The 116,776-nt window shown below is 37.9% G+C and overlaps 1 protein-coding gene, 1 long non-coding RNA gene and 1 other non-coding gene across 5 annotated transcripts; 2 read left to right on the top strand and 1 right to left on the bottom strand.

The window, feature by feature from the left end:
• Nucleotides 1-2,534: 2,534 nt before the first annotated feature.
• LOC118971513 (U4 spliceosomal RNA) lies at nucleotides 2,535-2,675 on the top strand. Its single transcript, XR_012124804.1, has one exon. It is a non-coding gene; the product is annotated as a U4 spliceosomal RNA (small nuclear RNA).
• A 16,202-nt stretch (nucleotides 2,676-18,877) lies between these two features.
• TTK (TTK protein kinase) lies at nucleotides 18,878-87,324 on the bottom strand. 3 transcript variants are annotated; one of them, XM_073219365.1, is made up of 22 exons: nucleotides 87,202-87,324; nucleotides 85,864-86,004; nucleotides 82,238-82,460; nucleotides 81,878-81,984; nucleotides 78,817-78,960; nucleotides 78,226-78,340; nucleotides 77,999-78,071; nucleotides 77,807-77,901; nucleotides 76,672-76,762; nucleotides 75,503-75,623; nucleotides 60,390-60,538; nucleotides 40,242-40,375; nucleotides 38,518-38,644; nucleotides 35,789-35,881; nucleotides 26,657-26,814; nucleotides 26,376-26,527; nucleotides 25,272-25,396; nucleotides 23,899-23,979; nucleotides 21,518-21,694; nucleotides 21,058-21,142; nucleotides 20,635-20,732; nucleotides 18,878-19,174 (listed from the first exon to the last, which is right to left on the bottom strand). In XM_073219365.1, exons 2-22 carry the CDS (start codon nucleotides 86,000-86,002, stop codon nucleotides 19,091-19,093), a joined length of 2,571 nt encoding a protein of 856 aa, XP_073075466.1. In that variant the 5' UTR covers nucleotides 86,003-86,004; nucleotides 87,202-87,324; the 3' UTR covers nucleotides 18,878-19,090. The 3 variants fall into 3 exon arrangements, with proteins under 3 accessions (XP_073075466.1, XP_017505143.2, XP_073075465.1); XM_017649654.2 differs by having other exon boundaries at nucleotides 40,242-40,378; XM_073219364.1 differs by lacking the exon at nucleotides 87,202-87,324 and adding an exon at nucleotides 86,643-87,022 and having other exon boundaries at nucleotides 40,242-40,378.
• A 35-nt stretch (nucleotides 87,325-87,359) lies between these two features.
• LOC140845354 (uncharacterized) lies at nucleotides 87,360-89,597 on the top strand. Its single transcript, XR_012124145.1, has 2 exons — nucleotides 87,360-87,501; nucleotides 87,742-89,597. It is a non-coding gene; the product is annotated as an uncharacterized lncRNA (long non-coding RNA).
• Nucleotides 89,598-116,776: the final 27,179 nt, after the last annotated feature.

A 116,776-nucleotide genomic window follows, 5' to 3' on the forward strand; every position in this document is an offset into this window, starting at 1 on the left:
TACCAGCAGGATGGCGGGAGAGAGTAGGATAGCTTTGGACATGATGTTAACAGAAAAAGCAGGAGTCTCTTATGTTGGGAGGAAAATGTACTTTTTATTCCAAATAATACTGCCCCTGATGGTGTTATTAGTAAAGCTCTACAGGGACTCACCACTTTAGCTAATGAATTCGCTGAACTCTGGCATCAGTGATCCTTTTATGGACTGTTTAGAAGGATGGTTTGGAAATTGGAAAGGTGTGGTTGCCTCTGTTTTAAATCTCTTGTTACAGCCGCAGGAATTTTAACCACTGTTTGGATGCTTTATCATCCCTCGTGTGAGAGGCCTGACTCAGAGGCTTATAAAGGCAACCATAAACAAATACCTGTGGCTTACACCCAAAACAATCTTATGTTATTGGAAGATAATTAGACTACGAAGGAGAGAGCAAAAACATGTTAGAAAAGTTTGAAAAAAAATGGGCGTAAATTGAGGTTAATTATTGGGAATAAAATTCTTAAATAAAAAGAGGGGGAACTGTTAGAAATGGTATAAAACTAAATGAGATTTATTTCCAGAGGAAATAATGTTTAAACAAAAGGTTATTAACAAGAAGCCTACATGTCAGAACATGTATCAGGCAGTTTCTCCGGCTGGGAGGAGGAGGGAGATTAAGAAAGTGAGGGCTGTGCATCTCTTTGGAAAGAAAAATGCAGAAAAAGTTTTAAACCAGCCAATGAAATTAAGAAAAACGTTTAAAAAAAGCCTAATATAGATGTAAGTTGCTTAGGCAACATCCGGGAAAGAATATGAACCCTGTGGTACTCAGCCGGGCAGGAACCGGGCGGTGGGGGCGGGGGACTCGCATGCCAAGGAAATATATATAAACTGCTTGTAGTGGCCACGCTGAGTGTGCCGCTCCCCAGACCCGCGACCTGGCAAGGCCGTCCTGAAAGCCCTGCTCCGCGGTTCGCTGGATTAAGTTTCGACCAGTGAGCGCGTTTCCCAGAGGCTGATCCGATGTTTGTCTGCCCATCCCCCACCTCGCCTGCACCAGGCTGTGTATCTTGGACTGTTATCGCTTCTCACTTTATTTTCTCCCTCTCTCTTTTGGAAAGACAACACTTCTACCCACAGTTTCCAATCTATTGCAAAAGGGCTAAACATTCCTGACTGTTTCAGCTGTCACCAGAAACTCCAGTCTACTCATGATAATGGTATGACCTGTAACCAGTTTCTTTTACGATCTGTTCCCCTACATCCAGGAGACACAGAAGTAGACTAACTGCTTATTACAAGGCTTTTAGACAAGACCCCTTTAGGAGGGAACGGCAGTTCACCGAATGTCATCCCAAGTCCTCTGATCCCTGGTTTGGAAGGGTCATGTGCACTCCATCTAGTTTTTGTTTTTTCTGCAGTGGATGCATTTCCTTCGACACATGAATGTTTAGAAAGCTGGTGAGATGGAGGTCAGTGCTTATTGGGACATTTAACTGTCCCTGTCAGCATCTATGACAATCTCCATAGCTGCCTTAAGTGGGAATTTCCAGGTGTACATGGCTTGCCTCCATAGGAAGAACCTTCCTCTCCTGTTAAAGTGCTAATAAACACATTTCTAGAAATTGCTAACATTATGAAAGCCAGCCAATTCCACAGCCAGATCAGTAGCAGCGCAACAATGATCATTTGACTCATAATCCTTGACTGCCTACCTGCTGAACAAAGAGGTGTGTGTGCAACAACTAATACCACCTGTGCACATGAGTGATTGCCCTAGGGAGGTAGAAGATGAATTATACAAGATCAGGTAAAAGCCCTTTACAACAAATCTTACCCAGTGATCCCTGGGATTTGACCTACTTAGCTAGTGACCTTCAGGTTTGGGCTCCTGGCTTACAATCATCATACAAACTGGATTTGTCCTATTACCTCTGTTTCTGCTTTGCATAGTTATTTTTAAGTCTTGTACCTACTGCCGTCAGGCCTTTGTAGAAATGACATACCCCATAGGGTGATGCTAGTTCAGCACTTCAAGATGATCTCCTCTATTTTATGACCTTGATAGGTAGCCTGAAGATAAGTAATGCCATTGAGTTCTCCTTCCTAGCCTTCCTGTACTCAAATGCGGTCTTAAATGGCTTCCCAGTGCTAATCACTTTCCCTCCGATGTGGGACTTGACACGCAGGGAGGGTCTTTCCTGACACCTAGGGACAAAACAACTACATACAGAAAACACGACTTGATCAGTGATGGTTTTGGCGAAAGATCTCGATCACAAGGGGGAACTGCGAAACACTGCAGTCTTTCCCATCTGGTACTTATTCCCCACCCCGGCTTCAGTCTCTGCTGTGGCTCTACTGGCTTTTTCAGGATAGGCACTGTCTTAATTATTTTTGTATCCCTAGCAGTTATCCCACTCCTGGATTTGATAAAAGCTTGCATAACGGAGGAATTCCTGAATGCATAATATTATCAATAAAAAAAAAGTTTTTAGCTCTAGATTTTCTATGAATGGTTCAAATTTATTTCAGATTATGAGAGTGAAACTTCAAAGTCCTTTGTGCAGCAGAAGTATCATGGCCAATGAGGTTTATCTGAGGCTTGATTATTGCTAATTGAAAACAAAGTCCAGCCTAAGTTCAATTTGGAAACTTAGAAGCTGAACACAGAAGCCATATTTTATAATACATATGTACATATATGTATACATATGTATACACATATAAACATATTTCATGGAATATATTTTTAATTTTCTAAAAAATGATATAAGCGTTAGCACAGTAAAGATGTTGACATTCACATCTTTTTGCCAGAGAAAAAGGCAAGGACCAACTGTGATTGGGGCCCAAGGAGTAGCGATCAGGCCAAAGGAGAGGGCACATGAGCAAGGCGTGGCTGTCATCTGGCAGAACGTCCTGTCAGCCTCTGCATGTGGCCAGTCGTTGGCCGTCATCTCGGCCAGCTGCACCTGTGACCTGGACTGAACGGACTGCTCCTGTGTGCCCAGCGCTGTGTGCCAGGCCCCAGGAAGGCCTGGATGGCAACGAGAGAGGTCTTGACTTAAGGAGTTCACAATCTAGCAGGAGAGGCAAATAAATAAGCCACTAATTGTTATGATTGTATAATATTATATAATTAGTCTATACTTGATACCATGCAATCAAATTACATATTTTATGATATTATAATATGAAACAGAGAAGGAGCCTCTGCTTGAGTTGTGGGGCTACCGAGGAACACAAATCAAGGCACGTTTTTCAAGGGAGGTGACATAACCCAGACCTCCAGGGAGACACAGTGAAGGGGGACCCTCGGAGGATCCAGTGAGGCCGCACAAAGAAGGCAGTGAGCAAAGTGAGGTGCCACATGGGAACTGGGGGGCAATGAAGGAAATGAAGTGGGATAAGTAGGATGAGGACAGATGATTGATCCAGTGTGTGGGTCAACCTGAATAATGAATAAGCCGCAAACCCAGCACCCTGAGCTGATGCTCAGAAACAAGACCACTCCAGAGTGACTCACTTCATTGTATGGCTCTGTCCACGAAGCAAAAGGAAATACTTAGCTGGGGTCAGTTTGTTTTTTCAGTTTCAAAATCTAGAATCATGCTTTTTATTCAATGTTATAGGTATTGTCCTTTTATTGACCATAGTTTTCAGAATGCTCATCAACTTGTATATAATCCAAACATAGGATTTTCTAAATGTAGCCAGCCAGCCTCCTTAGAGCTAGCTATTTGATCTTTCCAGGAAAATATGCTTTATTTTAGTGCTGTGTGGTTAACCAGCTATTTACATGTATGCATTTATTTATACTCCTACCTCTTTTACAAATGATTTAATGTAGTCAATAAAATGAAGTAAATGTAAGATAAAAGTAGGAGTGAAGAAATATAAACAGGAAAAAATAGGGACAAAATGTCAAGATCAAGGAGAAGAAATCACAAATATGCAGATAAGAGCAGATATAATTCTCCCAGAAGTTTCAAATCTGGCTCTAAGCTTCCTAGAAATCAAGGCAGAAAGGAGTATGGCCCCATCAGCCACACACCCTCACAGGAGGAAGAAGCACACCAGTTTCTTTGGAGACACAGCTTCCAGTCCAGCCCCTCTATTAATTTGTGTGACCTTGGGAGAGTAACTGAGCAGCTCCATTGTGTTTCAGAGTACAGAGCTGTGAAATGTATATCATCTTACTTATCTTCCTCTAGGAGAATCATATGGAATTGTAAACAGAGGAGCTTTGAATAATATAAAATGTTATACAAATTTACAGTGTCATTATTTATAACAGAATGCTAAAAAACTGCCCTCGAAGCATTTACCCACCTACAGTGATGTGCACCGCATGGATCTCAGCAGCTGTCCCTGCGCGCGTGATGATCATGTCCACATTCACCGTCAGTTCACCAAATAAATCAAACGTCAGCATCCCAAAGCGCTGCCGTGTGTCTGCCTTTATACAGAGCAATTCCTGGGACACATCAAGACTGCCTTTTTATGGAAAGAGCATCTGATTCATACGAGCCCAATCAAAAATATCTCTCAACTCTCCCACTATAGATAATCCCCTCTTTTGCTATTTAATTATATTTATTTGGAACCTCAAGTGCAGAGTTAATTTATACTCATAACATTATTTTCCCATATAGTACATTACCATCACTAATACATGCAAATATCTTCTCTTGATTTTTATAGCAATTTATTTCTTTTCTCCCTTTCTCCACTACCAATGCCTTTCCATCAAATGAGTCCATTTTAATATTTGACATATATCATTTAATTTATATATTTCCTTAGAAAGTATGTACCTTCCAGTGTGCCTTAATTAACTTGGATGCTATTGTGCTCTAGAATTCATTGTTTCTTATTTCTTAGCACTGTCTTTGATCTCTATGCATGGTGGCCCACAGACATCTAGTCAATGCTGGTGGCATTCCCCATATGTATTCTGTTTCCCCTGTGACAGACACTCAGATTGCTCTAATTGCTTGCCCATAAATGTGTCATAAATGAGAAATTCTCATTGTAATTACGTAGTTGAAGATCTTTACTACCTAAGAAAGGAAGAAAGAAAAAAGTGAAATAAATAAAAGAATTTAATGATTGAGTTTAAAATGAAAAAATTACATTTTGAAGAAGTTAGATAATAGAAGAATCATCAGTAAAGATGTTGGTCTGTTGGAGGAGGTGATTGAGAGAAGGAGACCCCCAGTTAGCTGCCCTGAGAACTGGTCCTAGGCAATCAGGGGCTCCCCGCCCCCTGCCCTGTGCCCTGTGCTGGAATGTCCCCTCCCACAGCCATTCCTCACACCGTGGAGCTGTTGTCAAGGACACAGCCTTGAGAGAGCAATGTGCTGCTGACACCATATGGATGGTTGGTATGAATGACTGAACCCAGTAAAGGTCTCTGTATAAACTTTCACGATGCTGGCTCATGGGTGAGGAAATCTACTCACCTGGCAGCCACCGGACAAGCCTTCCAAGTTCCCTTGGTGATTAAACCTGCCACCTACCAATCTGAAGTGGTCTGCCTCTTCCTTCAGCCTCTCTTTGCCCTGTGTGTGTGTGGTGGAGGGGGGCTCTTTTGTCAACTAACAGAGTATGGAGAATTAAGACAAGAAAGAATATGGGGAAAACTGGTTAAATTATATGAATACTCATTGCCTTTCTCATATTCCTGGGCTATGTGTGGTTGGAAGTAAGGAAGATGAAAACTGGCAAGATCAGTGGTAGACTTCCAGAACTGATTTCTCAAATTAAGTATAAATACAATCTCATTTCATCTTGTACTTAGCTCATCACATCATCATTTATCAGGACTCCCTCGTGAAGCAGCTATAGCTATTCCCTTTCCCTTGCAAGCAGGTGCATCAACTGCCAAGACTCCTCTGCACGTGCTCTGGAGACCCAAGACCCACTTGGGTTTTCCTTCCCTTTCCCACTCTAGCAACAACTGGCTTTGGGACACAATGTTTGTGTCATGGCTTCCGAATTTGGAAACATATTCAGGATCCTCACCTAGGGACACCTGCTGTGCTAAATATATGGGCAAATTAATACAACCAAAAGCTAAATTTTTTTGGTATCATTAATATATAAATATATGAGCAGCATTATGAGTACTAGACTCCCCCATTCATCAAGTCCCCACACCATACCCCATTACAGTCATTGTTCATCAGCGTAATAAGATGCTAGAGTCACTACTTGTCGTCTCTGTGTTATACTGCCTTCCCCGTGCCCCCTCCAACATTATGTGTGCTAATTGTAATGCCTCCTTTTTTCCCCTTATCCCTGCGTTCCCACCCATCCTCCCCAGTCCCTTTCCCTTTGATAACTCTTAGTCCATTCTTGGGGTCTGTGAGCCAAAAGCTAATTATTGTGTCTTCTATAAATCCTCCTAAACTTGGATTGCAAAAAAAGACTGAGTGTTCTTACGAGCAAATTGCAATAGTGTAAGTTTCAGCAGGTCAAGAGTCCTGCGGATGCTGATATTTACCTAAAGTTAACTTACTGGTGACCAGTGTGTTCTGCATTCTTGTTTTCCTTGTTTCTACTCTTCCTCTCCTATTTATTGTGGTTTTACAAATACCATGGGAAAAAATGTGATTTAGAAAGCAACGTCATTTATAGATGAAGAAAAAAGATTAATCAAATTGCTGAAGTTATAACATCTAGCCTAGTTTGTTAAAATTAGAGAGAGGTGATCCCATCTCCCTTACTCTTTCCTTTGGTTAATAGTTCAGTCCTGATATTCACGTTGTGTGTGTCTCTTGGATAGGATGATGTGATTTTTTGAAGATAACTCTGGCAGTTGCCCTCTTACCCAATTTCATTTGAACTGGTCTTCAAAGTATTTCACATTAACATCTCTCTTTTTGCCACTTGATCCAAAACTCAATGCAAGCAGAAAAGACAAAGTGGGGAAATAGATGTACCTGACTTATCACGTACATCTGGGACCACGTGTTCTGGGACAAGAAGCTCATTTGTGTACATTCAGATGCACAAGGGCAGTAAGAGTTTATGTGGGTCTTGGAACGTTTCTGGACCCGTTTCCTCATTTGTACAATGAAAATACTAGTGAGATGATACCTAAATACTTCTGGTTCTCCTCCTCTTCCCCTGCCCACTGCTGACTGTCTTCTTTGCATGAGTTTTCTTCTGCAGCAATCAAAATTAAACTAAGGAAAATTTGTGTGTATAGATACACATAAATAGCTCTTATATATGATGTCACTGAAGGTCCACTATGTCCTGGGCATTTTACATTCATTGCTCCATTTAATCCTCAAAATAACGTTGCAAGGTATTTATAACCGTACTTCACATAAGAGAAAACAGAAATTTAGAGAGGTTAGCAAGTTGCATCTGAATCTATAGTAAGTGATGGAGCTTCGAGTTGTTTGTTAGCCCCCAAATCTACACTCTATATTAAAACATACTGCCAATCATGCAAAAGAGTATAAACCAAAGTGTAGACTGTGGAGGCCAAAATGGTTCTCTTTCCATCCTAAGTACCACTGATAATACACTAAAGTATTTGTGTTTCCCAGGTGATGTCCTAGAAAGTGGAATACCAGAAAGTTATCACAGAGTCTTGCATTTACAGGAAATTGGAAAGATAGAGAAAGAGATGCCAAACTGAGCAGATACAGGAGGTCAGAGGAGAGGGTTATTTTTCTGGGCTGGGACTTTCTGGGGAGGCTTCACAGAGGTAGTAGAACTTACAGTACTGAGGCCTAGAGAAATGTCTTTGTGTAAGCCAAACAAGGTTTTATATATTATTTAAGAAGGTTCCAACTACATATAATAGACAACAAACAACTCAAATGGCTCAAATATTAAGGAAATTAATTTTCTAATATAACAAGAATTCCCAAGGTAAGGCAGCTTCAGCATTAACCTCATGTTCTAGAACATCACCCAGGACACATGTTTTTTACAACCTTTGATCTGGTCTCCTATTCCCAGTTTTCCCTCAGGGTTGTAGGGAAGCTACTGCAGTTCATGGTAAATGCAGACATAATCACATCCAGTATAGGTATTGCTTCTTCCCATGAATTTATTTTTAAGGACAAGGATGTATTTCCTAGAGTTCCCCAGCAAACTTCCCTTCATGTTTCATTTGCCAGAATTAAGACAAATGCCCGAGCCTAAATCAGTCACTGGCAGAATGATGAGACCACCAAGTTGGCGTAGGCTGACTGGGATTCGCTTTTAGCGCTGGGCACAGGGCCGCCCTTCTCTGAGTCCCTTGGAGGAGGGGTGGGCACCCCTGTAGAATCAGAGCTCCCCAGGCAGGCAGAAGCTGGGGACGCCTGTCAGCAGGTGCTTAGTGCGGCCACGGTACACAAAAGACAGGGAGGGGGCAGTGCTCTGGACAGTTGACTGTAGCAAGGGCTTCACGGAATGTACTAATGGGGACAGGATTGGGTGAGTAGGTAAATAGATCAGAAGGAGAATTTTCAGGGCTACTTGTTGAAAATACAGAAAGAAAGGAATGGATAAAATAACTTATCTTGGGACAAACAGAAAGATACTATATTACTTCCTTCACATTTCAGGGATAAAAGGGCTAATTTCAAGGGCTTTCAGCATCGTTTCTGTTTGTCTAGATCATTAACTCATTTTTTCATATCCCCTAAATTTTTTTTTTCCATTTTCAAAATTGCTTTAAATATCTAATGCATTGCCAGCAGTCTTCTTATTCCTTTTTGACCATTTCTCTCATGTGTAATTGGGTATTTTCTGAGTATCAGCAAAGGGCTCCTCCAACCTTAAGAGGCAAAAATGTGGGACGAAAGTACAGATGGGGAGGCACCAGCTACCAGGCGCAGGCTCTGACACGGAAACCGGCAGGAGGGAGAGCCTCCCAAGCTCAGCCTTTAGGTAGAGATCTCTCCAAAATCAGAAAGATTTCAAGGCCAGTAAGTATAGGAAGAAATATATTGATGGCAGCTACTGTCTATCACATATGCTGTGCCCAGCACTGTACTAAGCACTTATCATGTATTGACTCATCCATTCCCCTCAGTGACTCCATGAGTTAGGTACAGGATATTCATCTGTAAAATGGGAGTAATAATGAGGCATTATTGGAAATAACATTTCCAAGATCACACAACCAGCAGGAGGCAGGTCCAAGATTCATACTCAGGTAAGAGGCTCAGACACCGCTCTTCTTCTATTGCTGCCTTTCTGAGAAGGTACAGATTGGACTAAATCTTGTTGCAAATCAATAATAAAATTGACTCTTATTTATTGAGCACTTACTAAATGTTCGGCATTGTACTAAGCACTTTCAAGCATCATTACACTTGTTCTTCAGAGCAATCATGAAAGGTGTCGTTATTCCCATTTTGTAGGAAGACTAAGCTTTGGGGAGATTAAACAATTGTGAGCAAAATCATACAATGTATGACAGAGCCAGGATGCAAATTCAGATCTGAGCATCTCCAAAGCCAATGCCCTTAATTATGCAAACAATGGAAATGGATGAACTTTCAGATAAGGATCTGAATTATAATTCAAAACCTAGAACAGACAGGCATTGAAGGCCAAGTGTATGCCAGGTACATGACAGCTGCTTTAACATCATTATTTCAGTTCATCTCAGTTATTACATTTTGAGGGGGATTAAGTCTCATTTCTGAAAATTTGGGATCAAGTTAGGCATTAATTATTCTTGTCTAGATAAACTAGATTCATAAGATAGAGATTCTTAAAAATTAATACAATTATTTTTTTTAAGTTGCAGTGATTAAAAAAAAAAAAGAGGCCTAGGATGGTTGAGTCAGAAGACCTGGATACTAGTTTCTGTTCCGAAAATAACTATGCATGGTTGTGCAAGTTGTTAACTTTTCTGGACTGGTTTTTTGATCTGCAAAGTGACACAGGTTGGCCTGAAAGACATCATTCCAAAAAACGAGATTGCTTCCTGCGATGCGTGACTCAGGGAGGAAGCAGCTCTCTGGCTCCCGGCGCCTCATGAACGTCAAGATCACTGAGCTCACAAAGTGAGACATCATGATAAAAGGGACTTTCCTTTTATCATCATCTTCCTTGATTTGTAGTCATATGCCCCACATTACTGCCTGGGTTCCTACTCTCCGACTGGCAGCAGAGTGGCATGCCCCTCCCAAGAGAAGCAGGGTGCCATTTACATCACACTGTCCGCCTGCACTGTTTTCCTGTCCCTTCCCCCACCTCCGGTCCCATTGCTGGTACCTCCTGGTACCTGACCCCATTTGCCTTTCATGATTGTTCCTCCCCAACCCCCTTTACGGACCCAGGCATTCAGCAAGTGCTTATCAAGTGCTCATGAGGGGCATCTAACAAAGGTTTTTTTCCTTCATGTTTAATAAAACAGTCACCTTTAAAAATATGTTTGAGCACTTACTGTTTACAGCAGTGTTTCCCAAACACGCTTGATGATGGGAAATACTTGGGTACTTATTAAAATTATGGATCCTTGGGACCCTGAGAATCCAATTCAGAGGGTCTATGGTGGGGCTTTGAGAATCCTTGCTTCTCACAAGTTTACCAGGTGTTTTTATTATCAGGCCAGTTTGGAAAGACTGTTGTAAACTGTAAGTAAAGAATCAGCCATTGTGAGTATGATGCTAAGATGTTTAATATTTGAAACCTTAACCTTATAGGCTAGTTACTTAGGGAAACTAGATCCATATACATAAAAGGATGGCTGTCTATACACGGCAGGATAAATAAGTGCTAAATGAGTGTATTAGGCCATAAAAATGCGTAAGACCGAATAAATTCTGAGGGGAAAGCTCTGGGCTGGGCTCAGAAAACCTGCATTGTGCTGCTACAGACACAAAAGGAAATGAGTAAGTCCAGAGAGAACGGGAAGGGCAGAAATGTCAGCGAACAGGGAGTCCAACTGGAACAAAGAAAATGCTGAAGAATAGGATTTGACAAATTCAAGCTTAATCCTGAAGGGAATAAGCCATTCAAGAGGTCTGAGCTGAAGAGGCAATTGATGAGCAATGTTTCTGGCGTGACCCGTTCTGACAGTCAGCAGCAGCTGAGGCTCTCACCTGGAGGGCTGGTTAAACTGCAGATCATCAGGCCCCACCCGTTTCTGATTTAGGAGGTCCAGGATGAAGTCTGAGCAGTTACATTCCTGACAAGTCCCCAAATGATACTGATGTGGTTGTAGTTCGAAGCACACTTTGGGAACCTCTGCTGTGCGTGACAGACTGGAGAACACGAGGAATGAGCGCCAGAACTAGGAGGTAGTTTTAAGAATGCACATGAAAGAATATGAAGGAATCATGAGAGAAATTGGTAAGTGGTTGGAATAGGACTGGAAAAGGAGGAAAAAGGGGAGACAAAATTATTCAGAGTTCAAATCTGTGGGCTGAAATGGCAAGAAAAGGATGGAGATGTTTCATGTAGAGCCACCTTGATCGCAGGAAGAAGACGGAAAACTCCGTCTTTGTCATGAGTTGCTGGAGTTAGACCCTCATCTTGTTCCACATCGCCCCGTCAGATAAAACGAAGCAGTAAAGACCAGCTGGGGAGGCCAAAACAAACACACAGATTTGCAGGAGTGCGAAGAAAGTGCTGCAGAGCCCCCACTGGGTATGTCGGTTCACCAGAGACAGGTGTCTTCCAAGCCGACCTGACTCAGTTAGCAAAGCCCTTCCCGGGCAGAGTCCTGTAGCAGCATTGTTTCAAACCAGTCATTCATGCAGACACACACCCAAACCAGAAATGCTTGCTTAGGACCAGAACCACAGCTGTTGTCACTGACAATCCACACCCACCTGGGGGCTGTGAACCTTGAGTCACAAGGCTACCAGCTTCCAAGCTTGTGGGACGGGCAGCATCCTCAGCAGCTCTCGACCTTGGGCCTTCGCAGCCCTCTGGAGAACGTGGGCCAGCCTGAGTGTGGAGCGGATGGGCAGTCAGCCTAGGGTGAGGGGAATGTCTGATTGTGACAGTCACTGAGGGGTCCCCACCAAAGAGGAGAAAGCAACCCCCCAGAGCACAACAGTGTGAAAAGAGGACAGCATCTGGGCAAGCCACCTTCACCTCCCCATGCTGTGGGCCCATAGAGGCACTCCTGCTCGCCACTGGTGTCTTGTCAACACTTCCATGCAATTGCTCTGCTATGGTGTCAGCAGGAACTAAACAGTCAATGCCAGGCTGGGGTACAGCCCCCTCCCTTCCAACAATTATTTCCCTTCATATCATGGGAAGAGGAGAAATACAGAAATAAGCACTTGTAGGACTTTGGTTTACTTCATTTATTTAAAGATAAGAATACTTCACATAGGACCATGTAACATGAAATGCCTCTGTGGAAAGGCAAATCCCTAATTCTGTAGGTAACCCTTCCTGTCAGTCAAGGGCATGTCTGGAAAAATAGACTGCCTCTGTGAATATCCTTCATTCCTAAAATCCCAGTGTTGCAAACTAGGCCACTTAGAATGGGTGGCAGCCATAAAGGACACCTCATTTTGTCCAGCACTCTGGGGATTTTATCAGTTTGCTAGGCTAAACACAATTTGCTAATATAGCTAAACACTGTTTCTCAATAAGAAATACTTCATAATTCTTTCTTTTCAGGAAGAAAAACTATTGATTTTTCTTACTTATTAAGTGTCATCTAAGGACCAGACATGGCATTAGGCCTGGGAATAGAAAAGTGAACGAGTAAAAAGCTCTGTATTCTGGGAACTGGCATTACAATCATAGATGAACAGTAAAAAACTAAACCAATTAAAAGAGAGTATTAGAAGAATAAATACTATAAAAAGTAATAAAGTAAGGAAATGGATTATGGAATACAGGGAGAAGGGGGGACAGTGATTTTTAAATACGCTATTTAGGAAACCATATGTCTACTGGGGAAAAAACCTTCTATATAGTGGAGAGCAGCCAGCCCACGGGCCATAGGCAGGACTGCGCCTGGCAGACTCAGGATGCAGCAGGAGAGACTGCCCTTCACGGACTGCGGTGTTTACTCTGAATCAGATGGGGTTCAGCTGGAGGGTCCTGAGCAGAGGAGCAGAGTGCTCAGCTCATGTTGGGACAAATTGCTTTGGATGTTCTGTAAAAAGCAGAGTACAGTGACCAAGTGCAGGAGAAGAACAGTTAGCAAGTTCCTGCAGTGCCCAGGCAGCGCAGGCAGCGAGGACTGCTCAGATTCACGTGTATCGCGGAGGCAGAGCCAACGGGACTTTCTGGTTAGATAGCCTTAGTTACTTCCCTAAAATATAATTAAATCTACTTACAAAGGCATTGGGTTGGCCACCACACATCAATGATGGCTTAGCAGTAAAACCAAATCTCAATTTCTAAATTTAATATAAAATTGCTGATAATTTTTAAAATATCTGATGATATTGTGATCTTTATTTGCGGTTTATTAGTTATGTTTTCTCCAGGGTAGAGAGAGCTAGTCCACCACTGCTCCATGACTAATTATCATTTTCTTCACCTGCATATGCTTCAAAAAAAAAAAGTAATATCCTTAAACTAAGTGGAGACTCTGCAACAGAGCTGGAGCCGGCTCCTCTGCTCCACCTGACCGAACGCCGACTGTGTTCTTGCCTCCCTTCACCCTGCAGTGGTAAGAATGTAAACAAGCATCCACAGTCACCTCTTCCTTACCTGTGCTACAGGGACCTTTCTCATCTTATTCTCTCAAATGTGCTAATTTAATATATTGATAATATAACATAGCATGTAAATTTTTTTTTTTTTTTGAGAGCGCATCTCTCATATTTATTGATCAAATGGTTGTTAACAACAATAAAATTCTGTATAGGGGAGTCAATGCTCAATGCACAATCATTAATCCACCCCAAGCCTAATTCTCGTCAGTCTCCAATCTTCTGAAGCATAACGAACACGTTCTTACATGGTGAACAGTACAAGGGCAGTCATCACAGAAACTTTCGGTTTTGATCATGCATTATGAACTATAAACAATCAGGTCAAATATGAATATTTGATTTTTATACTTGAGTTATATGTGGATCCCACATTTCTCCCTTTATTATTATTATTATTTTTAATAAAATGCTGAGGTGGTAGGTAGATGCAAGATAAAGGTAGGAAACATAGGTTAGTGTTCTAAGAGAGCAAATGTAGATGATCAGTTGTGTGCCTGTAGACTATGTGTTAATCCAAGCTAGACAAGGGCAACAAAACATCCACGGATGCAGATTTCTCTCAAAACAGGGGGAGTGAGGTTCTAAGCCTCACCTCTGTTGATCCCCAATTTCTTACCTGATGGCCCCCCTGCAACTGTGCCTGTCTTAGGTTGTTCCTCCCTTGAGGAATCTTACCCATCTCTGGCTAACCAGTCATCTTCCGGGGCCATACAGGGAGATGTAAAGTTGGTAAGTGAGAGAGAAGCCATATTGTTTGAAAAGGTTAGCTTTTTACTTCTTTGCAGATTTACATAGCATGCAAATTTTAATTCCATATATAAATATATATGACTCCATAAACTTAACACAATAAATGTTATTTATTACATTAATTATTCAGCAACTAATTAATGTGATTACTAGTGCATTTCCCTCTTCAACATAACATTCTCTCTGGAGGCAGAGGTGGAGAAGTAGAGCAGAGAGGAAAAGGGGAGAAGGGCAGTGGGAGAGGCACAGAGAGCATCCCGCAGTTGTGACTATTTTGGGAAAGTATTATCAAATAAAAACCCTCAGAAAAGGCATGGCAAGAAAAAATAGAATACTTTTATTCTGTCACTATATACCTAGTATTCCTAGGAGGCTCTGAACTACAGGGAGGGAACCCTGATTGAATCAAAGTAAAAAAAGAGTATTGCTGTATCTTCCTATAAATTTTAATTAGTTGTTCATCATATATTTTTAGTTCTTCTCTTTCTAGGCACATGGTTATTACATTAAACCAGGTAACTTCTTTAGTTATTAAATTGTGAAAAGTAAGAGGTGTCACTTTCAAGTGGTAATTTTGAGAGACATCATGTAATTTTACCACTTTCTCTTTCTGCCTGCCCTGCAGCCAGATGGGGGTGACAGACAGCCGGGGCCCAAGAGTGAGGGCAACCCAGGGTGGTCCTCCTCCCTCCCCTATGGACATTAGTAAGAAAGAGAATGTTATTGCTTAAAGCTATTAGTATCTTTTAGGGTTGCTTGTTACTGTGGCAAAACCTAACCAACCTTGACTGATACTGGTTTAAGTTAATAACAAACACTGGTGTCTTCTGGGTTTTCGAACAATTGGAATCAAGCAAATGGGGGTTCATAAAAAAAAACCCCCGACAAATTCACAGGACGGTAAGTGTACAGAAAAGAGTTAACAAGCCTGAGACTGTTATCCTTGAAAAGGCCTGCTTGCAAGGTTGGCCCTTAGTTGGAGCCTAGGAACTTAGATTTTAGGAAGGTTCCCGCAATTGCCTAAATAATGAGTGGCTCCCTGTACTTAAATGGTGAGGTGCAATGTGGTTTATGCTAAACACCTGCTTTCTTCCTGGGGCCTATAATTTTGGTGTGTGTTAGGCAAAAGGTGAATACATGCCCAGCCCTCAGTAAAAACCCAGGGTGCCAAGTCTCTAATGAACTTCTGTGGTAGATAACATTTCATGAGTACTGTCACAGCTTAGCATGCTAAGTGCATCCCGAGTGAGCCACTGGGAGAGGACCTTTGGGAGTGTGTACTTATTTCCTGCAGACTCTGCTCCAGACACCTCTTCCCTTTGTGATACTGCTTTACGATGAATCCCTTTATGATTTCATTATAATAAATCATAGCAATGAGTTTTTGATTACCTGCTGAAGTCTGAGTTCTCCTAGCAAATCATCAAATTTGCGATGGTCTTGGACCCTCCAAGAAACCATGAGCAGAATTAGCAGAGAGAAAAAAAAATTCAACTAAAAATAATCGCAGTACAGAATATAAAATTGCACTGTGTAAAATGACTGAAAAAATTAATGACAGAGTCATACATTTGAGGAAGACGAAACCATCAGGGAAAAACAGATATGAGGAGATAACGTCCGAGAATTTTTTAGAATCAAGAAGATATGTGACTTCATAGACTTGGAAAGCATAACACATGCCAAACAGGACTAAAGACAAAACAATCAACAACTAGCCATATTTTAATGGAACATAAAAATATCTTGAAAGAAGCCAGAAGAAAAAGGCAGATCACCTATCTAGATGCAAAAGTCCTCAATATAATAGCAGCAAATCAAAGATAACAATGTATAAAAAAGAATTATAAACCACAACCAACTGGGATTTATACCAAGTGTGCAAGGATTGATTAATGTAATCAATCATAGCAAGCTAAATATGAAAAATCACATGATCATCATTAATAGATGCAGAATAGCATTTGACAAAATCCAACACCCATTCATGATAAAAGCTCTCAGTAAACTAGGAATAGAGGAGAACTATCTCAATTTGATAAAGAATATTTTTAAAAAAACACTTAAAAATGTAGCTAACATGAGAAACCTAAAGCTTTGCCACTAAGATAAGACACAAGGCAAGGAAATCCCCTCAACACTTCTTTTCAACATCATATTGCAACTGCTAGCTAATGCAAAAAGACAAGAAGAATAAAAGATAAACAGATTGGGGAGGAAGAAATAAAACCATCTTGTTTAAAGATGGCCCAGTCGTCTACGTAGAAAATCCGAAACAATCAACAATGATAAAAACCCCTGAAACTAATAAGCTATTATATAAAAGTTGCAGGATACAAAATTAGCACACAAAAGTCAATCATCTTCCTATATACCAGCAATGAAAAAGTGGAATTTGAAATAAAAAATGCAACATCATTTCCATTACCCTAAAAAATGAAAACTTGGGTTTAAATTTAACAATATATGTATAAGGTCTTTATGCGGAAAACTACAAAACTTTAATGAATGAAATCAAGGAAGAACTAAATAAATGGATAAATATTCCATGTTCATGGATAGGAAAACTCAACATTGTCAAGATCTTCTGAACTTTATCTAAAGATTCAATGCCAAATCCCAGCAAATTTTCAAATGGATATAAGAAATGGATTCTAAAGTTTATATTTAAAGGCAAAAAACCCAGAATAGCCAACACAATACTCAAGGAGAACAGAGTTGGAGGACTGACATTCCTGGACTTTAAGACTTAATATAAAGCGACAGTATAATCAAGACAGTGGTATTGGTGAAGAAATAGACAAATACACCAATGGAACAGAACAGAGCGCCCAGAAACAGACCTCAATCTCTCTCTCTCTCTCCCCCCACTCTCTCTCTCTCTCTCTCTCTCTCTCTCTATATATATATATATATATATATACATATGACTGACTAATCTTTACTAAAGGACCAAAGGCAACACAATGGAGCAGAGACAGACTTTTCAATAAATGGCCAAATGGTGCTAGAATAACTGGACATCCACATGCAAAACAATGAAATTAGACACAGACTTAGCATTCTTTGCAAAAATTAATTCAAAATGATCACATTTTACATGTAAACTGCAAAAATGTAAGACTCCCAAGAAGATAACATAGGAGAAAACTTAGATGACCTTGGGTGTGGTGATGCCTTTACAGATTTAACAAGGGCACAATTTATGAAGGAAATAATTTATAAGCAAAACTACATTAAGATTAAAAAATTCTGCTCTGTCAAAGACGATGTCAGGAAAATGAGAAGATAAGCCACAGATGACTGGGAGAAAGTATTTGAAAAAAGACACATCTGATAAATGAACTGCTATCTAAAATATACAAAGTAAAACCTAAAATTTAACCTTAAGAAAACAACCCAATTTAAAAATGAGCCAAAGACCTTAACAGACCTCTCAAACCAAAGAAGATTATCAGACAGCAAGTAAACATATGAAAAGATGTTCCACATATGGCCACATAAATGCAAATTAAAAGAACAATGAGATACAAGTACATACCTACTAGAATGGCCAAAATCTCGAACACTGACACCACCAAATACTGGCACTTTGGAAGACAAGTTGGTAGTTTCTTCCAAAACTACAAAGACTTTTCCTATATAGTCCATCAACCATGCTCTTTAGTATTTACCCAAAGGAGCTAAAAACTTATGCCACATAAAAACCTGCACACAGATACTTATAGCAATTTTACTCATAAACAAAATTTAGAAGCAATCAAGATGACCTTCAGTAGATGAATGGATAAACTGTGGCACATCCACACAGTGGGGTATTAAAAGGCACTAAAAAGAAATAAGCCATCAAGCTATGCTTATATCTAAGTGAAAGAAGCCAGTCTAAGAAAGCTACATACTGTATAATTCCAACTATATGGCATTCTGGAAAAAGAAAAGTTATGGAGACAGTAAAAAAAATCAGTGGTAGCCAGGGGTTGGGGGTTAGGAGAGGGATGAATAGGTGGAGTACAAAAAATTTATAGGACTGAAAGTATTTTCTATGATAGTATAGTGATGGATATGCATCATTATATATTTGCCCGAACCCACAGAATGTACACCACCAAGAGTGAACTATAATATATACTATGGAGTGATTATTAAAAGAATTAAAAGAACCAAGTGCAGCCTTAAAACTCTGGACTCTATCAGTGCCCAAAAAGCAAGGAGTTAACCAATTATAGAATTCAAACTCTTTGGAATTTTTTTTCTTGGAAGTTCATTTACTAAGGTCTACTCTCATGTTTTTCCTTAGCTCAATTTCTATTATGAATTTTGTTGCCACACCAATACATTTGCTTGAAGAAAATAATTTTACAGCTTTGACATTTTTAGTGTCATTTTATGCTGCAAAGCTTTATTTACATAGTTCTTCAGAATATATTTTAGTTGTCTACCCACTATACCAAGTGTGAAATGATATTAGACTATATTTACAGGAAAGCATAAAAGAGACAAAACAATCTACAATTTAATATATACAGTGGCTGTTAGTGGTCATTACTTTTACAGTATTTTTTTTAGGACAACCCACTGAATTTTTCTGCCAATATTTCAGAATGTAGCTGTCTTCAAGAGTAGATTTCCACAGACAGTCAAGAGTATAACAGTCCAATATATTTTACAGGTGATATTTGACAGTTTGTGTGAGTAGCTGCAAATCACTTTTTTGTCCATTTTTTTTCAACTGTCTTGGATGATGAAGGACCATGACTTTCACCACTACTATACTGCTCATATAAAGTCTGAAATTAAAAACACATATTTGTTTTGAAACTTTTAAAATTGAATGTATTATCAGTTTAATAAAGATAACTCTGTATATTCTATTATGTGATAAATTTCTCTCATTCTTATAATTAGGAAATTATTTCATAAATTATTGGAGATAATTAAGAATTTTAAACACCTAGCTTGGTTTAAGAATCTATCATGAGCTGAAGCTCAATCTTTCTGTAAAAGAAATGTCACATAGCCATTAAAAATCACATATATGTATCCTCAAGGCCTTTTTAATCTCCCTTACTTTTTCTTAAGCCAGTCTTAGATAAATTCCTATAATATAAAATACACTAATTAGGAAATCTATTTTCAGATGATATTTAAACTAACAAACAGAAGACACTAAAAATATCATACAAGTTGTTATATAAAAATAATTAGCTATATTAAAATCTATATATTTAAGAAAGGATTTAAGGCTAAGTCAACATCTAATTTATGAAGATGATAGACATCTTTGCCACCAGGGAACACAGAGCCTTAGTGATAAAGGTAACTAACTAATCAACCTCAATTTTATTTTATATAAAGTTTTAAAAAATACACCAGTAGAAATTTAAAACATGGTGACATGAAATAGAAAACAAAATTACAAAACAAATTTTGTCCAGTTTTAATTCCTAAAGCCATTGATTTAGCCATTAGCACTTGAGAAAATTTAAGAAAAATTTACCTGATATTATCATGAAGGCAAATATAATAGCTTAATGTATAGTAAATTCCTCCAGAAATATGCCCAATTCTTGGCATCTTAAATTGGATTTACCTCTACCAGAAAGCTAAGAGTGTTTTTAATTTAAGCTCCCATAATTTTATAATGTTATAAGTGAAATATATAATTAGAACCTGCTTGGTAACTAAACCAGTTAGTCAATAAGCATACATAGGGTTCTAGAAATGACTAGGTGTTTGGTGACAGTGAAATTCAAAAATTATGGTATAGATATAAATCGACAGTGGGAGGCTGAAATACTTGAGACATTTGTTTTGAGAAATGTATTGACTGCTATATACAGCTTCACAGAAGTCATTACATGTAACAAATACTGTGATTTCTCTATGATGGTTTAAGAAAAGAAGCAAGTTGGCTAGAAGAAATGAATTTAACTGCTGTATTAAGAATGGTGTTGATTTAAAAGACAAATTCTTTATTAAAATTATTCCAGTTGAGACCTGACAGCAATCTTTTGAATGTACCTTACATGACAATCCACTTGGAATTGTGCTGTTCGTACAATTAAGAATGTGACTCAAATACACCTTTATTTGTCAAAAAGCACATGGTAAGTATTTAAATGGAGAAATATACTTCATAGTTGATTTTATGATTAGAAGAACTTCTCTTTGGATTACCCATTTAAGTGTCTAACTCACTAAACTATACAAAAGAGTAACAATGTAGACAGAGAATAAATAGACTTACTTTAGCAGCTTTCAAAATGGAGTTAGGAGAATTCAGACCAACAAGTTGGCCCAGAACATATTTCATTTCTTCAGTAGTTCCCTTAGCGATCTGGTTACCTGTAAAAAAAAATCAGTAAACAAATTGGTACCAGTAAGAAAAACACAAGTTCATATACAAGTACACATTCTGTTTAACAGCACAATAAATGGTCTTGTTATTTATCTCTAGTCATAACTTCTTATTGAAGGTAAATAAAAATGGAAGCTAGCAAGAAAAGGGTGATTTCATTTATTTTAGTATTTAGCATAAAAGGAGCTTCCTTAAGAAGGAAGCAGGCTAGAAAAGAGTAGGAAATTCAGATTCTGGTGGTGTTTTTTTTTTCATAGCTAAAAAACTGTTTATATTAATAATCTGGTAACAAACTGATTTTTTACAAAGTACCTGGATGAGTTTGAATTTGGACATATGGATGCGCCAGAAGCTCAGGAATAGATATCCTCTGTTTTGGGTCCCTTATTAAACAACACTATAAAAATAAAGATTAACTTTTTAAAAAAACAAGTGTTTTTTTTTTAAGCAAATGTTCTTACATAATATTGATACAAAATATTTTTCGAGATTTTATCACATTACAGAAGTTGCTTTCTAGATAGCCTACTCAGAAATGACAAGATTATTTCAAAAGTTATTTTCACAAAATCCTCAAGTAATCGTAAATTTTAAAGCACTTTCAAAATGAACTCAACATGCTTTAAAAAGCTAATTCAGTCAGCAATTCCTTTCACTGTATCAGTTATATCTAAGCCAGTTACATAATCCAATCATTTCAGCAATTTCTTTTAAGCAAATAATTAAAAATATGAAATACTGTTCCTCTATATCCTTATACTGTTAATGTTACCTTTAACACATCTTGAAGATCTTTTTCTGGAATATCAGGAAATTCAATTTCATGATTAGGATCAATTATGGCATGTAATTTAGAAATCTGATTAATTATATGCTGAAATGGTGTTTTCCCATAAGTCATATAATACAAAATACATCCCAAGGACCAAACATCACTTTTGGGGCTTATCTAAGTGAAAAAACATAATAATGATGATGATAAGTTGTTATTTTAATAAAAAATTAAATGTTAGAATATTACATATATATATCTATATAATGCCCTAATAATTAAAATAACTAAAACTCAATGAACATTCAAGTACTAGATTGTTTACATGACAAAACATCTTTTTCTAGTTCTTATTACATTTAGTTATTTTACCAAGAGATGAGTTTCACTTTAAACTTCTCAATTCATAATTAAAATATTTCAACTGAAACAAAAGTACACTGTCAGCTTGTGAAAATACAAAATCTAAAAAAAATTAACTGCAATTTTAAATTTGTCTTCCCAAAAAGTATGATTATGTTTTTATGCAAATTTCATAATATATAAGCATATATAGATTTTTAAAAGTTGTATAGATTTAAATGTATAGCTTTTTAATAGGCTGAGCTATCCTAAACCCAAGGACACAAACTATAGAGCCAGGATTGGTGGGGCTGGAATCCTGGCCTTAACATTAGCTGGTAATTCTGTGCATCTCCATCTCCTCACCTCTAAAATAGAAATAATAAAAGTACGTTGTCATGGGCATTAAATGATAAAACCATAAGATATGGATAAGCATAGACAATAGTTTCTGATTATAGTAATACTCAGTAAATATTATTTATTATTAAATGTTCCTTGTATTAAATAATTTCATTAGAAATAATGCAATATTATAACATAATTATCCTTTTGACTTTGAATAGAACATGAGTAAGAGCTTTAAACATAGCAGTGGGCATAATAAATAAGAATAGCTAAAATCCTCTTTGGAAAGATACTCAAAAATACATGAAAACAAAATGGAACTTCATGCTCACCACAAAGGATTAATCTAAATCAAATGATACAGAAAGGTAGAAGGCAAAAAGAACTGGACAAATACAACCAAAAGCAAAAAAAAAAGAAAGGCAGAAGACAGAAATGTTAATATTAGTTAGAAAAAGAGAACATGGCAAAATGCTTATAACAGAAGAGAGAAAGCCACTTTATAATGATAAAAGGTCCAATCAACCAGGAAGAGATGATAGTTATGAACTTTGTTGTGGAAACATTTAATGTAACTATGTTAAGGCAAATTCTATTGAATTATTTTGGTCAGGGAAGCGGGTGGAAAGATGTTAATATGTCTTTTACAGAATGACATATAAAATAGATGCCATTATCCGAACACAACGAAAATTGAAAATTGATAAAAAGTCAACCTCTTTTTGCTCTACTTTAAAATTTAGATTGTTTTGATATAATCTAATGAAGAAAAAAAAGACCACATATAACTATTAGAAGAAAAGGAGAAGCTAAACAGATATAAAAAGAGTTTTTATGAGACTATTTGGCATAATTTTAGGCGAGTTATTTGAAAAGATATTTAGAAGCCACAGTTTTCTACATAAGAAAACATAATTTAGTAAATAAAAGCACACTTATCAAGCATTTGTTTCGGGCTGGACAACATACTATTTCATATTCCTTCTCAGGTAATGTTTAATTACTTTTAAAATAGGTACTGTGTGTAAGCCTAATTTATTGAAGACAGTTGTTAATGAAGAGGCAGAGATCTATAAACCTGAATGTAGGTCTCTAGACAAGAAAGTGTGCTTGCTCATTTGGTTATACAGCTACAGAGAAAGAAAGATTCGCTTGGGATTATGGTAGGAACACTGTCCAACAAGGGGAACCAATGAGGCTGACATAAAGCTTGCTAAGATGGGGAAATAAGCTAAGTGGGAAATTAGCCAGTGGCAGACTGGGAAAAAACATATACTGGAGTTGCACTTGGAAATGTAGAATTCACAAATGAATAAATGGTAAGAAATAAAATGAACAATCAGGAAATAAAAAAGATTTCAAAGTTTACTAATTCAATGCTATTTAAGGTGTCTAAATCAGAGCTAATTTAGTCTTAATTTTTTTCTTTAAATTAAAACTCAAAAAATATCCTAAGTGCATTGCTTGTAGGTACCACTATGAGACATCACCATATTAAAAGATCAATGTCCAGTCAATTAAAAAGGGTGAAATTGAATCCCATGACAATCTGCTTAACAAGGCAAGGGCTCTGTAACAGCCTAAAAAGTTTTAGGATTAAAAAAAATAACTTTCAGTTATCTGTTAAGTTCATTCAGAAAATAGCCCATTCCTTAGCCAGGTAAGTGGGATATAAATAACCTTTTTAGTACCTTTGACTTGGACTTCCCATTTTCTCTTGAGGGAGTCATATCTTTGATTGCTTCTGGTGGCATATAATTAACTGTACCAACCTATTTGCCAAAACACAGAAAACACAAATCAATGAAAATAGTTTATTCTGCTTTAGATTTCTCAAAATATGAATGCCGGATTCTTGGAAACTTGAATAATTATAGATTTCAGTAATAAAGTCTTTGAAAATTTCAAATAACTAACACCAATATTAAGATTTTCTTCACCACTCCAGAGAAATAAATTGGGCTCATAGTCAGAAAACTGATCCCTTTCAGAATGTTGAGGTTTTTCAGTGATTCTGATGGGTTACTACAAGACTGTCCAGGCTACCATCACTTTCATGGCCATAAACTTAGAAGTAACTGATCAATCACTCATTTCTGTGATTCTGCCAGAATAAAACCAAAATACCTTTTTAAAATAAATCAACCAAACAAAAACCTAGCTTTGTCAACAAGTACTCCTTAGGCCTATGTCTAAACTAAGATGGGTGAGTACCTAAACCATGCAAATTTCCACAGTAGCATTAATGCCAACCTTACAATGAATTCACTTTATTCTAAAACAAACAGTTCTGCTTTCAAACATGGAATATCTGTATTTTAGGGCCTTGCCATAAAAGGTATCTTCAAGTTGTTGTACAACTAAATGTTCAGCCTTATTTTTAATAAAGAGAGAAGAGATTGCCAAACAGAATTGTGTGAAGGGCATGTATTCCTCCTAAAAAGAGTCTAGTTTCAGTCCTAAGATGGGGCAGATCTACATCAGAAATCTCTATATATTAAACACATTATCTTGGCTCCAGCAAGATTGTATTAAATTGTTTTTTGGTGGTAACTCCTAAGTTTTTATGGGGACAATTTACTAAGTTTGCTATTGCACACCCTATTATAAAATGCAGTTAAGTCAATGTTTATTATGATGTTTCCAATATAAGGCCCACCTAAGAATTTTAATCCAAATTTAAGTGATAAGAAAGGCATTATGTAACAGAATTCCACCTTTGGCTGGTATCAGAAAACTCTCTCTGAGACAAAGTTCAGGTGAATTTTAGATAGTGACCCAGATGATTCTAAGGCATGCATTACTGCTTCTCTGTCTCAGCTACAGGAAAATCATTCAAAATTGCTGCATCTATTTGAAACCTGATCTTGACTTTCTATACTAAATTGTATTAGACATGGCTTTGATTTATTTTACTGTTATAGTATCTATTCTTATAAAAAGACTTCAAAGCCTTTAAAGAATGAGGTATGTAAAAACAAAATCTCCATTAGCAAAATAATACTTAACTGGTGAAAAGGAATTGAACTGTACTGTATGATATCAAATACCCATTCATTCTTACCTGAGAGTCTTTAACAATACTTGTTGTATCTGGCTGCATTTGGTTTGCAATCCCAAAATCAATTAGCTTTAGCATTCCATCAACTATCAGAAAGTTAGCAGGTTTCAGATCACTGTGAACGATGCCTTCAAAATAAAAGTCCATTTTAGACAATGTAAAACATTCTAAGAAAAAAAAAATCTCACTATCTACTGGTCAAGTTGATTTATTTGGTCAATCAAATTAAGTATTCATTTAAAAAATATATTCTACACACATTATCACCTGTTGTGTGCCATGTACTAGCCAAAGTTTGTTGCTTGTATGGAATCATGTAATCCTCATACCAATGCTGAAGCAAGTACTATTATTATCCCCATTTTTAAAATGAGGAAACTAAGGTAGAGTTTAACTAATATGTTCAAGGTCACCCAGAAGTGACAGTGCCATGAACTGAGCATAGGCAGTCCAGCTGCAGAGTTTATGCTCTTAACCACTGTGATTCTCTGCCCGCTCGAGAGCAGGACCAAAGGTTCCTGATGCTTCCATCCCTACAGCCTTACAGTCCTCATCTTGATCACAGGTGTATTATCATTTAACTTACAGGCAGGGAGATATGAGGAGACAAATCACAATGATCTAGGTTAACAATTATTTAAAAAAATAAAGAAAAGACAGAGAAGGCTTGAAAAGAACCAAGTCCAAGCAAAGTGGAAAACTAACCCTGCAGGTAGGCTAAAGTTAAAAAACAAAACCAACTCCCATACAAGGCACACAATACAAAAGGACTAGAAGGATGAGAGAAATCATCACAGATTTTTAGGATGCTTGAATTCCAAGTCTCAGACCTGCTATAAGTATTTAGAGACCCACGATTATGGACTATGTTAATACCAATAGATACATTTCATATTATGAATGCACTGTGGAGATGGGGACTTGAATTCATGATCTATATCCTTTGGTTAAAGAAATGATTTTGTCCCTTCATCTTTAAATAAACTTCCAAATAATTTAATTTATCTAGTCTAAAGATGGCAATACTTTAAAAGTATAGGTGTATATTTTTAAGAGAACACTATTAACAGATATTTTAACTTTATATGTAACACGATTTTAAAATACCATGTTGATGAATTGTGTGAACAGCCTCCAACATATTTTTCCAGTAACTCTTGCGTTCCCATGGATTGATGGATTTTTTCTTTTTAAGCCAACTATTAAGATCAATATTTCCACACTCCATTACCATGTACATGTACTGGTCTGTGATTTCACTGACATGATAAACAAATAAAAATAACAAAACAAAAAATGGTTAGGGTATACTATTAAGATTTATTAAGTATGTATCTGAAGAACTATAGCCAAAAAACATTTCTTTCTAAATTAAAACAAATTCTTACTAATCATAAAGTCGGATGATTTTATCACTGTGTTGTTGTAGTTTATTCAAATAAGCAATTTCATTCCGGTAACTATCAACTGTCTGGTTATCTGCTTCTTCTAAGTTTACAAACTTTATTGCATATATCTGTTTCTTTTCATTCAGCACCTGAAATACCTAAACAGTAGAACAAAGGAAAAATTTTAGAATGAACTGGTTATATACTATCACAATTGTTCTAAATTTAATAGAATATGAATAATTAAAAGTGTCTGGGTTTACAGTGAGTTTAGAAGGAAATAAAACATGTTAGGAGAATAGTCCATTCTCAACTACCTATTGCAATGGGCATTTAATAACTCAAAGGCATAAACCTAAAAGTTTCTGTATCAACATATAAGAAAGGTAATTTAAATTTCATATACATTCATAAAACTCTGTTGGATGCCATAGCCAGGGAAATAACCTAAAGAAAAATACATTAAAAAATGTGGAGGGTGACTAAGGGCTGTAATAAATGTCAATTCATTTCACAGATGGTATTTTTCATTGTACCTGGAATTGACAATTTCATTCATGTGGTAAAGAATATTCAAAGAGACATACTAATTGTAGGCTACCAGTATAGTCAGTTGTGAAAAATATATTAGGTTTCATTTTCTAAGTTAAGCTGACAGGAAAAAGATGTTCCTGTAAGCATGTTGTCATGATCTCTGAGGTGCAGGTCAAAGAGCTCTGGATGGAGTGATACTCAACTTCCGTGCAATATTGATAGGGCAAATAAAACAGTTTAAAAAGTAGAAAATACTTCTAATGTATCTAACTTTTAGCAAACATGCAACAGGAATGGGGTTTCTAAAAAGGCAAGGATTCAAATACAAAATGCCAGTGTATGCAAGAAAACGTATGTTAATTTATACCTTTTGACGCATTCAAGTAAAACACTTTAAGCCAGTTGAATTTGACAGCTCAGAAGATACTTGGAAGGAATAAGAAAAGCGCCAAAGTGTGTATGAAGTTCATGCACTGCAGCTGCAGGACTAAGGACACCCTATCAGGCTATCAGTACAGCTCAGCCAATTCAAAATATTTAAATACAAAACAAACTACTACTGGTTTTACTTGCACACGTAGCAAAAGGGGGAAAGAAGCAGGCATAAAACAGTGATAGGGAAAGAGACAGGAGATAAGGAAAGAGATCAAAGGAATTTTTAAATGGCATAAATTCATTTTATATAAAGTAAACAGTCTTACAAATGTCAGAGAATTGAGAATTTCTACTACTGTTTTAATGTAATTAAAATATTATTAGTACCTATCACAGAGGGTTGCAAGAATGACTGAGATGATGTGCTTGGAGTGTAGCAAATGTTAGCTAACATCATTAAAGACAATTAGGACAGATTAAAGTGGACATTTTAAAACATATTAAAGTTGTAGACATATCAGGAAAAAGATTTGCTGGATATTAAAACTACATAAGATCTCAAATATTTGAGCAAATGAAAACTTTTAAATCAACTTTTTGCATGTATGTACTTTTACTAATACTGTTCATGTTTGGGCAAACTTACAGTAACAGATGAGCTGCTAGACTGAAGAGCCCATATTTCAGTTTCACAGAGATACTATCAGAGTTATAATTTTTCAGTTTCATGGAAAGTTAATGAAAGAAATAGAAAGGCCAGTATTCTGACCATCCCTATTAACCCCATGACCTTTCTAACAGTTCTTAATACAGTATGTTGGTCACTGTCTAAACTTGAGAATTGACAGAGTATAAACAATTAGTTTCATAAAGTTTGTTACCTCTTTTCCCTGAGGCATATTGATTTTATGCACTCCATCACAATAAATTAAACAATAATTAGATCTAATTAAGAAAGTATGGAAGTTACCCTTGAATCTTTGGTAACCACGAATCTAAAGCCTGCAATGGCAATAAGTACATACCTATCGATGATCATCCTAAATGTAAATGGTCTGAAGGCACCAATCAAAAGACACAGAGTTACAGAATGGATAAAAAACAAGACCCATCTACATGCTGCCTGCAAGAAATTCACTTAAAACCCAAAGACATACACAGACTAAAATTGAAAGGATGGAAAAAAATATTTCATACAACTAATACAGAGAAAAAAGCAGGAGTTGTAGTACTTGAATCAGACAGAAGAGACTTCAAAACAAAGAAAGTCACAACAGACAAAGAAGGACATTACATAATGATAAAGGGGTCAGTCCAACAAGAGGATATAACCATTATAAATATCTATGCAGAATTAAAGGGGGAAGTAGATTGCAATGCATTCACTCTAGGAGACTTCAACATATCACTCACTCCAAAGGACAGATCAACCAGACAGAAAATAAGTAAGGACACAGAGGCATTGAACAACACATTACAACAGATGGACCTAACGGACATTTACAGAACTCTCCACCCAAAAGCAGCAGATACACATTCTTCTCAAGTGCACATGGAACATTTTAAAAAATAGATCATATACTAGGCCACAGAAAGAGCCTCAGTAATTTCAAAAAGATTGAAATTGTACCAACCAGCTTTTCAGACACAAAGGTATGAAACTAGAAATAAATTATGCAAAGAAAACAAAAATGCCCACAAGCACATGGAGTCTTAACAACATCCTCTTAAATAATCAATGGATCAACGACCAAATAAAAACAGAGATCAAGCAATATATGGAGACAAATGAAAAGAATAACTCAACACTGCAAAATCTGTGGGATGCAGTGAAGGCTGTGCTAACAGGGAAGTATATTGCAATACAGGCTTACCTCAGGAAAGAAGAACAATCCCATATGAAGAGTCTAAACTCACAATTAATGAAACTATAAAAAGAAGAACAAATGAGGCCCAAAGACAATAGAAGGAGGGACATAATAAAGATCAGAGCAGATATAAATAAAATTGAGAGGAATAAAACACCAAAAAGAATCAATGAAACCAGGAGCTGGTTCTTCAAGAAAATAAACAAAATAGATAAACACCTGGCTAGATGTATGAATAAAAAAGAGAGTCTACATACATAAACATAATCAGAAGTGAAAAAGGAAAAATCACTACAGACACCACGAAAATACAAAGAATTATTAGAGAATACTGTGAAAATTTATATGCTAACAAATTGGATAACCTAGAAGAAAAGGACAATTTTCTAGAAAAATACAACCTTTCAAGGCTGAAGAAACAGAAAATCTGAAGAGACCAATTATCAGCAACAAAATTGAATCAGTAATCAAAAAGCTTCCCAAGAACAAAACCCCTGGATTACATGGCTTCACTGCTAAATTTTTATTTTTTATTTTGAGAGGGCATCTCTCATATTTATTGATCAAATGGTTGTTAACAACAATAAAATTCTGTATAGGGGAGTCAATGCTCAATGCATAATCATTAATCCACCCCAAGCCTAATTCTCGTCAGTCTCCAATCTTCTGAAGCATAATGAACAAGTTCTTACATGGTGAACAAATTCTTACATAGTGAATAAGTTCTTACATGGTGTGCAAGGGCAGTCATCACAGAAACTTTCGGTTTTGATCACGCATTATGAACTATAAACAATCAGGTCAAATATGAATATTTGTTCGATTTTTATACTTGATTTATATGTGGATCCCACATTTCTCCCTTTATTATTATTATTATTTTTATTTTTAATAAAATACTGAAGTGGTAGGTAGATGCAAGATAAAGGTAGAAAACATAGTTTAGTGTTGTAAGAGAGCAAATGTAGATGATCAGGTGTGTGCCTGTAGACTATGTGTTAATCCAAGCTAGACAAGGGCATTAAAACATCCACAGATGCAGAAGATATCTCTCAAAACAGGGGGGGTGAGGTTCTAAGCCTCACCTCTGTTGATCCCCAATTTCTCACCTTATGGCCCCCCTGCGACTGTGCCTGTCTTAGGTTGTTCCTCCCTTGAGGAATCTTACCCGTCTCTGGCTAACCAGTCATCTACCGGGGCCATACAGGGAGATGTAAAGTTGGTAAGTGAGAGAGAAGCCATATTGTTTGAAAAAGTTAGCTTTTTCCTTCTTTGCAGATTTATGCCCTGTGGCTTCTATGCACAGCATTTGTCTTGAGGTATCTTTACCACTTGGAGGAATTATGATACTCGGTAAATTCAATATGAGCCATGAATTCTATTTAAGGGTTGTAATTAGAAAGGAAGAAGAAAAGCTATAGAGGTAGCAGACGGAAGAAAACATGGGAGGATTGATTATTTCTTTGACATATCTTCTTGTAGAGTAACTTAAGCATGTACAGGTTTTAAACTACTAATTAAATTGCGCACACACATTAACATAATAGGAATACAGTTACATAACCAAAGCAGATCTATAATTACCAGCCATCTCCAGTGAAGCCAAGAAAACCAGTTAGGCACCCTAGGCATTTGTGAAAATTTGTCTATGATATGATGGATATTGTCCAACTGTACTTGAACAGTCTGAGAGAAATCAGACAAATTAAAACAACCCATTCCTGGGAACTGTTCACATCCCATATGTTCTTTTAACAGTAGATAGTCTGTAGTTGTAAGATTTTGGAGCACTACAACTTGCACTTCTCCTAATTCTTGGTTGAGTTCCAACAGTTCACTGCTGAATTTTATCAAAAAATTTAGAGAAGACCTAATACCCATCCTCATTAAAGTATTAAAAAAAGTAGAAGAGGAGGGAATACTTCCAAACTTATTCTATGAGGGCAGCATCACTCTAATACCAAAACCAGGAAAAGACACCACACACACAAAAAATTACTGACCAATATCCCTGATGAACATAGATGCAAAAATACTCAACAAATATTAGCAAACCAAATTCAAAAATACATCAAAAAGATCATCCATCATGATTAAGTAGTATTTATTCCAGGAATGCAAGGATGATACAATATTCGAAATCCATCAACAAAAAGTAGGACAAAAACCACATGATCTTCTCCAGAGATGCTGAAAAAGCATTTGACATAATTCAACACCCATTCACGATAAAAACTCTCAACAAAATGGGTATAGAGGGCAAGTACCTCAACATAATAAAGGCCATATATGACAAACCCACAGCCAACATCATACTTACCAGTGAAAAGCTGAAAGCTTTTCTTGTAAGATTGGGAACAAGACAAGGATGCCCACTCTCCCCACTTTTATTCAACATAGTACTGGAGGTCCTAGCCACAGCAATCAGACAAAACAAATAAAAGGCATCCAAACTGGCAAGGAAGAAGTTAAACTGTCACTGTTTGCAGATGAGATGATATTGTACATAAAAAAACTCTAAAGAAACCATCCCCGAACTACTAGAACTAATATAACTGAATTTGGCAAGCTGCAGGATACAAAATTAATACACAGAAATCTATTGCATTCCTATACACTTATGATGAACTAGCAGAAAGAGAAACCAGAAAAACAATTCCATTCACAATTACATCAAAAAGAAGAAAATATCTAGGAGTAAACCTAATCAAGGAGGTGAAAGACGTAAACCCTGAGAACTACAAGACACTCATGAGAGAAATTAAAGAAAATACCAATAAATAGAAATAACAGCCTGTGCTCATGGATAGGAAGAATTAGTATTGTCAAAATGGTCATCCTGCCTAAGGAAATCTACAGATTCAATGCATCCCTATCAAAATACCAACAGCATTTTTCAACAAACTAGAACAAATAGTTCTAAAATTCCTATGGAACCACGAAAGACCCCAAATAGCCAAAGCAATCCTGAGAAGAAAGAATAAAGCTGGGGGGATTACACTCCCTGACTTCAAGCTCTACTACAAAGCCACAGTAACCAAGACAATTTGGTACTGGCACAAGAAAAGACACATACACCAATGGAACAGACTAGAGAGCCCAGATATAAGCCCAAGCATATATGGCCAATTAATATATGATAAAGGAGCCATGGACATACAGTGGGGAAATGACAGCCTCTTCAACAGCTGGTGTTGGCAAAACTGGACAACTACATGCAAGAGAATGAAACTGGCTTACTGTCTAACTCCATTCACAAAGTCAAAATATTTCGAAGACCTGAATGAAAGTCATGAAACCATAAAACTCTTAGAAGTAAACAGGCAAAAATCTCTGAATATAAACATGAGCAACTTTTTCCTGAACATATCTCCTTGGGCAAGGGAAACAAAAGCAAAAAATGAACAAATGGGACTACATCAAACTAAAAGTCTTCTCTACAGCAAAGGACACCATCAGTAGAACAAAAGGGCATCCTACAGCATGGGAGAATACATTCGTAAATGACATATCCGACATGGGGTTAACATCCAAAATATTTAAAGAACTCACATGTTCTCAACACCCAAAAAGCAAATAACCTGATTGAAAAATGGGCAGAGGATCTGAACAGACACTTCTCCAAAGAAGAAATTCAGATGGCCAACAGGCACATGAAAAGATGCTCTACATCACTAATCATCAGGGTAATGCAAATTAAAACCACAATGAGATATCACCTCAGTCAGTTAGGATGGCCAACATCCAAAAGACTAGGAACAACAAATGCTGGCTAGGATGTGGAGAAAGGGGAACCCTCCTACACTGGTGGTGGGAATGTAAGCTAGTTCAATCATTATGGAAAGCAATAGGGAGGTTTCTCAAAAAACTAAAAATAGAAATACCATTTGACCCAGGAATTCCACTCCTAGAAATTTTCCCAAAGAAAACAAGATCCCTGATTCAAAAAGACATATGCACCCCTATGTTTACTGCAGCACTATTTACAATAGCCAAGACATGGAAGCAACCTAAGTGTCCATCAATAGATGAATGGATAAAGAAGATGTGGTACATATACACAATGGAATATTAGTCAGCCATAAGAAGAAAACAAACCCTACCATTTGCAACAACATGGATAGAGCCAGAGGGTATTATGCTCAGTGAAATAACCCAGGCGGAGAAAGACAAGTATCAAATGATTTCACTCATCTGTGCAGTATAAGAACAAAGCAAAAACTGAAGGAACAAAACAGCAGCAGAATCACAGAACCCAAGAATGGACTAATAGTTACCAAGGGGAAACAGACTGGGGAGGGTGGGTCGGAAAGGAGGGATAACAGGATTAAGGGGTATTATGATTAGCACACATAATATGGGGTGGGGCATGGGGAAGGAACTATAGCACAGAGAGGACAAGTAGTGACTCTATAGCATCTTACTATGCTTATGGACAGTGACTGTAATGGGGTATGCTTTGGGGACTTTATAATAGGGAGAATGTAGTAACCACAATGTTGCTCATGTGAAACCTGAGCCTAAGATTGTATATTAATGATACCTTAATGAAAAAAAACAAAAGAAGAGGTGGTACATATACACGATGGAATACTATTCAGACACAAGAAGAAACCAAATCCTACCATTTGCAACAACACAGATGGGGCTGGAGGGTATTATGCTTAGTGTAATAAGCCAGGCAGAGAAAGACAAGTACCAAATGATTTCACTCATTTGTGGAGTGTAACAGCAAAGTAAAACTGAAGGAGCAAAACAGCAGCAGAATCACAGACTCCAAGAAGGGTCTAGAGGTCACTAAAACAGAAGGGTGGGGGAGGAGGGGGGAGGAGGGAGAGAGAAGGGGTTTAAGGGTCATTATGATCAGCACACATAATGTAGAGGGAGCATGGGGAAGGCAGCATAGTAGAAAGACAAGTAGTGACTCTGTAGCATCCTACTACACTGATGGACAGTGACTGCAATGGGGTATGTGTGGAGGGGACTTGATAATATGGGGGACTGTAGTAACTACAATATTGCTCATGTGAAACCTTCATAAGATTGTACATCAATGATACTGAAAGAAACCATGGGCCTGTCATCGCTTTATTACTTGACCCTTTACTTAAGTAAACTTTTATCTTCATTATCTTCCGTGGAAAAATATTTAGAACACTTTTAAGATTATTCTACATCCTTTGAAAACATCTAAGTAAATAAATATCTTACCTTGACACTTTAAAAAAATAGCTAAATAACCTGTGAGTAATAAATATTAACCAAGGAATTTTTATTAAAGTAACTAAATCAGCTAATTCTAATATATTGATAAAAATCAACTGCATTGTCCCTTTATTCCCATGTCTGAAATTTGAGGAAAGGGAAGTAACAAAGGAAATGTATACAGAAAAGATACTATTATTATTGAACAATTGCTATACATGGTAATGTATATAACTTATTTGTAATAAGTTAACAAGATAGTACTAAGCAAGTCTAGTTATTGTAGCTGGTTTAGAAAAATATAGTAAAATTTAAAATGAACTTAGTAGACTTTGTTTCATATATCATCCATAACAACTTGTAATAACAAAACAGCTGAGGAGGAACAGTTTATACATTCAACAAATACTTCAGTCTCTGTTGTGTTTTAGGCACTATTCTAGATAATGGGGCAAATGTCCCTGTCCTGATGGAACTCACATTCAAGTGCCAGAGGACTCAGACAACAAACCAATCAAATAAACTACAGAGCACCGAGGTGTTGAGCTGTAGAGTGAAATACATACAGCAGGAGAGGGCAGCTGGAAGAGAGCCAACGAGAGGCACTGAATGGTAAGCTTAGGTAACTCCTAAGGCACCTTCTCTTCAGAGAATCAGAACCATATCAATTTAGAACTCAGATAAATTTAGGAAATGATTTAGTCCAATTCCAGAAATTCATTTTGTTACTAAACTCTAACTATGAAATGAAAAACTCAAAACAAAACAAAATCCATTAGTCCAAAACCTTGCTCAATTAGTCTAGGCATATTAGTCATTTACACCATGGTCTAACTTGTAGAAAGATTCTTCTGTGATAACACATAGCTGTCATTTCCCATTCCCAAGTCAATGTTAATGCTATTTAGAGACGAAATTTGAAAACAAAGTATACTGGATGGAAGAGGAGGGGATTATAATTAAGACAAAGGTCTAAAGAGATGTCATCTGTGGGAGAGAGGGATTGGAGCAGTGGATGAGAAGGATTTTTTGGGTCAAGGGCAACACAGGTCCCTAGAAGTCACACACACACAAAAAAAGACCCAAAAGGTAAAAAGACAGACAAGAAAGTACAAAATATTTTTGTTTCTTAAATATTTAAGATACTTACCTTACTTGAACCGCCGCTTCCTATCTGCTTCAATATGGAATAAATTCTCCCTTTAACTGAAATGCATTCATTTGTTGATGAGGATGCTGAAATCTAAGTAGTTAAAATATATAGATTCAAAGGTTCAAAGAATATGCCTGAGAAACTAGCTTATATTTAGTTCAGTGAAATGCTTCTAATTTTAAAATTATCTTAAATCTTAAGTAATTAAGTATTGGTCACAATATTCCAAAGAGAGAATTTACATACTTCATTCAAAGAAAGAAACTTAATAAATTAATACACAGACAAACTTCCAAGGTCTCCCCCTCCAACTTGGCTTTAGTTAACCTAAATACATAGTCAAAGATTTAAGAAGGAAAGAACCACTTAATGCCCAACATGTAAATTTATATACTATCATTTTTCACCTATTCTCTTCTTCTTATGAAAACCTTCTTACATACATACATACACATATAAACATACAATTATATCTATATATTTTCTTCTCATTTAGCATCATCACATTATAAAGGAAGCAGTATGCTAAGGTGGGAAGCGCTCCAGTTAATTAGACAAATGCAGATTTCAGCAGGGCCCCCTTTTTGCTGGGTGATCTCCAACAACTTACTTAATTTAAACTTCGTACCTTCCTCAGCAAACTTCCAACTGAAGTACTATATACAACATGCCCCTTCTCCCTTCCCCTATGCTAGAACACTCTATGGACCTATGCTTTGAACAGACAGAGTACAGTGAAAGGAATTATTCTGAACTGACAAGGAAGCTGGAGCCACGAAGAACACCGGATTAGTTAACTAACTTTAACTAACTAAATTGAAACAGTGTCTGAATTAATTTCATTTTAACCAAGTCTTGCTTTATATCCCAAGTGGTGGATGCTCCCACGCAATCTCCTTTCTACTATGGAAATATAGTTATATGTATATAATAGTATAGTCTTTTGGCAGCTTTTTGTTCCATTAATTTTGAAGTATTTATTAACCTGTAAGGCGGAAAACACTGTTGAGTCATGACATGTTTTCTGTGAGAAAGTATTAGGCTTTGAAATATGTGCCTCTTATTTTTCATTAAGTCATAATTGCATCAAGGCCCTTCACTACCTGCTACCTGCCTCTTCCTTTTGGAGCTTCCTCTCATACTCGCACTGAAAATTTCTAAGAGGGAAAAAAAGCAGTTAAATGTCATTTCCTCCTAACTGCTGACAGTTTTTAGAATAAAGTAATTCTGAACTTATTTCTAATTCAATAACAATGTGAAGTTCAGTTTCCTACACAGGACATTCCACATACCCCTTAGTCCAATCTCCACACTGCAGCCAAAGTAACTTGTTCAAAATGCAAATAAGGTCATTTTACTTCTGGCCCCAACCTATTCCACAGCTTCCTTTCCCTCTTGGGGTGAAACTCAAAGGGCCCAGCAGTACTCTAAGGATCACCCAGGACCCTGCCTGAGCTCCAGCTACACTGTGGCCTGTTCGAGCAGGTCCTAGCCCCTCATTTGGTCATGTCTGACTTGACTTTTAGATTTTAACTGGAACAGGGTCTGACATAAGAAATAGCTTAATAAATTTGTTTTGAATTGTGTATGGGCAAACCTGCTCATCTTTCTCCTGGTTTTAATTTATAATACTGTTTCAACCCTCAAAACACCATTACTACAGAAACATAATATATTCTATGGTCAGTTAATTTTTTGTTCCATTATTTTTTTAAATTATAGTAAAACAGACATAACATTAAATTTACCATTTTAGCCATTTTTAAAATAATTACAACTCAGTGGCATTAAGTACATTTATACTGCTGTACAATCATTATTACCATCATCCATCTCCAGAAATTTTCATCATCTCTTATTGAAACTCTATATCCATTAAAGAAACTCCCTATTCTTTCCTTCTTCTAGCCCCTGGTGATGACTGTTCTACTTTCTGTCAGATGATTTTATTTTTTGTTTTGTATAATTAATAACATGGTTTATTTGTGTTTTTTTGTTGTTCTATTTACTAAGTTTTGTTTTACTTCCCAAGCTGTTTTGTAAGTTACATATATATTAACTAAATTAATCTTCACGATCATCCTACGGGATGATCTTTATTATCCTTATTTTATAGATGACGAAATGGGCACAGAGAATTTAAGTAATTTGCAGAAGGTAAGTAGTAAGGACAAGATTCATGGCTAGGCAGTCTCCCTTCAAAACCCATACTTTCTACCAGTGTTAAGCTGCCTCTCAGATAGTTATTAAAAACTGATTTTTGTACTGATGTCAGGAGAGTGTATAATTTTTCTCCAAATGGCAATGTAATCACCTCATCAGCAAAAAATGTTCTCTTATTTAACAATACCTATTTTAAAATATATTCTAGTAGCATCTCATATTGTTATTCTGATATTCTTGAAACTTTACTTATATATTAATCAGCCAACAATTGGCTTAAATAGATAAATGGAATAAAAACCTAGATTACCAGAGAAATTTTGTCTAGCTATTAAACTGGATTCACTGACCTAGTTAATGGAAAAAACTTCATTAGCTTCTTGAATAACTAACCTCTTAAAAGTCACAAGGCACCCTTATGAGGATATTAGAAAAGAGCTTTGCCTAATGGGACCAAGAATGGACAAGTCCTTAAAACCTTTCCTAACAACTAGATGCTGTAAAAATAAAGCCCTTGAAATTGACACCTGAACAGATACCATTATAAACAAAGCTTATCAAACCTGTAAATTGTGTAGTGGAGTAGGAGGTATTTGCTGCTGTTGAGGTTGGAAATATGCAAGCCGGCCATAAGGTGTTGACAACTGACAAGCAGGCGGAAAGTCATTCTTTACAACTGGAGTTCTAAAACTAAAAAGATATTTTTTAAATTTAAGACACTAAAAATCTTAAAAACAAGATTCTGACTCAGTTTTTCTGTGATTTTAAAAGGTAGGTATAAACTTAAAAGTGTTACAATCAACAGAATCCAAGTCAGTTCTCATAACAGAGCTGAATTATTTATTCTAGCTACACCACCACCAGAAATTTCATTTTGCAGTAATTCTTTGTGAAGTAATTTTTGGTCCCTAGACAAGAAATCCTTGTTAGTAAATAAGATAGTGTTTAAAATATGGAATTGGGATTATTTTATCAGAATTTAGCTAAGGCAAAGATCAGCCCTATGGTTAATCACAGAATTTATGAGTGCTTTTTAACAATGATGTTCTATAAGAGCCTGCTAACAATATCTGAAAGCCAATTACATGAAGAGTTTGGCTTTTTTTTTAAGGTATCATTGTATACACTCTTACGAAAGTTTCACATGAAAAACATTGTGGTTACTACATTCACCCATATTATCAAGTACCCCCCATGCCCCACTACAGTCACTTGTCCATCAGTGTAGTAAGATGCCACACTACTTGTCTTCTCTGTGCTACACTGTCTTCCCCGTGACCCCCGACATCATGTGTACTAATCATAATACCCCTCAATCCCCTTCTCCCTCCCTCCCTACTTTCTCCCACCCCTCCCCTTTGATAACCACTAGTTCCTTCCGGGAGTCTGTGAGTCTGCTGCTGTTTTAATCCTTCGGTTTTGCTTCGCATTTGTGCTTTGCTGTCTCACTATTGTATCCTCAACACCTAGTAGAGAACTTGGCACAAAGAGTTCCACAAATATGTTGACAAAAAATAACTAATCACTAATCTAGTTAGCAATCATTCTTTAAAATATTTTCTAGTAAAATGAATATACAGTAAAATTGTATTAAGTAGGTAAGAGACTAGGGTATAAAACCTCAAAGTCCAATTCTCATTAAGACTTAAATTATCACAGACTTAAATTATCCTCTAACACATTAAAAATAGACAAAATATAGTCATTACTGGGATGACATGATATGACACATTCCTTTACTTCCTTTCTTTGAAGTGTCATTAATTTGTTTTTGCAATATCCCTGTGTTTCCTTTTAATCAGCAGTGGCCATGCAATTCCTTCATCCATTCCTTATTCCCGTCCACTCAAGTCTTATACCTTTGAACACTCCTAGAATTATGTGATCCATACAACCAATCTCTTTCAGAAAAGATCACATACCAATTAACATCTCCATTGCTATAAAATGTATCCACCCTTTACCCACTCTAAGAATGCTAACCTTTAAAGTATCTCCCTCAATTACAGAGAGGCATCCATGAGGCAATGCATGACACTCAAGAAGCTTCACACACAGTATTTATAGGCTGTAGGCACAGATCACAGTAGGACAGAGACTTTCACAACAATCCCTAAAATTTTCTTCTAGCCACCTTCTCGTCCTCTTTTTACAGATGATAAAACTGATGCTAGGAAAAACAGTATGATTTTGCAAAGTCTTGAGAGATTCAACTCCAGCTCTGTTTGGCACTAAAACCAACATGTTAATGTCTACTGTATCACACTAAAAAACCAAACGCAGTTACCAGCTCATGTAATCATCCAAGGTACTGCTGCCGGGTGTCTTACAAATAGATTTGGGGTCAATCCATTTAGGTGTCGATATTGGTGGTGACTGCTTTGAAACTGAAAGGGCAGGTTGCTCAAAAGTGGTTTCTTTCTGCTAAACCAATATAAAAAAAAATCACAATTTAGATTTCCTAAATTATTTACCTGTTCAATAGTTTTACAAACATTATAACTTCAAAAAGAAAATATGAAATATAAATGCATGCTAAAATAGGTAGATAAGTGCATTCCAAATTTTTAGTAACTTTTTTGTAGAACTCTTACTCTCAATTCTGAAGCCTATTTATTATATTCTGCTCAAAGGGATTACAAGGAAAGGCATAGAGTATTATTTAACAAATCAAGGTCTGATATCCTCTCCCATCAGGGCTATTGTAACAAGTATTGAACTTTTATCATCTAAATAAGTACTCTGTGCTTCTGAAAATTAGTCTTCCTTCACCCAATAAAACCACATTCTCCACTTATGTTTCAGGAAATACTAATCATTTAGCAAATTTGAAAGTGCAAATAACTTAGTGTTCTTCACCCTCTTAAGAGACATGGAGTCTGTAGAATTTATCTCATACAAATCCCAAAGCAGTAACCAGTGAAAATTCTCTACAGCAAGAATCAGCAAATTACAAGCCTGAAGGCTGAATCTGGCCTGCTGCCTGTTTTTGTAAACAAGTTTTATTGGAACACAGCTATGCTCATTTGTTTACATATTGTCTGTGGCTGCTTTCATGCTTTAATGGCAGAGTTAGGCAGCTGCAACAGTGACCACCTGGCTTATAATGCTTACTAACCATTTACAGAAAAGTATGTCAACCGCTGTTCTACTACATTTCAATCAAATAGAGAACCACATTTCCCTTGAATTCTATTAGTAACTGAGCACTCACTAATGTCTTAGGAGGTTCACTTCAATTTGCAGACAGCTTTATTCACAGATATTTATACTAAAATAGTTTCTCTATTATAATTTCAGCCCACTGGTCCACATTATGCTGTCAAAACCCACAATGGATAAATCTAACTACTTTCTATGTTTTAGTGCTTTTTCTGGATAAATTTTCCATTTCATTTAAGATTTCCTCATATATACATACATATATATATACACACACATACACACACACACATTGGAATGGGAGACTAAGGTGAAATTAAGGAAATGATCCTAAGGAAGGAAGAAGTCACGAATTTAAGATTATCAAAGTCAATAAAAAACTATGATTATAGAAGTCAATAAAAAATAATGACCACTGCTGGGCTGAGGTAGACAGAAGTGATCCAGAGCCTAACATCTTCAAGGAATAATGGGAGTCACTAAGATACTGAGATGAAAACAGTAAGGAACAGGATGGTACATCCAGAAGTCAGACTCTCAAAAGGGCAGAAATGGTCAAGAAGCAGCAACACTGAGTATGTAGCCATAGAGTGAATGAGAGGTGGTGGGAAGGTTGCTGAAGTGGCAGTGACCTCAGGATATTGTCCAGTTCCTTTACCATATTTTCCTAAGAATATTATTCAGTGGTTTTTAATATATTCACAACAGTCCACAATCATTACCACTATTTAACTACAAAACATTTTCATCATCCTAACAAAAACCTCCATATCCTCAGCAGTCACTCCCCGCCCCTTCCAGTAACTAGCAACCACTGAGCTACTGTTTCTATGGACTTGCCTATTCTGGACATTGTTTATTACTGGGAGCACACAGTATACAGCCATTCGTGTTGGGTTATTTCCACTTTTTGACAATTATGAACAATGTTTGTGTGAACATTCATGGACAAGCTTTTGTGTGGATGTGTATTTTCAATTTTCTTGAGCACATACCTAGGAGTGGAGCTCTTTACTGCTCATATGGAGCTCTATGTTTAACCTGAGGAATTGCCATCCCATTTTCCAAATGACAGCATCATTTAACATTCTCACCAGCAATGTATGAGGGTTCCAATTTATCCACATCCTCACCATTAGTTATTATTGCCTCCTTTTAATTATGGCCACCTAACTGGGTGTGAAGTGTTTACTGTGGCTTTGGTTTGCATTTCCCTAATGACAAACAAATGATTTTGAGTCCATCCTATTGGTTTACAAGTTTCAAAAACAAAAAAAGAAGAGATGTTGTTTAATACGATTCATGTTTCAACTTGTCAGAATTCTCATCTAAGCGTCTGAGAGTTAAAACTATTTCCACAGTCACACCAACACATTATTTGCTTTTTTCACTTTCACTCTTTCATGAGTATATGTTGGAGTTTTCTAAAGCTATAAAATATGATAGTGAAATAGACTGAATGCAAAAGCAGATATAAGAAATCCAGTCTTTTGTTAAATCAACCATTAAAGAAATTGCAAAAATTACAAAATGCCCCTCTTTTCACTGTATTTTATTTTGAAAAATACTTATTTTTCAGGGGGCTATACAACTCAGTATAATAAAGGCCATATATGTCCAGCCCACAGCTAACATCATATTCAGTGAAAATATGAAATATTTTCCTCTAAGATACAAAGTAAGAAAGGATGCCCCCGTCCTAGCCAGAACAATTGGGCAAGAAAAAGAAATGAATGGACTTATACCCTGAAAACTATAAGACACTCTTAAGAGAAATTAAAGAGGATACTAATAAATGGAAATTCATCCCATGATCTTGGGTAGGAAGAATTAATATTGTTAAAATGGCCATCCTGTCTAAAGCAATCTACAGATTCAATGCAATCCCTATCAAAATAGCAATGTATTCTTCAACAAACTGGAACAAATAGTTCAAAAATTCATATGGAACCACAAAAGACCCCAAATAGCCAAAGCAATCCTGAGAAGGAAGAATAAAGCAGGGGGAATCTCACTTCCCAACTTCAAGCTCTACTACAAAGCCACAGTATTCAAGACAATTTGGTACTGGCACAAGAACAGACCCATAGACCAGTGGAACAGAACAGAGAGTCCAAATATTAACCCAAACATATATGGTTAATTAATATACAATAAAGGAGCCATGGACATACAATGGGGAGATGACAGCCTCTTCAGCAGCTGGTGTTGGCAAAAGCGGACTGCTACACGTAAGAGAATGAAACTGGATCACTGTCTAACCCCATACACAAAAGTAACTTTGAAATGGATCAAAGACCTGAATGTAAGTCATGAAACCATAAAACTCTTAGAAGAAAATATAGGCAAAACTCTCTTGAATATAAACATGAGCAACTTCTTCATGAACATATCTCCCTGAGCAAGGGAAACAAAAGCAAAAATGAACAAGTGGGACTATATCAAACTAAAAACTTCTGCACAGCAAAGGACACTATCAGCAGAACAAAAAGGCATCCTACAGTATGGGAGAATATATTCATAAATGACAGATCCAATTAGGGGTTGACATCCAAAATATACAAAGAGCTCACACACCTCAACAAACAAAAAGGAAATAATCCAATTAAAAAATGAGCAGAGGATCTGAACAGACACTTCTCCAAAGAAGAAATTCAGATAGCAACAGGCACATGAACAGATGCCCCACATCGTTAATCATCAGAGAAATGCAAATTAAAACCACAACGAGATATCACCTCATACCAGTTAGGACTGCCAACATCCAAAAGACTAGGAACAACAAATGCTGGCTAGGATGTGGGGAAAGGGGAACCCTCCTACACTGCAGGTGGGAATGTAAATTAGTTCAACCATTGTGGAAAGCAGTATGGAGGTTCCTCAAAAAACTCAAAATAGAAATACCATTTGACCGAGGAATTCTGCTCCTAAGAATTTACCCTAAGAATACAGCAGCCCAGTTTGAAAGAGACATATGCACCCCTATGTTTATCGCAGCACTATTCACAATAGCCAAGCTAAGTGTACATCAGTAGATGAATGGATAAAGAATATATGGTACATATGCACAACTGAATATTATCCAGCCATAAGAAGAAAACAAATCCTACCATTTGCAACAACATGGATGGAGCTAGAGGGTATTATGCTCAGTGAAATAAGCCAGGCGGAGAAAGACAAGTATCAAATGATTTCACGAATATGTGGAGTATAAGAACAAAGAGAAAACTGAAGGAACAAAACAGCAGCACACTCACAGAACCCAAGAATGGCCTAACAGTTACCAAAGGGAAAGGGACTGGTGAGGATGGGTGGGAAAGGCGGGATAAGGGGGAAAAAGAGGCATTATGATTAGCACACATAATGTGGGGTGGGGGTGGCACGGGGAAGGCAGTATAGCAGAGAAGACAAATAGTGATTCTACAGCATCTTACTATGCTGATGGACAGTGACTGTAATGGGGTATGTAGTGGGGACTTGGTGAAGGGGGGAATATAGTAACCACAATGTTGTTCATGTAAGTGCATATTAATGATACCAAAAAACATTTTTTAAAAATAAATAAATAAATAAGAAAAAGAAATGAATGGCATTCAAATTGGAAAGGAAAAAGTAAAACTGTCACTATTTGCAGATGGCATCGTTTACATATATCAAACCCTGAAGATCCCACCAACTCTGTAAAATAGTTGGCAAAGCAGGAGGCCTGGTGGAAACCTCCTCCCCCACACAGCAAGGAAGCAAGGAGAGCAAATACAACTCACCCTGAAAATGACCTGAAGCCTGTAGAGCAGACCACCTCCACCTTGTGAGGAAGAGAGGCCCACACAGAGAAGGGTAATGTGGCAGAGCCGTGATCAATAGGGACTCCAGCCCTTACCCCATCCCAGCCCACAGGTGGGAAGAAGACTAACTGAGCGGGAAAGGAACAGGTGCGCCAGAACTCTGCAAACCTGGCCCTGGAGATCTGCTCTGGGAACACGAGTCCGCACTGCACTGGGTGTCTGGTAATTAGTGGGGCACCATTAACCACCAGAGAGTTGGAAAACTCTGGTAGGTTGAGACTCCAGTCACTTGTGGAGGACAGGCATGATCTATCAGTCCCCTGAGACCCAAAACAGAGATAGTCATATGAAGGATTTGCCAGCAGTGGGTGGAGTGCCAGAGGGGCGAGGGTTGGATGGAGCTCTCTCTGCAGGAGAAACAGCAGGTAGATGACACTTCCCCAGTCCTCCCTTAGCCAAAAAGATCAGGCAACTGCAGAAGCCCCAAATACTCCATTCCCCCTGCTACAGGTTCAGCCCTGAGGCACTTCCCTGCATACCTACCTGCTCACCCTTTTGGTTCCAAAGTGACAGACTTTGCAGCCTGGCAGACAGAGGGAGACTGCTGCCTGGCAGGCAACAGGAGGCTTTCCTAGCTCTCTTGACCCTATCTCAGCCCAACTAGGGAAATGCCTGCAGAAGCCAGCTCCCAAACACTCCTTCCAACTCACAGGGGCCTGGTGTGCTCATCTATGTCCCACAGATAGCTTGCCCATGAGCCCCATGACTCACAACACAAAGCCACGGGCCTGCCCCAGAGCCATGAAACCTCCCCACCCACCGCACTGGCCCAGTAACATATCCACCACTGCAAGGAAGAAAGAGGGTGGGCCTGCCTACAGTGATCCCAGAAGCACTGCTGCTCTGCTCAAAAAGGACACTGCAATATTACAATGTTCACAGAGGGCTGCCTGAGACAAACTGCTGCCACTGTGGATGGAGATAGACCACTGCCAGCAGACAGACAGAAAGGAGACCCCACCCAGAGCCCACCCACAGCAACCGTGGCTCCACCAAAAAGGAGAAGCAGGCACTGGAGAGGAAAGTCTTGAGCTTCTGGGCACCACAGGACACCTTCTCATAAAGCCATTATTCTCTAGACCAGGAGGCATACCAGATCCATCCAAGAGAAAGGGAGAAACACAGAAACCCTTAACAATGAGGAGGCAGAGGAATATGCTTCAAGCAGAATGATAGGATAAGACACCACAAAGAGGGCTGAATGAAATGGAGATCACTAGTCTTCTTGATACAGATTTCAAAGTAGCAAACATCAATGTGCTCACTGATCTGCAGAAAAGTACTGAAGATCTCAGGGAGGACTTTAACAAAGCAATACAGGAGTTGAAAAAGAGCCACTCAGAGCTGAAAAATATAGTACCCAAATGAAATACACAATGGAAGGAATGGAAGATTGTTATAGAGCAGATAATCAATGAGATGGAAAATAGAGAACAGTAAAACAATGAAGCTAAGGAGCAGAGAGAAAAAAGATCTGTAGAAACAAAAAGAGAAGAGAGCTGAGTGACAACTCCAAACAAAACAAAATTTGCATATAGGGATACCTGGAGGAGAAGAGAGAGACAAAGGAGCAGAAAGTCCCTTTGGAGAAATAATTGTTGAAAATTTCCCCAATCTGGGGAAGGAAACAGACACTGAGGTCCTAGAGGTGCAGAGAGCCCAAGGAAGACAACAAGAGACATATGATCAAAATGACAGATTAAGGATAAGGGGAGGGTGTTGAAAGCAGCCAGAGAGAGAAAAGATCACTTGGAGGGGAAGCCCCATCAGCTGTCAGCAGACATCTCAGCAGAAACATTACAGGCCAGAAGGAGTGGCATGAAATATTTAATGTATTGAAACAGAAGGAACATTAACTTAGAATCTACTACCCAGCAAAATTATCACTCAGATTTGAAGGAGAGAGCTAACATTTACCAGATTAAAAAAAGGCTGAAGGAATCCAGCACCACTGAACTACCTTAAAAAATACATTAAAAGGACTTCTGTAGATGGAACTATTCTTAAGCTTAAATAGTTTTCCACAGTGAAAATAAACTCACAGTAAGTGTAGTACACCAATTACTTACCAAGTGAGTATGAAACTAAAACAAAACACAACAAAAGTAGTAAAACCAACTACACACAAAATAAATCAAGAAATACACAGAAATACAGATTATGACATCTAATACATAAAGTATGGAGGAAGAAGAAGAATAAAAAGAAGTACTTTTAGGCTGTGTTAGAATAGAGTGACCATCAACTTAATACAGACCGTTATATAGTTTGGAAGCTATCCATGGGCCTCTGGCAACCATGAGCCTAAAGTCCACGACAGACACACAGAAGATGTGAAAAGAGAAATCCAATCACAACACTAAAGAAAACCATCAAATAGCAAGAGTAGAGTATAAGAGAGAGAAAAAGGATCAGAGAGGAACTACAAAAACCAGAAAGCAATTAATTAAATGTCAATAAGTAAATAAACACCTATCATTAACTACCTTAAGTGTAAATGGACTGAATGTACCAATTAAAAGACAGATGGATAAAGAAACAAGACCCATGTATATGCTGCCTACAACAGACTTACTTCAATCCCAAAGACATACAAAGACTGAAACTGAAGGGATGGAAAAAGATATTGCATGAAAGTAATAGGGGCAAAAAAGCACAAGTATAAGTATTTAAATCAGGCAAAATATACATCAAAACAAAGAAAGTAACAGGAGACAAAGAAGGAAATTCCAAAATGATAAAGGGATCAGTCCAACAGGAGGATATAACCATTAAAAGTATCTGTGCACCCAACTTAGGAGCACAAAACTATGTTAATCAAATACTAACAGAATTAAAGGGGGAAATAGACTGGAACTCATTCTTTTTAGGAGACTTAACACACCACTCAAATCAAGACAGGTCAACTACACAGAAAATAAGTAAGGACACAGAGACTAAACAACACATTAGATCAGATGAACTTTACAGGTATCCACAGGCATTCCACCTGAAAGCAGCAGGATACACACTTTACTCAAGTGCACATGGAATGTCCTCCAGAGTATATCACATACAAGGCCACAAAAAGAACATCAATAAATTAAAAAACATTGACATTGTATCATTTAACTGCTCAGAACACAATGGTATAAAACTAGAAATAACATGAAGAAAACAAAAAAATCCCACAAACACATGGAGGCTAAACAACATGCTTCTCAATAATCAATGGATCAATGAACAAATCAAAACAGAAAAACAGAAATCAAGCAACATAGGAAGACATATGAAAACAAAAAAAAACAACAGTCCAAAATTTGTGGGATGCCACAAAAGTGTTTCTATTACGGAAGTCCATAGCAAAACAGGCGTACCTCAAGATACAAGAACAATCCCAAATAAACAGTCTAAATTCACAATTAAAGAAACTGAAAAAAAAAAGAACAAAGGAAACCAAAAGTTAGTAGAAGAGGGGACATAATAAAGATGAGAGCAGAGATAAATACAATAGAGAAAAATATAACGATAAAAAAAGTCAATGAAACCAAGAGCTGATTCTTTGAGAAAATAAACAAAATAGACAAAACTCCTAGCCACACTGAAGGAAAAAAAGAGAGGATACATAAATAAACAAAATAGGAATAGTCACAATGGAAATCATGAAACACAGAATTACTAGAGAATTCTATGAAAAATTGTATGCCAAAAAATAAGACAACCTAGAAGAAATGGACAAATTCCTAGAAAAACACAACCTTCCAAGACTGACCCAAGAAGAAACAAAATCTAAACACACCAATTGCCACGAATGAAAATGAACTGGTAATCAAAATACTCCCAACAAACAAAAGTCTGAGACCACATGACTTCACAGCTGAATTTTACTGAACATTTAAAGAAACACTAATACCCATCCTTCTTAAAGTATTCCAAAAAGTAGAAGAGGAGGGAATACTTCCAAAGTCATTCCTTGAGGCCAGGATCACTCTAATACCAAAATCAGACACTGCAGTAAAAAAAATTTTAGACCAATATCATTGATGAACACAGATGCAAAAATCCTCACAAATATCAACAAGCCAAATTTAAAAAAAACACATAAAAAGATCATCCATCATAACCAAGTGGGATTTATTCAGAGATGCAAGGATGATACAATATTTGGAACTCAATCAATGTCATGCACCATATTAAAAAGGATAAAAACCGCATGATCATCTCCATAGATGCTGAAAAAGCACTCAACAAAATTCAACATCCATTCATGATAAAAATTCTCAACAAAATAGGTATAGAGGGCAAGTACCTCTACATAATTAAGGCCATATATGACAAACCCACAGCCAACATACTTAACAGCAAGAAGCTGAAAGCTTTTCCTCTAAGATCGGGAACGAGACAAGGATGCCCACGCTCCCCATTTTTATTCAACATAGTACTGCAGGTCCTAGCCACGGCAATCAGACAAAGGAAATAAAAGGCATCCACATTGGTAAGGAAGAAGTTAAAGTGTCATTGTTTTCAGATGACATATACAGAAAACCCTCAAGATTCCACCAAAAAACTTAGAATAATTGGGTTCAGCAAAGTTGCAGGATACACAATTAATATGCAGAAATCTGTTGCATTACTATAAATTAACAATGAACAACCAGAAAAAGAAATCAAGAAAACAACTGCATTTACAATTGCATCACAAAGAATAAAATAGCTAGGAATTAATCTAACCAAAGAGGTGATAAACCTGTACTCTGTAAACTGTGAGACACTTGTGAGAGAAATTTTAAAGAAGACACCAATAAATGGAAATCTATCCTGCACTCATGGATAAAAATTAATACAGTCAAAATGGCCATCCACCCAAAACAATTAACAGTTTCAATGAAATACCCATTAAAAATACCATAGGCAATACCAAAACCAGGCAAAGACACCACCAAAAAAGAAAATTACAGACCAATATCACTGATGAACATAGATGCAAAAATACTCAATAAAATATTAGCAAAACAAATTCAAAAATACATCAAGAGGATCATACACCATGTTCAAGTGGGATTCATCTCAGGGATGCAAGGATGGTACAACATTTGAAAATCCATCAACATCATCCACCACATAAATAAAAATAAAGATAAAAACCACATGATCATCTCCATAGATGCTGAAAAAGATTCGACAAAATTCAACATCCATTCATGATAAAAACTCTCAACAAAATGGGAATAGAGGGCAAGTACTTCAACATAATAAAGGCCATATATGACAAATCCACAGCCAACATCATACTGAACAGCAAGAAGCTGAAAGCTTTTCCTCTGAGATTGGGAAAAAGACAGGGATGTCCACTCTCCCCACTGTTATTTAACATAGTACTGGAGGTCCTAGCCACGGCAATTAGACAAAATAAAGAAACACTGTCACTATTTGCAGATGACATGATATTGTACATAGAAAACCCTAAAGACTCCACTCCAAAACTACTGGAACTAATATCGGAATTTAGCAAAGTTGCAGAATATAAAATTAATACACAGAAATCTGTTACAATGAACTAGCAGAAAGAGAAATCAGGAAAACAATTCCATTCACAACTGCATCAAAAAGAATAAAATACCTAGGAATAAACCTAATCAAGGAAGTTAAAGACCAATACCCTGAAAACTACAAGACACTCTTAAGAGAAATTAAAGAGGACACTAACAAATGGAAACTCATCCCATGCTCTTGGCTAGGAAGAATTAATATCGTCAAAATGGCCATCCTGCCCAAAGTAATCTACAGATTCAATGCAATCCCTATAAAAATACCAACAGCATTCTTCAATGAACTGGAACAAATAGTTCAAAAATTCATATGGAACCACAAAAGACCCCAAATAGCCAAAGCAATCCTGAGAAAGAAGAATGTAGTGGGGGAGGATCTCACCTCCCAACTTCAAGCTCTACTACAAAGCCACAGTAATTAAGACAATTTGGTACTGGCAGAAGAACAGAGCTATAGACCAGTGGAACAGAATAGAGAGTCCAGACATAAACCCATGTATATATGGTCAATTGTCAATTATTATATGACTACAAATATACAATGGGGAAAAAACAGTCTCTTCAATAACTGGTGTTGGGAAAAGTAGACAAATACAGGGAAGCACATGACCCCGGATTGCTGTCTAACTCCACACACAAAAGTAAACTCCAAATGGATCAAAGACCTGAATGTAAGTCATGAAACCATTAAACTCTTAGAAGAAAACATAGGTGAAAATCTCTTGAACATAAGCATGACCAATTTTTTCCTGGACACATCTTCTCGGGCAAGGGAAACAAAATCAAATGAGTAAGTGGCATTACATCAAACTAAAAAGCTTCTGTACAGTAAAGGACACCATCAGCAGAACAAAAAGCCTACAGCACGGGAGAATATATCTGTAAACAATTCATCCAAAAAGAGGCTAACATCCAAAATATATAAAGAACTCATATTTCTTAACACCAAAAAAACAACCTGATTTAAAAAATGGGCAGAGGACCTGAACAGACACTTCTCCAAGGAAGAAATTCAGGTGGCCAACAGACATATGTAAAGATGCTCCACATTGCTAATCATCAGGGAAATGCAAATCATAATTAAAATGAGGTATCACCTCACACCAGTTTGGATGGCCACTATCCAAAGGAAAAAAAATAAATAACAAAATAAATTAAAATAATAATTAGAAAAGACTACCAAAATAACTGTTGGAATTGCTAAGCCAGTTTCAGTAAGGTGGTAGGATACAAAATCAATGTCCAAAAATCTGTTCTCTTTATACAACAATGAACTTTCAGAAAGATAAATCAACAATCTTATTTACAAATACATCAGAAAGAACAGAACACCTAAGAATAAATTTAGCCAAGGAAGGGAGAGACCTGTACACTGAAAACTGTAAGACACTGATGAAAGAAACTGAAGAAGACACAAATAAATGGAAAGATGTTCCATGCTCATAGACTGGAAGAATTGTATTGTTAAAATGTCCATACTACCCATAGCAATCTACAGATTCAATGCAATCTGTTAAAATTCCAATAGCATTTTTCACAGAAATAGAATAATCCTAAAAATTGTATGGAACCACAAAAGACACTGAATAGTCAAAGCAATCATGAAAAGGAGAACAAAGCAGGAGGCATCAAGCTCCCTGATTTCAAACCATATTACAAAGTTATAGTAATCAAAACAATACGGTATTGGCATAATAACAGACACATAACACAGATCAATGGAACTGAATAGAAAGCCCAGAAATAAACCCATGCATATGTGTCAATTAATTTATGACAAAGGAGGCAAGAATACACAATGGAGAAAAGATAATGAATGTTTCCTTAATAAATGGTGCTGGGAAAACTGGACAGCTACATACAAAAGAATGAAACTGGATCACTGTCTTATACCATTGTGGGTAAAATTGCAATATTTCCAGAATCTCTCGCCTGGCTTTAGTGCATGCATGTCAATAGGTGTTTCAAAGGGGTGGAGAGAAGTATTCCATCTCCATATCATATCAATAGGTAATTACAAGGGCATGTGAGCTCGTATCTGGACCAGAGAGGTTAGGTGGGGCCCTTCTTCTACAGCTGGGTCACAAGACACACTGGTGAGCAGAAGTGGATGAGTTCTTGTTAGAAATAATTGGGTTTCTGCCACTTTATCCCTCTGACTGGTTTTGATTTCAAAGGTATTTTTCCCTGGGATTTCACCCCCTGGAGTTACATCTGGCTCTAGTCGGCAGGACCTCTGTACATGTTATCTGTCTACATGGGTATGACTCTTGGGCAGGCGACCCCTAGAGATGGTGGGGAGATGCCCAGAACCCCCCTGTGGATGGAGGCCCCAGTGGCTGCAGTGGTAGAGGGACAGCTTCACCCAGGAGCCCCTATCTGTGGGGCTTCCAATTGAGGAGCCCCTAGTGGGGAATTGGTCTAGCGTAAAGCACCACCTAGAGGGATGGGGCCTTCCCCAGAACTGGGGAAGGGTGAAGACACCAAAAGCTGTGGAATTAGCCCTCCATAAGATAGAAGACTGCTTAGAGGTCCTGAGTGGCCATGTAGCAGCCAGGATGGTGGGATATCTTTTTCTCAAGATAGTGGGAAGGGTTATTGAGAAGAGAGAGAATTTGGAAGGAGAGAGACACACTTTGGCATCTCTTGGAGGAGCTGAACAATGACCTATAGGATGCCCTTAAGAAACAGAGACAGTAATTGAGAAGATGGGCAGCAGAGATGACAGAGGACACGTCAGGAGAGGATGAGGGGGAGGGACTGAGGGCTCATCTGTTGTGGAGGCCACCACCCAAGGCACAAGTCTCTAATGTATTAAAGGCCTACCTGATTGTAACTAAGAAAATAAAAATGCAGCAACTGTGGGCTCCTCAGTGGGAGGAGATGCCCCCTGCACACACTGTGGAGCACTCCATGCTCCGTCCCTATACCCAGGACAAGCTTGATGGACATGAGCATTTGGTTTCGGCAGAAGCCAACAGAACCTCTGCATATGTGGCTTTTGCCTCTCTGGGAAATGGGGGTGGAAAACATTGTTATGTCAGGTTCTGAAATGAGTAGAATGGCTTCCTGATGACTCACCCTTCTCTCCAGCAGCAGTTGCAAAGTGCCCACCAGGCCTTAGGGAAGCAGGTGCTCCTGGATTGCCTGAAGGCAGCCATTAGTGCAGTTTGGCCTAATCAGGGTGATTTACTATACTTACCCACTAGCTGGGAAATGTATGCAGAGCTCCAGCAGGTGTTAGGGGAGCTGAGCATGAAAATTATCACCTATAATATGGACCCCTAGGGCCCAATGAGGAGTTGTTCACTGTAGGAATGAGAAACCTGGTGCTGTATAGAGTTCCCACATCTCTCTTTGGGTCCCCAGTGACTATTCTTGCCCCCCACATAGGGCAACCCATAAGTGAGGCTACTCGTATGTTAGCAGACCTGGGGGAAGTTGAACAGTGAGCATGAAAGGAAGTACGGCACGACTGAAAGGAGAGATGCAAAGGGCCCTGTTAAGGTCTGGAGGAACCCAATGTGGGTTGATTTGATAAAGGCCAAGGTAGTGAAAGAAAAACTTGATGGGCAGACCAGTAAGATCTTGAGAGAACTGTGGCACCAATTAAAGCCAGAGCAGCAGTTCCAGCCACTGAGGTCCAGGACATGGAAGCCAGAGGCAAAGCCCTGTGTCCGGCCTGTATCCCTGTAAGACTTCCGGGGACAAAGTACTTGGGTTTCACCTGGGCCTTCACCCCCACCTTGGGGGAAATGGTGGGGACTGGAGGCCACATGCAGAATTAGCAATTCATTGGTTCCCTGTGAATGTACAACTTCTGGCACTGGTAGACTGAAGGGCTTGAGTGTTCTCTGATTTATGGCAATCCTGAGCATTTACCTGGGATCCGTGCTTTGATAGATGGCTATGGGGGTAAGACAATTAGAGGGAAGAAAGCCCAAATCCCATTGGGGAAAGTGTTTACCCCCAAAGGAGTATACTGTGTACATTTCTTCCATGCTTGAATATATTTTGGGGGTAGATATCTTGCAGGGCCTGTGGTTACAGACCACTGCAGCTGAGTTCGGACTGAGGGTACATGTGGTAAAGGCAGTTCTGAGGGGACATGCTAAGCACCCACCTGTAGCTCTTCCTGTACCTCAGTGGATGACCAATACTAGGCAGTATAAATTGCCTGGGGACCACAAGGAAACTGGAGAAACTCTACAGGAGTTGGAGCAGGTGGGCATCATAAAGCCCCCTCATAGTCCTTTTAATTACTGGTGTTGTCAGTGAAAAACCCAGATAGCTCCTGGCATATGACTGGATTACAGGGAATTGAATAAAGTCAGACTCCCTTTGCATGCTGCCATCCCCTCTATAGCAGGCCTGTGGACACCCTCATTAATGAACTAGGGACATATCATTACACTGTGGACCTGGCTAATGCTTTCTTCTCTACTGACAGCACAGGAAAGTTAGAAACAGTTTGCCTTCAAGTGGGAAGGCTGGCAGTGGACATTCACTGTCCTTCCACAGAGATACCTCCACAGCCCGACCATCTGTCATGGGCTTGTAGCCCATGACTTGGCCACATGGAAGAAACTGCAAACAGTACGGTTGTATCACTACATTGATGATATTGTGCTCATGTCTGATTCTCTTGCAGATTTAGAAGGGGCAGTTCCTAGACGGCTGCAACATCTACAGGAGAAAGGATGGGCTGTGAACAGCACCAAGGTTCAGGAACCTGGTTTGTCTGTAAAATTCTTGGGGGTTGTCTGATAAAATAAAACTGAAATTATTACTAAAGCAGTCATAGACAAGATCCAGGCTTTCCCCACCCCTATCACTGTGGCAGTATTACAAGAGTTTTGGGGTCTTTTGGGCTATTGGAGAGTGTTTGTCCTGCACTTGGCACAAATTCTGAAGCCCTTATACGAGTTGGTACAAAAGGGCATCAGGGGGGACTGAGATGAGACATGTGCAGCTGCTTTTACTGCTGCCAAGCAGGCAGTCAAGGCCGTACAGGCCTTGAGTGTAATGGACTCATCAAGGCCCTGTGACCTAGATATTCATGTAATGGAAAATGGTTACAGATGGAGTCTTTGACAGCAGCTTGAACGGACACGCCAACAGATTCTGGTCACAACTATGGAAAGGAGTGGAGGTCCAGTACACCTTGATAGAGAAGCAACTGGCTGCTGTATACCACACCTTGCTGGAACAGCTCTGACCAAGGTAATAACCACCTATCCCACTGTGGAGTGGGTACAAGACTGGACCCAAAAACCACAGAGTGGTGTGGCACAGATGCCTACACTGGCCAAATGGGGTGCATATTTACAGCAGTGTAGCACCCTCTCTACTAGATCCTTAAGTGGAGAACTCCAAGGTTTAATGGTGTCAGTGACCTATACCAGTGAAAAGCAGGAAGAACTTGCTTTTGAGCCATTGGTAGCCGAGAGTCCTTATCAGGAGGGAAAAGCCCCTATACCTGAAGATGCTTGGTACACAGATGGCGCCAGTTGTGGGCAGCCACTGAAGTGGAGGGCTGTGGCTTTCCATCCTAAGACTGAGACAATACGGATGGAGGATGGAGAGGGGAAGAGCAGCCAATGGGCTGAGTTGTGGGCAGTAAGATTTGTGATCACCCAGGACCCCTCCCCTATAGTTGTCTTCACTGACAGCTGGGCCGTCTATCGGGGCTTGACCCTGTGGCTACCAACCTGGTACTGTGTCAACTGGCTGGTTGGTCACTGACCCTTTTGGGGGCAAGAGCTGTGGCAAGACCTATGGGCCTCTGGTCAGACTAAGACTGTTACCATATGTCATGTGACTGGCCATTTGCCTTTGGCATGCCCAGGGAATGATTAAGCAGACACTTTGGCCCAGGTGTACTGGCTAGAAGGAAAGCCCACCTCTGATGTGGCCCAATGGCTACACCAGTATTTTTTGCACGCAGGGCAAAAGACAATGTGGGCTGCAGCCCATTAGTGGGGCTTGCCATGACTTTTGAAGAAGTCAGTAGAGCCCAGAAGGAGTGCTTTGTGTGCTCTAAGAGGGACTTGCACCAAGTCCCAAAGCAACATGGGACAATAGTAAGGGGGACAATACTCCTTGTCAGGTGGCAAATAGACTATCTTGGGCCTCTGCCTGTATCAAAGATATCAGTATGCCATGACTTGTGTGGACATGGCTACTGGACTACTGGTTGCCTTTCCTGCATGTCATGCAGATCAGCAAACCACCAAGAGGGGCCTGGAGCTTCTCTTTGCAACCTATGGCCAGCTGCAGGTTACTAAGAGCGATCAAGGCACCCACTTTACTGGACATGCATCACAAGAATGGGTGAAGCAATTAGGAATAAAGTGGAAGTTTCATGTACCATATAATCCTACCGGAGCAGGCATAATAGAGAGGTACAATGGTTTTTTGAAATCAGCCTCAAGTCAGACACCAGTAGTCTACAAGGCTGGTCAGTCTGCTTATGGACAGTGTTACAGCATTAGAATAAGAAGCCCCGAAATGGAGCATTGAGCCTTGTGGATATGCTAATACACATTGTTGCCTCTCCTATACAACTGTATTTGCAAACCAAAGAGGAGTTATTAAAGCCAGGATATGGCCAGTAGAGCAACATCCTGCTGCCAGCCCCAAATGCATGAAACCCTGGAGACTGTTGAGTGGATGTGGCCCTGGACATTTCGACACATGGACCAGCAATGGCTGGCCCTTCTGGCACCTTGGGGAAAAGGCCTGGAAGCTGGCCTCCTGTGTGTTCCTGGAGTAACATCAGAGTGGCCCCCAAAGATCATGGTAATGTACCCAAAACATATGGGATTTAAGAGCATCTTATGGGGAAGTTTTATCTTTATGGCTAGTGCATGTACCTCCTGTATCCCTATATATTGATCCATCAGGGAGGGGGGTGAGGTCTGGTATACTAGACCAGGACAAGATCCCATTCCTGCCACTGCCCTATCACAGGACCACTCTCTTTCATGCATCGTGCCTGATGGACAAGATTTGCTTATGCTGGGGTCATTAAAACATGTATCTTATCACCCTTAAGGTTATTTTCTTCTACAATCCCTGTGGCCTGGACCCGCCTCCTGGCTGCAGCTGCTGCCTGATGATTGCTCTGAACTCCCTTGCTGTTCAGCTACTGACTGCCTGTGGAATGCGCAAGCTATGGACTAAATCTGCATAGGACTTTGAACCTAGCTGAATCTTCCAGCTTGAGGATTATAATGATTTTATTGCTTTTACTATTGTATATTATTAGTCTGGTACAATGCCCCAGTTTTCCTGCACAGGGGCCATTGCAGAAGAGGGGTAACAAGTAGATTGTGAGGCAAGATTTCTGGAGGGGTGGGATGTGGGTAAAATTGCAATTATTTCCAGAATCTCTTGCCTGGCCTTAGTATATCTCCATATCAACAGGTGTGGAGTATACCACTAAGGGGTGGAGAGAAGTAGTCCATCTCCATACCAATAGGTGATTACAAGGACAAGCAAGGCCTTATCTGGACCAGAGAAGTTGGGTGTTGGGTGGGGCCCTTCTTCTGCAGCTGGGTTGTGAGAAAAAGGCAAGCAGAAGTGGATGACTGCTGGTAAGAAAAAAACAGATTTCTCCCTCTTTATTTCTCCCTTTGACTGATTTCAGTTTCAAAGGTATTTTGCCCAGGGACTATCCCCCCCGGAATTTCAACCACACTCAAAATGTATTAAAGAACTAAATATAAGACCTAAAACCATAAAATTCCTAGAAGAAAACATAGGCAGTAAACTCTTGAACATCAACATTAGTATTCTGGATACGTCTCCCTGTGCACAGGAAACAAAAGCAAAAATAAATGAGACTACATCAAACTGAAAAGCTCTGCAGAGCAAAGGAAATCATCGACAAAATAAAAATGCAACCTACTGAATAGGAGACAATATTTCCAAATCATATCTGACAAAGGGTTAATATCCAAAATGTATAAAGAACTCATACAACTCAGTAGCAAAATAACAATCTGATTAAAACACAGACAGAAGGCCTGAATATACATTTTTCCAGGGAAGATATATAATGGCCCACATCCACATGAAAAGATGCTCAATGTCACTAATCAGCAGAGAAATGCAAATCAAAACCACAATGGCATATCACCTCACATGTGTTAGAATGGTTATTATGAAAAACACAAGAAAGAAAAGTATTGTTGAGTATATGGGAAGAAGGATACCCTTGCACACTGTTGGCTGGAATGTAAACTGGTGCAGTCACTATAGAAAACAGTGTAGACGTTCCTCAGAAAATTAAACATAGAACTAAAATATGATCTTGCAATTCTACTTCTGGCTATTTATTTGTCTGGAAAAAAACCCGACTAATTCAAAAAGATATATGCACCCCCATGTTCACTGCAGCATTATTTATAACAGCCAAGACATGTAAAAAAGCTAAGTTGTTGAATGAATGGATAAAGAAAAATGTAATGTATATACAATGGAATATTATTGAGTTATAAAAAGAAATCGAATTTTTGCTATTTTCAAAAACATGGATGGACCTGGAGGGCATTACGCTAAATGAAAGAAGTCAAAGTGAGAATGACAGATCCTGCATAGTATTACTTCTATGTGAAATATATTAAAACAATAATCTCATTGTACAGAAAACAGATTGGTAGTTGCCAGAGGTGAGGGGTGGACCAAACAGGTAAAGGGGGTCAAAAGGTACAAATTTCCAGTTATAAAATAAATAAGACACGAGGATATAATGTGCACCATGGTGACTGTAGTTAATAACACCATATTCTACTTTGAAAGTTGCTAAGTGAGTAGATATTAAAAACTTTAATCATGAGAATGAACAAATCTGTATCTGTATACAGTAATAGGTGTTAATGACTTACTGTGATCACGTCACAATATATATAAGTATTGAATAATTATGTTTACACCTGAAAATAATGTTATATGTCAATTATACCTCAATATAACAAAACATAAATACTTAATTTTCACAATGGTGTATCTATGTTCTCATGTAATGGGTTTATTTTTTTTTAATAAATGTATAAAACTTTAAAAAAATTTCTTGGTTTTACTTTGTAATATAGTAAATACACATAAATATAACCTACATAAACAAAAGCTCTTTAAGGGGCCTTGATCATTATGTATATAAGGAGGTCCCAAGACCAAAATATTTGAGAACCACTGGGTTAGAATATAGCTGAAAGAAACAGTGATGGAAGTACAGTCATGGACTATCTATAGGTGTGGCTCTCTCATAGTCCACCAAGACCACTCATTCCGAAATGGCCTCCAGCCACTGGGAATGGTTGTCCAATCTGCTATAAATTCATAGACACTGTATAGTTTACTTTTTTCTGTTTTATCCATAAGGACAACAATAAGAAATTGTCAAAAGCTTTCATACAGCATTGCACTAGATCAAGGATCAGCACATTGTTTTCTGTAAAGAGCAAATCAGTAAACATTTCAGGATATGCCAGATGGTCTCTGAACAACTATTGAACTCTGTTGTTACTTATAATTTGAGAGCAGCACAGAAGGTAAGTAAATGAATGGGCATGAATGTGTTCCAATAAAATATTATTTATACAGATAGGCTGGAAACTACATTCAGCCCCTAGGCTATAGTTTGCTGAACCCCACACCAGTCTACCAGCAATCTAGAAACACTACTGAAAATAGAAAAGAGTTTAGCTTGACAAGTACTCTTACCGAACCCTATGACTGTTACTGATCATATTTTGTGAATAACAAAATTATCCTTTAAGTAAATAACTATTCCACTAAATATGGTACAAAAGGATTTAACAAAAGAAGAAAATATTTAACATGATCACATTATGAACAATGACAATATTACACTTGAGGGAAAAAGGAAGTTACCTCTGTATCAACTTTTCGGGTTATCTCTGGAATCTGCCACTGATTTGAAGATGCAGCAGGATTCCGGTTTACACGTTCTGACTTTCCCTTAGATTGCCATTGTTTCTGGTTACTCTCTGGGACCTCTGGTTCTTGATATTCTTTAGTGTCTGAAATTGGATTTGCTGTTGTCAATAAAAGGCAAGAATATTTGACAATAACAAAATTAAACTTAAAACTATATAAAACATGCTGCAAACTATATTAGTATTTTGCTCTTTAAAACAAAGAAACTAAAAACTTTAAGCTACTCAACAATTTGCTTTTAGCAAGTTAGTTTTACAAAGCTGCAACATAGCCATCTTCCGAAGTTGTTACCTAGAGCTTTATCAGAGATCATTCTGAATTTAAATGCTCTGGTCTTTATCAGATAACAACCAAGTAAAAATTTAAAAACATATGTATGTCATAAAGTCTCACTAATGAAGAGAAGCCAATTCAGTTTTCATAGACATCTATTTTTTTTGATAAAACATTTACCTTAAATTTGCCTATAGTTCACTTTCTTAAGGGTCTCTAACAAAAGACCTTCGACAATGTATTTACAATTCTATGAATATCAATATTCCATTCCTATCAAGATAATTCCTAAACAAAATATTTGCAATTGACATATAGAAGGAATAATAAATTACAACCAAACTGTATTTCTTCCTAAATGCAAAATTCACTTAACAGTGAAAATCAATTTGCCATAGTAACAAAATAGAGAAGAAATGTAAGTGATCAACTCAAAAAACACAGAAAAAGTGTGATTAAACTCAACACCCAGTCACAAAAATACTAATGATAATCTCTGTATAAAGCAGAATTCAGTTTTGATATTTGATAAAGAATAACTATAAAAATCTACAGCAATTATTACATAAGAGCAAAATATTGAAAACTTTCCCCCTAAAATAAGGAACAAGACAAGAATGGTACCTATCATCCTTTCTATTCATCATTAAACTGGAGGTGTTAAGTGCAATACAGCAAAGAAAAGAAAGTTAAAAATATAGGAAGGGAAAAAAGGTTATTTTCAAACAACATGAAAGAACCCGTAGGAAAATATTAGAACTATTCATTGAGCTTAACAATGTCCCTGTATCTAGATCAATAACTAAAATAATCAGTTTATTATTTACCTGCAATAGAGGTTAAAATTTTTTCTTTAAGATCCCATTATCATAGCATCAAAAAATATCAGATAATTAGGAAAAACTATAGCAAAAACTAAGCAAAATCTCTACAAAGGAAATGATTCTTCCAATAATGTTTCAAAGACTTCTTAAATGAGCAAAGGGATATGACAGGTTAGTGGACTAGAAAAATTATCTGGTAAGATGTTAATGTGTTCCATTAGATTTCAGTTGAAATCCCTTCTTAAGAAAACTGATAGATTCTAATATATATGTGGAAATCCAGAAAGCCTAGAATAGCTAAAATAGCCTTGAAGATGAACAAAGTCAGAAGATTTACACTGACACATATGAAGACTTACTGCAGTAACTAAGATATTATTAGCCAAAGACCAACAAAAGAATTATGGAACAGAGAAGAATCCAAAACCAGACATCACACACAGGATAATCTAATTTATAATTCACTGAGGGAAGAGGAGGTTCCTTTCGATAAATGATGCTAGATCAACTGGATATTCACACTGAGGAAAAAAAGGCAGAATCTTGACACTTGATCCTATATACATATATATACACATATATATATGTTTCTATGTAAATATTAAATTCAGGTAGAATATAAGTCTAAATGTGAAAGGTAAAATGATAAATCTAAAATATATGAAACTATCTTTATGATCTTGGGGTAGAAAAGATTTATTTGAAGACACAGAGAACAACACAAAGCAAAAAACTGATAAATACAATTAATACAAATAATCCTGAAAGAGCAACAGGAAAGTGGGCTTCCCCAGACTGCATACACCTGGGGAAAAGAACAGACCTCATGGAACAGGGTAACGTACCAAAGCTGTGACACAGCGGGACCGAAGCCTTTCTCCTATACCAGCTCACCAGGAGGAAGAGAAGCCAAGTGGGAAGGGAGTGTAAGCCTGGGACTGCTGAACACCTAGCCCTGGAGATCTGCTCTGGGAGCACGAACCTACACTGCATGGTGCTCTGGAGATTAGTGGGGTTGGAAAGCTAAGACACATCGAATACCTGGAGAGACTGACATTCCAGCCACTTGTGGAAAACAGGGATCCACATCCAGCTGCTCTGGGACAAAAGGCAGGCACTCTGGGAGACTACCTAACAGCGAGAGGGCGGCTAAAGGGCAAAGGATTGCACAGAGCTAAATGCTCAGGAGAAAGGACAGGCAGACAAAATTGTCCGGGCGCACTCTGCCAGCAGGGTGGGAACTTTCACGATCTTCAGGAGTTGCAGCTCCTGCCTGGCTCTGCAGGTCCAAGGCCACCCACCGTGATATGCAGCCTGCTGCGCCTTCCTCCCGGCCAGCTCACACATGGCTCACAAACCCACAGCACCTGTTCTGGCATCAAGGTGAGCCAGGGAGAAGCCCCACCTACAGCAGCTACAAACACAAAGCATAGAGGCTTACACCTATGTTTGGTGCACTGGCCCTGGCAGTTGAGATAGGCATAGGAACAGGGAAGCAGGAAACAGCTCTTTCCTTCCCCCAGGCACCAGCACCACTCCCCTGAGAGCCCCGACATCGCAACAGGGGCTGAGCAGCACCAGAGAGTAGAGCTTCTGGGCGCTAGAGGGCACCACATACAAATATGAAACATCAAAGGGACCTGGATCAAACCAAAATCCCACAAACACCAGAAATGGGGTCAAAGGAAACTGAACTCATCAATCTTCCTGAAAGATTTCAAAATAAAAACCAAAAACACGCCCATGGAGGTACAAAAAATATTCAAGAACTCAGGAACGAATTCAGGACAGAGATCCAATTATTGAATACAATGGAGGAATTTAAAAAGCTGATTAGATATGGTGGAGGAGACAATAAATGAAACAGAAATTAGAGAAGAGGACTACAAAGAACCTGGGGCACAGAGAGAAAAAATAATATCTAGGAATGAAAGAATACTGAGACAATTGTGTGACCAATCCAAATAGAACAATATTCGTATTATAGGGGTACCAGAAGAGGGAGAAAAAGGGATAGAAAGTGTCTTTGAGGAGGTAATTGCTGAAAACTTCCCCAATCTGGGAAAGGAAATAGTCTCTCAGGGCATGAAGGTACACAGATCTCCCAAGACAAAGGACCCAAGGAAAACAACACCAAGACATACAATACTTAAAATGGCAACGATGGACCTAATAGATATCTACAGAACTCTACACCCAAAAGCAGAAAGATACACATTCTTCTCAAGGGCACATAGAATATTTTCAAGAATAGATCATATACTAGGCCACAAAAAGAGCCTCACTAATTATAAAAAGAATGAAATTGTACCAACCAGTTTCTCAGACCACAAAGGTATGAAACTAGAAATAAATTACACAAAGAAAACAAGAAATCTCACAAACACACGGGGGCATAAAAACATGCTCCTAAATAACCAATGGATCAATTACCAAATAAAAACAGACAGCTAGCAATATATGTAGACAAATGACAATAATAATTCAACACCGCAAAATCTGTGGGACACAGTGAAGGCAGTGCTAAGACAGGAGTATATTACAATACAGGTCTACCTCAGGAAAGAAGATCAATCCCATATGAACACTAGAAACTCACAATTAACGAAACTAGTAAAAGAAGAACAAATGAGGCCCAAAGTCAGTAGAAGGAAGGACATAATAAAGATCAGAGCAAAAATAAATAAAATCGAGAAGAATAAAACAATAGTAAGACTCAATGAAAGCAGGAGCTGGTTCTTCAAGAAAATAAACAAAATAGTTCTTTCCCTAGCCAGACTTATCAAGAAAAAAAGAGAGTCTGTAAACATAAACATAATCAGAAATGAGAAAGGAAAAATCACTATAGACACAACAGAAATACAAAGAAGTATTAGAAAATACTATGAAAAATTATATGCAACCAACTGGATAACCTACAAGAAATGGACAACATTCTAGAAAAATACAACCTTCCTAGACTGACCCAAGAAGAAACAGAAAATCTGAACAGACCAATTACCAGCAACGTAATTGAACTGATAATCAAAAAACTACATAAGAGGGGAGAAGAGCCAAGATGGCGGCGTGAGTAAGGCAGTGGAAATCTCCTCCCAAAACCATATATATTTTTGAAAATACAAGAAATACAACTATTCCTAAGAGAGAGACCAGAAGATACAGGACAACAGCCACGCTATGTCTACACCTGCGAAAACCCAGTGCCTCACGAAGGGGATAAGAAACAAGCCACAGTCCAGCAGGACACGAGCGCGCCCCCAACCCCAGCTCCCTGGCAGGAGGACAGGAGTCGGAGCAGGGAGGGAGTGGGAGCCCAGGACTGCTAAATACCTAGTCATAGTCATCCACACCGGGAGCACAGACACACAGTGTGTGGTGTGATGGATACTAGGGAAACGGAACAGTAAAACATGCAAGCAGGTTCCCACAGCCAGCACCCCAGGGACAAAATGAAAGCGAGTGCTTTTTGAACATCTTAAAGGGACAGGAGCCTCACAGCTGGACAGAAGCATGCCGGCACACTCAGCCCAGCAGCTGGGAATCCCAGGGAACTCCGGGAAACCTAAGCCCCTGGTCAGCATCGCAGCTCTGAGGCCCCTCACGGTGATAAACAGCCTCCCGCCCGTGCCCCCTCTGGCGCAGCCCCGCCAAAAGCGGAGCAGCCACCTGAAACTGGTCACACCCACAGGAGCCCCACGGACCCTCCTCTGCAGTCACCCTGGCCAGACTCAGAGGTCCCATCGGCGTGCAACTGTGCAACATGAGCTGCTAGGAGTCACCATTCTCGCAGGAAAGGAAGGCGACAAGCAAGAAGGGACTTCATTCTCCCAGCTGACACAAACGCCAACTGCCCACAGCTACCTCTATAGCCATGAAAAGGCAGAACAATTTGATCCAGACAAGAATAACCCAGAAATTCCCTGACAGGGAACCTGGGGAGATAGATTTAACCAATCCTCCTGAAAAAGAATTCAAAATAAAGCTCATAACCATGCTGATGGATCAGCAGAGAAATATACAAGAGCTAAAAGAGCAAGTACAGAGGGAGACTACAGAAATAAAACAATCTCTGGAAGGACTTAAAAGCAGATGCAAGAGGCCATTAATGAAATAGAAACCAGAGAACAGGAATGCAGAAAAACTCATGCAGAGAGAGATACATGGATCTCCAGGAATGAAAGAATATTAAGAGAACTATGTGACCAATCCAAACAGAACAATATCCGCATTGTAGTGGTACCAGAAGAAGAAGAGAGAAAAAGGGATAGAAGGTGTATTTGAAGAAATAATTGCTGAAAACTTCCCCAACCTGGAAGAGTAAATAGTCCCTCAGACCATGGAAGCACACAGAACTCCCAATAGAAGGGACCCAAAGAGGACCACACCAAGACACATAATAATCAAAATGGCAAAGATCAAGGACAAGGACAGAGTTTTAAAGGCAGCCAGAGAGAGAAAAAAGGTCACCTACAAAGGAAAACCCATCAAGCTAGCATCAGACTTCTCAAAAGGAACCTTACAGGCCAGAAGAGACTAGCATGATATATTTAATGCAATGAAACTGTATCCAGCACGATCATCATTTAAATATGAAGGAGGAATTAAACAATTCCCAGACAAGCAAAAGTTGAGGGAATTTGCCACCCACAAACCACCGCTATAGGGTATTCTGGAGGGACCGCTCTAGATGGATGCACTCCTAAGGCTAAACAGATGTCACTAGAGAAAATAAAATCACAGCAAAGAAAACAGACCAACCAATTACTAACTAAAGGCAAAATATAAAATCAACTATTCACAAAAGCAGTCAGGGAAACATAAAAGAGGACAGAATAAAACACCTAATATATAAAGAATGGAGGAGGAGGAATACGAAGGGAGAGAAATAAAGAATCATCAGACTGTGTTTATAATAGCTCAATAAGCAAGTTAAGTAGGACAGAAAGATAGTAAAGAAGCTAACCTTGAACCATTGGTAACTACGAATCTAAAGCCTGCAATGGCAATAAGTACATATCTTTCAATAATCACCCTAAATGTAAATGGACTGAATGCACCAATCAAAAGACATAGAGTAATAGAATGGATAAAAAAGCAAGACCCATCTATATGCTGCTTACAAGAGACTCACCTCAAACCCAAAGGCATGCACCGACTAAAAGTCAAGAGATGGAAAAAGATGTTTTATGCAAACAACAGGGAGAAAAAAGCAGGTGTTGCAGTACTAGTATCAGACAAAATAGACTTCAAAACAAAGAAAGTCACAAGAGATAAAGAACGACATTACATAATGATAAAGGGCTCAGTCCATCAAGAGGATATAACCATTCTAAATATATATGCACGCAACACAGTAGCACCAGCATATGTGAAACAAATACTAACAGAACTAAAGGGGGAAGTAGAATGCAATGCATTCATTTTAGGAGACTTCAACACGCCACTCACCCCAAAGGATAGATCCACTGGACAGAAAATAAGTAAGGACACAGAGGCACTGAACAACACACTAGAACAGATGGACCTAATAGACATCTATAGAACTCTACATCCAAAAGCAACATGATACACATTCTTCTAAAGTGCACATGGAACACTTTCCAGAATAGACCTCATACTAGGCCACAAAAAGAGCCACAGTAAATTCAAAAAGACTGAAATTCTACCAACCAACTTCTTGGACCACAAAGGTATAAAACTAGAAATAAATTGTATAAAGCAAAAAGGCTCACAAACACATGGAGGCTTAACAACATGCCTCTAAATAATCAATGGATCAAAGACCAAATCAAAATAGAGATCAAGCAATATATGGAAACAAATGACAACAACAACACAAAGCCCCAACTTCTGTGGGACGCAGTGAAAGCAGTCTTACGAGTAAAGTATATACCAATCCAGGCATATTTAAAGAAAGAGGAACATTCCTAAAAAAATAGTCTAAAGTCACAATTATCGAAATTGGAAAAAGAAGAAAAAATGAGGCCTAAAGTCAGCAGAAGGTGGGACATAATAAAGATCACAGAAGAAATAAATAAAATTGAGAAGAATAAAACAATAGAAAAAATCAATGAAAACGAGCTGGTTCTTCGAGAAAATAAACAAAACAGATAAGCCCCTAGCCAAACTTATTAAAAGAAAAAGAGAATCTACACACATAAACAGAATTAGAAACGAGAAAGGGAAAAATCACAACGGACCCCACAGAAATACAAAGAATTATTAGAGAATACTATGAGAATCTATATGCTAAGAAACTGGAAAACCTAGAAGAAATGGACAACTTCCTAGAAAAATACAACCTTCCAAGACTGACCAAGGAAGAAACACAAAATCTAAACTGACCAATTACCAGCAACGAAATTGAAGCCGTAATGAAAAAACTATCCAAGAACAAAACACCTGGCCCAGATGGATTTACCTTGGAATTTTATCAGACATACAGAGAAGACATAATGCCCATTCTCCTTAAAGTTTTCCAAAAAATAGAAGAGGAGGGAATACTCCCAAATTCATTACATGAAGCCAACATCACCCTAATACCAAAACCAGGCAAAGACCCCACCAAAAAAGAAAATTACAGACCAATATCCCTGATGAACATAGATGCAAAAATACTCAAAAAATATTAGCAAACCAAATTCAAAAATACATCAAAAAGATCATACACGATGACCAAGTGGGACTCATCCCAGGGATGCAAGGATGGTACAACATTCGAAAATCCATCAACATCATCCACCACATAAATAAAAATAAAGATAAAAACCACATGATCATCTCCATAGATGCTGAAAAAGATTCGACAAAATTCAACATTCATTCATGATAAAAACTCTCAACAAAATGGGTATAGAGGGCAAGTACCTCAACATAATAAAGACCACATATGATAAACCCACAGCCAACATCATGCTGAACAGCAAGAAGCTGAAAGCTTTTCCTCTCAGATTGGGAACAAGACAGGGATGCCCACTCTCCCCACTGTTATTCAACATAGTACTGGAGGTCCTAGCCACAGCAATTAGACAAAACAAAGAAATACAAGGAATTCAGATTGGTAAAGAAGAAGTTGAACTGTCACTATTTGCAGATGACATGATATTGTACATAAAATACCCTAATGACTCCACTACAAAACTACTAGAATATCGAATTCAGCAAAGGTTGCAGGATAGAAAATTAATACACAGAAATCTGTGGCTTACCTATACACTAACAATGAACTAACAGAAAGAGAAATCAGGAAAACAATTCCATTCACAATTGCATCAAAAAGAATAAAATACTTAGGAATAAACCTAACCAAGGAAGTGAAAGACCTATACACTGAAAACTATAAGACACTCTTAAAAGAAATTAAAGAGGACACTAACAAATGGAAACATCCCATGCGCTTGGCTAGGAAGAATTAATATACTCAAAATGTCCATCCGGCCCAAAGCAATATACAGATTCAATGCAATCCCTATTAAATTACCAATAGCATTCTCCAATGAACTGGAACAAATAGTTCAAAAATTCATATGGAAACACCAAAGACCCCGAATAGCCAAAGCAACCCTGACAGGGAGAATAAAGTGTGGGGGATCTCGCTCCCCAATTTGAAGCTCTACTGCAAAGCCATAGTAATCAAGACAATTTGGTACTGGCACAAGAACAGAGCCACAGACCAGTGGAACAGAATAGAGACTCTAGACATTAACCCAAACATACATGGTCAATTAATATACAATAAAGGAGCCATGGACATACAATGGGGAAATGACAGCCTCTTCAACAGCTGGTGTTGGCAAAATGGGACAGTTACATGTAAGAGAATGAAACTGGATCTAAACCCATATAAAAAAGTAAATTCAGAATGGATTAAAGACCTGAATGTAAGTCATGAAACCATAAAACTCTTAGAAAAAAATATATGCAAAAATCTCTTCAACATAAATATGAGCGACTTCTTCATGAACAGATCTCCTCGGGCAAGGGAAACAAAAGCAAAAATGAACAAATGGGTCTACATCAAGCTGAAAAGCTTCTGTACAGCAAAGAACACCATCAATAGAACAAAAAGGCATCCTACAGTATGGGAGAATATATTCATGAACAACAGACCCGATAAAGGGTTGACATCCAAAATATATAAAGAGCTCATGCACCTCAGCAAACAAAAAATGAACAATCCAATTAAAAAATAGGCAGAGGAGCTGAACAGACAGTTCTCCAAAGAAGAAATTCAGATGGCCAACAGACACATGAAAAGATGCTCCACATTGGTAGTCATCAGAGAAATCCAAATTAAAACCACAATGAGATATCACCTCACACCTGTAAGGATTGCCACCATCCAATAGACAAACAACAACAAATGCTGGCAAGGTTGTGGAGAAAGGGGAACCCTCCTACACTGTTAGTGGGAATGTAAATTAGTTCAACCATTGTGGAAAGCAGTATGGAGGTTCCTCAAAAACTCAAAATGGAAATACCATTTGACCCAGGAATTCCACTTCTAGGAATGTACCCTAAGAATATAGCAGCCCAGTTTGAAAAGGACAGATGCATCCCTATGTTTATTGCAGCACTATTTACAATAGCCAAGAAATTGAAGCAACCTAAGTGTCCATCAGTAGATGAATGGATAAAGATGTGATACATATACACAATGAAATATTATTCAACTGTAAGAAGAAAACAAATCCTACCATTTGCAACAACATGGATGGAGCTAGAGGGTATTATGCTCAGTGAAATAAGCCAGGCGGAGAAAGACAAGTACCAAATGATTTCACTCATATGTGGAGTATAAGAACAAAGAAAAAATTGAAGGAACAAAACAGCAGCAGGCTCACAGAAACCAAGAATGGACTAACAATTACCAAAGGGAAAGGGACTGGGGAGGATGGGTGGGAAGGGAGGGATAAGAGGGGGGAAAAAGAAAGGAGGCATTACGAGTAGCATGTGTAATGGAGGGGAGGCACAGGGAGGGCTGTGCAACACAGAGAAGACAAGTAGTGACTCTACAGCATCTTACTACTCTGATGGACAGTGACTGTAATGGGGTTTATGGGGGGGACTTGGTGCAGGGGGGAGCCTAGTAAACATAATGTTCCTCATGTAATTGTAGATTAATGATACCAAAAAAAAAAAACTACATAAGAGCAAAACTCCTGGATCACATGGCTTCACTGCTGACTTTTATCAAATATTTTGTAAAGACCTAATACCCATCCTCCTTAAAGTTTTCCAAAAATTTGAACAGGAGGGAATACTTCCAAACTGATTCTATGAGGCCAGCATCACAGTAATACCAAAACCTGGCAAAGACACCACAAAAATGAAAATTCCAGACCAATATCCATGACGAACACAGATGCAAAAATACTCAACAAAATATTAGCAAACTGAATTCAAAAATACATCCAAAAGATCATCCATCATAATCAAGTGGGATTTATTCCAGGGATGCAAGGATGATACAATATTTGGAAATCAATCAATGTCAAACACCACATTAATAAGGACAAAAACCACATGATAATCTCAATAGATGCTAAAAAAGCATTTGACAAAATTCAACACCCATTCATGATAAAAACTCTCAACAAAAAGAGGGCAAGTATGTCAGCATAATAAAGGCCATATATGACAAACCCACAGCCAACCATACTTAATAGCGAGAAGCTGAAAGCTTTTCCTTTAAGATCAGGAACAAGACAAGGATGCCCACTCTACTCACCATTATTCAACACAACACTGGAGGTCCTAGCCATCGCAATCAGACAAAACAAAGAAATAAAAGGCATCCAGACTGGTAAAGAAGTTAAACTGTCACTGTTTGCAGATGCCATGATAGTGTACATAAGAAACCCTAAGGAATCCACTCCAAAACTACTAGATCTAATATCTGAATTTGGCAAAGTTGTGGTATACAAAATGAACCACAAATCTGTTGCATTCCTATACACTAACGATGAAGTAGAAGAAAGAGAAATCAGGAAAACAATTCCATTCACAATTGCATCAAAAAGAATAAAATACCTAGAAATAAACCTTATGAAGGAAGTGAAAGACCTATACCCTGAAAACTACAAGACACTCATGAGAGAAAATAGAGAAGATACCAATAAATGGAAACACATCCTGTGCTCATGGATAGGAAGAATTAATATTGTCAAAATGGTCATCCTGCCTAAAGCAATCTACAAATTCAATGCAATCCTTACCAAAATACCAACAACATTCTTCAACGAACTAGAGCAAAGAGTTCTATCATTCATATGGAACCACAAAAGACCCTGAATAGCCAAAGGAATCCTGAGAAGGAAGAATAAAGTGGGGGAGATTATGTTCCCCAACTTCAAGCTCTACTCCAAAGCCACAGTAACCAAGACAATTTGGTACTGGCACAAGAACAAACCCATAGGCCAGTGGAACAGACCAGAGCCCAAATATAAACCCAAGCATATATGGTCAATCAATATATGATAAAGGAGCCATGGATATACAATAGGGAAATGACAGCCTCTTCAACAGCTGGTATTGGCAAAACTGGACAGCTACATGCAAGAGAATGAAACTGGATTATTGTCTAACCCCATACACAAAAGTAAACTCAAAATGGATCAAAGACCTGAATGTAAGTCATGAAACCATAAACTCTTAGAAGAAAACATAGGCAAAAGTTTCTTGAGTATGTACATGAGCAACTTTCCCCTGAACGCATCTCCTCAGGCAAGGGAAAAAAAGTAAAAAATGAAACAAATGGGACTACATCATGCTTAAAAGCTTCTGTACAGCAAACAACACCATCAGGAGAACAAAAAGGCATCCTACAGTTTGGTAGAATATATTTGTAAATGACATATCCAACAAGGGTTTAACATCCAAAATACATAAAGAACTCACATGCCTCAACACCCAAAAAGCAAATAACCGTATTAAAAAATGGGTGGAGGATATGAACAGACACTTCTCCAAAGAAGAAATTCAGATGGCCAACAAGCACATGAAAAGATGCTCCACATCGCTAATTATCAGGAAAATGCAAATTAAAACCACAATGAGATCACCCCACACAAGTTAGGATGGCCAACACAGAAAAGACTAGGAACAACAAATGCTGCGAGGATGCAGGGAAATGGGACCCCTCTCACACTGCTGGTGGGAATGTAAACTAGTTCAACCATTGCAGAATGCAGTATGGAGGTTCCTCAAAAAACTAAAAATAAAAATACCATTTGACCCAGGAATTCTACTCCCAGGAATTTACCCTAAGAAAACAAGTTCTCAGATTCAAAAAGACACATGCACCCCTATGTTTATTGTAGCACTATTTACAATAGCCAAGATATGGAAGCAACCTAAGTGTCCATCAGTAGATGAATGGATAAAGAAGAGGCGGTACATATACACAGTGGAATACTATTCAGCTATAGGAAGAAAACAAATCCTACCATTTGCAACAACATGGATGGAGCTAGAGGGTATTATGCTCAGTGAAACAAGCCAGGCAAGGAAAGACAAGTGCCAAATGATTTCCCTCATTTGTGGAGTATAGCAACGAAGCAAAACTGAAGGAACAAAACAGTAGCAAACTCACAGACTCCAAGAAGGGACTAACGGTTACCAAAGGGGCGGGGTGAGGGAGGGAGGATGGGGACGGAGGGAAAGGGGGATTGAGGGGTATTATGATTGGCACACATGGTGCAGGGGGTGGATCATGGGGAAGACAGTGTAGCACAGAGAAGGCAAATAGTGATTCTGTGGCATCTTACTACACTGATGGACAGTGACTGCAACGGGGTTTGGGAGGTGGACTCAATATGGGTGATTGTAGTAACCACATTGTTTTTCATGTGAAACCTTCATAAGAGTGTATATCAATAATACCTTAATAAAAAAAAAAAGAATTTTTCATCAAAAGTCTTCATCATATAATTGGAGAAGTGACATATGTAATACATATATCCAACAAAGGATCTGTATGTAGGTGATATAAATATCTCCTAATGAGAAAAAGAAACCCCAGCAGAATACCTGGCAAGAGACTCAAACATGTACATCAAAAGAAGATATCCAAATGTCCAATAAACACACAAAAAATATTCAGCATCATTAGACATCAGGCAGATACAAATTAAAACCACAATAAGATATCACTTAGCAGCACCAGAATGTCACAAATTAAAACCTAACAATAAAACAATTGAGAAAAATATGGAGCAAGAGCAATATAATAGCTGGTCAAAGGTACAACCCCTTCAGGAAACTGACACTGTCAGTCAAAGCAGACCATGCACATCCTGTTCCCCAACAAATCCACCCTGAATACACTCAAAGAAATGAATATGAATGAAATTGTATGTCACTGGGGTGTACTCTTTGATTTGGGTCATTTTCTGATGGGATGTGCTATAAAATACAGTGTCACTGGTACAGTGTAGGTACTCAACAAGCATTCCTTTAAAAACATTGAATTAGATGTCAGATTAGTACTATTAACAAGCATATTTGGTAAAGATGATTTTTCAATGATACCAGTTGATAATTAGATGCCCTGAAAAAATATAAAATATAACAGTTTGCCTCAAATATTAGGAATAGGAACATATGCCCTATCAAAATACAGCTGACGCAAACAACACAGGTTTGAATTGCATGGCCCATTTATACATGGATGTTTTTCAATAAATGTAGTGAAAAACGTTTTGGAGATTTGTGACCAACTTGAAAAAACCCTTTTTCCTCTAGATTACGTTACTGTGAGAATATAATATGTGACACATATACACTATGTGTTAATCATCTGTTTATGTTGTCAGGCTTCCAGTCAACAGTAGGCTATTAGTAGTTAAGTTTTGGGGGAGTTAAGTTAAAAGGTGGATTTTTCAACTGCACAAGGGGTTGACACCCCTAAACCCCACATTGTTCAAGCATCGACTAATGGCAAGAGACTATTCTGTCCCAGTTTGCCAGGGACTGGGGGCTTTCCTGCATTTAAGGCATGTGACTTTCAGGGCTAAAACCAGGAAAGCCCCAGGCAAACCAAAATGAGTCAGGGGCAAGCACAGTTTAATCACAGCCTTCTAACTTGGTCCAGTTAAAAGAAAAAATTACATCCAATCTGGAAATCTTTGGGACAGTGATCATCCAGTTCATGATCCTGTTCAAAAATCTTCTGACATCTAAAAATTAAAAAATTAAGCTTGGTGTTCAAAATCTACCTAGTCTTATCTCCCACTTTTACACCACCTGTGTTAGTTTTCAACATAACTAGACTATCTTTTGTTCCTAAAACATTTTTTTTCTTCTGCTTATGCTATTCCCTCCATCTCAAATACTCTACCGCTGATATTTCTATCTAAACCTTAACAGTTCTTCACATTTCTTCCCCTCTTCCCCAAAATATTTCCCCTAAACTAAATCAGTTCTTCAAATTTCTCCTCCCTCTGAATTCCCAACATTTTCCTGTGGTTCTCATGACGCTCCCTACACCCCACCCAGCATTATGGTGACAGCACCTCTGCCGCAGGGGATGGCAACTATCTTGCGATCCTGTCTTATTTATTTATTTATTCTTAGGACATTTATCATAGAACTTACATAGTAGAAAATCAAATGTCTGGGGGAAAAAAAAAGGAAGGGGAGAATTGTCATAAAATAGAGCTTTTATATCCTTGCCAGAAAGTGTTTGTCAAGCCAACTGAGAAAGATAACTCAGCTCTATTGTACTTTCCCCTTGTATTCTTCCTTTTATGTACTTTTAGGCAAACAAACTTTCTTTGCTATAGAATTCAATACTTTTCACATACTATATATTTCAACTGAAATACAAGATAAAGGGACATAGACACAGTCTTCCAGTGCAATTCTTAGGTAGCTGGTCAGCTTTCACAAAAAGCAACAAAGTACTTTCCTTAATTAAAGAACTAAGCCTATTCATTTTTTCACTCTTACCTTCTAATTTTATTAGAAGACTTGATTCAGTTTTATTCTTCAGGGTTACTGAATCAGTAATAAATTCAGAACTCTTCTCATCTGACATCAGAGGTTCCTTGGAGTGGATATTTTGAACTGACTACATGAAAAGAATAAGATATCAAATAAAATAAAGTTTCATGACCAATAGCAGTATTAATTTCTTATTGTTCAGTATACTAAAGTCTCATCTATATGAAAAAATTACTAGGAAAATTTTCTATTATCTCACATGTAGACTAACAAACTCTGAGCAAAGATTAACTTCTTGAATTATTGCCTAGAGCGAGGTGGATGGCCATAACTATAAATGTGGCCAATTTGCTTTCAATGAAAGTATTAATCAGTTACTAAAATACATTCACTTAAAAAGAGAGGTTAGAAAGTTTGGAACCAAAATAAAACATGCCTCATCATTTTGCTACTATGATTGTATTTTATCACCAAAAATAATAGAATTGGTCAAAATTAATATTTGTATAAGGCAAGATAGTAGTTATTCTAAATTCAGAAAGCAAACTTCTGGTACAACACAAGCACTAGTCTATAATATTGCTGTGATTACTTAAAATTATTTTAAAATGTAGACCATGAAAGAGATAATTACAAAGACTATAAAACTGAAAAGACCCGCAGAATAATGCCAGGGGTTTAACTCAAGTACAGTAAGAACAGTATAACCCTTAAACATCAGTGCACCAAGGACTAAAGCTGCTCTGCCCCATCAGGACACAAGCATTGATCACCTGAACCCTCACCTCTGCCTCATCACAATTTACTCTCGCTTTTGTCTAAAATGCCCTGCCAGATCATATGATTAAATACACCGAGAAACAAAAGCTGAGTGGATCAGCGTTACCAGCTATTACCGAACCAAAGCGGACAAACCTGCTTAATCATGTGCAAAATGACTGTCACTTCAGTGTTCTCCCAGGAGACCACAGGTCCTTGCTCTACCACTTTGGCCTTGGAGAATGAGTTTGGGACTTTGGCACCACCTCCCATTAATGATCCTGTATCTCTTGGGGCCTTCGGGAACACTGCTAGAGATTCATGCAAACTACAGACCCATTCCCCAGAGAAAGCTCCATGGACCCTGGATCAGGAACCCTTCCATGCTCCATATAAAGACTTAAAAATTGAAATACCTTTAAATTTGTCAATTCACTGGAATCATTTCCACTTGATTTAGATCTAGGCACAATCATATCTCGGCACAATTCTGATCCAGAGGTCTGTCTATTACCCACAAAACAAAATTGAGTTTAACTTGAAATTAATCTTTTCAACATATTATTTTTTCCATTTTAAAGTTAGCTTTTTAACACTTTTTAATTGGAAAAAATCTCTTGAAAAGATATTTTTAAAAAATATGATTCTAGTACAAATGTGACTAAATAGGTGCAGAGCAATGACAAAAATGATAAAGATAAGCAGCAGGCAATTGCCACTTCCCTGAGTAGTCAGTAATAGCTGGATTAAGGTATGAATGCAGGAAAGAAGGGAGCAGCATTTTGTAAGTGAAACCACACTTCAGATGGCAAAATAGCTTAAGAATAAGAAGTAGAGTACAGACCCTTCTTTGAGATTACACAGTAGCATGTAGTCTAAAATAACAAGCCCCAAGCAAATGGCTGGCTTGTTTTTGGTTTTATGTTTTTGGAATGGGAGAAAGTCTCCTTTATTCTTCAGCTAGGTATTCAAAATGGAGATGTGAGAAGAAAATAGTCACTCCATGAGATTTTTGAGCTTACCTTTGGTAATCAAAATGGGTCTTTTAATATCAATATTTAGTTAAGCCCTAAGTATAATAGGAATTTAATTGAAAAGATACCAACAAAACAGTGTTTTATCTCTAAGTTTACTTGCAAAATGATTTTCTGAATCCAAGGAGTCTTTTCCATAGAAATAATGTTATCAGTAGTGGTCAGAGTCTACCTCTGCTATGGACACTTCCACACACGCTGGAAGGAGTCTCACCACAGAGGCTACCCAACGTGAGAAATATTCAAACATCAACAGTTTTTATCCCACCATATTCTTTTAAGCTCATTCTTTTAAGCTTCATGTTGACTTATAATAAAAGGAAGTATTTTAATGAATGAAAAAGCAAAATAAAAAGTCATAATAGCCACTCATTTCCTTGCCCCTGATTATATTTAGAAACTTGATACATTTTAATAATAAAAATTTAATACTATTATGCAGTAAAAAAGTTTAACACCATTTTGCTACCAATTTTCCAGTACTGAAAACAAATAAAAAATTAAAACTCAAACATACCTTTTTGTAAAACTTGATACCACTGAGCCATCTGTTTTCCCATGATAATCTGGGCTGCTCAGAAGGTTAACTGGGACTCTTCCAAATGGGCATGACTAAAAATGTTTTGAAAGATTAAGTAACTAAATAGGAAATCAACAACACAGACCTCACCACTAGCACTTTAATCTAAGTAGATTAAAAATAACTTACCCGTTTAGCATTGTTCGTTTGTTTCAAGGGATTTCGATGACACATCTCTGTATCGTGAGGGGGCATGTTCTCTCTAAACAGAAATATCACCAATTTTTAAAAGAAGAATATTAACATATATGTTTCCATTAACTGCTAAACACTCTTATCACTGCAACATGAAACTATATATGTAGATGTATAAATATGCTTGATGACCATTTAAAAAATGGATTCAGTTTCCTTACCCATACAAAAACCTGGCTTTTGTAGTCTGACCTCTAGAATCACAACTGATGCTCCTGTTCTGTAAATGCCCACGTGAACTGGGGAATGGTTCATGGGCATTTAATACTGTAGATGCTGTAAAAATTTTGAAATTGTAATTAAATTTGTAAAGACATAAGGAATATACAAAAAGTAACCTCACAAACAACATTTAAAAAGTTCATAGTAAATATTTGCCCCCAAAAAGATATGCAGGTATGAAAATGTTATGAAGATAATTCTCTAACTACTTTTTATAACCATTTCATAATCACAAAACTGCTTTCCTAGAATAAAGGCACATTCCCTGTTTCTAAAAGCAAGAAGTCATTCTCTTGCTTAGATTGAGTTGCTTTTAGTGTGTTACCAGTGGGAATTTAATTAGGAAAAAATACCAACAAGGTAGTTAAGACTTCTGTACTTCTAAAAGTCTTATCTCTTTACCTCTAAAATTTAATTTTAGATTTTGATCATTGTACATAAAAGATACTTTTCTATAAAATATGATTCTGAGTTCTTTTTTGCAGGACATAATATTATAGCAAAGTATTAACACACATTAATACATTTACCTGATAAACTCTTCTTTTCCTCCTCTGAAAGCAGCTGCTTTTTTTGCAGGTTTAAATTTTGAATGGCAATTTCCAGCATTTCTAGTGGTACTGCTCCACATTCTATAGCTTTATGGAGAAGTTGTTTACTTTTTTTGAAATTACCTAAGAAAGTAAAAGGTAATTGTCATTTTAATGCAACAATCTTTACTCCCCAAACACCTACTCATTAAGACCTAGGAAAATTAAAAAGGCTTAGGCAAAAATATTTATTCCAAGACTCACAGACTTTATTTCATAAGCAATTTCTCATGTCTGATAATAGTTAACGTGATTTGTGTAATATGTAATTGATCTAATTATGCATTAGCTTACCACTACCATCCATTTTCCAAAATAAATACAACAAAGCAGTTACAAAGTGGGGATAGCAAAGACCAACTAAAATAAAATCTTAAGGGAATTTAGTAAAAGGGAAAACTAAGCCCTAGATGTTACAATAGTCCAAGAGTATCAGTCTGTTACAATGCAGTATAATAATCATCTTTCATTATAACCTTTAGTCATTAAGAAAAGGTTGACATATTTTGCTAAGGGGAATCCTCCATCAAAAGGATTCATATTAAAAAAATGTAATAATAAAGATTAACCTCTAGCTACAGACTTACCTACACTACCCCAAAATGCAAAATAAATGAAAGTCTACCATAATTACCTTTCTGACTACAGATAAGTTACCAATGAAATTTTCTTTCAACTGCAAACTTACCAATATTGAGTCTAGAATTTGTTTTATAAATATTAAATACATGCATCATATATCTTATGTAATGTGTTACCAGTATTTATGGAAGCCACGGACCTATGCTATGCACTTATGGTATAAAAATGATTAAAAGATGGCCTCTAGCTCCTGACAATTTACAAATTTTAAAAATATAAACATATGTGACAGTGGTTAAGTCTATATTTATTCAGAATAGTGGTCTTTCATGTATTAAGCATTTTAGGACTCTATAGGAACAAAGGCTTAGATAAAATCTAGTAATTAGGGAGCTTAATAAAGTCATAGATCCCTTTGAGAATCTGCTAAAATCTATGAGATGCACTGCACCCCTACAAAAACATACATATATACCAAATTGCACATGGATTTTCAGGGATGCTACATATTTCCCAAAAGCCTATTTATTAACCTTATTCAAAATGATCACAATTTTGACCTTGAGACTACTACTACTACATTGCAGTAGTACCAATAAAGTTTATTTCTTTCATTATAGATAGTAAATATAATTAGAGATTTTTAATATTTATGTGCTCTAAAAATGTAAAGTTTATAGTTGCTGTTGATAGGCCACAATACTTCAAAAAAACCTTTTTAAGTAGAATTAAGGAAAGACAGTATATTTTAAAAGCCTGGCCAAACCTACTCTAATAGGCAAGGAGAAATCAATTTTCCTAGGCAGGAAAGGGATGATTTTTTTTTTTTAAGTCACCTGATTGTGCACAGGATAGACCAAAGATGAGGATTCAGATAACTACAACTGAGAAATTATCTGAGTAAGTTCAGAGTTCTCAAACCATTTCCTGAGTTTGTACAATCCTTTTTCCAATCTAAATCCTGGGGAACACCTCCACTGACTGAGCCCTGCCTTGGGCACCATTGTGGGGACCATAGCTAAGCCAAACAAGTGATGATAATGTGTGGATCACTGGTGTTAAATGGGATCAGGTTGGAGCAGAAACAAGGCAGCAGCAAAATAGGAACACATGGCCACAGAGCAGACAAAGAGGGTGGCTCCCAAGTCCCCAGAAAATAAGAAGAGAAAAGGCTAAGGAATGGGCTAAAGATGTCTGAGGAAGAGACAGATGCCCTTGGTTCTATCCAAAAGGTCCAGACTACAAAGAACTAACTGAACAGCAATAAAACGTTCTATAGTAGTTTACTTTTTTTTCTAATTAAAAGAGAACTACCAATTAATGTTATAATTATACTTTTATGTATATTTATGTGCTATGAAACCACAGCATAAGAAAAGATTATCTAAGCTCTAGCATAAATGTCTTAAATCCTTCATCCCACAATACTAGTGAAGAAGCTACTTTCCTTTAGACATTTCCTGAATCTAACTAAATAGCACAAACATGATGCTCATGCTCATTTCCCTGGTTACTCCTTACCAAGCGGGAGAACTAGTATAGCAAATAAACTCTGCATTTACACATAGGTGGTATTCTTCTCCCTTAATTCTCTTCTGATCAATTTTCATGTCGTTTGCTCTAAATTTCTACTCCATACATGATTCAGGACTAGGCTGTGACTTACAGTACGGAGTTATCTTTTACTTAAAATTTGGACTTGAATGGCCCCGGAAGATGACTGGTTAGCTAGAGACGGGTAAGATTCCTCAAGGGAGGAACAACCTAAGACAGGCACAGTCGCAGGGGGGCCAGCAGGTGAGAAATTGGGGATCAACAGAGGCGAGGCTTAGAACCTCACCCCCCCTGTTTTGAGAGAAATCTTCTGCATCCATGGATGTTTTGTTGCCCTTGTCTAGCTTGGATTAATACTTAGTCTATAGGAACAGACCTGATCATCTACATTTGCCCTCTTACAGCACTAAATTATGTTTTCTACCTTTATCTTGCATATACCTACCACTTCAGCATTTTATTAAAAATAATAATAATAATAATAATAATAATAATAATAAGGGAGAAATGTGGGATTCACATATAAATCAAGTACAAAAATCAAACGAATAATCATATTTGACCTGATTGTTTATAGTTCATGATGCGTGATCAAAACCGAAAGTTTCTGTGATGACTCCCCTTGCGCTGCTCACCATGTAAGAACTTATTCACTATGTAAGAACTTGTTCACCATGTAAGAACTTGTTCGTTATGCTTCAGAAGATTGGAGACTGTTGAGAATTAGGCTTGGGGTTGATTAATGATTGTGCATTGAGTCCCCTATACAGAATTTTATTGTTGTTAACAACCATTTGATCAATAAATATGAGAGATGCCCTCTCAAAAAAAAAAAAAAAATTTGGACTTGATGTTTTTAGATTACCTTGTGATAGTTCAAATTGTGCAAAAGATACATGCACAAAAGCAAATTTCTTGCAGTTTGCTCTGGCCATCTGAAAGTAGTCGCGTGCATCATCTGGCTCTTGAATACTGTGATAAAGATTTCAGAGTCAAATTTTAAGAAACAGGACACAATTACCTAAGTACGATAACTACTCATTCTGTCTTTCCAAAGGACATGGGATGTTGTTTTCTCCCATGTGTAAAATTAAGTGCCAGTAAGTTAATTTTTAAAATCTTTTTAGGCAAAGTCTATATTATGTAACTTTTGTAGAAATGTATAGAGTTTACATTATTCACTTGTTAATTATAAACCAAATGTAGTGCAAATGCAAATACTTACGCTTTTAATTCAGCAAATCTTATTTGAATTCGAGCAAAACTCTCATTTTGACCATATTTATCTGGAGGAAGTGCTTCAATGGCTTGACTGTAACGTCCGATCAATTTATTTAAAAGGACATCACTTAAGGGAACACTGTTTTTCTCTAGTTTGAGCAACAAATTCAACCAGTCTTCTGGGTTGTTTGCCATCATTATAATTTGGTTAACAGTTCCGGAGTTATCTGAATAAGGAGATCAAAATATGCCACAACAGAAGACAAAATAAATGCCAAATTGCACATTTCCTTCAAAATAGCTAACCATTTATATTCTCAGTATAAACATAAACTCCTTAACATATTTTTTAACTTTAACAATTTGTTTACATATAAGCAATTTGTTTACTGCATGTGCTGACTTTAATGAGGATATATTTTACCCCCAAAAGCTATGTATTTTGAAGGAAAGAAAAAAATTCGAAATAAAATTCTTTTTGTATAAGTAGTTTTAAAAAACTGTATGTAGTCTAAGAAAACATTATCCTGGCATAGCATGATTCTATTTTAGCATCCTAACTATCCAAAGAAAACCTAAGCCTCTCCCACCATTACCTGTACTTTCTTGGAAAATTTTTCATCAATGACTTATTCTTTAAAAATTAGAAACTTAGTGCCCTAGTTCTAACATAACCAGCTTAGAAACTTATCCATCCATTATCTCCATAAATCTCAAACTTACTTTAAACCAACCAAACAAAACCAGTTTATAAAAGATATGCAATTGATATGGTTATTTTCTTCTCCAAGTTACCTGTATTTCTCCATAATTTTCATGTTGTAACTTATTTTTTCTTTCTTTAGTGATGTTTTAGAAAGACAGCTTGAATTAATGACAGTGCCTTGTACAGGACATTTTAGTCATGACTAATTATTAAATTCAGATTTCTCAGAGAAATTAGCATTCCTGTAAGTTTCAATTATCTTCAAAAAGGGCTAAATCTTTCCTTAACAAAATTTGTTTTTGCTTCTTACTAAAACATAACACATTCATAACTTTGCTTTCTATTTTAAATTTAATCTGGTCCTATCTAACTTCATTTTCCAGTTTTACCCCCCATGGCTTTCCTAATAAATTTGTCTGCAAGCTGTCTAAAAACCATTGCATCTTCACCCCTATGTCTATCACTGCACTATTTATAATAGCCAAGATATGGAAGCCACCTAAATGTCCATCAGTAGATGAATGGATAAAGAAGATGTGGTGGTACATATACACAATGGAATATTACTCAGCTATAAGAAAAAAACAGATCCTACCATTTGCAACAACATGGATGGAGCTAGAGGGTATTATGCTCAGTGAAATAAGCCAGGTGGAGAAAGACAAGTACCAAATGATTTCACTCATATGTGGAGTATAAGAATAAAAGAAAACTGAAGGAACAAAACAGCAGCAGAATCACAGAACCCAAGAATGGACTAACAGTTACCAAAGGGAAAGGGAAAGGGACTGGGGAGGACGGGTGGGAAGGGAGGGATAAGGGTGGGAAAAAAGAAAGGGGGCATTACGATTAGCATGCATAGTGTTGGGGGGGCACGGGGAGGGCTGTGCAACAGAGAAGACAAGTAGTGATTTTACAGCATCTTACTATGTTGAAGGACAGTGACTGTGAACTTGGTTACAAGTAGTGATTTTACAGCATCTTACTATTTTGATGGACAGTGACTGTGAACGGGGATGTGGGGGGGACTTGGTGAAGAGGAAGCCTAGTAAACATAATGCCCTTCATGTAATTGTAGATTAATGATACCAAAATAATAATAAAAAAAAAAAACAGCAGCAGAAGCACGGAACCCAAGAACGGACTAACAGTTAGCAAAGGGAAAGGGACTGGGGAGGATGGGTGGGAAGGGAGGGATAAGGGCGGGGAAAAAGAAAGGGGGCATTACAATTAACATGTATAGTGTGGGGGGGGCACAGGGAGGGCTGTGCAACACAGAGAAGGCAAGTAGTGATTTTACAGCATCTTACTATGTTGATGGACAGTGACTGTGAATGGGTATGTGGCGGAGACTTGGTGAAGGGGGGAGCCTAGTAAACATAATGTCCTTCATGTAATTGTAGATTAATGATACCAAAATAAAATTAACAATAAATAAATAAATAAAAATAAAAGGAGAACTAGAGTCATGGCTTAAAAAAAAAAAAAAAACCATTGCATTTTCACAGATGTATTCTTCATGCCTGAGTACCCCATTCTCCCTCTATTCAAAAGTCAAGAGCATTGTATCTTTACTGTATTAGTATTCACTTGATTCAAAATATAAATTACAGTGTAGCATAGTGGGTAAATTCTTCTCATCTAGAAAAACCATCTTATGGTTTTAAGCATCTTTCAATCTTCCTCAGTACTTATGATAATGTCTTCCATCCCAATTATCAAAATATGTTGAGTATTTAGTTTTGAGTAAGCTAAGAATTTTAAAAGGAGTCATCTACCTTAGTGTACAAGCTTTCTTAGTGCTTTTTAAAAGCACATAATAAAGTATGGTGATATTAAGAATTTGCTTAACACCAAAATGATCAGGTTCTAAGTTGTTCTCAAATGAATGTGATCTGCTATCATAACTAGATTACAGCTTCTTCCATTTATTTTCATCCATTTAATGGGCAGTATAGACATAACAAACTTATCTAAAGGTCGCTTTTCAAATGACCTCAACAATTTGAAATACAGTAAAAAATCTAGGGTAACATTTAAGTACCTACGACGTGCCAGGCACCATTCTGAGCTATACAGATAAAACAAAACAGATGCAACCATGCCCTCATGGAGCTCACATTCTCGTGGAGACAGACAATAAACAGACTTAAGGGTAAATCAGATATAAAGTGATCAGTGCCACAGAGAAAAATTATATAGGGAAGGGAGATGAGGGGAACACGCCCACTCCAGCAGCTGCTATTCTAAATAGGTGGCTTAGAGAAAGCCTCCCCAAAAGGACATTCAAACAAAGACCTGCAGGAGGGAAGAGCGCGCAGGTATCTGGGGAGTGGTGTGTGAGGTAGAGAGCAGGAACAAAGGCTTTGGGAGAGGAGCTGGTCTAGCCTAAAGAAGAGACAGCAGAGAAGACACCAGGACTGGAACAGTGAATAACTGGAAAGAAAGGGCAGTTTCTGCATGTGGGAGTAAATAAAAAGATACTCCAAACAGAAAACTGAGTGTTTGACTTTAAGTTTGTACATTATTTTATTGAGACTGGTGACGCTTTCTCAGTTTGCAGCAAAAGGAATTGAAAAAAAATGGCACTGATACCACTGAATGCCATCAATTGATGTACCTCTGAGCACAATGCAATAAAAATGATATTAAATTTCCTTTTATTAATAAACTAAAAAAATGTATTTTATTAAGAAATATTTATGTACCTCTGAGCACACTGCAATAAAAATGTGTTGAGTTTCATTTTCTTAATAAAGTAAAAAATGTGGGACTATTTCCACATAAAAAGGTTAAAATATAGTGTTTGTACCTAACTGTTAAGCATCAATTACTGAGAAATTACATTATGCAAATACATACTGGTTAACATTTCTTTCCTTTAGCTTAGAGGGCACTCAAAAAAAAAAAAAAAAGGAACTCACCTGTAGTATCAGCAGAGACTTTATTCAAGCTTAGGTCATCAGTAAGGTCTTCATTTTTAAATTTATTTTTAATATCTCTCACTTTGTTCATTATAGAATCAATTGTCAATTCTCTGCCACTTAGATCATCAGCCTCCATTTCTAAGGAAAAAAATGAGCTAGCCATAATTCTTGTTTTTACTAGCATTAAAGAAAAAAAAAATTTCAACCAGACTTTTTGGAACCCAAAAGACCAAAGCATTCATTACATGAATACACCTAAACACAGGTATTATTAAGGTAGTATCTGTGAAGTTATGTGCACAAAAACAACTGCACATATTTGTAATTCGTCCAGCAAGTTTTCCAATAGGCCAAATACACCTTTTCTTCCCAAAAGAACTTAAAAGAAGCCTTGCACAACACAGAAATTGCTGCCCCACCCTAGCCCCTGCCCCCTTCAAACTTTCCATTTCTTTTCTACGTTATCCTTTCACTCTCTTTCCAGAATTATTTTCTCTGGGCCATCTGCAAATTGATTTTTTAAAAATGTGATGGAATGCTTGCATGGACTCTGGTAGTGAAATACAGACAAAAAAGAATATTTTTGGTAATGAGAATAACCACTCCTTTATTCACCTGCTTTGTGTGAGTAAACCTGCACACTGCAAGTGCTTTCAAAGCTGAATATATCCATTATAGCCCTTTAACGATACATGGGATATCATCAAGCTTGATCTTGTGCATATCTGGCAGAATCATAATTTGCTACCTTAGTCATTGTAATGCCAAGAACTTACTGTATTCGACTGAGCACTTGCTTGTCTGAATGGTGGTGATGCTTGATAAACAAAGTGTCCATCAATTTCACCTTTGTGATCCTCTAAGATCAACCCAGCAACTCAGGGCCAAACATAGTATCAATGCCGTCCCTGACCTCGCGTTTGGCAATGAAAAGGGGCGATAAAGTGATCAGCTAGAGATCACCTCTTGAAGACAGGTTCGAAAAGCAACTGTCAGAACAAAGCCATTGCCTCTCCTTGCTCTAAAATACCAGGTAAGAGAGTGAGCCTCTTCTGGGAGACGGTATCTTCTGTCTCCACACTTCCCCAGGTGCCCCTCCAGGCACTCGCGCCTCTCGTCCCGGGATCCTCAGCAAAACCTCCCTCCCCGCCCTTTGGCGGGGTGGCGGCGGCGAGACCTCCCTTCCCCCGCAACCCCAGCTCGGCGAGCCGGGCCGCAGGCCCCTCCACCGGGCTCCGAACCTGCCCGCCCACCCCACCGCCCGCCGACCCGCGGAGTTGGAGAGCCCGCACTCCGGCCGCGGCCGCTCCTCCGCGCGCCCGCCAAGTAACTCACCGGCCGGGAGGCGGCAGAGAGGAAGAGGTGGAATACAAGCTCCTCTCCGCAAACGAGTTTGAATTTCCTCGCCGCTCTCACCGCGGCCGCTTATTGGCCGAGGCTGGCACCCGACGGCATCCGCCGTGATTGGTGCGTGCGCGCCGACCCCGCCCCGGCCCCGCGTCCCGTGCGTCAGCTCCGGGCGCGCCTGCTGTTCTGACTCCGCCCGCGCAGCGGCGGGGGGCTCACGCGCACTTTCCGGTTTAACCGGGCCGTATTTTTGCCGGAGAAGGAGCCACTCCCGGGCGGGGCTACGTGGTGAGCGGAAAACAAGGGTGGGGAGGTTGCTCCCAACATGAGGACTTGGGAAAGGCGACGTGTGAGCGCTGTAACCCCCTCGTCACCGCCGAGCTCGTGCGCCGGCCGTCCTCTCCCTGCGGGCGGAGGGGGGATGTGGCAGGAGGTCGTTCGCCGCGCTACCTGCCGCCCGACCATCTGAGTGATCTTTGTCCTTGCGCCTCCCCCTTAAAAAGCTCCGTGCTTCTACCCCTTTGTCAGAATTCTGCGCACAAGTCACAGGCCCGGCACAGCGGTCGCGCCAGAACTCGCCTTATCAGCTCCCCTCGCCGAGCCCGTCCCGCCGAGACCCCAAGCGCCTCGAGGGAAGGGCGCCTTCCTAACCCAGGCCAGTGCTCTCTGCCGCGGAGAGGCTTTGTGCTCCAACCAGCACCTCCTCACCTCCCGAACGGAGAGCTGTCTCTTGTACCAGCACTGCGACAGAATGCTCTATAGTAGAACAGGTGGTTTGGTTTTTTGTGTGTGTAGGACACCAACTGCAGCTGTCATTTCCCTCCAAAGACGTCCTTAGAACCCTTGCATTCCTACCTCTGGCTAGCCCTTTCCCCGCGTGAAAGCCCTTCCTCACTTAATGCCCCTTCCATACCTGTTAGCTGTGTAGTTCTGCTTCAGCAGAGTGAAGTGATCTGCAAATACCTGGTTGGCTTATCACCAACTGTGCACCGTTTGGTCTAACAATGCTTTTGCTTGGAAGGAATTCACTATTCCACCAATTCTTGTTCATACTTTTGGGGTTTGAGATCTCAAAATTTGCGTTTTCCTGAAAATACTGCTGCTGAATAACCTCACCTAACACTTCTTTCTGTATACTCACACCTTTGGTGATCTTTTCCAGTCTTATATTTGTAAATATCATCTATATGTTAATGACTACCAAATTTTTATCTCCAGCTGAGCTGTCTCTCCTGAACTCTAATATATCTATTGCTTTCTTAACATCACCAGTGAAATGTCTCATAGTCATGTTAAACTCAAAATGTCCAAAACTGAGCCGCTGATCTTCCCTCTATCCCGCAAACCTGCTTCTTACAAAATCTCTGTAAATGACAATTCTTTGTTCCATTTTTAAGGCCAAAAACTTTGGGGTCATCCGTGACCCCACATCCATGCATAAGCAGACTGTGTTAACTCTAACAAGATATTCCTGGAATCCTACCACTTCTCCGAACTTTCATTGCTACCATCATAGGCCCAGGCACCTCCAATCACTCAACTGGATTCATCCCTCAGACTGGCTGGTCTCCTTACTTCTGCCCTTGCCAAATCTCAATTTATTCTCCAACACAGAGGAACAACCTTAAATCATGTCATTCCTTTTCCCAAAACTCTTCAGAGCTCCCTGTCACATCACTCAAAAGTAACAGCCAAAATTCCTCACCATGGCCTCAAGTTGCATTGTTCAGTTGCCTTCAGCCACAAATAGCTGGTAAGCACTTGGAATGTTGCCAGTGCAACTAAGGAACTGAATTTTTTAATTACTTTGCTCAATTTAAATTTATAAACTGATACTATTCAGAGCAATTCAAGTATATTTGGAAAAACCTGAGTATGTGAATTGACATTTTCAACTGTAACTTTTCTATCTAAATGCAGATTAAGTACTTCCAATGAAAGTGAGTTTGGTATGTGCTTTAAGTATAAAAATACACACTGATTTTTGAAGACTTAAGTTTGAAAAAATTAATGTAAAACATTTTCTTGTTTATTTAAAAAATACCGATCACAGTTTGAAGTGACATTTTTGATATAGTGTGTTAAATAAAACGTTATTAATTTTATATTTCTAGTTACAAACTAGAGGATAAGGAGACATGACAACTAAATGAAATGTGGTATCAAATAGGATGCTGGAACAGAAAGTGGACATTCATGAAAACAATGATGAAATCCAAATAACTGAAGTAGTTAATAGTAATGTATCAGTGTTGGTTTCTTAATTTCTACAAATGTACTACAGTAATATAAGATGTTAACAATAGGGAAATGAAGTGTACTCTCTGTACTACCTTTGCATCTTTTGTGAAAGTCAAAATTCAAGATAAAAATTTTAAAATTTATTTCACTTGTTTTACCTTTTTAACATGACTAGTGGAAAATTGAAAATTATGCAATTTGCATGGTATTTTTATGAGACAGCTGTGGTCTATAAAAATCCTATAGTTTTACTTCTCTTCCCTATTTATTTATCTTGTTTATTATGTCTTTTACAATATCCTTAGTGCTTAGAATGATGCGTAGTACACTGTATGCACTCAATGAATGTTAGCTAAAAAACCAACATTTATGAGTATTAAGGTATTTCAGAATCCTATTTCCTCTAAGATATTTGTATACTTCCTTGAGGACAGGGAACTTTAATCATTTATACTTCTTGTAAATTCTCAAAGAACATTTGTACTGTTATCAACAACTAGTTATTGACAAGTTATCATTACAAACTGTTCAGAAGCAAAAGTAGGTACCATTCTTGGCTAAATGCCGCACTGATTTTTTACTTGGGAGATAGATACCAATGTACCATATTGGGATAAATAGTTGCACTGTAGAGTTTGGACCTCTACACATGGGGGTGGCTTTCACTCTTTTACCATACCTAGAATCAATGCCCATGAATTATCAATCCCAATAGATCTTGATCCTTAGCTGTTGTTCATCCACACCATTGCAATCATAGACCAATGAGGAGCCACCTCCAAAGATGAGTAAGGAAATGAAGTTCTTCCAGTCAAGACATACCACAATTACTCATTTGGCCTACATTCATCTGACAGTGAACAAACTTGTTTATTTTAACAGTCAGGCCTTCCACAAAACATACAATTTGTCAAAAGATTATGATATTATTTTAAGATGGAAAGTTTCACGTTGTAACATAATAGTTTGGACTATTGTAACTTTATCATTATCCTCATGTTACATTTTTGTTTATCTGATGATTTTCTGTCAGCACAGTTGCCTGTTTTGTTTTTGCTCAGTAATTGAAGTCACTGTTACATCTTACATTCTTACATTTTTACAACCCAAATTTTGGTTCCAGAAACTGTTTCCCATATTTAGATTTACTTTGTTCTTGGGCAGAGGTTAAATTACTAATCCATAGTAAATCCAGGTCTCACAGCATGTGATCAGTGTTATATGGCTTTATGGTGATTTATTCTGAAATAAATTATTAGTATACCTGGTTTTGGTGCATATAAGAATGGTGAGAGCCCCTATGAATAGTAGCAGGAAGCCTACATCTCACAGAATGGACCAAACCATTCCCCAAAGGGAAAAAATAATTACCAAGCACAGCCAACAAAGTACTTCCTAGATTATAAAGAAAAACAGCAGTGACAGTTTAGATTACGTTCTGACCAATGAAAATAGCAATGACAGTTTGGGACAGCTACTTGGATATCAGGTATTATTTAGTCAGTCAGGCATCAGGTTATATTAACAAATGACAGAAGAAAAGTAGGGGTGCTGTTTTTCTTTTATCTCTATCATGGAGAATCCTGGAAGTCTGACAGTCTCCATACTGTTCATTTTTCTCTGTCTCTGTGTCAGCTGGCAGTGTTTCTGCTGATACATTCTCCTTCTTATCCTTAGCTTCAACTGAAATGACTGATTAAATGTGTGTATAATCTCTACACGGAGTTAATGTCCAGCCAGTGCCTGGTGCTCTCTTCAGAACACAATTTCATGATTTTTTGCAGTAGACAGAATGAAAATTTTTCAACTCTTCAAATTCTGATTCCTTTTTGCTTAACAATTCCCTCAGTTTATCTCTCTCTTCTGCATTCTACCAGAAGCAATAAGAAGAAATCAGGCTGCACTTACACCTCCTTCAATCTCCAAATGTTTCCTCTTTTCTTTCCGAACTCTCACCAGAGTCACCTTTAACACCCATGTTTCTACTAACAGTTCCTTCACAGCAATCTAGGCCTTTTCTAGAATGCACCTCAAAACTCTTCCAGCCTTGGCCCATCACCCGGGTCCAAAGCCATTTCCACATATTCAGGTATTTGTCACATCAGCATCCCACTTCACAGTATGGAAATCTGCATTAATCTCCTCAGGCTGCTATAACAAATACCATAGGTTGAGTGGCTTAAACAACAGAAATTCTTTCCCCACAGTTGGAGGCTGGAAGTCTGAGGTCAAGGTGCCAGAAGGGCTGGTTTCTGGTGAGGCCTCTCTCCTCAGCCTGCAGATGACATCTTCTCAGTGTGTCCTCAAGTGGCTTTTTCCCTTTGTGCAGGTAGGGAAAGTAAGAGAAGAGAGAAAGAAATCTCTGGTGCCTCTTCTTCTAAGGACATACAACTTAGAGGCTAGGATTTCAACATAGGAATTCTGAAGTCCGTAACTGTAATATGTGTGTGTGTGTGTGTGTGTACATATAGTAACTAATGTAGTTATAAATATATATAAAACTACATGCATATAAGATTATGTAACCATGTATACACATGTATCTTTAATGGTGGGAAAGCAAAATAAACATAAATGAGTAATCTCATTGAGAAGCCTCAAATATTTTGAGAATATTTAGAGTATATTGAAGATGAAACAGTGTTCCACGTGTAGGCTGTTTGTGACTCTCTCTTCCTTACCTGCTAATGCAGCTTTCCATATCTTTGAAAAATCCATATTCCTCCATTATTTCTGAGAGTCTCTTGAGTTTTGCACCTGTGTTCACATATAAGAACATACAGCCACTACAAAGCATTGTGATTGTCTTCCTTTGTCTACTGAAAGCACACTTCTTGGAGTCCTATCAGGTCTGCAAAACATCTCTGCCAACTTCCCTGTTGTATTACTATTTTTGAGACTGTTGAATCACAGGTTGTAATGAGTATGTTTGTCAGATTCCTCAACTAGTGCTGTTCAGTGTGAAAGGTAGGGCAATAGAAGTCTGACTTCCATGAACCTCCTGGAAGAGGCAACTGCGAGGTAGTCTTGGTGTAGAAACGCTCCAGCAGAGAGGAGGGACCTAACACCACCCCAGTGTCTTGGGGAGTGTCCCAGTTTATGTCCCCTGGAGTGGGAAGGAGTTCAGATATTTGGTCAACACAGAGATACTACATAGGGTAAAGAGTGGGCTTTGTGCTAAGTCACTGATGAGTGTGCCACTTGACATTTTTCTCAGGACCAGCTTTAAAGAATTTTTCTTGAGGACTTGGGGAGAGTGCTGTTAAAAAATGGAAATGAAAAATCTCAGCACATGGTACTGTAATTTCTCAGATCTTGACAATTTCCTGCTAACAACATTCATAGCCTTTCCAGTAACTTAAATGGGAAGTTATGCTTCTGACCAAAATCTAACACTCCACACGATTTGGTCCTTTCTAATTCTCCAGGCCCATCTCATCACGTTCTTTTTCTTCTCTCCCTAAAGCCTACCTCACAGGCCTCCTGTTAGTTCCCGGAACACACTGAAGGCCCTAAGGCCCTGCCTTTCATTGTAGCTTTTGTCCAGAATATTTAACTGCAGACCTTCAGTGGTTGGCTCTTCTCCATCTTTTAGGTCCCTGTTCAAATATCACCTCTTCAGTGAGGCTTTTTCATTGTTCTTCGTTGTATCACCATGCTGATTCCCTTCACAGTAGTTATCCTTATATGTAATTATCCTGTTCATTTCTTCATCTATGTGTCTATTATCTGTGGCCTCCCACCAAGTACACACTTTGAGATTAAGATCCTTCCTTCCTTACTTAATCATTGTTACGCCAATATGTTGAATGGTATCTAGCATATTGTAGGTAGATAATACAAATCATTGGAAGCTTAAATGAATGAATTTGCCTTGCTCACCAGGCTATGAGGTTTATAAGGATTATATCAAAATATGTTTTCCTCACTACACTTATCTCCACACACGGATGATGTACTTGATGAATATGTGCTGAGTAACAACAAAAGAAAAATAATAGGTCAAGGGGTGCTATTAAGAACCCAACAGGCTAAATCCTTTTGACCAATAGTAGTTAACTGTAGCAGCACCTTCATCTGTGTATGTGAGCCTGCATCTGGCTCTGAAGGGACCTCACTGCCTGTAGGTGTATTCCAGATCCCTTAGGACTATTCAGATTTCAGGATTTACTACCCCTAGCTGCTTAATGCTGGTCCTTAGCCCCTGAGATGTCCCCTTTGGCATTTCTGAGAGTTGCCTGGGGTGTCTCACTTGTGATCAGAAATAAACTCAGCCTGCCACACTTCTCCTGCAAGGGTCACCACCGCTTTCCCAGATCCTGTCACTCCGAGCGTCTTGGTCTTCAGCGAACTCTACTGCCACTCCACTGAACACAAAGGACTTTACCACATTCTGTATGGTTCTTAGAAGTTCGCAGCACCAAAATTTGGGGATCTGTGCCAAATTGGGTTACCTGTCTCCCCTTTGTAACTTTGGATCTGAGGGGCAAAAACAATGCAGTATGTGGGTGTGCCTCAGTGTTTCACAGAAGGTTCAGTGAATGTTCTTTCAGTTTTTACTTGGAGCTCTCACTTGGCCTAGGACCCGGCCATGAGTGTTTGGGTCTGGGCTGGGAGCAGATGTGATCATCACAAATCTACGCTAAGAATCTCTTTTCTCCTCTGGTGACTTGAGGGTTCGGTCCTGGGGAGCTCATCTCACCTCCCTCCTTCAGCCCTTAGGACGAGTTCTTTCCCAGGAGACTCTATATCCCCCCTCAATTTGACTTCTATCAGAGTATCTCACAATTTACCCCAAATGCCTAACTTGCCCAAACAGGAAACAAGTTCAAGAGCTTTCTCATAGGCTCTTCAGGCCCCCTGAAAATAGGCTGGCTCCACAAATTTTCCAGGCACGCTCAGACAGCCCCAAACCTGCAGGTTGGTACACTCTAGGTTTGCTATCCTGATGCACAAGAAAACCTTCAAATGAACTCAGCAGTGACAGACCTTCAAATCACATAAAGTTACACTACACCCTTGGCAATAAAAGCTGCCAGCAGCAACAGAGGCCATGCATAGCAGTAAAAGCAATTTAAAAGCCACCAGAGGGAACACAGAAGCTAAGCACTTCACAGTATATTATCTTCTGTGTCATTTGTAAGGGGCCTCAATTAACTTATTATCTGAATACATAAAGGGGCTCAAGACCTTTCCTCAATTAGTTAAGAAACAAATTTAATACATTATTTTATTCTAATATTTTGGGACCTGAAGTTTCCTTCTTACATGATTAAATGTCCATCTTTTAGTGATAGGAGCAATGTCTTAACATTTTCATATTGTTTGCTTTTATTTCAAAGCTTCTTCAGGATTTCACTCTGAGCACACAAATACAGCAAGGCATTCATCTGGGGCAGGTCACTCACCCACAGCCTCTTACACAACCATGTGTGCACACTGGTCTGATTAGAGTGCCACTCGCACCATGGGACATCTAAGACAGCAATAGTGACACCTGTCAGAGGCTCACTCCTTGCTTTACCCGATAGGGCAAGGCTTCACAGCAGCCTAACTAGTCCTGTTGGAACGGAACCCACAAATGCCTCAGGGGTGAGGAAGGGAGCAATAAAGGTTCCTTTCCTCTAAAAACTGTCCGTATGAAAAAACTAAAAGGCTCCTTTCCCATCAGCTATGTAGATGAGTGCAGGAAGGAAAGACAGGCAGAAGAAAAGCAAACAATGGCAAATGGTAACAATTATTTTGACAACACCAGTATCTTACAGAAAATAAGCCATCTGATTTTTTAAAATGGAAGGAGAGGAAAGAGAAATAGGAATGTAAAGGGAAAGTATAGCGCTCATGTTAATAAAATTGATAAGGCTAAAGATGAGTTTCTCCGACATAATGCTTTAGTAAAGTTTAGATACTAGTCGTTTGTGGTTTAGAATTCTGAATTGTAGTCATATGGGAAAGAACTATATCTTACCATATAATCTCATCAAATAAACCTATATCAATATGTAATGATAATAGCAATTATAGTAATCAGTACTAACTTCCTAAAGGAAATGTCAAGAGTAGAACAAAAAAACGGTGTTTTATATTTGTAAATAACCTTACACTTTCCAAAGTGCTTTCATTTAAATGGTCTAATTTAATCCTCATATCAGTTTATGAAATAGGCAGCATTTTTTTTTCATTATTTTGCAGGTAAGAGACTGAAGCATAGCCCAGCTTACTTAGTGAATTGCTCTGGGTTATATGTCTGGGAAAGAGCAAAACTAGAAGTAGAACTCTGGACTTTTGCTTCCCAACCCATTTTTATTCTGATGGGATGACATTCACAGTTCTACAGTTTTTGTCACTGAAAATAGCCATTAATTCCCAGACTTGGATAAAGCTTGTCCATGGGTAGGTATAATTCGCAATATCCGTATTGGATTGATGCATTTTGTGGTTGTCCCTTTTCCTGTACTAATATTTAAATGAACTTAGTAAACAACTCAGCTCACAACTTTGGATTCTCCAAGAACTTTATTCCTCATTCATAGTTTAGTTAGCAGGTGGCTGAGTGTAACATTTGAAGAATATCACTTTCACCTACTCCACACACCCTTTGACCCATGTTCTACCAAAAGTTGGTACCGCCACCATTATACTGCATATATCGCAGAAGCTTTGAATTTGCTTTAAATCTATCTCAGCAATTTCTAATTAAGCTATTTAACTTACCCTGGAATGGACAGAAGCAGGAAGACAGTGCAACGGCATTGTCAGCCTCATTCTTTTCTCTACCTATTTCCTAGATCTTCCCTTTTCCATACAGGCCCAGGGTAAATGTAAAATTAGGCTGGGGATCTGAGTCATACAGACCTTGAGAAGGCCATACAAATGTGGTCCTTTCTAAAGAATCCCCAGAAACCGTGGAAGCTCCACATGTGGTGCAGTTCCATGGAGAACATTCTCCTTCACTTAGGACTTTCTAATTACCTGGGTCCCCTTTATGATCAAACATTTCTGAGCTCCAGAGCAAAAGGCCAACATACCATATGTCTAAATATTTAAATGTTACAGGTCAGGCTACTAATTAACAAGCTGTAGGATGAAATATATTCTCTCCTCCTACTGCAGCAATAGTAAGTCCATAATAACAAAGGTGAAATATAGCTTTAAGCTGAGGCTGTTTGTTACTGATGGTTGGCAAAATTTAAAAGACATTTTAATTTAGGGATTTATGTTGATGAGCAGAGATGTTTAGATGAATAACAACATAGAAGTATGTAGCTTATAAATTATAAGTTGATTCATTTCACATTGCTCTAAGATTTTTGCATAATTTTGCTCTACTAACAGTAAAGTGCTTAATAATTAAAAATGTATTATAACTTTAAAAAATACAAAACATGAATATTTTCAGCAAAAATTAAATTAAAAAATTAATTATTTTACATATATTTTCCAAAAAGTTATTTTCTTCAAGTAATATATTGAAATTAAGTCAAAATACAAATTCTAATAATGTATATGAAAATTTTTAATCAAAATTAAATAAAGTTGAATTTTAAAATTCATTTTTTGTAAATTTAATGAAATTTTAATAGGTATTTTCATAAAAATAAAACTATCATCCATGGATCTTGGGTGAAGTAAGTCAGACAGAGAAAGGCAAACATCATATGATCTCACTTAAATGTGTAACCTAAAACAAAACAAAACAAAAACAAAGACATGAAAATCATAGATACAGAGAACAGACTGGCAGTTGCCAGAGGTGGTGGGTAGAGGAGTCGGCAAAATGGGTGAAGGGAGTCAAAAGGAACAAACTTCCAGTTATAAAATAAATAACTCCTGGGGAATGTAATGTACAGCATGGTGACTATAATTAATAATACTGTGTTGTATATTTGAAAGTTGCTAAGAGAGTAGATCTTTAAAGTTCTCATCACAAGAAAAAAAATTTCTAACTGCATGGTAATGGAAGTTAACTAGACTTACTGTAGTGATCAATTCACAACAAATAAGTTGTTACTTGATACGTCTGAAACTAATACAGTATTATATGTCAATTATATCTCAATTTTAAAAATTCACAATTCTAGCATTGAATGTCCATTTAATTATTAATATAATCAGTATCACATTACATATATATATATTATGTCTAGGTCAGCACTGTAAGCCACACACATAACTTTAAATTTTTTACATTAAAGGTTTTTCCACATGAGGAAAAAAACCAAAATAAACATTTAAAGTAGTTAAAATTAATTTTAGTAATATATTTTATTTAATACAACATATTAAAATATTATCTAAACATGTAACCAATGTAACAATAATTAATGAAGTCTTTTACATTCTTTTTCTCATAATTGGTGTGTATGCTACACTTACAGCACTTCTTAGTTGAACTAACTACATTTCAGTGCCCAGTGGTCACATGTTGGACAGCCATGCAAACTGTTACAAATACTGTATTACTTGGTGAGTGTCTTCAGGACCACAAAGGGAAATGAGAAAACGGATGCTCCACACTCCTGGGAATGATGTCCGGAGGAAGAACTTGACACACCGATTTGCTCTTCTCTTACCTAGCTACTCCAGTCCTCTACAGTAGTGTCCATTTCCAGTGTTGGCAGGGGCACAATCCACAAACCGTGATGGGTACAGGTGCCTTTTGTTTCAAAGGTCATAGGATAAGAAGTTTAGAGAAATGTTTCCTTGGGACATGAGTGGAGTTAGGAAAAAGAGCAGGTTTTTACTGTTACAGTTCACACCGTGCAGTGCTGAGCACCAGACAATGAGTTACAGAAATCCAATGTGTTCATTAATACATTTATTTGTTGGTTTGTTTGTGAAAACTACGGCTCAGGGTGAGTGGGTAGCTCTTGCCATGGTGTGAGGGAAGTACTGGATCAGGGCAGCCCTAGAGCTGGTCAGCTTTTCCAGAAGCACATGAGAATAGGAGGGGATGGAGATAGGCCAGGCCTCCAAGGACTGTGCTAGATGAGGGATTGTGAATCCCGGATCACACTAGTTTCTCAAGTGTTAAGAATTATTGAAATGTTAGGCATGAGGATATTCACTCGTACATGTTTATCCCTGTGCTATATTTCTTAAAGCATTGGCTCAATTATCAAGGTTCAACTTGAAAAAAGCAAGGATGGAAGAGAGGGAAACACATTTTAACAGAGACGTAAGTGATGACTGATCTAACCTTCCTCACCAACCCCCAATCTCTTTCAGACATATATATACGTCTCTTACCATACATATACACATATAAACAACTCCAGGGGGAAAGTATTGTACTGATTTTATGACTTTGCATTTAAAAACATATATAATAAAACATGAACCAAAAGTAGAAGTTTATTGCAGTTGTAAGACAATGCTCAGATTATAGGAAATTTACAACCTCTCAATAAGTAACTACTCACTCAGGATTCAGGTCTTGTATTAGCCATAACTGGAACAGAAACATGTGATTTTAGGTTGAGGAGAAAACACAGCTAATCAAGGCCCCTTTGCACTTATTACTCATTTCTTTCCACTCTTCAAAGGTCGCTTTCTTGGTGAGGCCTTTACTGAGCATCATATTTTAAATGGAATCACCAAGAACCCCAATCGCACCCCAACTCCCACCCTGCCTATTTGACTTCCTGATTCATTTTCTCCACAGCACTTACCAGCATCTGAAATAATGTAGATTTTGCTTATTTAATTTTTTATATCACCCATTAAAATCCTCCACAACCATCTTGCTGCACTGATGGACAGTGACTACATTGAGGTATGGGTGGGGACTTGATAATATGGGTAAATGTAGTAACCACATTGTTTTTTCATGTGAAACCTTCACAAGAGTGTATGCAATCATACCTTAATACAAAGTTAAAAAAAAAAAGAACAAAGAATGTACTCCAGGACCTGTGACAGCAAGAGGGTTCCCCACTGCACCAACTCCTGGGACCACTGCCAAGTGACCTCCAGGAAGTGACTCCAGAGGTCAGCCTCTGTGAGCACCAGGAGTGAAGATGAGCATGAGTCCCTGATCAGGGCAGGTGCTGCTGTTCCACAGAAAGAAGATAAATTGCAGCCCATGTGGGTGCAGGAGAGAGCGAGCATACACAGGACAGAAAGGGCTGGAGGAAAATCCTCCTCAGGAAAACTGAGATACAGAAACATGCAGGCCAGGCAAAGGGTGCTTCTCAAAAGAAGGGAAAATTTCTCGTTCTAAGGCAACATTAAATCCAAAGATTGAGTTATTCTAACAGGGCGTGAAGAGGTGGGGGGCACTCCTTCTTGTATCCTCCTCCTATGGGGAGGTTCTTGGTGATTCATTTAAAATATGATGCTCAGTAAAGGCCTCACCAAGAAAGCGGCCTTTGAAGAGTTGTATCCTCCTCCTAATGGGGGAATGGTTCCTGAGCTGCCAAAATAGAACCACCTCATCTCCTCATAACCCTGCCTGACCTTTTCTTCTCAGAGTTCTTTTTTTCTCTTTTGCATATTGGAGTGGGGGGCAGGGGGAATTAAAAAAAAATCCTCCACAACTATGAGCATTATTGTGCAATTTGTTCACTGTTACATCCCTAGAACCTAGAACAGGGCCTAATATAACAATCTATTGAGTGAATATTGGCTGAATGAATGAATGAATCAATGGGGTTTATTGCTCTGGCATTAGGAAGCAATCATTCTTCATTTCCCCCAACTAACAGAACCCACAAAACATCTATGAAAATAGCATAAACCTCTAAAATATTCAGGAACATGGAAAGGAGGTCATGAATGAAATGGAAAGGATGGATTAGACTAGTAGTTAGAAATCTTCATTTTCATCTTAACTAAGTCACTACCCAGCAGTGTGATTTTGGACAAGGCAATTTACTTCTCTAACATTTAACCTCCCCAGTTCTAAACTTTAAGATAATGTATTTATTTTAAAAACAGAAAACAAGTATGTCACATTACTTTTATGGAAGTTTAGGAATTTCCTTTTGCTACCTTTCATGTAAGTGACTTCCACTCTCATCATTTTTTAGGAATTTAAAGCCTGTGGAATAAAAAGCACTATGTTGGAAATACAAAAAATAGGGTGTATGGTGAAATCAGCTTTTTTCTTACTACTCACCTTCAGTCTTACAGAATACATGCTGCCATTTCTGCTGCATGATATCAGAAGAACAGATATTATAATATTCATAATAATTCAGGGCATATAAAGGACATTTCAGAATTTACACATATTAAACTTAGTTCTGGTTTTGTTTTCATGTTCTTTTATTTCTTGCCTTCTTTTGTTTTGTGACTTTTTAATTCAGCTTTACTCTTTAGCCCCCACATTCCTACTCAAAGGAAATGTCTGTGCATTTATATCTGTAATACTACAAATTTTGAATAAAGCACTTAAGTATCAGTTATAGTACATAAAGATTTTAAAAATAAATATTCATTACACACTCTAATATACTGTTTATCATAATATTTTTAATATAAATATGCTATATATTATAATATACTATATTTTTAATATACTATCTAGTAAATTAGCTCAGTGCACTGTAAATAACAATCTTCATGGTACTTTGAGCTTATTTTTTCCAAATGATCATCATGAGAGTGGAGACTGGCAATGGTAATTAGACAAGAGATAGGATGCCTGGTGTGTGTGCGTGTAGGGGCCTGGTATTCCCACCCCCACCCTCAATCTTGCCAATATAACAGGTCTATAAGAGATGGTGATACATTGCTTTAGTCTATGTTTTCCAGATAAATCCACTGCATCTATTTATGCATCCATCCATCCATTCATTCACTCATCATTTGCCATCTCTCTTGAACATCTACTCACAGTCAGTCACTGTTCTTAGAACCATAGATTGGAAGGTGAGGAGGATACAATCCCTACCCTTATAAAACTCTTATTACCTATAGAAATCAATCCTCCTCTAAGTACTTCTCTCTTTTCTTTCCCAGTTATTTCCTTCAAACTTGAGCACATGTTTGTGCTTTCCTTTTCAGTGTGGGTAGAGATACAGGCTGTTCTGTATCTGATAAAAAATTAGGGAGTATAGCTCATGTTATTTTTTTTTAAGAACAATAAAAACAAACAATTCTAAGTTATCTAAATTGCATTTGTGGTGATCAAATCTGTATAATCCTTCTAAATTATCTTGGTATTAGGGGAGGTTTTTTTCAACATGAGAATATGCTATAGAATACCTAGAGAGCTATAATTTTCTCCATGGGAGGAAATTGTTGTCAATGATTATTTTCTTTTTGTATATACAAAGTCAATTTTAGAACAGTTACTTAATTCAGTTATTAATGAGAGATATATCACAATATCTTTTTAAAAATATTTTCAATTTCTAATGAAGAATGTATTCTCTTTTAAATAAATTTGTTGATAACAATTTCAGTGGTAAAAATGCTGTACTTTAAATATACTTTAATATTTATTATCTCTTTTTACCCACACAATTACATGAAATAGATAGGAAATGCATTATCTTCATTTATCAGATGACAGGAGTCCTAAAGAGGCTAGTGACTTGCCCATGCCTGCACACTTTAGGGTCAGAGATAAAAATTGAACAGAGGTCTCCCGATTCCTGGTACAGGATGCTTTCCATTATACTACACTATCTTCCTAGTTCTTAAAATCTATGGTCTATTGCAACCAAAATGCCAGAGGAAAATACCACCAGTATAATAAGCAACCTATTAATTAGAGTCCCAGGATCGTTGTCCTACTGAGACACTAGGGTGGCTGTTACCAAGGGCTTCCCAGCTGGTGTGACTGGGGTGCTGCTTATTCAGTCTGATGAAGTTTTTATTCTTACTTTCATTTTCCATATATCTGCTCATTTGCCTTAACACATTGCAAAAAAAACATTTCTTCCTTTAATATATTATTGTGTGCATTCTCATTTCTGCCTTATAAGAAGATCCTTCAAACCTTATCTTGAGCATACATTAGTTGGAAGTTAGCAGAATATGGTAGGTAAAATCTTGCTTTTTAATAAAAAAACAAAGCCTGCTTTTGCAGAGTCTGCCAACATCCCAGAATGGAAAGCTCTGCCTTGTAGTGCCTTAGCTGCTGCTGGGCTTCATGTGCAGGGCTTTGTGGAGACTGGGGTGCATGCCTCCTGCCTTGGGTGGGACCCTTGGAAACTATTGAATGTCTGCAAGCAGTCTCCTTGGAAAAGGGGGAGGAGGTCAGCTACATGGGTCAGTGGGGCTGGGGGTCGCTAACCACTTATCAGAAGATGAAGATGCATGAGGAGAAGCAACACTTGGTAGATGAATAGGTGCAATTAGAAAAAGTTATTTGTGATTTACAAAGTAAAATTACTATGTTGCAGTGCCAAAATCATACCCTATCTGGCCAAGTTCTTTCTTACCAGTTGGTGGCTAAGAAAACCACAGTGTGTGTGGCTGAATACAATTATCAAAAGAGGAAGGGGAAAGTAAATACCCGAAAGGTCCATTGGGCTATTGCTAAGGCCGGTGTGAACTGGGACGAAGATACCTGAGATGGAGATATTTGGGATGATTCCCCCTTGCAGAGTAGTGATGGTGAGGAGGGGCCTCTTAAAATGAAAGCTCAGCCTGCTTTACCATGCCGACTGGAAAAAGATGCAAACGGACAAAATGTCCCAAGGGATGCGATAGAATATTACACAGCATGTGATTAATAACATTTTGGGTCGCTTGACCCAATGTCCAGGGGAATCCTTACTAGCTTGGATGGTCGGTATCCATGAGGCTGGAGCCAATGGCATCAGAGTCGAGCCTGGTAATTGTAATTGCTTTGGCGCAGTAAGTGCTGATCCTTATGTGTAACAAGCTATTAGAGAATGGACTGGAGCCAATGGAAATGCAGACACTACCCTGTAGCCCTGGCTGTGGATGGGTGTAATAGGAAATATCTGAACAGTCTGGGTGGCCTGGCTCTGAATGTCCTTGATACACTCTCTGAGACTGTGTGCAAAGAATTAAGGAGGAATGTATGAAAATGACTATTTTTCTGGGAAATTCAGAGGAGGTGTACCAAAATATTTTGACAATACAGATTCGGATAAAAATAATTAAGTCTGCTTCTGTGGCTGTAGCTCCAGGTGAAAGCATGTTCCCAACCCGGAGAGAATAAACCAGTGAAACAAGTGAAGCCAAAATCGGTCAAGGGAAAAGCTAAATGGGAGAAGCTCTTTATTGCTCAGGAGAGGCCTGGCTCCGTTTTTGTCACTCCTGCAGCTACCCTCATCTGCCGTTCCTCCCCGATCTGGGCACACACTCGCCGTTCCCCACGCCTCTTCTGGGAGAAACGCTTCAGGCAGAGCCCCCACGACTGAGCCCCCGCGACTGACGAGTGCCCGGCCAATTGCACAGCCGACGGGAGGAGAGAAGAGCTTCTCTCCACCCCGTGTCCTGGAGGCTGCGATGAGCCGCAGTACATGTAAAAGCCAGGCGGGAGATTCTGTAAATTTTGCACTTTTACTCCACAGTGGTCTATTATAAACAAGTGATTTTTTGACTCTTTTACTGAATGAAACCAAGCAACCCCTTTCAGAAGTTGTTGAAAAAGTACAACAGTTAGGAAATTTGTGAGACTGGTATAAATTTGAGGAAGGAAAGGAAAAAGGCCTTGGGAGAAAATCAGAAGCAACCGCTCAGGTACCTTGGAAGATGTTTTTACAACTCTTACAGAGTGGAGTTCCCAGGGAAATGTGGGATATGCATAAGAAGAAAGGGTCAGATGTCCTTAATGCAATGACAAAAATGCTTAGTGGTCCTACCCGATTTCCCAAAGAAGGGCTATTTACTCACCCACAGCCCCACTGGAACAAGATCTTACTGGCCTTTACCCCGCTGAGGCCTGGCCCTCATTAAATCCACCAAGGATTTGGAAAGCCTTTCTCTATCTGCATGACAAACAGGCCACACCGCTGTTGCCTCTTGGGCCCGACATGGTATGAGGCCCCATGTAAAAGTTGTTACATAGTTGAAAATGGATCTCAATTGTTAGTGAGGACTTTAATATACAGGGGCAGAGACCTCATTAATCTATGGGAATCCTAAATTGTTTAAAGGGCAAAAAGTAATTACAAGTGGATTAGGAGGGAAACAAATTTAAGCTACTCAAACCCAATTGATGATGAAAATAGGCAATTGCCTAAAAAAAGTATACATATATATATATATATACTTTTATGATAGTTCCTATTAGAGAATATGTTTTTGATGTAGATACATTAATAGGAATGATTCTTACTTTAGAATATGGAAAAATATCAATTTGGAGTAAAATTGCTAAAATATGCCTATCCTATTTTGGTAGGAAAATTGGACCCTATTGACTCCCCTCACTGTGGTTGTGCCTAACCTGGCACTTTAATAGAAAGAATTAAGGCACATCCTCTAACTTGGTATGCTTTTGTAGATTTAGCAAATGCTTTTTTACACAATGCTTTAGAAACATGTATTTAACATATGAAAGCTCAAAGATGGAGATAAATCCCTCAAAAATTCAGGGGCTGACTCAAAAAGTAAAATTTCTTGATATTTACTGGTTCAGAGGATTTATGTCACTGTCTCACATTGATACATACAGCAAAACTGACCCTTTGGAGAGATGGTATAATTCTCTTACAGATGAACAGTGCTGATAAATTCATCCAATATGACCAGTTGAAGAGAAACTTAAAGGTTTGGCGATATGTGCCCATCAAAACTGTGTTCTTTTGGGAGAAAAAGCAACTTACAGGGGGACTACTGAGAGATGGATAGCTTTAATCTTGGATACTATTAAAGAAAGTATATCTGAAGGCCTTGTTTGCCAGCTCCTGAAACCACCAGCCTTACCCCTGAGTAATTAAAGGGCAAATAGAAAGGAGAATAGTGCCTGGACAAATTTGGCAAATTGGTTATATTGGTCCTCTGTTATGTTATAAAGGATGTTAATATTTACTATGTACTGCTCTAGACACCTATTCTGGATATTTAATTGCAATTCGCTCTGGGAAAGCCACACAGCAAAATACTATAAATACATTAGAAATCATAAATTTACATTATAGCGTACCCCTATAAATCCAGAGTAACAATGGTTCTCATTTTGAAGGAAAATTAATCCAAGAATATCCTAAACAACATAACATTCGTGGGTATTTCATATCCCATATTACCCACAGGCTGCTCGTCTGATTGAAAGAACGAATGGCCTATTAAAGAAACAATTATATTAACTAGGAAACCAATCATATCAAAAATGGTAGGATTATTTATATGATGCTTTATTGATTCTAAATAATAAAATAGAAATGTTCCTAATGCAGATGGTAACTCCAAATTTACAAACACATATGCAACAAGTTAAGCCCTCTACTATTGCCTATTGGGAATGTATGTATTGAAGGAGCTAAGAAGCCCTTTAAGGGCTACCTCTAGAGTGGTTGGTCTTGATTAATATTCATTCCAAGAGAAACAATTTAATGTGTCAACCATTGAAATTTTTGCTACTGGTATTGGTATACAAATGCCCTCTGAACATTTTGGACTAATTGCCCCCTGCAGTGGTCTAGCCTTAAAAGGTATTCAAGTGCTAGAAGGAATAGTTGATAGTGACTATCAAGAAGAAATTAAAGTCATTCTGCAGAATTTAAGAACAGTCGATCTTCTTATACAAAAAGGGGGTCATATTGCCCAACTATTAATTATTCTCAATTTCCATGGTGATACTTCCCTTAATGAGGCCCCTACGGTGGTAGCTATTAGGGGAGAAAAAGGGTTTGGGTTTACTGATCCCTTGACCCTGGGGACTAAAATTTGGGTGACTCGTCCTAATTCACTGCACCCCTCAACCCTGTACCTACAGATATCATTGCATAAGGCTATGATACAGTTTTGATAATGACACCAGAAGAAGAAAAGTGGCATTGTGTTCCCCTGTCTTAATGTTCTTATCAAGAATAGGTCTTTCTTTCAATGTGCTTCCTGTGCTTATGTCTGTCAACTGGATCTGCTAACCTGTTTCTGCAGTGGGCTAATTATCTACACATGTCAACTGGACTAATTGCTAGACCTGCTTGGAATTTCCTCTTACCACATTGCAAGGACTACCTTGGCATATTTGTGTTGCCAACCTCACAGAATGAAATCTCCTTTACTATAATTGGCCACAGAATAAAAATGTAGATGGGTAGCAACCTATAATCTAAGTATTATACTTTTTAAACATATTAGGGAAACTGTTAATAGAACTATTACCCCTGGGTTTACTTATGTTTGGAATGGAGTGACATGGGAAGTTACTTGGTTTTACAATCTAAGGTTGTTCCTTTGTGTGTTTAACAGGAAGGACATCTTAATCGCACTGTAGCCAAAATAGAAAGACATTAGACATGTTAATGGTGGCATAAGGAGGGTATGCACTGTACTAGGAACTCAACATTGTGTATACATCCCTGATAACTCCCATAATGTTATAGAAACTAATCCCACCTGTCCAAGCAAATACATGCAATTGACTCTTTATCAACTCACCCCTTTATCCTCACTGCTTAGTTATCCTCATTGTTTTCCACATGGTGAACTACCTTATTAATTTGTTTTGCTGTTATCATTATAGTATTGATTGCTCCTGTGTCTTACATGCTTGCTGTATAATGGGAATACAGGGATTGACATATATATTGGGTAAAACATGTAAATCTGTACATACTCCTATCTCATATACCTAATCAATCTTGGGGCTGAATGTAGGGAAAATGAAGATTGCTAAGGTCTGTGTTACAGCAAGCTCTGCCCATAAACAGACCTTGAACAGACTATTAAGAGAGTTTGGTTCTTCATAAAGTACTCACATCCTGGCCAGTTCTGGGGAAATTGGGACAGCCAATTATCTCAGCAAGGTCACATAAAATCTCAATAAATGAGACTTATGTAACAATAGTTACATAAGATGTTTGTACAAGAGTATAAAGGGGGAACTCTAAGGCAGTACCCCAAAGCCTCACCTGTAGAATGGACACATTGTCTGGCATCATTGTCCCACCAAGGCTCTGAGGCAGCTGTTACCTACCCACCTAGTGCAACTTGAATGCCGCATACTCAGTGGTGAAGTTTTTATTTTTACTTTAATTTTCCATTTATCTGCTTATTTGCCTTAATGCTCTGCAATAAACATTTCTTCACTTAGTATATTATTGTGTGCAGTCTCATTTCTTCCTTATTGGATCCTTTGAACCTTATCTTTAGCTATATGGTATACGAATTCTTCATACATTTTGGATGTCAATCCCTTATTGATAAATCATTCACAAATACATTCTTCCATAATGTAGGTTGCAGTTCTCCTGATGGTGTCCTTTGTGTGCAGGGTTTTAGTTTGATGCAATCCTATTTGTTCATTTTTTATTTTGATTCCTTTGCCCAAGAAGACATGTCCAGAAAAAAATTGGTCATGCTTATATTCAAGAGGTTTTTGCCTATGTTTCCTTCCAAGAGTTTTATGGTTTTGTGTCTTACATTTAGGTCTTTGATCCATTTCTAGTTTATTTTTGTGTATGGGGTTAGATAGTAATCCAGTTTCATTACTTGCATGTAGCTGTCTTGTTTTCCCAACACCAGTTAAGGATGACACTGTATTTCCCCCATTGTATATTCATGGCTCCTTTGTTGTATATTAATTGACCATATATGTGTGGGTTTATATCTGGGCTCTCTATTCTGTTCCATTGATCTATGGGTCTGTTTTTGTGCCAGTACCATACTGTTTTGATTACTATAGCTTTGTAGTATAGCTTGAAGTAAGAAAGGATAATACACCAGCTTTGTTGTTCTTTCTCAGGATTGCTTGGACTATGTGGTATCTTTTGTGGGTTCATATGAATTTCTAGTTAAATTGAAAATTGCCTTTAGTATTTTGATAGGGATTGCATTGAATCTGTAAGTTGCTTTGGGCAGATGGCCATTTTGACTACATTAATTTTTCTTATCCATGAGCACAGTATAGATTTCCATTTATTCATGTCTTCTTTAATTTCTCTCATGAGTGTCTTATAGTTTTCAGACTACAGGTCTTTCACATCCTCGGTTAGATTTATTCCTAACTATTTTATTCTTTTTGATGCAATTGTAAATGTAATTATTTACTTGAATTCTCTTTCTGCTAGTTCATTCTTAATAAATAGGTATGTAACAGATTTCTGTGTATTGTATCTCCTGTAACTTTGCTGAATACCTGGAATAAATTCAACTTGGTCATGATGAATGATTTTTTTATGTATTTGTGAATTTGTATTGCTAATATTTTTTTGAGGATTTTTGCCTCCATGTTCATCAGAGATATTGGTCTAAAATTTTCTTTTACTGTAGTGTCTTTTACTGTAGTGTCTGGTTTTGGTATTACAGTGATGCTGGCCTTTTAGAAGGGGTTTGGAAGTATTCCCTCCTCTTCACCTTGGAATACTTTAAGGATGATGGGTAATAGTTCTTTAAATGTTTGGTAGAATTCAATTGTGAAACTATGTAGTCCCAGACTTTTGTCTTTTGGGCATTTTATTATTACCAATTCAGTTGCATTACTGGTAATTGGTCTGTTCAGATTTTCTGTTTCTTCCTGAGTCACTTCTTGGAAGGTTGTATATTTCTTTCCATTTCTTCTAGATTGTCCAATTTATTGGCATATAATTTTTCATAGACTTCTCTTAATAATTCTTTGTGTTTTTGTGATATTCATTGTGACTAATCCTTTTTCTTTTTTTATTTTTTTATTTGTGTATTCTTTATTTCCTTGATAAGTCTAGCTAGGGGTTTATTTTCTCAAAGAACCATCTATGGGTTTCATTGACTTTTTCTAGTGTTTTATTCTTCTCTATTTTATTTATTTCTGCTCTGATTTTTACTGTCCCTCCTTCTACTAACTTTGGGTTTCATTTGTTCTTCTTTCTCTAGTTTCTTTAATTGTGAGTTTAGATCGTTTATTTGGGATTGTTCTTGTTTCTTGAGGTAGGCCTGTATTGCTATGTACTTCCTCAAAGAAACACTTTTGTGGTATTCCACAAATTTTGGACTGTTGTGTTTTTGCTTTCATATCCATGTATTGCTTGATTTCTGTTTTGATTTGTTCATTGACCCATTGATTGTTTAGAAGCATGTTGTTTAGTCTCCATGTGTTTGTGAGCTTTTTTGTTTTCTCTGTGTAATTTCCTAGTTTCATACCATTGTGTTCTGAGAAGTTACATGATACAATATCAATCTTTTAAAATTTATTAAGGCTTTTTTTGTGTCCTAATATGTGATCTCTTCTGGAGAACATTCCATGTACACTTGAGAAAAATGTGCATCCTGCTGCTTTTGGGTGGAATATTTTGTAGATATCTGTTGAGTCTATCTGATCTAATGTGTTGTTCAGTGCCTCTGTGTCTTTATTTTCTGTGTGACTGACCTATTGATGGGAGTGGTGTATTAAAGTCTCCTAAAATGAATGAGTTTCAGTCAATTTCCTCCTTTAATTTTGTTAGCATTTGATTTACATACTTTTGTGCTCATATGTTTGGTGTATAGATATTTATATGCTTATTATAGGGATTGCATTATAACAAGAGGTTATACCCTCTTGTTGGACTGCCCCTTTTATCATGAAATATCCTTTGTCTCTTGTTACTTTCTTTGCTTTGAAGTCTGTTTTGTCTGATACAAATACTTCTACTCCTGCTTTTTTCTCCCTATTATTTGCATGAAACATATTTTTCCATCCTTTTACTTTTTGTTTCTGTGTGTCTTTGGGTCTGAAATGAATCCCTTATAGGTAGCATAGAGATGGATCTTGTTTCTTTTTCCATTGCACCACCCTCTGTCTTTTAACTGGTGCATTCAGTCCATTTACATTTAAGGTAGTTATTGCTACATATGTACTTATTGCCATTTTCTGGTTGTTTTTGTAATTCCTCTCTGTTCCTTTCTTCGTCTGTTATACTCACTCTTTTTGTTATTTGATAGTTTTCTTTAGTGTTGGGATTGGATTTGTCTTTTTACCTTTTTTTGTGTATCTCTTATAGGCTTTAGGTTTGTGGTTACCAGAAGGTTCATGGATAGCTTCCTAACTATATAACATTCAATATTATGTTGATGATCACTCTATTTCAAACACAATAAAAAAGTACTTTTTTATTCTTCTTCTTCCTCTATACTTCATGTATTAAATGTCATAATCTGCATTTTTTGTGCAGCTCTTGACTGATTTTGTGTATAGTTGACTTGACTACTTTTGTTTTATTGTGTTTTGTTTTAGTTTTTTACTTGCTTGGTAAGTAATTGGTCTACTGCCTTTATTGTGAGTTTATTTTCACTCTGAAAACTATTCAGGCTTAAGAACATTTCTATCTACAGAAGGCCCTTTAACATATCCTGTAATGCCTGTTTAGTGGTTGTAAATTCCTTCAGCCTTCATTTATCTGGGAAACGTTTAATCTCTCCTTTAAATTTGAGTGATAACCTTTCTGGATAGAGGATTCTTGGTTGAAGGTCCTTCTGTTTCAATACATTAAATATTTCATGCCACTCCCTTCTGGCCTGTAAAGTTTGTGCTGAGAAGTCTGCTGACAGCCTGATGGGGTTTCTCTTATAAGTAATCTTTTTTCTCTCTTTCTGGCTGCTTTCAATACCCCCCTCCTTATCCTTAATCTTTGTCCTTTTAATTATTATATATGCTGGTGTTGTCTTTATGGGCTCCTTTTATCAGGTGCTCTCTGTGCTTCCATGACCTGGGTGTCTATTTCCTTCCCTAGATTGGGGAAGTTTCAACAATAATTTCCTCAAAGAGTCTTTCTATGCCTTTTCCTCTCTCTTCCTTTTGTACACCTATTATGTGAATATTTTTTTGTTGGAATTGTCACTCAACTCTGTTAGCCTTCTTTCTTTTCTAGATATCCTTTTTTCTCATTCCTCAGCTTGTTTTCTTGTTCTCTAATTTCATCTCATTGATTGCTCTACTTGCAGCAAATATTCATTCCCTCCATTGCATATGTAATTTCAGTTACTATATTCCTCAGCTCGGAGTGGCTCTTTTGCAGCTCTTCTATCGATTTGTTGAAGTTCTCCCTGAGACCTTCAATACTTTTCTTCCTATCAATGAGCATATTTATGATTGTTACATTGAAATCTTTTATCAAGAACATTGGTGATCTCCATTTCACTTAGCCCTTTTTCTGGTGTCTTATCCTATTGTTTTGTTTGGAACATATTCCTCTGCCTCCTCATTTTGTCAGTTTCTGTGTTTCTTCCCTCATAGTAGATGGATCTACTATGCTTCCTGGTCTAGAAAGTAATGGCTTTATGAAGAAGGTAATGTGAGCATTGCAGTGACCCTTTGTAAGCAGAGCAGGTGGGCTTCTACAGGGATTGTTGTGGATGGGGACACCCACTTCCTGCCCTGCAGTGGTGGTGGTGCTGTAGAGCTGCTGGGTTTGGTGGGGAGGTCATGTGGCTCTGGGGGTGTCCACATCCATGGGTGCACAGTCACCTGGAGTTGGAGGGGCACACAACTCCAGTCTGGAGGAAGGAAGGAGAACTTGGAGCTGGCTCCTGCAGGCACCTCCCTTTTTGGGCTGTGACAGGGCCAAGAAAAGTGCAAAAGCCTCCCTTTGATTGCCAGTCATAAAGACTCCCTCTGTCTGCCAGCCAGCAAAGTCTGTCACTTCTTGGCCAAAAGGGAGGACAGGAGGGTGCACAGAGAAGCACCTTGGGCATAAGCCACCAGTGAGGGGGATGGAGCATCTGGGCCTCCTGCAGTTGCCTGCAATTTTGGGCCAAGGGAGGGCTGAGGAAGTGTTGTCCGCCTACCATTTCTCCTGCAGAGAGAGCTTTGCCCAACCCTTGCCCCTCTGCCTCCCCTCCAGATTTGCTTTCAAATCTTCAAACTGCTGCCTCTGTTTTGGGTCTCAGTGGACTGATGGAGTACACTTGTCTTCCACAAGTAGCTGGAGTTGCAGCTTCCCAGAGTGCCCCAACTCTCCCTCATGTCCAGCCTTGCTAATCATCATAACCCAGGGCAATGTGGACTTGTGTTCCCAGAGCAAATCTCCAGAGCCAGGTATGCAGTTCCTGAATGCCTGTTCCTTCCCTGCTCCGTTACTCTTCATCCCACCTGTCAGCTAGTATGGGCAAAGGGTTTGGGTTCCATTGGATTGTGGCTCTGCCACTTTACCCTTCTGTGTTGTTTTCTCTTTTTCCACAGGTGTAGGTTGTCTCTTCTAAAGTCTCCAGGTCATTTTCAGGGGTTCAGGACAGGGTTAGGGTTGGTTGTATTTGCTACAGTTGGTGCGTGTGTGGGAGAAGGTTTCTACCTTGCCTTCCTACTCTGCCATCTTCCCCCCTTCTTCTAATTTTGATATCAATTTAGTTTTCCCTCTAGTTCTTTAAGTTAGAAGTTTAGAACATTAAGTCTTTCTTCTTGTCTAATACAAGTATTCTAAGTTATTAACATTATTAATTTTTCCTCTAAATGCTTCTTTAACTGCATCCCACATATTACAGTATCTTTTAAATATCACTCAGTTTGGGGTATTCCCTTGTGGTCAGAGAACAATGCATATTAGTTCATATTTTTGAAATTTATTGAAAATTATATGATGGCCCAGAAAGTTGTAGCTCTTTATGGATATGCTGTATGCACTACAAAGAATGTATTTTCTGCTGTAATTGGAGATAGTATCTCATAAACTTCAAACAAGTTATATATGGCTTACATTGTGATACAAATGTATATTTTTATCCATTTATTCTATCAATTATAAGAAAGGAGAATTACATTCTCTAACAATGATTTAGAATTTTAGTTTTTCCCTTAAGTTTATAAAATATTGCTCTATGTATGTTTTACTTACCTTTTACTGATCCTTTTCTGTCTAGTAGCTATGATCTCCCTACCTCCTGACTTCAAGTAAAACAGAAAAAAAACTTCCTATCACATTTTAGGCACTCTTACTTGGAGTTTTTCTATAATACATATATCCAGACATAATACAAATTATATTTGTATTATGTAAAACTACACAATACTGTGAAGGTACATAAAATGAATCCAACCTAGTTATGGGAATCAGGAAGAACTTCTCCAAGGAAGTCATATATTCATGGTAGGATGGCAGTTAGCTGTAATGGAGATTGTGGAAGAGTATTCTGAAAAAGGAAAATTCACTTGGAAAAGCCTCAAGGCACAGAGGAGCTTGGCTCTTTGGAGAAATAGAAGGTGGTCCAGAATAGCTTTGCTGTAGAATGAAGGCAGAAGTGGCAGAGGAGTGGTGGGCAGGGGCATATTTCGAGGCTTTGGAGCTTCCTGAGTAGTGGAAGCACTAAAGTGGTTTTAAGTCGAGAGGCACCATGATCTGATGTGCAATTTTAAAAGATCACTTAAAAAACTCTCCATTAGAATAAAGTGTAGGAGGCAAGAAATGGATGCAGAGTCCAGTTAAGATGTGATTGAGGTACTTAAGGAGAGGATACGATGGAGGCTTAGGTTAAAGGGTAATTAGTAGAACTGAGGGAAGTCAAAGGAGTCAGTTTATTTTCTGCATAGAAGTGATATGAGTTGGTTATGGATTGGACATGGGTTGTCAAGGAAGAATAAAGTGTCCATGATAACTTTTAGCATGTGTAGAAATAGAGATATATGAAGGAAGAACAGATGTGGGGGAAGAGAATAGATTCTAATGTGCTGAGATTCAGATGCCGAGGTGTATCAGAGAGAAAGTATTACTTTCTCTTTGAAAGTAAAGTAGGATCTAAGCTAGAGATATACATTTAGGAGTTATAAGCATATGGCAGCCAATGTCATGAGAATGGATCACATAACTTAGATAGTATAAGAAAAAAAGAGGACTATAAAGCAACCAGAAAGAATTCTAACATTTCAAGGTCAAAGAGGAACAGCTAGTGAAAATGAATGAGAAAGTGGGACCAGATATATAAGTGATGGTGTAGAAACCAATACTTTACCTCAGTTGTTGCGTTTTAGTTTTGTCTATGGATTCTTCAGGGTCAAGGCTATTTCTCCAAGATCTGAGTTAAGTCATTCATTTTTGTGTAGTCATTCATTTTTTGTGAGTGTCCCACTCGCAAAACTGCTGAGCCCAAAACACTGTAGTTCATTACTAGCAATTTCTTTAAATTCATTCATACATAGCCATTTTCCTTGAGGCATTCCCAGAATATCAGGATGGCTGGTGAATGATGGCTTCTGCAATAGGCTAAATGCTGGCTTAGAACCATGAGTTGGGCTTTTATACTAAATTCTTGAAATACAATCAGTTTCCTTTCTTTATCATGGTGAATTAATTTCCTCTTACAGGCCCCCTTTTTTTGTCTCCTATAATGAAACCAGACTGACCTTTAGTAATGGGAAGATAAAAGTTGGGTGAAGAGGTGTTCTTCTTAACACTTTCCATTTATTATCAGATTTCTTTGTCTAGGTTTATATTACTGGTGAAGATGTTATAGGATGCAGTCAGTGAAGGAAACTGAAAATTCAGACAATATTCGATTGAGAGTGACAGAACTTTTCTTGGTGCAACCAAGCCAGGAAGAACTGGCAAACATGCCATGATTTGGCACTCTTATCACGATGTCCTTGAATGTATGACGTGGACTGGCTACATGGCCTTGAAGTATGGCTCTGTGAAAAGATATTGGACCAATGGTGTTGACCTATAAAAGAAAAAGATCATAGATGGATTATACATATTGGTTGCTCCCCAAATAAACAGCCAATGTAAGATATTTGTAGTTCAGATTTTTGTGAAGGGAGAATATGCTCCTAGAAGTGTGGATCAGGACTGATCCGGGTTATATATATATTCAGAGTTTGAAAAAAATCACAAGGCATTTTGATATATAATTCCAGTGGAGATGGTGGTGGGTGAGGCTGACTTATCCTCGACCTCCAATATGCCCACTTAAAAATTATTATAATAAATCCAGTAAAAGACAAACTGGGAAAATATATTTGCAACATATATAGCTAACTGTTAATAACTTCATTACATAAAATTTCTTATAGATCAACATGAAAAATTGACATAACTAATAGAAAGTGTGCAAGGAATGCACACAGGCAATTCTCAAAAGAAGCTAAAATGCCAAAAACATGATAAACCATTAAACAACAATGAAATATCACTATTTGCCTATCAGATTGGTAATGATTGCATAATTAAATTCAGTAAGGAGAATAGGGTATGGGGATAGGAGCATACTTTCATCATGGATTTTGGTTGAGTCGTGAATCGACACATTTTTGGAGAGTAATCAGGCATCATGGATCAAAAATTTTAAATTAAAGCTCCCTAACCCAGAAATTTCCCTTGTAGAAATTTATCTAAGAAAATAATTAGACAAGTTCACAAAACTGTGTATACAGGGACACTACCAGTCAAATTGATATAATAGCCTGAATTACAAACAAGCTAAATGCCCATATATATTTTAGTGGCTAAATAAATTATGGTATGTCCATATAATGGAATATTAAGTAATTTGTATTTTTACATTCAAAAGTGCCCCTGATCTATTGTTAAGTTTTTTAAAAAGCAGATTATAAAACAGAATTATAATAAATAGCCATTTGTATAAAGTAAAAACGTTATAGAAGCATGTAAAAATATGGAAAAATAATCTTTATTAAGAATTAGAGATGAGATTATGGAGGATTTTCACTTCATTGTATTGTTTGTAACTTTTACAATAATAATGATTATCAGTAGAATATATATCCATTTAATATGATAAAAATAGTTGTATACAAAGTAGCAAAAATGTAAATGTCTTAAAAATCTTTAAATGACAGATGCTTTAAGCAAAGATTGTATTTCCAAATTAGTTAAGCATCTGTGTTATCCTATGGGTACTACAAGTTTTTTATCTTTGTGGAGTGGGATAGGACTGGTGAATGGAATAAAAGAAAAGACTGGATGTAATAGACAGCAGTTAGTATTACCAGTGACTTTCTTCATTTTTTGTAAGTATTATCTATTTAGCAAAATTTACTTCTGTAAGACTTAGAATTTTTCACAACTCCTCTGTATCAGACTACTTCCTTTCACTCCTTATTCAACAGATTCCTAGGTTTGTTTTTCTTTGAAAAGAGGTTGCCAAAACTTGACAGCTACATGCAAGAGAATGAAACTGGATTATTGTCTAACCCCATACATAAAAGTAAACTCAAAATGGATCAAAGACTTGAATGTAAGTCATGAAACCAAAAAACTCATAGAAGAAAACATAGGCAAAAATCTCTTGAATATAAACATGAGCAACTTTTTCCTGAATGCAT

This window comes from Manis javanica, chromosome 13 (genome assembly GCF_040802235.1).
Source record: "Manis javanica isolate MJ-LG chromosome 13, MJ_LKY, whole genome shotgun sequence".
Lineage (NCBI taxonomy): Eukaryota > Metazoa > Chordata > Mammalia > Pholidota > Manidae > Manis > Manis javanica.

Bases quoted from the DNA above. Each gene is read 5' to 3' on its own strand.
- TTK (XM_017649654.2), bottom strand. From the start codon at position 86,002: ATGGAGGCTGATGATCTAAGTGGCAGAGAATTGACAATTGATTCTATA. The intron at 77,902-77,998 runs GTAAGTTATTTT...AAACATTTTTAG, and splicing joins AAACGAACAATGCTAAACGG to TCATGCCCATTTGGAAGAGT. The intron at 26,528-26,656 runs GTAAGAATTTGT...TTATCATGTCAG, and splicing joins ATCATCCGACTTTATGATTA to TGAAATCACAGACCAGTACA.